At 41.3% G+C, this 144,179-nt stretch overlaps 1 protein-coding gene across 4 annotated transcripts; it reads right to left on the reverse strand.

The window, feature by feature from the left end:
* Positions 1-13,677: 13,677 nt before the first annotated feature.
* On the reverse strand, positions 13,678-104,082 carry MYBPC1 (myosin binding protein C1; the record flags this gene model as incomplete). 4 transcript variants are annotated; one of them, XM_080706660.1, is made up of 30 exons in its annotated part: positions 13,678-13,778; positions 18,961-19,147; positions 22,935-23,071; positions 24,083-24,242; positions 28,057-28,196; positions 29,748-29,943; positions 32,586-32,674; positions 34,988-35,155; positions 39,528-39,662; positions 40,948-41,136; positions 41,911-42,015; positions 43,663-43,822; positions 46,737-46,870; positions 47,194-47,300; positions 48,762-48,924; positions 50,571-50,737; positions 52,183-52,288; positions 54,065-54,189; positions 56,289-56,421; positions 59,653-59,819; positions 65,014-65,070; positions 67,256-67,307; positions 69,324-69,441; positions 69,771-69,919; positions 70,406-70,516; positions 72,128-72,163; positions 72,904-72,942; positions 78,893-78,934; positions 83,034-83,069; positions 104,058-104,082. In XM_080706660.1, 30 exons carry the CDS (start codon positions 104,080-104,082, stop codon positions 13,678-13,680), a joined length of 3,534 nt encoding a protein of 1,177 aa, XP_080562786.1. The 4 variants fall into 4 exon arrangements, with proteins under 4 accessions (XP_080562786.1, XP_080562788.1, XP_080562789.1 ...); XM_080706661.1 differs by lacking the exon at positions 13,678-13,778 and adding an exon at positions 16,840-16,904; XM_080706662.1 differs by lacking the exons at positions 72,128-72,163; positions 78,893-78,934; positions 83,034-83,069.
* Between the last annotated feature and the right edge of the window lie 40,097 nt (positions 104,083-144,179).

A 144,179-nucleotide genomic window follows, 5' to 3' on the forward strand; every position in this document is an offset into this window, starting at 1 on the left:
AACTTGTTTCAAAACAAAACATACAAAGGGCTAGGGATTTATCTCAGAGGTAGAATACCCATGCATTAAAAAAAGAAAAAAGAAAAAAGGAATCACTTGGCCATGCAGCAGAATTCAGGCCTCAAGCTCTCTGTGTTACGTGTTTATAATTCTGAGCATTAGAGCTACTGGCTAGATAAAGTTTGATTGTCAGAGTTGTTCTGTGATAAAATACTTGCTTTTAAAGTGTTTGCTTTGATTTCACTCATATCTTTATAGTTTTGTACTTTGAGATTTTAAAGTTCAAGTTTTATGAAATGACAATATTTTACAAAACATATGGGAAGAGATATACGCTCTTGTCCAATAATAGGTTGACTAAAACCTTTGCTCTCTTTTCTAGAAATTCTTGTTTTCCTATTCAAGATCAGAAAACAGAATTTCACAATAGAATCCCCGAGATGTTGTAATTGTGGTTTTTATCTGAAAATTGCTGTAAAAGCAATTTAGGGTTAAGGAAACTGATTTTCCTTGAAGACACAGTTCTTAGTTCTCACTCTTGTTTTGATTCATATAATTTTTAAACAATTATTATCATTTTCTGAGTTCACATCCTACTTATTTTTTTTTTAATTTTTTTTATTTTTTTGGTGGTACTGGGGATGGAACCCTTCTACCTCTGGGCTATAATCCCAGATGTATTTTTAAATATTTTATTTGGAAACAGGGTCTCTTAAGCCAGCAAGGCTGGCTTCGAACCTGCACGATCCTCCTGCCTCTGCCTCCCAAGCGCGGGGATTATAAGCGTGTGCCACCGCGCCTGGCCACATCCTACTGTTTCAAAATGTTTTCCAAGGTATGATTTGAGGGGCATGGGAGGGAACCCACTTCCTCAAAAATTCCCTGAATTCCAGCAACTTGGATTGTCTAAAATCCACCGCTGTTCTTCCTCGTGGCTCAGGGTTTTTGGGGTGACAGGTGAACTCATGTTTGGATGTGAGTCGACTCCATTACTAGGAATGCCCAAGAGAGGATAGCATTATCAAAAGGGCTTTCCCTTGAGACAGGTAAGGAGAAATGGCCCTAAATAAATACCCAGGCGAAAAATTAGACAAAAGGAGGGTGTAGAGTACTCGCCTGGCATGTGCTGGGACCTGGGTTTAATCCTCAGTGCCAAGAAAAAGAAAAAAGGAAGGAAGGAAGGTAAAAAAGAGGGATGGAGCTGGCCTCTCCTATATAACAAATGAAGGAATCAACAGGGATTCTCTGGAAATGCAGATTCTCAATTTGAGTATCTGTGTTGGACCTGAGGCTGTCTGGCTGGCTGGCTGGCTGGCTGGCTTCCCTCTGTACAAATAACAGTGTTCCTCTGTCTGCCTCTTCCCTCCTTGGTCTTGGTGCTCACAGAGGCCCCTCTTGCCAACTCCTCCCTGTCTGTCAACTGGCACTCCAGAAGCTCAAAAGAGGCCCACTTTGGGCCAGAGCCTATGCTTGTCACTAGGAGCTCATGACAAGTGCGGAAAGACCCAAGAAACAGTACATGCCACCCAGGAACTCCTGCTTCTGCTGCGAGGAATGTTTATGGAGCCCAGGCTTTGAGCTGGGCTCAAAGATAAGAGGAGAAAAATAATTCCCATAGCTGGGCACAGTGGTCACGCTTGTAATGCCAGTACTTGGGAGGCTAAGACAGGAGGATCGTAGGTTCGGGGCCAGTCTCAGCATTTTAGCAAGAATCTGTTTCAAAACTTAGAAAAATCAAGCCTCTGCCGGGCGTGGTGGTGCACGCTTGTAATCCCCGTGCTTGGGAGGCAGAGACAGGAGGATCGCGCAGGTTCGAAGCCAGCCGCGCGCACTGGCTTAGGAGACCCTGTTTCCAAATAAAAATGTAAAAATAGGTCTGGGAGTGTAGCCCAGAGGTAGAAGGGCTTCCAGGAACCCCAGTACCACCCCCCCCCAAAAAAAAAGAAAGAATGAAAGAAAGAAAAATCAAGCCGGATGTGGTGGCGCACGCTTATAATCACTGCGCTTGGGAGGTGGAGACAGGAGGATTGTACAGGTTTGAAGCCAGCCTTGCTGGCCTAAGAGACCCTGTTTCCAATAAAAATATAAAAATGGGTCTGGGACTGTAGCCTGGAGGTGGAAGGGTTTCCAGGAACCCCAGTATCATCAAACAACAACAACAATTTAGAAAAATCAAGCTGGGCGTGGTGGCTCACGCTTGTAAACCCAGCATTTGGGAGGCTGAAACAGGAGGATCCTGATTCATGGACAGCCTCAGCTACTACTTAGTGAGGCCCTTTTTTTTTTTTTTTTTTTTTAGTGGTACTGGGGTTAGAACTCAGAGGCTTTCTACCTCCGGGCTATACTTCCAGACCTTTTTTACATTTTATTTGGGAACATGGTCTCACTAAGTTGCTGAAAGCCTCACTAAGTAGCTGAGGTTGGATTCAAACCCTTGTGATCCTCTGGTCTCAGCCTCCCAAGCACAGGGATTACAAGCGTGCACCACCACGCCTGGTTTAGTGAAGCCCTTTTGCAACTCAGTGAGACCCTGTTTCAAAATAAAGACTAAAAAATAGGGCTTGGGGTGTAGCTCGGAGGTAGAATGCTTCTTCTGGTTCCATCCCTAGTAATACACACACACACACACACACACACACACACACACACACACACGCCAGGAGTGTAGCCAATCCCCAGTACCAAAACTCCTTCTTGTGAAGCTCTGTCTCCTCTTCGTAACCCCTACTATCACCCCACCTGCCCCAGATCAGTGGCCTCTTCCAGGGCAGGAATGAGAGATGAACCACGCGAGCCCCCATGGACGGTCAGCGTGGCCTTGGGGTACCCGCCTTGTGGCTTCTTCTCTTATAGCCTGTGGAGGATGCTTGCTGGGCTCTCTAGTGCCTGGAATTTTCCACATGATGACATGAGCTCCAAACAGCTTTCATTTGTTTATTTTGAAACGTGGCTATCATCCAATTATCCTTTGTCATAATTCTCCAGGAAGGGTGCCTTACGGAGTCTCTCTAGGGTCCCTGTGTTTTGCCACCATGGTGCTGGCAAACCTTAGTTCCTCCTCTTTTAATTAACTTAAAAAACATTTAAACCAGCTGGGTGTGGTGGCGAGTGCCTTAATCCCAATGCTTGGGAGGCTGAGACAGGAGGATTACAAGTTCAGTGCCAGCAGCACATGGTAATTTATTGAGACCCTGTTTCAAAATAAAAATAAAATAGGGCTGGGGTATAACTCAGAGGTTGACTGCCCCTGGGCTCAATTCCCAGTACCCCCCCTTTTTGCTCTCCCCACACAGAAGTTTAATTACAAGGATTTTGTAAGTACTTATATGTAGCAGGAACATGATTATTTTGGTGCAAGGATGGTAATTAAGTGCACTCACTAAAATAAGGAAATAAAGCAAGTGTAGATTTGTATTTGTAGTCAATTCATGTTATAGGGAGGGTTGGTAAGAAGGTCACCTCGTCTTATTATTTTTTATTTTATTCCTTCTCATAGGAAAGAGAGGATAACTTGAATTTCTAGAATAGATTCAGGAGAATTCTAAGAGAGGAAGGAGATGGGCGAGGCTTGGAGCTTGGTGAGTGGGAGGAGGAGGATGTGGGAGGTGTGTGTGTGTGTGTGTGTGTGTGTGTGTGTAGAGTATTGTTGGATGGTGGGAGGGTGGAGCAAAAGATACAAGGAAGGGAACGGGAGCTGATGGGGACTGCCTGGGCCCCAGCTCTCACAATCCCTGTATATAAACACAGAAGTTTTTAACATAGTCATAGCCTCCATTCTCCAGGAGGATATCTTCATAATGACCAGAAAGATGACTTCCGGGAAGATGGCGACCGAGAAAAGCGGGGCTTAAGAGCTCCGCTAACAACCAACCTCCATTACCACAAAATCAGCGCCTTTCATAGCCAGAAAACACCATCACCAGAGAAACAAAAAAATCACCAGGCTCCAGAGAGAAAGCAGACTGAGAACAGAGCTCAGAGCCACAGAGGAGATACACCAGCCTCATGCCTGAGGATGCGGCAGCAGCGCTTTACTGCTGGCAGCAGCGGCGAATTCACCAGACGGCTACAGCAAGCCGAGGTGAGCCGCTGCAGAACAGCCAGGCAGGATTTCTCGCCGCAGGTAAAATCTAAAGCTCCCAGTGGCTGAGCTCAGCACACGCTGCAGGGATTCAGACTGGAACTCAAAACCAAGAAGAAATACGCCAGCCTCAAGGCCGAGGGCGTGGCAGCGGCGCCATATTGCCACCGGCGGCAGCAGCAGCGAATTCACCAAGTCCAGAACAGCTACATCTGCGTACTCAAGAACAGTGAGTCAGATTGCGGGCCACAGAGGAGAAATCCCAGTACTGTACTCCCTGGGACTTGACCCAGTAGGGGAGTGGCAGTGGCAGATATATCACACCATAGGAGAACGTACAACCTGGCACCCCCCATAGTTTAAAGCAGCCTCTATCGACTCCCTGGGTCGGAGACTCTGTGATACAACCCAGTTAAGGAGTAGTGGGGTCTGAGATACTACTGACTCGAGATCCAGAACACCTTAAGTGAAATCATAGTGACCCAAGGGAAGAACCAGAGAAGGCACAAACTTCCAAAATCATGGGAAAGAGGAATAATACTGGAGCAATGAATGCCCACAACCCCACAACATCAGAACCCGATAAAACAGAAAATCAGAGATTTCTAGAAGATCAAATCAGGAAAATAACTGTAGAAATAATAGAGGTGCTTCGAAAAGAACTCAGAGAGAGCCAAAAAGAGATAAAGGATGCAATTAATGAAGTAAAGGCCTCAATTCAAAGCACAAACAACCGATTAGAACACATGGAGAACAGAATCTCGCTCTTAGAAGATGAGCAATCCAAAAATGAACGCATAGTTTCTAATCTAGAAAAAAATATCCGACAGCAGGAATCTGATATTGAAGAAATATGGGCCCACTTTAAGAGAGCTAACCTAAGAATAATTGGAATCGAGGAGGGAAAAGAAAGTGAAACCAAAGGGATCAACAATCTCTTCAAGGAAGTAATAGCAGAAAATTTTCCAAACATAGAGGTTGATACACAGGTCCAGGAAACTTATAGAACTCCCTTTAGACAGGATCGGAGAAGAGGATCCCCACACCACATAATTGTCAAAATGAATAATGTGGAAGCCAAGGAGAGAATCTTAAAGGCAACAAAAACAAAAGGCCACGTGACATACAGAGGCAAACCAATTAGAATCACTCCAGACTTCCCAAACCAAGTCATGAAAGCCAGAAGGGCTTGGAGTAACACATTCCAAACTCTGAAAGAAAATAACTTCCAGCCAAAAATTTCCTACCCAGAAAAACTATCCATCAAATTAGATGGGGAGGGGTTCTGGGCGGGGGTCGCGTGCGGGGCACGCCAGATGGGGCCCGGGTCGCGGGACTCTGGGCCCCAGGCCGAACTGCGAGTAGCACGCCAGACCCCTGGAGAAACCAGGCCCAGTAAGACGCTGGGTTCTGGGCGGGGGTCGCACGCAGGGCATGCCAGCTGGGGCCCGGGTTGCGGGACTCTGGGTACCGGCCGAACTGCACATAGCACGCCAGACCCCTGGAGAAACCAGGCCCAGTAAGATGCTGGGTTCTGGGCGGGGGTCACATCGGGGCACGCCAGCTGGGGCCCGGGTCGCGGGACTCTGGGCCCCGGCCCGAACTGCGAGTAGCACGCCAGACCCCTGGAGAAACCGGGCCCAGAACAGAAAAAGATAAAGAAAAATATCGGAGAGGAGGTAAGAAAGCCGTTATGGATGCCAGGACACTGGAGATGCAGACAAAACTTATCTAAATGCACTGGAACTTATGGAAAAATTCGCCGTGAAAGAGGACTGCTATTTCTCTATATTGTTAAGAATCTCAGACATCACATATAAGGAGAGAGTTTAGCAGAGACCAAGGAGAAATGTGGTGTTGAAAGAGTTCTCCGCGATGGTTGTGGAGACTTGTATTCAGGAGAAGCAGAAACCGGATCTTACCAACTTTATTTTTTTGGAGAAATTACACCAAATGTCGAATACTACCATCACGCATGCTTAGGAACACTGGACAACATTCAGAGTGGAAAAAGAGCCTGGGAAGGATTTGAAACGGTGGAGGCAGTGGCAATGCCAGTGGCCAATACTCGGGGGAGGCAGAGATCTGATACATTACACCTGGAACCTTTGAAATAATAACCACAGAGACATTGATTGGAACCTGCTGAGGGGTTAAGCGGGCGCCGGGGCCAGTGGCCGACATCGGAGCTTGCTGTGAGGCAAGGCCACTACTGAGGCCTCCGTGGCCGGGATTGGAACCTGCAGAGGGGTTAGACTGATGCTGGGGCCAGCGAGGCCGGCATTGGAGCCTGCCTTGAGGCAAGACCAGTGCTGGGGCCTTTGAGGCCGGGATCGGAGCCTGCCGAGGGGTTAGGCCGGTGCTGGGGCCAGTGAGGCCAGCATCGGAGCCTGCCTTGAGGCAAGGCCGGTACTGGGGCCTCCGAGGCCAGGATAAGAGCCTGCCGAGGGGTTAGGCCGGTGCTGGGGCCAGCGAGGCCGGCATTGGAGCCTGCCTTGAGGCACGACCAGTGCTGGGGCCTCCGAGGCCGGGATCGGAGACTGCCGAGGGGTTAGGACAGTGCTGGGGCCAGTGAGGCCGGCATCGGAGCCTGCCTTGAGGCAAGGCCGGTACTGGGGCCTCGAGGCCAGGATAAGAGCCTGCTGAGGGTTTAGGCCGGTGCTGGGGCCAGCGAGGCTGGCATCGGAGCCTGCCGTGAGGGATGACCAGTGCTGGGGCCTCCGAGGCCGGGATCGGAGCCTGCCGAGGGGTTAGGCCGGTGCTGGGGCCAGTGAGGCCGGCATTGGAGCCTGCCGTGAGGCAAGGCCGGTACTGGGGCCTCCGAGGCCAGGATAAGAGCCTGCCGAGGGGTTAGGCCGGTGCTGGGGCCAGCGAGGCCGGCATCGGAGCCTGCCGTGAGGCATGACCAGTGCTGGGGCCTCCAAGGCCGGGATCAGAGCCTTCCGAGGGGTTAGGCCAGTGCTGGGGCCAGTGAGGCCGGCATCGGAGCCTGCCTTGAGGCAAGGCCGGTACTGGGGCCTCCGAGGCCAGGATAAGAGCCTGCCAAGGGGTTAGGCCGGTGCTGGGGCCAGCGAGGCCAGCATCGGAGCTTGCCGTGAGACATGGCCAGTGCTGGGGCCTCCTAACCCGGGAACGGAACCTGCCGAGGGGTTAGGCCGGTGCTGGGGCCAACGAGGACGGCATTGGAGCCTGCCATGAGGCTAGGCCGGTGCTGGGGCCTCCAAGGCCGGGAATGGTATCCTGCCAAGGGGTTAGGCTGGTGCAGGGGCCAATGGCCAGCATCGGAGCCTGGCATGAGGCAAGTTCACTCCTGCGGCCTCCAAGGCTGGGACCAAAGCCAGCTTAGGGGTTAGACCGGTGCAGGGGCCAGCGAGACCAGAACTGGGGCCTCCCATGAGGCAAGGCCGCTGCTTGAGCCAGCAAGGTCTGGATCAGTCCACTGAGTAGCCAGGCCACTACTGGGACCATCAAGAGTGGGATCGGTACTTGCAACGCAGCATGCACAGAGAAATATCGCAGAAAATATAAATCAGACGCTTCTCTTAATCAGCAATAACTAGGAGGAAAAGGGCAACAGGAAGAGGTTGAGCTATAGAAAGGGCCCTATAGTGAAGCAACTAATGTGACCAATCAGAGGGTATGTAATGCTGGAGGACCGAGCCTCTTTAAAACGCAGGAGGTACATAAACAAATGTATCAAAGTAAATCACCAAAGAAGCGTGGGATGGAGGGAGGGGGAGGGAATGGGATGGGGGCTGGAGGAGGGCTAATTGGATGATGTGTGCTTGTATATCCTCTCAAGTCTTGTACTCCAATGTGATTGATATATGACTACAATGCACCAATTTAAAAATAAATTAATAAAAAAATAAATTAATTAATTAAAAAAATTAGATGGGGAAATAAGAAGCTTCCATGACAAACAGCAACTGAAGGAATTTATGTCTTCAAAACCAGTGCTAGAGAAAATACTCAAGGAGATTAACTGCAAAGAGGAAATGGGTAATACACGCCAGAACCAGAGAAACAAGATTTTCCATCCAACAGACAACTAAGATTGGTTATCTGTGGAGATTCACTAGTTATGTTAGTCTTTTACCTATCTCTAAAGGGTATTGTTTGCCTTTATTGTTGTTAATTTTTAGGATTTCTAGTTGGAATATTAATATATCTTCAGATATAGCATTTGGAAATATTTTATCCCATTCTATTAGTAACTTTTAACTCTGTTTACATTGTCTTTGGATATACAATATATTTTTTTTTTTAGGTAGTTTGTATACTCTTCTGTTGCCTGTGCCATTGAAATCATATCCAAGAAATCACTGCCAATTTCAATATTGTGAGGTTTTATGACCCAGATTTTCTCCTAAAAGTTTATAGTCTTAAGATTTATATTTAGGTCTTTTATCTATTTTGAGTTAATACTTGTATATGGGATTAGGTAAGGGTCCAATTTTATTCTTTTCCATGTAATTATTATTTTTCAACAATATTTAGTTAAAAGATTATTATTTCCACCACCAAATGTTTGTGGAAACCTCGTCAAAAATAACTTGACAATATAGGGAAGAATTTAGCTCTAGGCTTTTATTTAACTCCAATGGTTTATATATCTGCCTTTAGAATAGTACTACACTGTTTCAATTATTGTAGCTTTATATGGTTTGAAATCAGAAAATATATATCTTCTAGCTTTGTTCTTTTTCAAGATCGTTTTGGGTATCTAGAGTCCATATTCCATATTAGGATAGATTTTTTTTCTGAAAAATAAATATATAAATATATGATAGTTTCACCTAAAAAATAGAAAAAAATATTCTCTGGTAAGAAAGAAAGCAAAAAGAAATATTGAAATGTTATCTTTAAGTCATCAAAAGCTTGGTATCAGACAAATGAAACTGTTATGTGAGATTATCATTTTTAATTTTGGATAAATTGCTATAATACTAGACGTCAACCACTAAGCCAAGCATGGGAGGGAGGGATGGGGAGAGAATGGGGTGGGGATCGGGTGGGGGCTGACTGGGTGATGTGTGCATGTATGTCTACAAAAGTTTGTATCCCACTATGATTTATGAATACAATGCACCAATAAAAAAAATAATAATAATTGGCAAAAAAAATCCAAAAAAAAAAATGACCAGGAAGATCGGGTTTCAATGCAAAATTGTGAGATTCTTTACATACTTGCCAGAATATTGTGGCCCGCTGACAGTCCCGGGCTCCCTGCTCTTACCACCTGACTCCCTCCTGCACCGTGCCACAAGGGATCTCAGGTGTGCGCAGAAGATGCCCCAGCCTCATGGCCAAGCTCTAGCAGCCACCCCAAGCCTCCTGGAAGGCAGGTGCATCTAAGCATCTTGCGGAGGAGGGTGCATATTCTGGACATCTGGTACTTTGCTGGGAGTTTAGACCCAGAGAAGAGGACTCAAAAGTGGCTTTGGGTGCAGTCTAGAAGAGGGAGGGGCATGGCAAACTTTTCAAGTAGGAACATCCCATGAACTTCAGGCCTATGGAGAGCGCTACGGCTAGAAGAGACGCAGAGCGAAACTCTTGAAAATGCCAAGGTCCATCTTGCCCAAGTCTGAAGCTGGTGCTGAGCAATAGGACTGTCCAACTACAAGTGGTAGGTAAAAGGTCGTGATAGCTAATGCTATGTGTCAACTAGACTGGGTCATGGGATGCCCAGACAGCTAGTTAAACAACACACTGGAAGAGATTAGCATTTGATCTGATGGACTCAGAAAAGCAGACACATGGTTGGGCATCATCCAGTCAGTTGAGGGCCCTGGGTTGTAAGGCCTTCCAACCCAAAGTAGAATTTATACTGTTGGCACTCTGGCTCTAAGGCCTTCAACTGAAACAGAACTCCTAGACTTCCTCACGCTGAGAGTAAGAATTTCCTCATGTGAAGGGTGAGTGCTAAGGAAGCCAAAACTGATCTATTCTGTGGCTAAGCACAGCCTTTCTCTCTCGATCACCTTTGTTTTTATAATTTGTAGCCTTTACAGTAGGACCGGCAGAAAAACAGTCTGGCTGCTTCGGCCAAGTTTGACCAAACTGTACAAAATTTATTTTTCCTTTTTACATCGCTTGTTCATTTCTTCTGTGGACAGGTGGCCAAATCTGAGCAGCCAGGATCCAGGCAGGTGCCCTGGCCTCTCTGCTGGTAATGCAACTACATCACCGGGCACCTTGTAGACAACAGACCATGGCATTCTCAGCTTCCTAATTGCAAGACCAATACCATATAACAAGTCTGTCCCTAGAAATCAAATCAACCGGCCAACCAACCAACCAACCAACCAGATCATATAACTCCTATCAGTTCTGTTTCTCCGGAGAACCCTGGCAAATACAACAGCCAAGCTGTAGCCCAGGTCCACCCTCATCAGGGAAGTTTCAGAGACACCTGTCTCTGACTAGGCTATACTGATTTGTACCACTAGCAAACCCACAGTCACCAGTGTAAACCAAAGGCCAGGGCTTTTCCTCCACTCCATTTCCTAGGCACCAGGAAAGAGTCCATTTGACCCTGGATTCAGAGACTGAGGTAGGATCCCCACATAGGACACAGAAGTTCTCTATCTCCCTAGCTGGTGGGGAACTCACATTTTTCTAAATTTGATTTAGAAACATAAAGTAACATGACATATCCCAGACTCCATATAGTGGTACTGTAATAGAACTCCTTTTGAATTAAAAGCCTTAAAGGTTTTTTTTTTTTTTTTTACCCCAATTTCCAAGTTGTTATTTTTGCCATCTCAATGGGTTCTGAGAAACTGCTCCAGACCTCAGGACATAGGAGCAAAAGTTGAAAAACAGGAATTGTGACATAGTCTCTGGCTAGCACTGCCTCGCTAATCTATCTATCCAGCTCTTGGCTTTAGCTTTTATGGACTGTAACTTCCTTTGTGGAAGACACATTTGGGTGCTTCTCCCCAGTTTTGATCAAAAGGTATTAACTCTATTTTTTTTCTTTTTACATTGTTGCCCTAATTTTTATATGTAAACAGGTTGACTGAAATCAGCCAGAATCCAGGCAGATTCCATGGCTTGGCTGCTGTTAACAGTAGCAACAAATATATAAAAGCCACATTATCTGATTTCTGAAAATCCTTATAGTGCTTTTATACTACCCTGTTTATATGTTTCACTTTGTGTGTTCAGCTTATATGTTATAAATTCCCTGAAGGAAAGAAATAGCTTATCTATTGAGTTCCAAACTGAATCTATCACAGTGCACATGTGACTTTTTCTTTTTTATACTGGGGATTGAACCCAGGAGCCTTCTACCTCTGAGCTATACCCCCAGACCTATTTTATTCTTTATTTTGAAACAGGGTCTCACTAAGTTGCGGAGGGTCTCACTAAGCAGCTGAGGCTGGCCAGGAACCTGAGATCCTCCAGTCTCAGCCTCCCAAGTACTAGGATTACAAGCGTGTGCCACCACACTCGGCCATGTCAGGTATTAAAAACTCATTTGTTGAGCTAAATAGCTTCGGAATTCAACTTAAAAGTGAATAGTTTAGTTATCATATCCCAATGTTTCTTTGAACTAATCATTTATTTTTACTCCTATAATACTTTAGATAAGAACATTCATTAAGCTTCCTTTTAAAGTGAGTAGATAAATGGGATCCTTTAAAAATTGTAATGAAATTCAGATGTGGGGGCGCATGCTTGTAATTCCAGTACTCATCCTGCAGGTTCGAAGCCAGCGTCCGCTACTTAGTGAGGCTCTCAGCAACTTAGTGAGACCCTGTTTACAAATAAAATATGAAATGGGTCTGGGAGTATATCTGGGAGTATAGCCTGGAGGTAGAAAGCCCCTGGGTTTCATTCCCAGTAACACACACACACACACACACACACACACACACACACACACACTTGTAATGAATGTTAAATTCCCCAAAAGATTATTATTTTGGGGGTATTTGCAATTGAACCCAGGGAATTTTACTACCAAGCTACACCCTCAGTGTTTTTTATTTTGAAACAGGGTCTCACTATGTTGCTAAGGGTCTCCCTAAGTTGTTGAGACTGGCTTTGAACCTGGGATTTTTTTTTTTGTCTCAGACTCCCAAATGCTGGAATTACAGGCATGCACCACTATACCTGACTCCAAAAAGGTTTTTTTTAAAATAAATTCCTGTGAAATATATATATATATATATATATATATATATATATATATATATATATATGTGTGTGTGTGTGTGTGTGTGTGTGTGTGTGTGTGTGTGTGTATGTGTGTGTGTGTATATATATATATATATATAATGTATATCATATGAGAGAGATATTAACAAAGGGAAATTTAAACAGAAGTAGAATAAAATTATAGGAAAACTAATAGCAATGATGGATTTTGACTTTTTAAATGCTCTTTTGAGTTTTAAAATAACAGTTTCACTCCTTACTGGCAGTTTTCAGTGCATGGCATCTTTAATAGGAGGAGAAATCTTATGTAAAAAAGTAATATTACCTAGAATAAAATATAATTAAAGGACCTAAACCGTGAGTGGAGGAACCAGAAGTTTCTGGCTAACTGCTGACTTTTTAGAAAAGGTTTTTTATCAAATTGATCAGATACCATCATCAAACACTAAATTTATAATTGCTATGTAGGCTGCAACTGCCCTCCATTACTAGATCAAGCCGTTTTGGCAGGTGATTGGTAGAATTTGTCAGGATGCCCCCGCCAGACACACAATGGGGGTCAGGCCATGGTACCATGTGGTACCATGCTGGCTCTCAGCCGTTTGTCCTCAGTTGCCTGTCTGAGAAATCAACTCCAAACATGTAAACGAATGCTGTGTCACTTCATCAAAAACACTTTTTAGCCAGGCGTGGTGGTGCATGCTTGTAATCCCAGCATTTGGGAGGCTGAAACAGGAGGATCATGGTTCCCGGCCAGCCTCAGTTACTTAGTGAGGCCCTTTGCAACTCAGTGAGGCAGTTTCAAAATAAGAATTAAAAAAAAAGGGGTGGGGGTGTAGCTCAGAGGTAGAATGCTTCTGAGTTCCATCCTCAGTTGCAAAACAAACAAACAAACAAACAAACCACTTTGGATTTATTGTACTATTTACTGAATACATTTTCCTTTCCACCAAATGAAAATCTGTCTGTAAAGCAAACTTTAAGAAATCTTTTACTAGCTGGGCATGGTGCACACTTATAATCCCAGTACTTGGTGGACTGAGGCAGGAGGATTGTAGGTTCGTGGCCAGCCTCAGCTACGGAGTGAGGCTCTGTTTCAAAATAAAGAAAAATCCATTGTTTTACTCTAATTTCCTTTGCTTATTCCACAGTTTGCTTTCTTTTGTGTGTGTGTGTGTGTGTGTGTGTGTGTGTGTGTGTGTGTGTGTGTGAAATACAACGACCAAGCACAGACAGTAAACACCAAAATGCTGACGGCAAGTGAGATCTTGTTTGCAATTTTTAATTAAGCAACCTGTGCAAACATATTTTTTTTCTCTTCAACATTAGGAGGAAAGAAAATGACCACACTGGGGTGCCTGGTGGAAAACCAGAAAATGCTTTCTCTCTTCAACCAGATTTCAAAGCAGCAGAGTTTAGCGAGGCCCTCAGTAATCCTCAGGATTGCTCGATTGTAAGTCTCGCAAATATGAGTCAATTATATTGGGAGGCACACCTTGCAAGAGGAGCCTGCAGAAGGAGAGCCCACCTGGAAAGGACAAAAAGGAGAAAGAAAAGTCAAAACCCAACACGTGAAAAAACCACTGCAATGATACTACTGGACTAGCTGCCTGGAAATGTCACTAATCATGTGGCTGTGGGCTACAAAGATTAATTCAGTCCCTACTTGAAAATCTTCTCCTGGCGTAGAACATTGAGAATTTAAAAGCACTTGGCATCTGGACAGAAAAACAAGTTCCTGGCAGACCCATAGCAGTTTACCCCCCCCTTCTATTGTCCAGTCTTAATTTAAATTCCTAAATGGTCAAAAGTACGCGTTGCTCTTTGATTCTTCTATAGAGGACCTCAAAGTCCTGATGGAGCGGCAAAATAAATGCCCATACCATGCTATGGGTCAGCAGGAAGATCTGTTACCAGTTGGTTAATGTTCCTTTTAAGGACAAAAAGTCCTGACACAAGCACACCAGAGAAGAAAAATCCATTATTCCCTCCAACTCTGGCCATTTATAAGCTGTCAAACATGCAAAACATTGGAGCTATTTTGTTAAAAATAATAAAACTGGCCCCATGCCTTCTGAAAGTGAGAGAAATGCCTATAATATTTCATACCTACCTTCTGAGTTTCTGAATTATATTAAAAGAAAAGTATCATTCAAGAATGAACCCATGGAACCACAAAACTGCATGGTCCTCTAATAAAGTGCTTCACTACTTGCTACTAAATCCATGTCCAGACAAAAACGGCATGCTATTCGAACATTCTTAAAACTTCTTTAAAGCAAATTTGAGAACGTCATTCTCCTTTCAAAAAACAACAACAACAACAACAACAATTCGAGTCACATCTTGGTAGATAGAAATGATGCCACTTCTGTACACGTCCATTCCTTGATGCAAAGAATGCAGAATGCGTGGGGACCATTCGCTTCAATCTACAGTAAGTGATCGGATACAAGCTCTACTGCATTCAACAAATTGCCACACGTCAGCAGGAGAGTGTTGTGATGGATGAGTACCGGTTGTTAACGTCAAGATACTGAAATGCAAGTGAAAACTACACCGTTAGTAATTTTAAGGTGTCTGTGTTCATTGAATTACATCATGAAAATCATGCCATATTCCACAGGCTTGGTATGGTTTATGACAGTCATAAGCTTCATATGCCAAAACCATATGAAAGCTTACCTTAGATGACAATATACATTCACACATCCTTACTGCGCTACGACTAAGGGAAAGAAAGAGAAGAGGGGAGAGAGAAGTTACGAGCATTAATAAAGTGCTGACACCGGATTTGAGTGCTCGGATGAAATTACGGTCACGAATTATGATGAGGCGGTTTCATTAATCCTTAGTCATGTGAATGTAGGATGAGGATCCAGTCACTTCAAAAGGATCATTAATGTGTAAAATATTGATTAATATGCGCAACCACTTTGCCGGAATAGGTGGCAAAGCCAATCCAATGATACAGTGAATATTTATGTAAGAGCTTCCAAACCATTAGCTTACCAAAAAAAAAAAACCTACAACATATATATATCGTGTTTTTCAACAAAAGAAAAACATAGACAATTTACAAACTGTTAGTGTTCATATATATATGTTGAAATTTCAAAAGGCAAAATTATCAAGTGTAAATACAGCTAGCTTATTTTACAGCACTCTATTCTAAACTGTTTATACGTAACTGATCTAAGTAAATGCAGGACTAAAGCTCAGGCTACAAGGTCACTAGATGTGTAACCATCAAACTTCAAAGAAGAAGCTGCCATTTTTCCCCTTCTCCTCTTTTCAAAGCCGACACTACCTCTGGAAATTCAGAAAGCGAATATTGTAAACTCAGGCATAGGTCTACATCAAAGTTGACATCAGGCTGCTTCCTGCCACAGAGAACGCAACTTGCTCCTCTCCTTGTGGGCGAGTGGTACATAGGTGATAGGAGTTGTTTAGTCATGAATACATTTTTGCAGCGGGGCCTCGACTTTTCCTTCTCTCAAAGTTTGTAAACATATGAAATAATTTGGGTCCTATAAACATGTCCAATGGATGTAGATGCATTACAGGTAATTTGGGACTGCTGGGGAATTTATGATTAGAGAATCTTATATATGAGAGGTTTCCTTTTTTCTTATTTCTTTCTTTTTTTTTTTTTTTGCAGTACTGGGGATGGAACTCAGGGGCATTCTACTTCCAAGCTACATCCCCAGCCCTGTTTTTTATTCTTTATTTTGAAACAGGGTCTCACTGAGTTGCAAAGGGCCTCACTGAGTAGCTGAGGCTATCTGCTAATCACGATCCTCCTGTCTCAGCCTCCCAAATGCTGGGATTACAAGCATGCACCACCATGCCCGGCTAAGAGACTTCTAATGTCGGATCTATTTTGTGTCTGTCCTCCCTCAAAAATACACAAAATACTTTTTTCTACAACTTTGTCAATTTAAACCGTTCTATTTTCTGAATTTCATCGTGAATCTAAGCAAACTACCCTGCCAACTATCTTAAAAGACAAACATATCTTCCTAAACTTGAAAAATAAAAATATTCAATAAATGTCATCGATTCCTGACTTTTGATAGCCTAGCTCTATAAAAGGAGGCCATCTTCAAACGTAGCTTTCTGACTTTTATTTATGGGCACTGGTAGGTACTTAGCTTTTCTATAAAAATTATTGTTTTTGTTTTTGCTTTTTGCAGTACTAGGGATGGAACCCAGGGGCATTCTACCTCTGAGCTACACTCCCATCCTATTTTTTATTCTTTATTTTGAAACAGGGTCTCAATGAGTTGCAAAGAGCTTCACTAAGTGGGTGAGGCTGTCCACAAACTGCGATCCTCCTGTCTCAGCCTCCCAAATGCTGGGATTACAAGCATGCACCATCACGCCCAGCTCAAAACTTATTGTTTCTATGTTATTTAATATCCTTGAATAATTTGGCCTTCCTGTTCATGGCATAAACACTGTATGCCATGAGCCGCTAAGAAATAGAATTAAAAGCAAGTGAGAAAGTCAAGCTTTACATGCAAAGTACGTTTCCATGTAAGAGGAATGGAACGGAAAGTAGAAATATCCAGTGGGATATGAACTTTTTAAACCTGTTGCTGCCCCTCCAGGAAGACTGGTTGTCCAGGGGTATTTACTCCTTGATATATCACTGCAGGATTAGAATATTTGTACCAGTGTTTATTTATTCTCAGTTGACATTCTTACCCTTTTTTATATAGCTTAACTTGATTTAAGATACCTCTTATCAGAGAACAATGTGATGATAATAAACAATCTCAGATTTACTTTTAGGACCAAAAGTTCTTATCTATATATCACTGTTGTTACCTATCATAAATTATATACCGCATACATTATTTTTATTATTAAATTATACAGTTTACAATTACTAAAAAGCATATAACATCTACACGTATAACATTATTTTATGAAAGGCTCTAATTATTGAACCATTTATGAAAACAACATTTTATATCCTTAGCAATATTCAGTTACTTTCAAAACATAAATAATGGGTAATGGAGTTTCTGAGTTTAGACCTTTAGGGGTATTGTAAAGCATAAACAAAAACTTGGAACTAATTAAGTGAGGAGTTCAGAAACAAGGTCCTTTGCAAATGTTTAGAGAACATCATCATTTAGAGAAAATAAAGCAGCCAAAAATAATGTTTACACTCGAAAGGACTATCTCAATAGTAAGGTTTGACATTTCATAAGAATATTATATGCTTTACATTTACGATAAAAGTAAAATATTTTCTTATCAGCCTAATAAATCTACTATACCATGCAGCTATGAACAAACAAGTCATCAGATAAAAACCACTGCTTTAAAAAAGTTATTATGGGAAATTGCTTTGTTCGAGAAGTTTTCTGCATTTGCACTAGATTTAAGACTAAATGACACTTTAAAAAAAAGTACCTTAAACATATATTATGATTTTCTAAAATAGCTATTTACAAAATCAGCTTTATGACTTTTAGGTTATAATTTCTTCATATAAAGAGGTAAGAAATAAAGACACTATCCTACAAAGGCAATATAGTGCAGTGAAGAATGAGAGAAAACACATTATGATAAAGTCGCCTATTATAATGAGGACTTTCTGCAGGGGTCCCCTGGGCGTCCCCAGGTAGGTTTGCATTGTCAAAAAAAACTTCAGAAAAAAATTATAGTCAATCAATACTAAAATTGATTTAGATGATTGATTAAGATGGCTATCGATACTAAAACATTCCTACCACATAAATCCGTATGTGTTTTCTTGGTTTATATTAGGTACCATATTTCGTAAAACTATTTTAAATGAAACATATATCTGTAAGTAGAGATTGTCTAGTTAGCAATTTTTAAGACAAGCAGTTATAACATTTGCTATATTTTTTAGATGTAATATAAAAACAGTAAATCAGCAGTTATTCATATACATATACAGGAAGTTTTACAGATTGGCACACTAAAACTATTGTGAATTTTTTTTTTTTTTTTTTTGCAGTACTGGGGGTGGAATGCAGGGGCATTCTGCCTCGGAACTACACCCCCTGACCTATTTTTTATTCTATATTTTTGAAACAGGGTCTCACTGATTTGCAGAGGGCCTCACTAAGTAGCTGAGGTTGTCCGCACACCGCGATCCTCCGGTCTCAGCCTCCCAAATGCCGGGATTATAAGTGTGCGTCACCACGCCCGGCTAAATGAGTGTGAATTTTTATTTTTTTAAAAAAATTTTTGAAGATTTAAAGAAATTTATTAAAAAGGTAGAAATACAGAAGACAGTTAAAGCCCCATGCCATTCAGAAATGGCATGGAGGGTGACTCGAATGATTACACCCGAGTGTGAATTTTTAAATTGCAGTTTCCTTGGATGAGTTTTTGCACGAGGTTTCTGTTTCTAGACAGACTATGTCACCATCGACCTCTTGATTTTACACATTCTCACCGTGCTGGACACTGACATTTCACTGAAGTTAATATTCTTTTACTTAACAACAATCACAAGAGATAAAAACAGTTAAGTCATCAAGTAACCTTTAATAAATAAATCTGGGTGGATGCAGCATGTAAAAATGCCTTTTCTCCCCAAATTCCCTCCCCGCCAACGCCACCCCAGAGGGAGCATTTTGGCCAGAAGTCTGGGATTTGCGTCCAGAGCCGCAGTTAAGTGAATGGCGGCCCCGGAGTGGGTCTGCCATGCCATATCCTACCTTTCACCTCCAGTTTGCACTCGATCTCCACGGTGCCGAGCTCATTGACCGCTTTGCAGCAGTAAGTGCCTCCGTCGTAAGGGCTGGGCTTGCGGATCTCCAGCGTACAGACTCCCTGGTTGCTGAACATCCTGTATCTCGGGTCATCCACGATGGCAACTTTGTTTTTCATCCAAGTTATTTTGGGCTGAGGTTCAGATTGAAGAGAGGTAGGTCAGAAGCCTCTCCTTGTGGAGCATATAAAGACATCCCGGCCAGTGACAGAATTGGAAAGCATGGTTTGAAAGAAAGCACTTGGGAGAAGAATAGGGGTGTAATCGGGCACCGTTTCTCTCCAATTAAATTCTACTTGGTGCCTAGCAAGGAAGCAAGAGGGAGACCTAAAGAAGATTTGCTCAGAGTCATCTCTAGGGCAGTCTTTCCAGGCGGATTCAGCCGCATTCAGCTTCATATACCTGGGTAAAAAGCTTTCAGCTAAGCAAGGCGCGGTGGCGCATGCTTGTAATCCCCGCGCTTGGGAGGCTGAGATGGGAGGATTGTGCAGGTTCACAGCCAGCCTCAGCTACTTAGTGAGGCTCTCAGCAACTTAGTGAGACCCTTTTTCCAAATAAAATATAAGTCAGGGGTGTAGCCCAGAAGTGGAAAGCCCCTGGGTTCCATCCCCAGCATAACAAAACAAAACAAGATGAATGGGTTCTGGGCATCTGAGGTACAGAACGGGTGGGGACAGGTCTGTGAATTGTTACCTGCCATATCACAATGTGCATGTAAATTAAATCATCAGGTTGCACCCCTTGAATACAATCTTTATGCATACACCCATATGTTTTATGTGTTAATTTTCTCAAATTAAGGAAAAATTGATCTACAGGTCTATGGTATTAACTCATCCTAGAGTGTATGCCATTAGCATTTTTCAGAAAATCTTAGCAAGAAGTTGAAATGACCATCTGGCTTTCTCCACTTCTTTTTCCTGGTGTTCTTTTTTAATTTTTTATTTATTATAATTGTGTGTGTGTGTGTGTGTGTGTGTGTGTGTGTGTGTGTGTGTGTGTTACTGGTGATGGAACTCAGGGGCATTCTACTGTCAAGCTACATCCCCAGCTGCGTTTTATTTTTATTGTGAAACAGGGTCTCACTAGGTTGCTGAGAGTCCTCCTGTCTCAGCCTGCATACCTGGGATTACAGGTATGCACCACCACACCCAGTTCCTTTTCATATACCTCCTCATTACTTCCTCTCCTCCCTGATACCAGTTCTGTGAGAGGGAATCTGCTCCTAGGAGATAATGCAAGACCAGTCATGACCCAGTCACCCAGGAGGGTGGCGCCAGGTTCCTGACCTCTGAAATATATTTAAAACTCTCCACATTCTCTCTTCCACAGTGTGTGTGTGTGTGTGTGTGTGTGTGTGTGTGTGTGTGTGTGTTTGTGTGTGTTAATGGAGATTGAACCCAGACACATTCTATCTCCGAGCTATACCTCCAGCCCTTTTACTTTTTTTAATTTTAAAATGGGGTTTCACTAAGTTGCTGAGGCTGGCTTCAAACCTTTGATCTTTTTATCATAGCTTCCCAAGTACTGGGATTACAGGAGTGTGCCACCATGCTTGGCTCCCTCTTCTACTTTTTATGTTATCTTTCAGAACCTAAAAATAGCATATCTTTCCTTCTTTTTGTTCTTTATTTTCCTTCTCTTCTTTTTCTTTTTCAGTACTGAGTATTAAAGTCAGGGGCTTTCTATATCTGAGCTATCCCTCAAGCCCTTCTTGTTGTTCATTTTGAAACAGGGTTTTGCAAAGTTGCTGAGGCTGGCCTCGAACCTGCAATCCTCCTGCCTCAGGTTCATGAGTTCTGGGATCACATCCTGCCTGCACAACTGTGCCCTCATGGACCTCTTCCTTTTTCTACCTTTCAAATGGCAGCATTCCCTGAAGCTCCCACCTTGGCCCTCGGCTTTCGCTCTTACCTCAGTGGCATTCGTTTCTAGAGCTTTGGCTCTGAAGGGCACACAGAGCACCTGCACCCGGGGCTCCCAGACTCAGAGAAGCCGCCCTGGCCTTCCCCCTAAGCTCTGGGTGGAACTCTCTGTCTGCCGCCTCACCCTTCCCACTGGGATGTGCCAAGGTCACGTCCTTACACATTCATTCAGCCTCTTTCTGTCTTCAGTCTGGCTTCTCCCTTTGACTTCCCCATTTCTGTTCAAGACATAAATATAAAAGATACTACTGTTCTAACTTTCCAAATTCTAGGGCACTTTCCTTCAGTGCCACCCAGGGATATATATCTTCATGGACGACATTCAATCATTTTTTGTTATTTCCAAAGGCGAACAACATGAAGCTTTATGACCTTTCTGTGACCTCTCCCTTCCTGGCACTCTGCGTCTCATCAAAGCATGCTTTACATTCTGCCTTGCATCTCAATCTGTTATAGGACTCCTGAAGAATCAACACTGCCACCTGGTTTTTCCGGTGAAATCGTATTACTTCCACTTCATACCTCTCAGTACTTTTAAAATTAGGTGGTTTAGGCTGGGCGTGGTGTCACACGCTTATAATCCCAGCACTTGGGAGGCTGAGACAGGAGGATCACACAAGTTCGAAGCCAGCCTCAGCTACTTAGTGAGGCTCTCAGCAACTTAGTGAGACCCTGTTTCCAAATAAAATAGAAAATAGGTCTGGGAGTGTAGCCCGAAGGTAGAAAGCCCCTGGGTTCCATCCCCAACACCACAAAAATAACTAAATAAGTAAATAAAATAAAATTAGGTGGTTTGATCTGGGCATGTGGCACACGGTTATAATCCTGGTAGTTGGGAGGCTGAGACAGGCGGATAACAGGTTTGAGGCTGGCCTCATCTACTTAGTGAGGTCCTCTGCAATTTAGTGAGACCCTGTTTAAAAATAAAGAATAAAAAATTGGGCTGGGATTGGAGCTCAGAGGTAGAATGAACCTGGGTTCTATCCCCAATACCACAAAAAAAAAAAGAGGAAAAAAATAGGTGTTTGCTCTTTCTTTTGAAGCTATCCTTTAGTTAGTAAGGAAATATGAACACATTTTTGTACCAGTATTGGGAATGGCCTAGGAAGATTTGAGAAAGCTATGATTATTAATATATTTCAAAAATTGGGTGAGGGGCAAATCTGTGCAAGGACTTGGTTTCTGCCTAAAAGCAGGCAACTATTCCAATGTAAATTAACCTAGCTAAAGGTGATTAACAAGTCCATAGGAGAAGAGAACTAGGTTTCTCTATCTAAAGACAGATCTTAAGAGAGGAGAACTAGGCCTTTATCTAAAGACAGATCTACATGATGATCTAGGGAGGATGGAGCAGGGTTTGACCTTGCCCTTCCTGAAAGAAGACACCTTGCCACACCTTATTGGGGGAGGTGCCTTACAGGGACGTTCACTATGTCAGAATTATGTAAACAAGATGGAGGTCATGGGTATAAAAAGTCCCGTCCACGTGTAATCCCTTTGGTGTACTCATTTCGAGTCACCCCCTCATGCCATTTTGGCATGGGGCTGTATTTCTGTTTTCTGTATTTCTATCTTTCTAATAAACTTCTTTAAATCTTCAGCAACTGTCGAAGCTATGCATATTTATTCTTAGCTTAGGACAAGAACCCATGGTAATTTTCTGTTTTTTGGTCATTTTTGGCTTTTGTTATGGGTTGGGGGAAAGTGTGTCCGGGACCCTCACAGGGGTTCCCGGGGAACAGTTTCCTCAAACCATATTTTCCTCAATCCATAACAATTTTTACTACTACATACTAAAGCTGAAGAATTAATGTCATTATCTACCAACAGGACTGCTCTCCATCCCCCCATCCTGGAAAGACGCAGATAACGGCTGGCTGGCTTGTGTATATTATGACTTACCATTAGAACTCTGCAGATCTTAAGATGCTATTATAAAATAGCGTCTTTGGGGTCAATGGTTAAATGCAATCAATGTGCTGGAAAAGCACGGTACCTTAGGATTTCCTCTCACGCTGCAGTTCAGGGTGGCGTTGTATCCAGCTATAGCGTAGGTGTTAACCAAAGGCTGAGTAAACATGGGCGCCTCTGTGAAATCGAAGTCTTCATACACTGGGTTTTTGTAGATTTTACCTTAAAAACAAGTATTAAAATATGTTTCAAAATATAAGTTGGCCCGAGACGATGTTATTCTTGGCACACTTACTCATGACTGAAACTTCCTTGAGCTTAGAGGGACGGGAGTGAATGGCACATGGCAAGTATTCTGCAGGGTAGAGATGGCAGCAGTCACACGCGAGACAGAAAGCCAGCGTGGTCACCTGACACTAAAGCAAATACTGACCAGACCTTGTTGCCTTTATGAATAGTTTGATCAGAAATTTCTCCTCCCGTGAAAATCATGAAGAAGGGCTTTAGAAAGAGAGTGATTTATAGCCGGGCATGGTGGCACACCCTTGTAATCCCCGCGCTTGGGAGGCTGAAACAGGAGGATCGCGCAGGTTCGAAGCCAACCTCAGCTGGCTTAAGAGACCCTGTTTCCAAATAAAATATAAAAAATAGGTCTGGAAGTGTAGCCCGGAGGTAGAAGGCCCCTGGGTTCCATCCCCAATACCACCAAAAAGAAAAAAAAAAAAAAAAAGGGAGTGATTTATAAAGAAATAAAACCAGAATTCAGATTTTCCTTTCTTTGCTAAGCAGATCTACTCTGTGGCTACATTAAAGGTGTCAGAGAATAAAAATAACAAAATTCAAGAAGTAAAGGTTCACTTTTTCCTAGCCCTGTGACATCCGCCACTTGTTGATCCACTGCCCAGAAACTGAAATGAATTAAGGTCTATGCCTGTTTAAAAAAAAAAAAAAAAAAAAGCAATGATATTGTACTCTCTCTTGAGACAAAAAAAAGTCCAGGAGCTGGGCATGGTGGTCCTCCACAATTTAAATAAAAATAAATATTATAGGACTGAGATTTTACCTATTTTACCTGAAAATTAGTTTTACATGTATAATTATTTTTTACTTGAACACAATTACCATAATTTCCCAATGTGGGTCACCCTGATCATGTTGCCTTTGGCTGCATTCTTTCTCGGCCTCCCTCTGGCCCTGCCCGCGGGCTTCCCCAGGTCAGCCCAGGCAGCTCACCGTCCTTGGCGATCACAGCACTCTCTTTAGTCATGGTTGCATCCTCACTGAGGCCACACATGTTTTCAGCAAAGACCCGGAAGTAGTATTCATTCCCTATCACCAGTTCCGTAATGGTTGCATTGGTTCGGTGATAATGCTCGATGACGGTGAACCATTCCTGAAAGAAAAAAAAATAATGAAGATGATGTGGGGAAAAAATCACCTAAAACATATACCTTTTCCCACTGTTGATCAGAATAAATAGCAAGGGTGTTTCATCAATGAAAAAGAAAAAAAAGACAGTAATTTTTATACTGAGAGTAACACCAATCAGACTCAACTTAATACGATGGACTTACACTTGGCTAATTTATTTTTCATTTACACATCAGATTCAGATCCCTAGATGTCATCTTCTACTACCTTTATATTTTCTTTATAACCAAACAGAAATGATCATTTATTTACCTACTTGTATATCCATCTTTTGTAGAATAAAGTATAATAGAATTATAGTGCTAATTTATCTATTGATAAGAGATAAGCTACATCACTAGAGGAAATTAAGAGTGTCCACCAAATTTGCCCATCATTAACAAGTTTCTTCAGATCTCAGCACCTCCCTGCTCCCCCTCCCACCAGGTCATCTCTACTACTTTGGTCACACTCTTCTCTTAACTTGGCTATTTATCTTCTCCATAGCACTTGCTGCCTTAAATTTTAAATATAAGCCAGGTGTGGTGGTGCACACTTGTAATCCCAGCATTTGGGAGTCTGAGACGGGAGGATCCTGGTTCGTGGACAGCCTCAGCTACTACTTAGTGCGGCCTTTTGCAACTCAGTGAGACCCTGTTTCAAAATAAGAATAAAAAATAGGGCTGGGGATTATAGCTCAGAGGTAGAATGCTCCTGAGTTCCATCCCCAGTACAAAAAAAAAAAGAAGAAGAAAAAATAGGGCTGAGGGTGTCACTTGGAGGTAGAATGCCCCTGGGTTCCATCCCCAGTAACACAGGAAAAAAATTATATATACACATATGTATAATTATAAAATAAATATAAACATATATTTTTATTTTATTTGTTTACCTTCTCCTCGGCCCACTGGACAGACACCCCAAAACATAAAGCTCGGCTTTCCTTCTCATTGCTCATAGCCACAGTGCCTGGCACAGCACCTGGTGCATAGCTGACATTTTGGCACAAAATAAATATTTAAGCTGGGCATGGGCGTGGTGGCACACACTTGTAATCCCAGCATTTGGGAGGCTGAGACTGGAGGATCATGGTTCACGGACAGCCTCAGTTACTTAGCGAGGCTCTTTGCAACTCAGTGAGACCCTGTTTCAAAATAAAGGATAAAAAATAGGGAAGGGGTGTAGCTCAGAGGTCGAATGCGCCTGGGTTCCATCCCCAGACCCGCAAAAAATAAAAATTAAAAAAAAAAAGTATTACTGATTGCTGCATGAATGAATGAAGGCAAATTAAAATTTTTTCTTCAATTTGTTTCTTTACCATACCAAGAAATAGAGTACCTTTAAAGTTATTACCAAATAGAAAACTTCATTATACCAAATGCTTTTAGTACTATTTAGAAAATATGTTTGCTAGCCAACCGATGCTTTGTAAAGGAACAACATTGTTCTTGGAGTTTTCAGCCATCGTCATCTATGAAGTTTGGATATTTATGACACCAAGCAAATATAGCTATGTCTTCTTTTATTCCTGAAATTATTTATTTATTTATTTATTCATTTTTATTTTTTGCTGTACTGAGAATGGAACTTAGGGGCATTCTACCTCCGAGCTACACTCCCAGCCCTACTTTTTATTCTTTATTTTGAAACAGGGTCTCACTGAGTTGCGAAGGACCTCACTAAGTAGTAGCTGAGGCTGTTCATGAACCGCGATCCTCCTGTTTCAGCCCCCCAAATGCTGGGATTACAAGCATGCGCCACCACACCCGGCTCACTTTATTTATTTGTTCGTTCATTCATTCATTCATTCATTCATTCAATAAATCATTGCAGTCCTGGGGCTGGGACCCAGGGTCCTCTGCCACTGAGCTGCACTCCAAGCCCTTTTTGTTTTGAAACAAGATCTCCCTAAGTTGCAGAGCCTGGCCTCACACTTGTGATCCTTCTGTCTCTGCCTCCCAAGCACTGGGGCCACCATGCCTGGCTCCTGAAGGACTTTAATACAAACCTTCATTCTAACAGCGCATTGTGTTACCTCTTGTCTTTGTGTCTTCTTGCTTTGACTGTGAGTCACAGGCTCCCGCAGCTCCAGCAGGAAAGTGTACTGACGGGGGCCTGGCTAGCCGTGGGCGCTTAGGACCGTGGCTGGAGCCGTGGAGCCACGCAAGGGCAAGCGATATCCTTGGGAGGGGCATGGGCAGGAGGGTACCCCATGGTCTCTGGGCCTGCCCCTGCTGGAGCCCAATACAAACACAGAGTGCAGGGTGTCAGCAGGCGGACCCAGGCCCAGGCAGTGGAGCTGAAGCCCTGGCCAACCTCCCCTTGACTGTACAGGGAGAAGTGCGACGTGGTCTGAGAACGGGGAGCCACATGGGGGTCTTGAGAGCCACTGCGACGCCTGGGTTCATGGCACCCGGGTTCACGGTGGTCTCAGGCCCAGGGGCCAATGAGAAGCCTCCTGGCTGAGAAATCAGATGTTCAGATCTTCCCCTTGCTCTCAAGGTCATCCCTCGGCTCTCAAGGTCAGCTAGCCCCTCAGGGTAATATGAAAGATGGCATTACACAGGCCAAAACCTTATTTTGCCATCTAATACCTCCCCAGCGGGGAAAGGCCATGCTAGAAATAGTTTACGGAGAGAAGCCGCCTGAACTCCCTGCCTGTTCCTTAGGACTGCCTTTCCCAACGTCCGTGGAGCCAGCGTAACTCCAGGACCCGGGTACCTCCTGAGAGCCAACAGGGTAATGCGGAAAGGCTTTCTGTGGACGTCATCGGTGTCATGCTCTATGGTGAGGATGGAGAATGCTCTGAGCCACGGAGAGCGTAAGCATTCGCCTGTTAATTCACGCAAGTACAGACAGCTCAGTGGTAGGGGGTGGCGTTTGGGTTCTGACTCCGACGGTGACCTCTGAGTGCCAGAGAGCCCAACACGCCACCGATGCTTGCCCAGCCTCATTTTCCTCATCTATAAGATTTAGGTTAGACTCATTCTTATTCCAATCAGGTTTTTTCTTGAACACGGTAGGCTATTTTCCTCTCCAGGACCTCTGCAAATACTATAAATGTTAGAATCTTTTTGATATATCTAGTGTCTTTCTCTCATTTATCCCTTCTTTTCTATTTATTTATTTATTTATTTATTCATTTATTTATTTATTTTGGTACTGGAGGCTGAATCCAGGAGCCTCCTACCTCTAATCTATACCCATTTTTATTTTGAGACAGGGTCTCTCAGTAAGTTGCTGAGACTGGCCTCAAACCTATGATCCTCCTGCTTCGACCTCCCAGTGTGGGATGACAGGCATGCACCACCAGGCCTAGCTGTCTTCTTTTTTTTTTCTTTTTCTGACATGTGACCACATCATCCAACACTTATTTCAGAGGAAGGAAAGGTTGCGTAGGAGGAGGTTTTAGTCAGAATCTAGAGGCAGTAAACAGGTGTTGAAGGATTGAATTCCTTGGATTCTCCTGAGCACTGCATCCATTGCTTTGCATTATTTTACCTTAATAATAAACATGCAACCAAGCAAGGTCACATATCCATGCTTCCTTATAGATAAGGGAAATGGAGATTAAAGAGGTCAAATGCTTGGTCACACACACACACACACACACACACACACGGCCTTAAGCTGCGATGCTGGGGGTTAAGTCCAGCCCATGGCTCCTGTGGTCCCGTGGCCTCTCCTGCTCTGCCCCGTCAGCTCTCCATGCTCCTCTCCAGGGCCGAACGCCACCCCATGACCTCTGGGGCACGTGACGTCGCCCCAGCTGCTGAGCAGAGGCAGCCAGATCTTACCATGCTCTTCTTGTCCGCCTTCTGGATCGTGTAGCCCGTGATGGCCGCGTTCCCATCATCCTTCGGGGGTGTCCACGTGAGAGCCACGTTCTCTCCCCACACATCTTCAATCTTCACACTCTGGGGTGGACCCGGGCGGTCTAAGGGGGGAATTCCAGGCATCACTCTGAGTGAGGCCGCGTTCCCTCCCAGTCTATGCCCTGTCACATGAGGATTTTGAAAACATCCTTCCCTGTGTTACAGGAGGCAGGGCTCCTTCAGACTCCCCCATGGGGTCAGACGCCCTGCGTCCTCCCTCAGGATGGAGCCGGACCAAATCCAAGGCACAGAGCAGCCTCCGCATTCCTCTCAACAAAAGATGTGAAGGTTCAGCTGGAGGGAGCTCATGCTTAGTGAAAGGGGCCTTTCAGCCTAGAGGAGGCTCATCAGGGGAGCTGTCCCTCCCTTTGGTTAAAGAAGCTCAAGTTTCAGCAGATGCACTGAAATGTCAGAATAAGAATAAGGATGGCTGGAAGGTTGGGGGGTGCTAAGCAGGCCAGCACTTGTCTAACATGCATGAGGCTCTGGGTTCAATCCTCAGAGCTGTAATAAAAAGAAAAGATGTGGAGCACGCTTATAATCCCAGTACTTGGGAGGCTGAGACAGGAGGATCTCGGTTTGCAAACAGCCTCGCTATTTACTGAGGCCCTATGCAACTCACCGAGATCCTGTTTCAAAATAAAGAATAAAAAGTAGGGCTGGGGGTGTAGCCATGTAGCTCAGAGGTAGAATGCTCCTGGGTTCCACCCCAGTACGAAAAAAAAAAAAAAAAAGACTCCTCCCAGCTCTGCTTTTAAATTTATTTCTTGACAGTAATTATATATATTTCAAGCAAGATGGGAGCTACCCATGCGAGATCCCTGCTGTGTCCTCCCAATTCAAAATGAAAGGAAGAACTAATCTTATTTACTACAAATATCTAACTAGCTTCCAAAGATGAAGAGCTAAACAGTGTTTAAATCTGTTTAGATTCATCTTCCTTCCACTTAATAAAAATTATTTATTCTTCATTCGTACTTCACAACTAGAGAATTTCAGGTGTGGTACAAAGCTACATCCAGAATCTATAATGTATTTTTTTTTTTTTTTTGTACTGGGAATGGAACCCAGGGACTTCCTACCTCCAGGCTACACTCCCAGACCTATTCCATATTTTATTTGGAAACAGGGTCTCACTAAGTTGCTGAGAGCCTCACTCAGTAGCTGAGGCTGGCTTCGAACCTGCATGATCCTCCTGTCTCAGCCTCCCAAGCGCGGGGATTACAAGCGTGCGCCACCATGCCCGGCTTATGATGTATTTCTTATGCAATAACTCAACATAGGAAATAGTTTTGCCCTCAGAGAATCGAGAAACTAAGGGTAAGAGAGAGATGGATTGTCACGTGGTGTGGGTGGATCTCACTGAAAAGTACCTTCATTCATTGTCTTGAACCTACGTGCCCAAGTCTCTCATGAGTAGGATTTTTAATCAGTGAAAAGCTATTTTGAAATGCTTCCAAATCTTACTAATTTACTTTTTAAAATCAGGACCACAAAAAGTAAAGAAAAAAATAAAAGAACTTTATATGGAGCCAGCTAACAAAACTTCCTATTCCTCCCTTAGTGACAAGGACACGGGGCCCCCGCGCTCCCTTCACTGCCTCTCCACCTACCCACGATCTGGATGTCGATGGACGCACTTTCCACGTATTTCTCCACTTTGACCTGCAGGTCGTATTTCCCGGAGTGGCTCCTCTCAGCTTTCCTGATGAAGATGATCGTGTCAGTCTCAGAGTTGCGAATGTTTATTTGATTCTTATCAATTTCTTCTCCATCCTTCTTCCAAGTAACTTCCGGTCTTGGTTTTCCCTAAAAAGCAAGACAGAAAAAATAGAGGGGAGATATGGGATTGTCTCAAGGTGTGTGTGTGTGTGTGTGTGTGTGTGTGTGTGTGTGTGTGTGTAACATTACAAGAACAGCAATGTTTTGATCTATTCCAGGCAAGGGTGGAAAACAGCACCCTCCTAGCCCGGTGGTGAGCGGCCTGGGAACTGGCCGTGGGGAGCCTTGTGCGAGGTGCTACATCCCACGTGACATTTGTTACTCCACTTTGTCTTCACATCAAGGTAAGTATCATTACCCTCATTTGATGGAGATTTATTTTCTGGATAAATGATTTGCCCAAGGCCTTGCAGCTGGAAGTAGATCTCACGGGAGGATCTTCTAGGCTCTGGAGCCTGTGCCGCACGGGACAGTGGGCAAGAGCATGGCTCTGGGGCCCTGGGGCCCTGTTTTTGGACTCTGACCACTTAATAGCTTTGTGACCTTGGGCGAATTTCCTAAAACTCACTGTGCTTCAGCTGCCCACACTGTAGAATAGGAATAACAGTAGTATCGAAAAAGATTGGTTGTAACGGTGGTTATAAAGGGTGGCTATGAAGACTGGAGTCTTGGCAGGGCGTGCTGGTGCAGGCCTGGAATCCCAGTACTTGGGAGGCTGAGACCGGAGGATCACAAATTCTAGCTCAGCCTCAGCAACCTAGAGTGCATTTGTAACTTAGTGAGGCCCTCTTAAGAATTATAAATAAATAAATAGAATAGGTGTGTAGCTTGGAGGTGGGATGCTTCTGAGTTCAATCCCGATCATCACACACACACACACACACACACACACACACACACACACACACACACACAGACACACACACACACGACAGAAGTCTTAAGGAAGCTTCTGCATGCTGCATGGGTGTTAAGGCCATCTAAAGGCTAATGATTTTTATTCCATTGCACTGTGCTGTTCATCTCAGACCTGTCTAGAAATTTCCCTCTGTTCTCTCTAGCTTCTGCCACTACTCTATATGAGCAGACTCTAAGAAATTATAGATCACGGGCCTGAGTTTCTGTTTCTCTGGCAAAGGAGCTTCCTGGAGTTCCAAGCACCTGAGCTCACCCCGTGCAGACAGGAGCCGAGCGTCAGTTCAGTCACTGACGTGGTGTTCCACTGAGGCACAGCTCCCTGTGTTCTGCAATACAGCCTGTGCTGGGCGGCTGAGAAGGAGTGTGCAGGTGTGCGTTAACTCCAGCTCACGGAGTCTGAAGAGTGGTTGGGGGTGCTTGGGCTTGCACCTGCGAAGCAGTGGACCGTGTTGTTGGGGACAGGAAGAAATGGTTCCACATCTTACTTCCTTAAAGGTGCAACTTGCTATTAGCTCCTGGGGGTGGGGGCAGGGGGGGAAGGTGAGTTCTCTAAAACATATGGAGTGGACACACATTGAGACGCGAGGGCTCTGCTTCTGGTGCTGCCATTTCTTGCTGTGTGACCTTGGACAAGGTCACTTAACTGCTTTGATTGTCAGTTCCTTTCCCCCTCAAGTAGGGGCAAGGGAATCTGCTCCTCCTGCCTGGCTGGGTATTTCTGAGGATCCAGTGATAAAATGTTTAGGAAGCCCAGAGATTAGGAAAACGTGCAAACAGGACACGCTACTCTCATTAGCCCATCCCTGGTGGCTGATGTGGCCCCTGGGGTGCCAGACCTATGTACTTACTGGATCTTCTCTTGATCCAGTAAGTACAGAGACTCCCGAGATCTGGGAATGGGGTCAGCCTGGTGGTAGGGATGACCTGGGCCTGAGGGCCGGGTCAGCAGACGGACTCGTGACCTCTTTAGCCACTAACCCTGGCTTTCCATCATGTGAGATAGTAGCTACAGTTGACTATTTAAATAAAAGCTAATTAAAGAAATTAAAATTGTATTTCTCCAGTTGCAGTACTTCTTAGTGGCAGCCACACTGGATCATACATATACAGAATATGTCCATCATCTCAGAAAGTTCTGCTGAACAGCTCTGTCCAGGGACATGACAGGAGTCACAGGAGCAGGGGCCTGCGAGGGTCCTGGGGGGCACAGGGTGTTTGTGTGCGTGTGCAGGTGTGTGCGTCTGTGAGACCAAAGCTGCTCACTGTACACAAAGCCCGGATAGTCCTGTGAACAGCAGGTCCCTTTGCAGGAGCGGTGACTTAACAATAGGCACGTATTTCAGTCAATGGAGTCAAGCTTTCCCACTCCTGTTATACATACTCTTACTGGAAGTGCTTGGTTGGGGTTGTGGAGGGAACATGGTTCATCTCGCTTTCTCTAACGTGCCACTGAGCGCTGCGTGCAATGCTGTGCGTCACGGACCGCGAGGGGCAGGGAGGCGCTTCACCCATTTCTCCATTCACCAAGTCGCTGATGTTCCTCCACTGCCCCATTGTGATTCCTGAGCTTCAGGCAACACTAGGACTCATTTTTCACATACAGAAGGGATGTAAGACAGTTTTAAAGGCTTCTCTACTTCTAGGGCAGGAGGGCAGGAAGTCCTCTAGTTACCCTCCAGATCTCTTCTGTTACTGACCCACGTTCTCTCTGAACCACTATCAACTTAGATGCTAGAACACTCCCTTCTCCACACCACCTCTTGTGCACCCCAGCCCCGGAAGGAGAAAAGGCGAGACCCTTGAATTATTACCTGGAAAGGTATAACCAGATTGACGGCTTCTCCGACTCTGCGGATATAGGTTTGCTTCAGGTGCCGTGGGATGCGAATCTTTGGAGGCTCTGTGGGAGGGTAGAATAGTGACATTTTGCAGCCAGCATAGACTCCTGGCTGTGCCTTGCGTAAGCACAATGGCACAAGGCTCACTGGCCCATCCTAAGAACCATGTCTCTGCAAGACATTCTTAGAAGGGTCACTAAAAACTGTATGTGGCGGCTTTGTTAGACTGTTGACTTCAAAGCAGAGATGTTTTAACAGTTTAATGTATACTTGGCTACCCTGACTTTATTGCAACTTTCTATTTTTACTGTCATTTAAGCCTAAAGTGACTTTATATGAAAAGCTTCTCTCTCAGGTCCTTATACTTATTTACACTAAAATATGATGAGTTGTAGTTTCCTAAAGATTAGCTATGGTGTGGAGTCTGAAACCATGTTAATGACTTTTTTGTATTTTGATATATTAAAATTTATCATCTTCTAGGGACTTGGGAGGCTGAGGGAAAGAGCAGCACAGGTCTGAGGCTACTTAGCAAACAGGTCTGGGGAAACCTAGCAAAGATCCTGTTTCAATAAAAAATAAAAAGGGCTGAGAGTATATAGCTCAGTGGTAGAGCACCCCTGGGTTCTATCCCTAGTACAGAGAGAGAGAGAGAGAGAAGAACCAATAGTAAAACCAAGGGACAGAATAATAGACGTCCACAATTCTACTTTTTACTTGAAGTAACAGGTCCATTTCATTCAATTTTTAGACTATGTCTAACAAAATACTCAAAAGGTCCGAATAAGCTGGCCAGGCTAGTCTCGAACCTGGAATCCTGTCTCAGTCTACAAGTACTGAGATTATACGTGTGCAACCATGCCTAGCCCCCTAGTCCTTTTTAAAAACGTTTTATTTTGGCCGGGCGTGGGGGCACAGGCTTGTAATCCCCGCGCTTGGGAGGCTGAGACAGGAGGATCGCATGGGTTCGAAGCCAGCCTCAGCTACTTAGTGAGGCTCTCAGCAACTTAGTGAGACCCTGTTTCCAAATAAAACATAAAAAAAGTCTGGGAGTATAGCCTCTAGGTAGAAAGTCTCTGGGTTCCACCCCCAGTACCACCAAAAGAAAAAAAAAAGTTTTATTTTTATTTATTTATTTTTGTGGTTCTGGGGAGGGGACCCAGGTACATTCTACCTCCGAGCTACACCCCCAGCCCTATTTTTTTAGTCTTTATTTTTGAAACAGGGTCTCACTGAGTTGCACAGGGCCTTACTAAGTAGTAGCTGAGGCTGTTAGTGAACCCGGATCCTCCTGTCTCAGCCTCCCGAATGCTGGGATTACAAGTGTGCAGCACCACGTGTGGCTTAAAACGTTTTAATTTGAAACAGGCTCTTGCTACATTACTGAGGGTCTCACTAAGTTGCTGAGGCTAGCCTTGAGCCTGTGACCCTCCTGTCTCCGCCTCCCAGGTACTGAGATCACAGGTGTTTGCCATTACAACTGGTTTTCTTGGCCATTCTTTACAATGGAGTTCCATGAAAAAACTGGCCATTCTACCCTCCAACTCACTTGACACACGGTGCTCTCTGGGGTCAACCACTGGACTGTGGTGTGTGGCACAAGCACTTCACACATGCTTACAAAGAAAACTGTGCTCGAGGACCAGGGTTTAATACAACTAATAAGTTCTATGCTTTATCAACATCACTTTAAAGTAAAACTGCATGGTGGCTGGTATGGTTTGGTGAGATTGACTTGTTTTCCTAAGAAAGCACCAACAGCTGTATTCACCTTCCTTTGTGCATTATCAATGCAGATGTCAAAACATGGAAAGTATTTATTTATATAATTAAGAAAATGGTTCTGAACTTGCAGATACATTTGAGCCATAATTGCCACTGTGAAAATGATGTGCTCTGCTGTACCGACACACACTCTTTCTGCAGTGTGACCAGGCAGCCCCACCCAAGATAGCGCAGAAAACTCAGGCTAACTTTCTAATTAACAGGCCCTCAAAGAATCAAATTTCAAACCCAGAGGAGCTCCCAGGAAGCGTTAATAAAGTATCAAAGCAGCGGCAATGAAATAATTTTTGAGAAAAAGACAAAAAAATAAAGCCAACACCGGGCGTGGTGGTGCACGCTTGTAATCCCCGCGCTTGGGAGGCAGAAACAGGAGGATCGCGCAGGTTCGAAGCCAGCCGCGCTGGCTTAGGAGACCCTATTTCCAAATAGAAATATAAAAATAGGTCTGGGAGTGTAGCCTGGAGGTAGAAGGGTTTCCAGGAACCCCAGTACCACCAAAAATAAATAAATAAATAAATAAATAAATAAATAAATAAATAAATGCAGACGATGTAAAAGGAAGACTAAGGTTTGAAATCCTTGCCCCGTACCTATGATTTCCTTCACGAGAATGGGCTGGGAATAGTACTTGGGTTCGCTTTCGCCCGCTGCATTCACAGCCTTCACACGCACAAAGATCTTGGCGTCGGTTGGCAGGCCTGTGATGGTGAACTTGGTCTTGTCGATTAGATCCGTGTTGGCGACGATCCAGTCCTCAGCTAAAACCCCCCGTAAGAGAAGAGAAGAAGAAAGAAGACTGGGATTTAGTGGAAGAAATCATCCTGACCATCACAGTCAACGCCAACTTAGGATTTTACTTGTAATGATGAAGTCATTTGGGAAGAGTATGACTTTGGTCTGGACTTGGACTTAGATGGTGGGTATCTTTTATGTACTTTAATGAAAAGAGGCCTAAAAACGGTAAAAAAAAAAAAAAAAAAAAAAAGCACAGGAGGAATAAACTATCAGATCCTGCTATTTCTGAAAAACCTCTTACTCAAGATTAAAGTATCCCCAATAAGAGAAACTTGTCCCTGAGAGTTTTGCAGGGGTTTTATTCCAATTTGGTTTTTTACAATGATAATGTGGTGATGTAAGCAGAGATTGCTGTTCTTATGAATGAGGGACTTTGACTTTTATAGCACATCAGCTCTCAGTTTTGTCTTGTGATTGTGAGAGGCTAATATGATCAGCTTCATTTGCATTCACGAAGAAATGACACTGTGCTCACAAAGCACGGGTCATGAGCACAACTCAGAAGGAGTCGGCATGATTCTTAAGCAAATCTGATTTTTTTTAAATTTTAGTTTTTAGTCGCTTTGTGTACAACAAGAGAATTTAAACCTAGCCTTCAGGGCTTAAAAATATTTCTGCCTCCAAAAGTCAGTAGGCAGTATGCACACAAGATAAAAGAAGAATCGGATGCCAGCGATTCGCTCCCCTCCTCTCCACCCTCAACTCCAGGGCATTTCTGTTTGTGGGCGGTGGGTGACTTCATGCGCGGTCATGGGACATTCCCGGAAATGTTTTCACACAGTAAGAAAGTCCGAGCGCTTCACAGGATACTTTACCTGGTAGATCAAACGCGGCCTCCCCATTTTCATTAGACTGTTTTGCTGATGTACCTTTGAGAGTCCGTCATTAAAATTAATTAAAGACACCCACTTTCACGCCAGAAGAAAGTCGTTATCAGTAGTCAGCATTCTCTGTTAGTAAAGTATGCAAAGTATGCGGAGATTGTCTTCAGAGAAGAGACCAAACGTGTGAGGGGGGTTTCTCAAGGAGAGGCACAGTCTGCTCTCTGTAGCCTGTGGTCTCTGTCCTGAGGCACTTGCCTCAGAGAAGAGGAGGAGAAAAGAAGCTGGGGTACCCCTCGCTGTGGGAAGAAGACAGAAGAAGAAAGCAAGACCCTGAAAGAAAAAGAGGAGCAGGCCTGGGAGCCCAGGGTGGCTGCACAGAGCGGGAGAGCCCATCCTCTCCCTGCCCCTACCCTGCACCTCAGCCTGGAAGGATCTTCTCCAGTCCCCAGGGAGCACGATGCTCCCATAGTGGGCTCCCTTACAGAATCAGGGAATGTGAGCACTGTGATAGGGCTCAGCCAGGTCCTGCCAGGCTTTCCAGTTCAGGAGGCAGCCCCAGTTGCCATGACAACAAACTGAATATCAAGAAAACAACCTGGGCCGGTGTGGGTCCCCACACTCCATGTGGATGGTTCATAGGATGGTCTGGGGCATACCCTATGAGTTTGGGGTGATGACTTCCTGGGTTACCACGAGAGCTGGGGTGTAGAGATGGGAACCTTTGGCTCTCTTTCCATCCCTCCCAGGAGTATCAAGGGGAAGGGGCAGGAATCCAGATAACCTGGCAGCTGAAAGGGCATCCTGTGGATGAAAAAATGACTTAGGACTTAGAAAAAGAGATACATCTTTAAGCAGCGGTCTGCTTGAGAACGCCTGTGTGGGTATTTTCATCGTCAAGAGACAACCCACGAGGAAGTGAAAATGAGAAGCTGAGAAAACATGTAGGAAAGAATGAAGAACTGGGAAAGGAGAAAATTTCAAGAGAAAACAGGATGAAAAAGATCAAAAAAGGCAAAACAAAAACAGCCATCTCTTCACCATTGAGCCTCTCCGTAACTGAGGGAAACAGAGAAAGAAAATGATGTCCGAGGGTACGGGGAAGGAATGTGTTAAGTTATTTAATACGTGAGGTGCATGTTTAAGAGAGAAAAGTCTAGACTAGAGTGAAAGGAGGAAACGAGAGTAAAATGCTGCAGGCAGTAAAATAGGATAACAAAAACGAGAGGGGGCAGAGTCAAAATCAACACACGACCTTACGGGAGAAAGATTTCTCTTACAGAATAGACCTGACAGATGTAAAAGCATTAAACACTACAAAAAAATTAGTCCGGAGAACAGCAGCCATTAAAAGAGAATGAAGAATAAGGCAGCCACATAAAGAAAAGGAAAGACTGCAAGAAGAAAGACACGTTACGCAAGAACTTCCAGGGAAAGCTAACTCCAAAACGTTATGTGGCAAAATAGATAACATAGTACTGACTGTGTACATATACATATGTATGCGCCTATATACATATGTATCTACACAGACCACACACAAAATTATGTAAAATACACTTCGTTGTATTTTAGCTAAGGTGGGTAACATCAAAATGACAGCCATCTATCATTTTGCTGTATCTTCTTACTTTTTAAACCTATCAGAAAGAAAAGAGTAAAGAATTTGCTCCGTTTCATACATACACAAGGTTCACGCTCAGCAGCCATGTCACATATAATTTCGGAAAATTCTGCTGGCTGGGTGGTACCCAGGGCGGAGAGGAACACTCATGATTTTTTTTTTTTAATAAGAGGACAAAGGAAATAGGAATACACCACATTTTCAAGTGCCCAAGAATTTTCTTGTTAGATTCGTCACTCCCTTGGTGCTCTAACCCTGGGACCTTCCTTTTACTATCCCCATTGGTTGGGGTTAGTGGCTTTCTAAGCCCTGGGGAAATCCCGTGTGGCGCTCTGTGAGTGTAGAAGGAGCTGGGTGATGCTAGAGCACGTCATTCCCCCTCTGTTCCTCTTCCCTCATGGCCAGCAGGATCGTTTTCATTGTTGCCTCAATCCGGGGGCACTGGGAGTTCTTTCTCAGTGGTTTCTTCTTCATAAGAAATTTTTCTCCAGGGCAGGTGCGGTTGTGTTCAGGTTCAGGTTCCTGATTTCCCAAATGTGCTCTTTAGCCTGTGCTCTTTAGCCAGCTCTGTGGACTCTGTGCATCTCAGAAGGACCACATTTGGCTTGTCTCACTTTCAGTAGGAAAGAGATGAATCCCCAAGAGAGATAAGAGGAAGTAAGGCAGACCTCACCTGCTGCTGATGGTATGTATTGCAAAATCACCTGGAGCATCCATGGTAAAGTTTGGGGACCCAAGAGTCTTTTTAGAGGTTAAGCCTTGGGCTCCTTTTTGTGAAATAGGAACAGACTTTCCTACCATCATGTGAAGTGGAGGCTCAGTCCTGAGCTGGGGCCGTTTATTTCATCCCTCTCCTCTCCTCTCCTCTCCTCTCCTCTCCTCTCCTCTCCTCTCCTCTCCTCTCCTCTCCTCTCCTCTCCTCTCCTCTCCTCCTCTCCCTTCCCCTCCCCTCCCCTCTCCTTTCCTTCTTTCCTTTCCTTTGTGGTACTGGAGATTGAACCTAGGTACATTCTACCTCCGCCCTTTTTATTTTTTGTTTTGAAACAGGATCTTGCTAGGTTGTTGAGAGTCTTGCTAAGTTTCTCCAGCCTGCAATCCTCCTCTCTCAACCTCCCAAACACTGGGATTACAGGCACGTGCCACCTGGCTCGTTTACCCATTTTCAAATGTCATCTTCTACTTATGGCAGCTGAGAAGCCAAGAAACACGACAGGCTTTGATGAATGTCACATCTTGGTTTTCTTTTACACTCTAAACTGTATTTTCTTGTGTCATTTTCTTTTTTCTCATTGCTTCTATTAGTGATTTTGGGGGGGCCTTGTTTCTTGGTTCTTTCTAAATTTGATTAATTTTCATATACCCAGGCCTTGAGATAAGTCACTATCATACGGTGAACCTCTTTCTTACACTCTTTGGGATTTGATGCTATTACCTTTGAAAGTAAAAGTTGTTCTTAATTCTTCTTTTTCCCACTCAGAATACAAGAGATGATTGCCAGATTGCCAAATACGTAATCTCTCATTATTAACTTAAACACACAGCTCTTTTGACAGCTAGCTTCCGCTCAGCATAGGATTTACATTTCCCAACATGCCTTGCCCTAACTAGAGTTTCACTGTGCTATGGTACAATGTAATTCCAGAATGCAGTTCCACAAAAGGAAGTTTCTGGAGTCTTGTCAGAGGCCTTTCCTCCTATGTCTGAGCCAGAGTATTGTCCAGATCTCAATTTATTGAGAATCAAGTCCTAAAGAACATCTCAGAAGGATGACTTCTGGCTTGATCTCATTTTCAGTAGGAAAGATGTAAGTTCCCAAGAGAGACAAAGGAAAAGTAGGGCCTACCTCACCCACTGATGATGATACTCACTGCAACATCTAGTTGTACTTACTTCCTTCAAAGCAATACTCTAGCACATAGCCATCTAAACCTGCAGCACCAATCTGGTCTGGAGGCCTCCACTTCATGGTGACAGATGAGTCAGTAACAGAGTCAACAGCTAGCAGAGTAGGCGGGCTGGTCACAGCTTAAGAGATAAGACAGACAAGGGAAAGAAGAAGCCATTAACTCCACATTTATGGTACCAGAACTGGGATGCAACTAAAAGTAGACAGATGTCTCACATCTTTTCTTTCTTTCTTTTCTCTTTTCTTTTTGTTCAAGGGATTGAACCCAGGGGCATTCCATCTCTGAGCTATGCCTCCAGACCTATTTTATCTTGCATTTTCAAACAAGGTCTCTCTATGTTACTGATGCTGGCCTAAAACCTGTGATCCTCCTGTCTCAGTTTCTCAAGTACTGGAATTATAGGTATGCACCACCATGCCCAGCTAGAAGCCTTGTGTCTTGATAAAATTCAATGACTACTGCTTACTCATGGTTGTATGTCAGGCAAAGATCTGATCAACATTAAGACAATACTATCATGCTTTTTCCCCAGGTTGGGTGGTTGGTATGGGAGGCTGGGAAGACCAAGGAAGTTGGAGAAGTCAAGGTTGGTTGGGAATCTAATGATCAGTTGAGAATGAATTTCCCATAGCTTTCTATTTTATTTTAAAATTGGGTACTGAACACAGAAATATTCTACCTCTGACCTACAGTCCTAGCACATTTTAAAATGTTGTTTTGAAACAGTCTCACTAAGTTGCTGAGGCTGGTCTTGAATCTGCAATCGTATCTCAGTCTCCTAATACTGTGATTACAGATGTACACCACCTTACCCTGCCGCCCTGTAATTTTAAAGTGTAAACTTTTACACTAAATTTTCTTTCTTTTGAGGAAATATTTCAGTACTCTAAAAGAGTGTATATGTCTTCTGTTTTTTGCCTTTACTGAACTGACTTTTTAATCTTTTGCTTTGTTTGCTTGTCAGATAACATTTATGGTGTAATCATAAAGCAGAGTCTAGTTAGTTTTCAAGTGTAGTTCATGGAGCTGATATCAATTTGTTTTAGTTACCCTGTATTGTTTTCACAAGGCCTGTTATACTCTGGGAGGAATAAATGGAGAGTTTTCATGTGTCCATGGACTCTACATGTTTTCAGTGAGGAGTGGCACCCGGAGCCATCAACAGCTGTCACTACAATTCCGGTAATGAATTTCCAGGGCCTACGTTAGGAAGATATACAACTCTACCAAGTTTGTGTTTAAATTTAATAGACAGAAAATTGCCCCTAACTACTTCTTACATCTGTCCACCCTCCCAAACCCCTTTCAGAAGCCTTCCAGGCTGGTCCAGGTAGGAGCCAGAAGGTAAGCAGTCATTATCTGGGAAGAAGGTTCCCATGACAAACACACCTCCCTTGACTCACCCAGAGGGACGAAGGGCTTGGAGGGCATACTGGGCTTGGAGATGCCAACAGCATTGACCGCAAAGATGCGGACCTCGTAGGCCACGCCTTCAATCATCTTTTTAGGCTCAAAAGTTGTTTCTTTGCAGAGGTCGAAATTCAGCCTCATCCACCTGGAGCTTTGTTTCTTTTTCCTCTCAATAAAGTATCCTGAAGATACACAAAACCAAGACTGAGTTTTCCCCCTCCTTGGTCTCCAAAAGTAAACTTTGTCAGATACTCGAAGTTCTTGAAATTCTGCATATACTCAGGAAACTATAATCATATATGTGTATATTTTAACCCACCTCATTCCAATAATAGTTAAAGATTTCGGGGAATACAAAGATTAGCACCAGGGAATAAAAGTAAAATATCATTTAGGAAAAAAATTAAAATAGTACTGTAACAAGAGGTAAAATGGACCGCAGACAAGTGGCCACAGCAACTTAATCACTATGGTTGAGCAATATAGTCAGAGCCAATTATGTTGGGACCAGAGTCCCAGCAATGAAGTTCTTGTGAATCTTGTGAATCTTGTTATTATCAAGGAGAAAAAGAATCTTGTGCCATTGGGAAAGCAAATTGTCCCAAAGCATTTATTACTAAAAGAATTTTTTTAATAACATAACCCAGTGGAACTGGACATTTACTGACCAGTGAAAGTTAGGCTTATGGATGTTTCAAAATTAGCTACTGGGTATAAATGGCAAACAAAAGAGAGAACAAGCAATATATTAGATGATAGGCATAAGGCTTATTTAAATATCAAGTAATTACAGAGTATCCTAATATACACACTGCAATTTGAAATGGATATTTAAGGTCACAGTATAATATGTATTCTTATAAATGACATATTTTAATGTACTCTATAATGTATTCTGATAACCTAAAGAAGACAGCAACTGTACTGGCAGTTACGTGAGCTGATCATGCAGTTACCTAAGATTGGAGACCCTCCGTCGTAGGCAGGAGGCTCCCAGTTCATGATGCACCAGTCATCACCCACTTCTGTCACATTTGGTGCCACTGGAGGATCAGGGATGTCTGTAGTAGATTAAAAAATAGAATAACATAAAATAAAGTGCAAATAAAAATAAGTGGAATTTTTGGGGGTGGTAATCACAAAAACTTTTTTCTGAGTCCTTTCCTATAGTTCTTGAAATACACTTAGAAACTAATTTGGACAAAAAGTTATATTCAATATGGAGCAAGCAGTCATGGGGTTGGGAGGTTTGCACACACCTGTAATCCCAGCACTTGGGAGGCTGAGACAGAAATAGAACATATTCTAGGCCAGCCTCAGTTATTTACTGAGGTCCGCAGCAATTTAGTGAGACTCTGTTTCAAGATCCAAAATAAAATAGGGCTGGGGTTTAGCTCAGAGGTAGAATGCCCCTGGATTCAATCCCAATACTATAAAAAAAAGTCTCCAAATCCCTTAAAATAGTGTCACAACAATATTTGTTTTTAAACCTTGAAAATGGCAACTAAGAAATTACTGCCTAAGTGTCTGATATGTTTTTGTTTTTTTGTGGGTCTGGGAATGGAACCCAGGAGCATTCTACCTCTGAGCTACACCCCCTGCCCTAATTTTTATTCTTTATTTTGAAACCAAGTCTCACTGGGTTGCAGAGGGCCTCACTAAGTAGCTGAGGCTTTCTGCGAACCTCAATCCTCCTGTCTCAGCCTCCTGAATGCTGGGATTATAAGCGCGCACCACCACGCCCGGCTGATATGGTTGTTATTTATTTATTTATTTATTTTTGGCAGTACCGAGAATGAAACCCAGGGGCATTCTACCTCCGAACTACACACACCCCCGAGCCCTATTTTGTTATTCTTTATTTTGAAACAGGGTCTCATTGAGTTGTAAAGGGCCTTCACTAAGTAGTAGCTGAGGCTGTCCTCAAACCTTGATCCTCCTATCTCAGTCTCTTAAATGCTGGGATTACAAGTGGGTGCCACCACTCCTGGCTCATGGTTGTTATTTTAAAACTACAAGTGAACTTCTGGCAGAACTGAATTAAGGACTACTTATTGTAAATTTCAAATCAGTTGAAAGATTAAAGATGTTGACTGGTAGAAATTCAACTTAGAAATGGCAAGCTACCATGTCTTTTAAATATAGTTTAGTGTTGAAGGATTGGTCAATTGATATATTTCAATTGACCAAAAAAGTGTCTAGTTTTTGGTCAATTGAAAAATATCTCTTAAAGAAAAACTAAAATGAGAAGGCCTTGACACACTAATAATCTACTCATTGACCTGGTTTTACGTTTAGAAACGCATTTAGATAGTTGTCTAATAGCCAAGACTGATATTATTTCTCTACAATTATTGGGATATGGGAAATTATTTAGCAATTATGCTTCAATGATCTTTAAAGGATATTGAAAGGGACTATGAGTTTTCAGAGCTACTAATGATCAGCAACCCCAAATGGCTGACAATGGCTACTGATTCCTCCGATGAGGAAAATGGGAGATAAAGGGAAGAAGAAAAGAGGAAAAGGATGGGAAGAATAGAAAAGTGGCAAAAATAGAAAAAGAAATGGTGATTTATAAAGTACAGCTATACTGGCTATCCAGAAAAACTGAGACAACCAACAGCTGTCAAGGTCTACTCTGGATCTAGACATAGGAGCTTGATTCTAGAAGTCCATTCTAGAAAAGACTTACCAGAAAGACTTACCTACAACTTTAATCTTGATGCTTGCATGTGCTTCTCCAGCTTCATTTTTAAGATTTATGTGGTAAACACCAGAGTCATCTCTCTCAGCCACATCAATGACCAGGGTGCTGCTATCAGGATAAGATTCTGCTCTTATCCGGCCACTTCCCTCCATAATAGCCTGACAAAAAAGAAACAAAATGTGGTAAAACTGACACAACAAGGACTGCCTCAGAGCATCCTGGAACTTTAGATACGTGTGGCGTTGATGCCTAAAGCACATTTTCTCAGTTTAATCCTCCCCCAACTCCAGTGACAGAGGCATACACCCATTTACAGATAAGGAAACAGATTTGCTTTATCCCACACAGCTGAGAAGTAGGACTGGGTCCTGATTCCAAAGCTTATTAATCATCAGCTCTCCCAAGAGCAAGTCAGAGAGCTAAAAATATGAGGCAGGAATGTCCTTTGAGAACAGGAGTCTTTTTGTGTATGAAATCAGAAATACTCAAATGCCTATTAGAAAGTAAATAATAATTAATTAATTTCCATAGATGTCTTGAAAATTTAAAAACATAGCATAGGTTAAAGAAGGTTGCAAAGCTGATTTTCCACTCAAGTTGCTGAGTATCTATTTTCCATTTCCAATAAGGACATGAAAGAATGCCTATGTAATTCCCAAAGAGAGAAGTTGAACCTTCAATTACATTTTCTCTCTTTTGATTTCTTCTATTTTTACTACTTTCCTTTTTTAAATTAAATATTAAATTTAAAGTAGCATTCTTTTTTTGTTGTTGTTCTCAGGTCATATCCTCCATATGCTAAAGAGTAGCAAATATTCAAAGAGAAAAATCAAAGACTGTCAGGGGAATTTAGTAACTGGGTAATTTTCCAGTAACTATTAGATAAACTCTCTACTCTTTGATTTCTGGATCAGGAGACATAAGTTTTCAATAACACAAGACTGGGCCGGGTGTGGTGGAGCACACTTGTAATCCCCGCACTTGGGAGGCGGAGACAGGAGGATCGCGCAGGTTCGAAGCCAGCCTTGTTGGCTTAAGAGACCCTGTTTAAAAAAAAAAAAAAAAAGGTCTTGGAGTGTAGCCTGGAGGTATAAGGGTTTCCAGGAACCCCAGTACCACCAAAAAAAAAAAAAAAAAAGACTGAAACAATAGTAAGAATATAAGAATACCTGAAGTATTTTGTGATAGGAAAAAAAAAAACCACTCAATAGTAGCAAAATTATAATTTAGGATAATAAACCATGTTCTACTTCATTTTAATGTAAAAACAAATACTTATTTTGGGTGGTGTTACATGATCCTTTTTAGTTTTCTATAACTTATTTTTCTGCTTGTGTTGTAATTTCCATAGAGTAACATTCACATTTTTTAGATATATAGTTCTATGAATTTTGACAAATTGATGCCATTGTGTAATCACCACCAAAATCAAGATATAGACTATTTCTATCACTTCCAATAACATGCCTATGTTCTTTGGCAATCAACCCATACCTTGGAAACCACTGGTCTAATATCTGTCCCTAGAGCTTTCCTTTTCCCTAAATGCCATACTGCTGGGTTCAGATGGCTTGCAGCCTTTTGAGTCTGGCATCACATGCATGATGCTGTTTAGATTCAACCTCAATGATAGGCTACATGAAGAACAGAGACTCCTAGAGGATGACCACTCCAAAAATGAACACATAGTCTATAATACAGAAAAATCAATTTGACACCATGAACTGAACATCCAAGAGATTTTGAGTAACTTTAAAGAGCAAACCTAAGAGTAATAGGCATAGAAGAGGGTCTAAAAGCGGAAACCAAAGGAATTAAAAACCTCGCCAGAGATGTAATACCAGAGAATTTCCCAAATATAGAAAACAAGGTCAATACACAGGTGCAGGAAACATAGAGAACCCCAATGAGACAAAATCAGAGAAAAGGTTCACTGTGCCACATAATAATCAAATTGACTAATGTAAAGAACAAGGAGAGAATCTTTTTTTTTTTTTTTTTTTTTGCGGTACTGGGGATGGAACCCAGGGGCATTCTACTGCCAAGCTATACCCCCAGTCCTATTTTTTATTCTTTATTTTGAAACAGGGTTCACTGAGTTGCAAAGGGCCTCACTAAGTAGCCGAGGCTGTCTGTGAACTGTGATCCTCCTGTCTTAGCCTCTCTAATGCTGGAATTACAAGCATGCGCCACCATGCCAGTTGAATGCTTGCTATTTTCACATTCCAAATCTTGAGCTTTGTTTTGGAATGTGATTAAATGACTTGGAAACTGACTGGGTAAGGACTTGTTCTTATGAATTGTTAGGCAAGTCCTGAGCAGTTTAGGGTTATACTGGATGAAGGCAATGACTTCTCAATGACTCTGCTCAATGCATTGTAGATTATGTGGTTTCAAACTTGGCTTGTAGGGGTCAGCACTACCCCTGTCTTCATGAGCGCTAGTTCATCCTGCTCCAGTTTTGGATTGTTCCCTCACTAATGTGTATTGATCATTAATGGATACTTGAGAGGGGTCCTCTGCAGTGCTTGAGGGCTCTCTGCAGCTTTCTACTGCACTATATGTCTGATGAACGTCAGCTGCCTAAGCCTCCCAAGTACTGGGATTACAAGCATGCTCCACCATGCCTGGTTTTGTTTTTCAAGTATAATTTTTTTTCTCTCCCTGCAGGAAGCCATAGGAAAATACTTGAGCTCCTCTTCCATGCCACAGCACTTATTACTACCCAAAGTGACGTTGTTCTATTACTTATTAATTAACTTATTTAATAATTCATTACCTATTTCATTTCCATCCTACCCCATGACTTCTACAGAATGAAAGATGAGACCTTGTTCATTCTGTACAAAAACAAGCTTGGCCACATAGTAGGTGGGTAGAGATATGAGAAATAAGTGACCCTTGGGTTTCCCTGGAAGTCAGTCATCTTTCTTTTTCAAAATAATGACATCCATATTCTACTTGGATTCACTTACTTGCCTTCTTCCTTCATCTGACTGATGGAGAGCAAAGGGTGGGCAAGGCCGTGTGTGTGTGTGTGTGTGTGTGTGTGTGTGTGTGTGTGTGACAAACCTTATCTGCTCGGCTCCAGATGGCCTTAGGAGGTGGCTCTCCAGTGACGGGAATCTCCAGGCGAAGCTTGTTTCCTGCAATCACGGTCACTGTATTGTCTGCATCAAGACCGTCCAGGATGATCTTAGGAGGGTCTGGAATATTAAGCGCAGCCTTGGTTATCAGAGTCATTTCCATGTGAATAGTTTGGCTAGTGATTAGCTAGTGATAGACACTGATAATAATTGATTCGAATCTGGATAAAAAGAATATTCCAGGGGTCAAGTTAGCTGGGGCCTGGCACCTGGCAAAACTATTTTATTATAAAATTTGAGAACCAATTACTTATGGTTAGTGATTAATATGAATTGATATATTTTTTCCCTAACTGTCACATTGTTTTAAATATATCATAATTGCTAGTAAAGCCAAAACAAACAAGAACATAACCGGACAATGATTATTTTTGTCTACTCACCAATAACATGAACTTTGGCAGGCAAAGTAACATTGTAGGCGTCTGGTGTAAACACATAGTCACCTTCATCCTCAGTCAGAGCATTGGCTATGACTAACTTGTGGACTCTAAGGAAACAAGAAAAATGTATTGCTAAGACGTTGTACAGATTTAGATTATATTTGACCCAAATTGAAGAGACATGTATGCTTTATCTGATTAGCTTATTTTATGCAGGGAGAGGGGTAGAGAAGGGGAGAGAGAGAGAGAGAGAAAGAGAGAGAGAGAGGAGAAAGGCACATGCAGAGGAGTGAATGAATGAGAAAGTTTAATTATCCTATATTTATTAGCCCGAATTAGATTTCTATTTTAGAATACATGGAAGTCCCTACAAACACAATCCGCTTATTATTATGCAAGTCTATTATACTTTTTATTTCATGACTTTAAAAAGATGAAAACCTAATATCTTAATAATGCTACATCTAAAAATTCAAGAAATTATCAAGAATATTGTTGACTTTGGCCTATATGCCCAAAGAATCATAGTTCTTAAGTTCACTGAGGTCACGAACCAGTGACTCTTGGATGTATGCTATGGATCCTCTCTCTGTAGAAAGTTTGTATTTTTATACACATACATAATTTTTTTTGCAATTTCAGAGGATTTATGGGGGCCCTCGATGTCCATTCATGATCTCTTAATAGCTCATGAGTCCAAGGTTAAAGTAAGTTAAAATCCTTGTTGTAGATCTTTGCTATATTCTAAGATATAATGCCTTACCCAAGGGGAATAAATAATAAAAATTCATATAATTCTTATTGGTGTCAAAAGGCAACATTAAAACACAGGTGGCTTAAAAATCTCAATTGGCTTTTATTTTCAATTCTGGAATTGGGTAACATCTCATTCTATAAAACAGAACATATGTTCTAATGATCTGAACAGAAAACTTTGGCTATCTATAAAACTTTCTATCTATAAGAAAGAAAAAGGTCTAGGAAAAGAGAAACAGAACAAAACATGGGTCATTTCAAAGTTGCTTTCCTTGTCCTGGTTACTTCTTTATCATGTTAAGTAAAAATGCCTGTTTTAGCATTTGGTGATTATTTCTCTTTCTCCTGACATTTTGGATGATGAAGTAGATGACTTAGTTTTGGCAGGGTGACACAGAACCTCAGCATGAGACACTCCATGTTGGTTAGGTCTGCTGGGCCTAGTACAGAAGGTTAGTCTCAATCAACAGTCGCCTGGAAATCTTATTTTACATTGGTTGGGGGACATTTAATACATCTGGCCGGGATCTCAGCTAGAATTCAATATAATTTCTCTAAACTTGTGTTTTAGACACAACAAAATTGGTCAATGGATTTTGAACCAAGTATCACAATGTAGGTGAAAGAATACAGGATTGTGGAGACTAAGACAGAGGAACCACATGCCCTTGCTGACTGGAGGCAAAGAACTAGAAATAGGTCCTCTCCCTGTGGCTATTTTCCGAAGAAAAATCACAGGAATACATAACTTAAGGAGTGGGGACAGTGGAGACGGAGACCAGCCCTCACTTTGCACCACCCTGTTGGCTTACTTTCCTTTGTGAACCACCTTCAGGCGGTCGCTCTCCTGGACAGGCAGGCCATTTTTAGTCCACTTTCCTTCTATGTTTTCTGAAATTTCACACTTCAGACACACTTCTTTTCCAAGTTTTACGGTCTGATCAGTCAAAGGTGTCAAAATCTTCAGAGGTCTCACTGTGGAAATAGAGAGCGTCACCAGTGCCAAAGCCAAACCCCACTTGGCCGTGGTGCTGGCGTTCCACCAGACAGGCTCAGTCCTGCTACAGTGCTTGCTTGGAAGACGAGGGTGCGCTTCCATGCAACTGATATATCTGAGGACAACTGGAGCATCTTACAGATTTCACATCTGGTGAAACAATTTTCTTCCTGAGAATTGGGTGGATGCAGGAAATTGCCCCAGCTGAGCTGAGCCAGAAATGGATGTTCACAATGCACCCACGCACACCTCCATCCTCTGTCAGTGGCCTTGGCTCACCTGGGAGATGACCTATACCCATTCATATCTGAGGTCATAGCCATCTGCTTGATTTCAAATATTCCTGCTACTACTTCACTGTAGTTCACAAGCTACGGCATCTCCTGTACCACTTACATAAGCACCACTTACATTTTCAGGTTTTTTTTTAAAAGCAAAGTGCCATATTTATTGTTATATTCAGTCACTAGACACTTAATATGGGCAAAACGGTGCCACCATTTTTTATGTGGGTTTTGTCTTTTTTTTTTCCCTTAATGTGTCACTAACACATGAAAGTTCTTTGAGTGTGGTGCCCATAAATCCTATAAATCCTGTGGTTTTAACAGTAAGACTTTGCAGAGCATAATAATCTTCACAAATATGTTGTATTATGTTGTTGCATTACAGCAGAACTGATAGTGATTGCTCTAAGAAGATACAAACATCAGGCAAACATCTGTCATCTGGTTGAAAAATGTTTTGATATGAACCTAAGTGGACACAATTCAATGAAGCATAAGGAATGTACTGACATCATTTCTTTTTTTGCAGGTCTGTGCATTCGGCCTCCAAGCTACACCCCTCGCCCTGTTTTTGTTCTTTATTTTGAAACAGGGTCTCACTAAATTGCGGAGGACCTAAGTAGCTGAGGCTGTCTGCGAACCACAATCCTCAGGTGTCAGCCTCCCGAATGCTGGGATTACAAGCGTGCGCCACTACGCCCGGATACCGAGATCATTTCTGAAAAAATCAATGATCACAGGAGCTACAACCAGACCAACAAAGAATAAAGAATCAAGATTTTTTGCTCTGCATGTCTTACCAATCACCCTGACATTTTGCTATTTAAGTTTTTATGGCAAACAGGGGCAAACAGTTGTCACGGAGAAGTGTCTATGAGAGGGAAAATACACTCATTTTCTCACAACTCTTAAGCCGATGAGCAAATAAACTCTTATAAGCAGAGTGTTCTCAGCTGTACCCCCATGGTTTTAATAACTTTCTTCTCACCCCAAATGTAATTGCAGAATTTCAATATTTATTTAATGAATATGTAGCGTCTGCACCCATGAGTAAGCAAAGATTATCAGGACTTGATATTATGTCTAAGTATTCACCCTGTACTTTTCCAGCAGGTGATTTTTAGATTTTCTTCCTCATATTTGTGTTTTACTATTAAATTGAATAGTTGGTTCCTTTCTTAAAGATCCTAACTGATCTGATACAGACACTCAGCTAAAATGGAATTCAATATTACATATTTTAAAATGCCACAAATAGAAATATAATTGATTGAAACTTTCCTAAACTGAATTAATGGCCACATCATCACTTGGAAGACAACTGAAAACATCTTACTTACAGTCAACACTGAGCTTGGCCGATGACTGGCCTCCCGTGGTCATCACGGAGTATTCCGCACTGTCGGCCTTTGTTGCTCCTTCTATGATCAATATGTGCTTTTTACCTTCAACTTTAATTTTGTATCTTGATTTTGGACCAGGGAAAATCTCTTCACCATTCTTGAACCTGAGTTAATATACAAGATATGAAAGTTTCACAAAAGAATCTTCAAGAAACAGATTTCTGTGGTCTTGTTTGTTGCTTTATCCCAGAATTCTTTAGTTTCTGGCAGAGGCCAGATGCACAAGAACAATTTGTTGAATTAAACAGTGTAGGTAGGTATCAACCTGTGCATCAATGGATTCGTACAAGGATTTTCTACAAAATTATATGAAAAAATCATAAGCCACCTCTTCTTGGGTCTTGACGTATTTCAAAGATAGCTATAATTCTAGAGTAGCATCAACAATCTACTCTGTACCAATTACTATAGATTACTGCTGTGTACTCTACTATATTTCTCAACACATGATTCATTTAAAGATTTTGAAAACATCTAGATTTTAATTTTGAGGTTATTCACCAGGAACATGTAAGAAAATAATTTTTATCTAACCAGAAAAAAGTGGTGTGTGTGTGTGTGTGTGTGTGTGTGTGTGTGTGTGTGTGTGGTACTGGGGATAGAACTCAGGAGCATTCTACCCCTAAGATACACCCCTAGCCGATTTTATTTTATTTTTATTTTTGGCGGTACTGAGGATGGAACCCAGGGGTATTCTATCTCCAAGCTACACCCCCAGCTATTTTTTTATTCTTTATTTTGAAACAGGGTCTTACTGAATTGCAAAGGAACTCACTAAGTAGCCGAGGCCGTCTGCGAACCGTGATCCTCCTGTCTCGGTTTCCCAAATGCTGCAATTACAAGCAGTGCCACCATGCCTGGCCCTTATTTTTTATTTTGAAAACAGGGTCTTGCTAAGTTGCTGAGTATGGTCTCAAACCTGTGACCCTTCTAGTCTTAGTATCCCAAGTACTGGGGTTACAGGTGTGCACCACTGCTCCCAGACAGAAAAACAAAGCTTTCGTGAATTTATTTATTGTGGTGCTAGGGATTGAACCCAGAGCCTCACACACACTAAGCACATGCTCGACTATTGAGTGACATCCCCAGTCCTAGTTCTTTATAATTTTTAAAAGCAATCGGTGATTCTCAACCTAAAGTAATTTTCTGCAGTACTATAACAATAAAGTGATGGGAAAATAAATGGAAAAAACCCACAAATATGTTTTTCCATTAAGTCTTCAGCATGGCACAGTAAGAAGCCTGGGGTGGACATGAAGAGCATCCCTGGGTTCTGGAGTCAGGCGTAGGTAACCTCCATGCTCCATTTGCTTGTAAGGGTGTGGAGAGGTGCTTCCTCCCCACACCCTTACCAACACAGGTTCTGGATCACACTTGAGAAGAATCCCAAGATGAGAGTGCACTCTTAGTCATCATCTCTAGTAACATGAATAAGGTTAAGATTATTTTCAGATGTTTAAAAGCCATTTGTATTTCCTCTTCTGCAAACTATGAGGGCAATTTTTTTTTTGTCTGTTAAAAATGGACAGACATCAGGAAAGTTATTTACCATTTTACATTGGCATCATCTTCAGACACCTCACATTCTAATTCAATTTTCTCTCCGCAGTAGGCATTCATATCTTCCAGCTGTTTGGTCACCATAATTGGAGGCTCTAGTGTGGGAAAAAAAGGAAATAAAAATCATTAAATATCCAATGCCTGTCTCTTGAGCCCTAATTTGTTCACAGGTGAAGATCCAACAGTACCAATGTATTATCCATGTTTCACATTGTGCTAAATAGAAGGTGAGTTTTTTTCCTCTTTCTTTCCTCCTTTCTTTCTTTCTTTTTTTTCTTTTCTTCCTTCATTCTTTTTTTTTCTATAGAATCCGGGGGTGTTCTACCTCTGAGATACTTCCCCAGCCATCTTTATTTTTTATTTTCAAACAGGGTCCTGCTAAGTTACCACCCAGGCTGGCCTGAAACCTGCAATCCTCCTGTCTTAGTCTCTTAAGTGTTATGATTACAGGTGTATGACACTATGATCAGCTGGGGTTAAAAAAATGGCACAAATACCTGGCAACTCTGGGCAAGCTCTTCCAATTTTTTCCCCCAGAATTCTCTAAATCAAGTAAATTATTGTTTTAGAGAACAAACAAAAGGTGTGTCAAGTATACTTCATTCAGCAAATAAGATACCAGATAGTCAACATTCCTGATGAGGAAGAATGTATAAAACACTAAAAGTATTTCATTCTGGTTTTAGATGGAGGATAGAGATGCCTGTAATTAGAGAGCTTCATAAAGAAAAGTCATTAGGGTGAAGAGCTGCACACTTATAATTTCAGTACTTGGGAGGCTGAGACAGAAAGATCATAGGATTGAGGCCAGACTCACCAATTTGTAAGTCCCTCAACAACTTAGTGAGACCCTGTTTTGAAACAAACAAAATTATATATATATATATATATATAGATATATATATGCCTGGGAGTGTAGCTCAGAGGTAGAACATTGCCGGTTCCAATGCCCAGAAACACACACGCACACGCACGCACACACACACACGCACACACACGCACACACACACACGCACACACACACACACACGCACACACACGCACACACACACACGATACATGGCTTCATTTGACCCTTCCAGTTCTTTCATAGTGTCTAAGTAGACAATTATTCCAGCTTGGGTCTCATGTGTCTCCTCAAAACTCCTGCATTGGGAGCTTAGACACCTAAGCAACAAGGTCCAGAGGTGGGCATTGCTGGAGGAGATGGCCACTGCAAGGTGGCCTTGAGGGCTCTATCTGTCCCTGGTCCTCTCTCTCCCTCCCACACACCCCAGTTTCCTGGCTGCCCTGAGCTGGGCAGGTTCCCTCCACCATCGTATTTCTGCCATGGAGCCAGCTGACAATGGATGGAATCCTCTGAAGCCAACATAAACCTTTCTTCATCTAAGTTGCTCTTGTCAGGTATTTTTGTCAGAACAACAAATAGCTGATTAACACAGTGATGCTCTACGGAAGCCCTCTTCATAATGAAGCTGATTTCCGGAGAATTTTACTCATGACCAGCTGCATGTGTGATGTGAAGATTACTCAATAAAGTTTGCTGGGTTTCAAAAGCTAGAACGATTATAATTATCATGCAGAATAATGCTTGGCTTGAGTCAAGACCACGAGGCAGTTTTACTCAGCAGATTTTTCTCCCCTTGACTTTCCTAGTTTCCAAAAACCCCAAAGACTCATTAGGATACACAATACTTCCCAGTGTAGAAACTCAATGCTGAGCCGATCTATTGGACCAACCAAGCCATTTCTAGAGCTGCTGCTGTCTCTGCTTTTGAGCCCAAGAGGCTCCCTTGCCTTTCATTTTGATCACTTCCCTAGGAGAGGAAGAGCCACTGCCCTTGAAGGCCACAGAAGAGATTTCATTTTACCTCTTACGAAGAGCTCAGTAGAACACTTCTCATCACCGGCTGTCACATAATACTCCGAATCATCTGTCATCTGACAGTTATTGATAAACATGATTCTTTGGTTTCCTTTGTGTTCAAAGATGTATCTGTTCGGAATAAGAAGAAGAGGAACAAAGTCCATGAACTGGATTTCTTTTTTTTCCCCCCAGTATTGGGGATTGAACTCAGAGGGTTTCTACCTCCAAGCTACACCCCCAGCCCTATTTTTTTGTTTTTTATCTTGAAACAGGGTCTTACTAAGTTGCAGGGCGCCTCACTAAGTAGCTGAAGCTAGCTGCAAACCGTGATCCTTCTGTCTCAGCCTTCCAAGTATGGGATTACAAACGTGCGCCACTATTCCTGTCTGAGGTATAATTTTCATCTTCCATTTATGTTGCACATTTTATAAAGTTTAATTAACATCAACAAAAGACAATTTTCATCTTTATGAATCATGGTGCATATTTATACATACTGTTTAATTCATGATATTTCTTTTATATTAAGTTTTTAATTTCAAATATAAATCAGTCCCCACATATTTGCTATTTAATTTTTTAACCCACTGTTGGAAAATGGGATCAGTTGAGAATATCAGAGAGAATCTTAACTCTGTACATCATTCATTAAATGGCCAATTCATGAACTCTAGAGGGAGAAGCATTGGCAGAGATTTGATCATATTCACTGGAATACACTCCATTCATTGTGTAGCCCAGAAACACAGTAGACTTCTGGGTGAATAAGCCTCTATTTGCTTTAACAATATAATGACCTTAACCAGTAATATAAGCAGGAATTCTATAGACTGTGATGGTCTTAAATAAACTTAAGAGCTGCTGCCATCATATCACAGTTAACATCTTTTAAGAAAGCATCTGACTGTGCAGAGACAGAAAACCAGATGCCAAGAAAACAACAAGTTTTAAATATCTATGACCTTAGTTATGGAGGAGCATATTAGAGCGCTATAATAGATGGGAAAAAATGGTGTTGAACTTTTCTCAAATTGAAGACTTCAAGAACAAAATATTTCAGCAACATTTTCTAGATAAAGCTAACCAATTAAAATGAGTATCTGGTAAATCCAGCATTTGTCTTCAAGAGATTTTTGCACCGACTGTAAAGATTGTTATCACAAAATCACTGTCGGCATGACCGTATGAAGAAATTGGAAACCACCTAATTGTATTCCAGAAGTGACAGACTTCCAGGATTAAAGTCTCTTATCAATGTACACGTGGCTCTTGTTAACTTAAAAAAATATACTGGAGCTGAAAATCTCTCGGGCTGAGGAGGATCTCTGTAAAGTAGTTTCATAATAGACTAGAGATACCATCAGACATTGGGGATTAGTTTGTCTACTTCCCTTGGGAGAGGGCCAAGAAAGAATAAAACGCAGGCTTAGATCCACATTTTACTAGACGTCAACATTACACTGTTCTATTCAGATGTAATGCTAGGAGCAGGGGCTCAAAATTCAGTGCCTGAATTAAATATAGAAGGAATCCATTCAGCTATTATCAAATATAGGTACTATTTTAGAAAAAACAGAAATCATCTAATTACGAGGCATGATGCTCAGCTGGCACATCAAAAGTGTATTTCAAAATTTTTAAAGTTTTTTATCTAAAAAAAATTTGGAGAAGTTTGGCAATGCTCTGAAATAATTACATATAAGACATAGGGACACAAAACCATAATTGGGAGTCACTTGAAATAGTCTTTATAGAACTGAACATAAAATATTTAGTTGATATAGCATTATTATTTTACTAGTTCTAAAATACATGAGACAGGGGGATCACACAGATTCAAAGCTAGCCTCAGCTACTTAGTGAGGCTCTCAACAACTTAGTGAGACCTTGTTTCCAAATAAAATACAAAATAGGTCTGAGAGTGAAGCCCGGAGGTAGAAGGCCCCTGGGTTTCACACCTAGTACCACAAAAAAAAAAAAAAAAAAGACTAAAAAAAAAAAAAATAGGGCTGGAGGCTCAGAGGTAGAATGCCCCAGTACACCCCCTCCCCCACATGCACAAAAAAAAAAGAAAGAAAGAAAATACATGAGAAGTGACTTAAATTTTTATTTTCCCTTCATATGATTTTGCATTATAACTAAAAAGTTCTTTTGTTCTCATAAAATTAAATCAAGCTACCATTTGATGTATCTGTATTTAACATTGATCACTTACAAAGCCCACTTACTTTGTGCTGGGTCGAATTTCTTGACCATTTTTATACCACTTCACCTCCAGCTTTGGATCTGCCAGTTCCACAACAAACCTCACTTTGCCTCCTTTATCAACCTGATATGCAGGATCGAGAATTTTTGCAAAAGCTGGTGGATAAAAGCAAAAGTCAATTTATGTATGTGCATCTTAAAACAAAAACAGTGAGTCAGAGAAGAAAAATAGGAACCTTCTTTCCATGGGGATCTGGGGATGGAACCCAGGGGCATTCCACCTCTGAGTTATACCCCCTGCCCTATTTTTTATTCTTTATTTTGAAACAGGGTCTCACTAAATTGCAGAGGGCCTCACTAAGTAGCTCAGGCTGTCCGCAAGTGGCAATCCTCAGGTCTCAGCTTCCCAAATGCTGGGATTACAAGCGTGTGCCACCACACCCAGCTAGGAACCTTCTAAATGATCCTTTATATTTCAAAAATTTGTGTTGACTTAAATATGATATGATTTAAAAATTTAAGGAGAATTTACATGAGCTGAAAGAAACATAAAAAATAGTTCATGAAGCTTTAAAATGACCTCCATCTTTAGGAAATTTACACCAGAAAGCATGTTCTTAATGTTTAATTTCATTTGCATATAAAGCACTAATGCTTTGCCTAGTGGTTACCATTAGGATCACTAGTATTATTTTTGAGCTTCTATGTCACAATTGTTTATCATAGATTATGTGAGGTAAGCTGGGCTGGTGGCCCATGCATGTAATCCCAGTACTTGAGAGGCTGAGACAGGAGGGTCACAGGTTCAAGGGCAGCTTCGGCAACAGAGCAAGACTTTCAGCAACCTGGCAAGACTTTGTTTCACATGCCTGTAATCCAGGTACTTGAGAGGCAGAGACAGGAGAATTGCAGGCTGGAAGCCAGCCTCAGCAATATAGCAAGGCTCTCAGCAACTCAGCAAGACCCCGGTTCAAAATAAAAATAAAAGGGTATATAAGCTCAAAGGTAGAATGCCTCTGGGTTCAATCCGCAGTAACATAGTAAACAAACCAGTAAATAGATAAATATAAAAAATCTGGAAGTGTAGTTCAGGGGCAGAATGCAACAAAAAAGGAAAAAGGATATATGAGATAAGTTTAGTTATTCCTAAGATTAAGTTGAATATCTTTTGACTAATTGAAATAGTAGACTTCTCAAACTTTTTGTACTGTTGAAACTTGCCCAAATAGTGGCACTTTAAATGCACCCCTCATAAAGGTATATAAAGAGGGGGGGGGAGAAGGAAAGAAAGGAAGGAAGGAAGGAAGGAAGAAAGAAAGAAAGAAAGAAAGAAAGAAAGAAAGAAAGAAAGAAAGAAAGAAAAGAACAGCCCTTGCATATATGTTCATGAACTCTGGATTTTCAAATATTTTAAGTAACATAAAACAAAATAATATTGAGAATGGGACCCAGAGGCTTTCCATTTCTGAACTACATCTCCCAGACTTTTATTCTTTGTTTTGAAACAGGGTGTCACTAGGTTGCTGAGAGTGTTTCTGTATTGCTAAGGCTGTCCTCAAATCTTTGATCTTCCGGCCTCAGCCTTCTACGTACTGAAATTACAGTAGTGCCCAGCTAGAACACAAAAATATATTTTTGAATGGTCTTAAAAAGTGGTAAACTTCCTTTTTATAATTTAACATTTTTTCTGATTTTAAAAATAATTCACATTCAGGAAGTTTGGAAAATATGTACATGCATGAAATGCTTCATGCTGGCATGTCCATCATCATTCTGACCTTATGATGCTGCAATAAACAAGCTCGCTTTCTTATACATTTATTGATTGATTGATTGATTGATTGATTGAACCCAGGGACATTTTACCTCCAAGCTACACCTCCAGGCCTATTTTTTATTCTTCATTTTGAAACAGTGTCTCATTAAGTTTCAGAGGGCCTCACTAAAGAACTTAGGCTTGCCTCAAACCTGTGATCTTCCGGTCTCAGCCTCCCAAGAGCTGGGATTACAAGTATGCGCCACTGCGCCTGGCTTCTCATACTTATATTGCACAAGAATGAACTTTAGCTTTTAAGTAAAGGTTATCTATCACATACTTGAAGACATGAATTCAGAATTAAGTGACAAGAATAAGAAAGGCCAAGCTGGGCGTGGTGGCGCACGCTTGTAATCCCCGCGCTTGGGAGGCAGAGACAGGAGGATTGCACGGGTTCGAAGCCAGCCTCAGCTACTTAGTGAGGCTCTCAGCAACTTAGTGAGACCCTGTTTCCAAATAAAATATTTAAAAAAGGGTCTGGGAGTATGGCCCAGAGGTAGAAAGCCTCTGGGTTCCACCCCCAGTACCACCAAAAAAAAAAAAAAAAGAACAAGAAAGGCCAGCCCGAGGCAGGCATGTTGGCTGGCTCTGCACTGTAGTATTTATATGGTTGTGACTATGCAGTCCCAGACATCTCTCAAAAATGTAGCTGTAGTCTCACTATGATGTATAATTATACTGCACTAATAAAAGTATTTATAAAAAACAAAAATATAACTGTAGGAGTTCTGGGACCATTGGAATAACCAAATTATGTAAACAAAACAAAACCCTTCTACATTTTCAGGGCTGTTTCTCAACCTTTACAGTTAGGTTTAGAAATTAAAGACGAATTTTAAAAAAGAGGTAGTCAAGGTCTTTAAATTCAATCTAATCGTTAACAAAAACAATAAGCTACAATATGATTGGTGTATCACCCTGATTTATGTATCATAAAACTGATAATTGAAAATGACCAAGTTCAGATAACTTTGAAGACCTAATGGTCAGCTTAAATTCCTCTCCTCTCCTCTTCTCTCCTCTCCTCTCCTCTCCTCTCCTCTCCTCTCCTCTCCTCTCCTCTCCTCTCCTCTCCTCTCTGCCCTCCCCCTTAAAAAAGTATTTAAAACCACAATAAACTGTATGCATTTCAGATTCTCAGGGAAAAGCACTACTGTTTTACAAAATGCTCCTGAGAGCCCTTTTAGGTATGAGCATTGAACTCCTTAAGAGGAATGGGGGAAAATATTAAAACAGAGAGACACAGAATTCCCGATGTCTACCTGAGAACAGAGAGTCTGAATGAGGGAGACGTGGAGGGCGTTGAAAAGGGGCCGCTGAGCAATTCCTAGTGGCAGCGGGCCTATTGCTCCATTCTATACATTGTTCGTGGTGTTGGAAATCTCAGTTGCCTAAACCATCAGGAGCTGTCCGCTACCTGCACAGCTAGTGCACGGCCAAAACAGGGAACTATTCTACTTGAAGCTAAAGGTAACCAAAAGAAATCCCCCTTGTGGGTACACCCCAACCCCAGCAGGAGATGGAATCCCGGCTCGGGGTCTCCCCCAGCCACACACACCCAGGACGCTCACCTGCGCTCTTCTTCTCCACCCTGCGCATGCGCTTGAGCCGCTTGAGCATCCCCCGCAGGTCGGTGATGCCATACTGGAAAGCGATCTTCTCGTACTCATTGGGGTTGGCGTTCTTCAGCAGCTCCCAGACGTCGATCTCGGGTTCCTCTTCCTGCTGCTTCACTTCCCTAGCGGGGAGGAGCAGGGACTAGTTTAGCAGTCGGCCTGGTTCTTAAAGACAGGGAAGGTCGGGCGGGGTGCGTTTCCAACTCTTGGGGGATGTTAGAAGTTGTGTTACAGCATGAGGACTGAAAGCTGACGAGTAACAATCTACTTGCTTTTTTATTTTATTATTTTACTTTACTTTATTTTATTTTTGGCAGGGCTGGTGATCAAACCCAGGGCTTTGAGCATGCCGGGCAAATGAAGTCTTCTGGTTAGTAGACCATCAGATTTGCGCAATCTTGTTTTCCAAATCAAAACCACCATTTTAGGGGGGAGCAGAAGGTATCAGGAAATATCCCCAAAATATTTTCAAGTTTAGTTGCTAGTGAGCTTTTGAGAAGTTTAAGAATGGTTTTTACCTAAGATGTGGGTGTTGAATTCATCTTGAAAAAGTTAATTAAGAACTAAGAGACTTAAATATTGACTTATTAATAAAAAATGATCTCTTTCTACATTACTGATGATCCAAGCCAGTACAAAGACAATTATTAAACCTTTGGGTTTTGACAATGGCATTTTTTTCTACCACATGAATAAAGTTACACATTAACCATTTTGGCTTTTTTATATTTACATTTTTAGAAATTGTCATGAAAGTTTTTTGGTTTTCATATTTTTTGTGTGTGGATGCAGGCCTTTTGTTTTGGGTACTGAGCATTGAACCCAGGAGCATTTTACTTTGGAGCTACACTCTTTTTATTTTTATTTTGAAGCAGGGTGTTACTAAGTTGCTGAGGCTGGTCTTGAACCTGCTATCCTCCTGTCTCAGCCATCCAAGTACTGGGAGGCATGGGCAACGGTGGCCAGCTGATACAGGTTTTTTGAAATATGTTTTTACTAATTATATATTATAGCAAGATTAAAAGTGATACAAACATACATGCACATATCACTTGGCTATACAGGTATTTTAAAAAAAGAAATTTGTTTTTCTAAATTGGCAAGGGAAGAATGAAATTAAAAACTTCTCTCACTTTTTATATTAATGTACTGTCTTGGATGCTATTGGCAGCAGGTTGAAGTTGAATTATATTAAACTGTAAATCAAATCTTTTAGGGTCCCATGAAGAAGAGGAAAATTAACTTCTTTGGGTAACTATGACCCCAAATTTTGATCATTGACTAAAGAACATAGAACATTTAACAAATATAACTAAGAACATATAACTAAAATACAAATAAGTTGTTTTTTTTTTTTTTTTTTTTTTTTTTTTTTTTTTGGTGGTACTGGAGTTCCTGGAAGCCCTGCTACCTCTGGGCTACACTCCCAGACCTATTTTTATATTTTTATTTGGAAACTGAGTCTCTTAAGCCAGCGCGGCTGGCTTCGAATCTGCGGGATCCTCCTGTCTCCGCCTCCCAAGAGCGGGGATTACAAGCGTGCGCCACCACGCCCGGCACAAATAAGATTTAAAATACACTTGTTTTCCCTTCTTTTAAAACCACCTGTGGTAGGAAGCACTTTAAGAAAAGGGCTTAGTACAAATGTAAAATATAGTGTAAAATGACTCTCTTCATCACCTAAATATTCCTGATTTTGTTTAAGCGTAGGTGACTCCTTTTATCTGGTTAATTTGGAAATGTTCTAGTGACCGCTTACCATTTGATTTGGATATAATTTCCCCCCAAATTTGTCACTGCATCTTACTTATCAGTGTGAGAACAGTCTCATGACATTAGGTTAGGGAATGGTGGGTTATATATGTCTGCTTTGTCATATTAATTACATTTGTTTCAGAATGTTTTCTTTATACTCTATGTGCTTTGAGAGGGAAACACTGGGATGTAATTATGGGCAAGGCATATGGGGGAGGGGAGGAGAATATAATATTCCTGAAGAGTTTAGGGTGGCTTTAGGCAAGGAAAGCTTCCAAATATCCAATTTCCATTTCCACTGTCGTGTGAGTGTTTGGGCCCAATGTAGTAGGGGACCATTGAGGCTGATTTCCTGGGAAATGGAAGGGAGAAAGGTCACTGATGGATCTGTAGTCCTGATGGAAGGACTGGGCAATCCCGTTAGAAAAATGTACGTCAAACAACTCAAGATGTAAACATTATCTTCATCTCACTGAAATGAAAATATACCTCTGTTAACATGGGGAAATTGAAAAGCTCAGAAAAGCCCTCCTAAACTTGGAATACTGGTAATAATTTGCCAGAGCCACTGCATCTAGTGACTGAAAGTGGTCTATATTTTAAATATTTTAATAGGAAGTCTTGGAGAAATGCATATATATTTTTTCTCTATGTTTTTTTCAAGCTATTAATACTTTATTCTTAGTTACATTTCAGCCTAAAGTCACTGAACTTTCAATTTTATCATAGTAGAATGTTTTGAATTTGATTTTAATCAAGGAGAATTGTACACATACACATTTCAAGCATCCCTGATATTGATGGAAAGATTTAAATATATCAAACTCCATATAATTTAAATAGTTAACAAGAGGCACAAGTCAAACACTGAGACATACCTAAATCCACAAGGTGAATATTTAGATGAAGGAATAAAGGTCATCATTTTCTTGGGTCGTTTTGTTGGTAGTTTCATAAAATCAACCATCCTTGAGATTTTTCACCAAGATATATGCCACTCCACCACATTCTGCACCACATTCTATATAAGAATATCAATGGCCTCTTGCTTATTCCTTCCTTTTCTCTCCATCATTTAGTTGTATCCCAAATTGCAAGTAGAAGCATTCATTTTGTGCTGGAATGCGAGGTCAAGGCTCTTGCCTGTAGCATCGCCTTAACTCACGTGGGATTTATCATTACTTACCACGGTGGCTGTGCATGCACCTGTCTGCATGGTTATGTTAACTTAGAGTGAGGAGAAAAATCCAAATTTCGGATTCCTTTCCATCATTGGGATAGACCTGTATAATGTATGTAGAACTTTTAGCTACATCAAAATTTCTATAACTTTGATGATCCTCATGAACTTTAAAGCATTTATAGAAATTTTATGTAGAATACAACCTTCAAGTTTTTATAGAGGTCTAATCCCATAACATAAAACAATCCAAAATATGTATCCTGATTTATCTAAGGTCTATATGAAATAAGCTCATTTTGATCAGGGCAGGGAGATCTTTTATTTTTAGTATGGAGCTATTGGTTGCAATGATATTTATTCTGATGAGGATTTTTCCCACACACTCTTGGGGAAGCAGAAATGGTAACCAGGTGCCATTACCATGAACATGCAATTCACAAATTAGTAGGCAAACACTTGGCTTCTAAGAGTAGTGGGTTAGTACCATATATTAACTGAACATACATTTGCTTTGATAGCCTACTTATAAGTCAGTGTCTTAATTAGAGGATGTAAAGAAAATGAGAACTGGAGACATGTTGACTATCATTCTTTTCCTATTGAATTTTTTAATCATGTAGAACATATAATTAGATTGTTTTCATCTGCAAACTACCAGTCTATTTTTTCTTTTTCCCCTTTAATCAGATAATAATAATTGGATATTAACAAGATACTCTATCACATTTGATGGATTATGTGTGTATTGTCTTTTTATAAAGATGAACTTTTTGGTATAAAATAGAATATTTCCCTACCACCTGTTTCTTTACCACCTGCTATGAGCCAGGCCTGTTTTTTTCATTTAATTTTCACAATAATGCTGTTAAGTCATTTTTATTTTTCCACCAGCTGATGTGAAAAGCAAGTTTGGTGTCATGTTTATTGGCTGACTATTATCCACCAGTAATTAATAAATCACACCTGTTGATATTTCTGTTTTCAGCCTGAATGTTGAAGGCTAAGGATGAATTTTTCATTTCATCACTTGAATAGAATTGTAGCTTTATTGTTTATTCACAAATTTACTAGATAAAACATAATCCCAGAAAAAATCCATTTCTTTTTGTTGCTTTTTCACTATAGTAAACATCTAGTAAAATATCTATGTATAATTGTGTATATAACACATAATGTGATATTATATATTCTGTGATTTATTTTTATTTTTGTAGTACTAAGGATTGAACCCTGGAGTGTTCTGCATCTGAGCTATACCCCACCCCTATTTTTTTTTTTTTGAAACAGGATCTCATAAATTACTGTGTGCTGGCCTTGAACTTGTGATCCTACTGCCTTAATCTCCCAAGTACTAGAATTACAGGTGTGTGCCACCATGCCTGCCTAGTATATTATTTTATAAATAGATAGATAAATATGTTGACAGAATAAATGGTTATAAAATTGTTGTGCTAAATATTCATACTGAAATTCTATAAATTTTGTTGTAAGAGAAACCAACGTCAAGGGAGTGTGAGTGATAATATTAAATAGTTCCATTTTACTGCCATGCCTTATTGCTTCTAAAATGCTAATTTGGGGCAATTTAAACATTTCTGGAATAAGGATATATCTTATAATTAGTACCATATCATAATAAACTATTTGGAACCATTTTTTCATTGCTTGGTGATTTTTTTTCTTAGTACTGAGGATTGAATCCAGAACCATTCTGCCTCTGCACTACACTCCCAGCCATATTTTATTTTTTTATTTCCAAACACAGACTCATTAAATTGTCCAGACTTGTCTTAAACCTGCAAACCTCTTGTTCCAGCCTCTCAAGTACTAGGATTACAGGTGTGATCCACCATACCCAGCTCATTGCTCGGCGATTATAAAATATTGTCCTATCTTCAAATCAGTTGTGTCTTAAATTAGAAAAACAGCAAATAGAATATTAAACAGTTGATCTGCCTCCTAAGCTATATCTACACTTGCAGAGACATCTACTAGTATTGTGATGTTGGTTGTTGATTTATTTTCAAACAGCAAAGCCAGAACACAGCGATTTTATTTTGTTCAATCCTGAGAAAGAATCCTACAGAGTCTTAGAGGTTTCTAGGTGCTTAAGTCTCATGTCTCAGTTTTCAAATCTCCCCATCCCCAACTAAGAAAATGGCAAAAGCCCATGAAACATTTTTTTTAAAACATGTAAAAGATTAGTATGTGGTTGTTTCTCTGTCTCTTTCTTAGTCAACTGTTATATTCTATAAGCAAAACACATTTTTAAGAAAGGAAAACTCCTTGGAAAACATTCGCTTTAAACTTGACTTCTCTGGGTGGGTGTCTACGAGATTTCCAAACCACAGAGCCTCACCCCATCACCTGGTTCTCACCTACGTTTCAGGAGACCACTAAAGTCAAGTTCCCCTGCATCTTCTTGACCTTCTCCACTGTCATTAACAAAAGAAAAGCAAATCTGGGTTTAATGCTGACACAGACATGACACTTTTCCCCAAACACTCCACGTACAATGTATATGCAATTTTGTACCGGCACACCAGGACTAAACCAACACAAACCATTTCTTTTCACACAAGTGACATGGTAAGCTTTCGGAGTATGTACTTGTGGAAAAGTAAACATGAGGAGCTTGTGTTTGCAAGTTCAGAGGACACGATTTTGTCGATTGCATATATAATACTGCTTGGATTTGTGTTCAAACCAGGTAACACAAATGCACCAGAGCCCAAGCAACACAAAGTACTTTGTTTTTGCAAGTCAGGGGCCATCGAAACAAACCTGTGTAAAAAGCAAAGGACTTTTGCTGATCTCTGCTATTCATGTAAGACAGAGATTGGCTTGGAGGACGAAGTGTACCCATGTCAGATATATAAGTGCAAAGCCTTATATTCAAAGGTAACCTCTTTGTGTCCATGAAGAGATGAATCAGATAATATGATACCAATATACAGCAGAATGATGGAGCTAGCGCAGAGCTTTGTAAAAGATGCATTCCTTTCTGTTTTAAAGGGATTGCTACTCCAGTTACAATTTTTTAATTTTCGTGTTAATGCCTCTTTAAACGTATTTTAAAAAATTTTGTCTTTGAATTTTTAACGAACTCTGTACTAGTAGCTTTTAAAAGTGTTTCCTATAGAGAAATGCATCTTAAGTTAGACATGCGGCCACCACTGGGATTTCATATAAACTCTGAATAGATGCTATGGAGTTGACATTTAAATGGCACTACGTATTTTACTTACACGTTTAACTTTTTAATGAAGATTTTGATTTCTGTTCTTTACAAATGTTAGTTATGGTTTCTAAGAAAAGAGTCTGCGGGTTTAAAAACAGTGTGTATAACATGTAAGACATAAGGAAGTCAAGTAATATGTTTTCAAAACATCCTTAATAGCAGGTGTTTGAGGGCCTTTTGAAGTAAATGCATTTCTATTCTTTTAAAGCACAAAAGTGTAGATCACGTTTCTCTCTCCTAAATACTCGCATATGTCATGAGCACAGTTTTATACCCATGAATTTTAAGTGCATATAAGTGTAAGACTAAGAGAGAAGATGGAAAATTAATAGAAAATTTTGAATTTTTTTTTAATTTAAGAAAGTACCATTGACTGATGAGGTAATGTTCAATATCTTTTAAAGTAATTAAAATTGTTATCTATTCATAATTTAGAAGGGAAATACTCCTTTTATTAACAGGATAAATCCTTGTTTTGTAATAACAGAGTATTTTATAATTTGAGATGACTTTCTCTCTTCAACAAGACCGTATTGTGGATTCAGTCTTTGGAAGAACCAAACATTTGCTTTACTTAAAGAATGTATATCATTAAATATAGAGGGCAACGTAATGTCGAGAAGGGGCTAGTTACATTTCTCAAGGGCTAGAGAAATTTTTTACTTTTATTCCTTGAACCCCCAAATTTTCAGCCTTGGCAGTTGCAAAAATAAATAGGTATCTGAATTTTGTTCTTGTACAGTATTCTTTTGTATGTGTATGTTGCTGGGAATTGAACTTATGTGTGGTAGGCAAGAGCTCTGTCACTGAGCTACATCCCAGCCCTACTCTGTATTTTTATTGCCATAAGACTCGGTATATTTCATGTAGGAGAATCCAATACTGTGTGGTACAAGGTAGGTCCATGAAATAGCTACTTAATTGTGATTTTTCTAGTCACATGGTTAAGTAGCTCCATAAGTGTTTTCTAGATGAAAAGAAATAGGAGTAAAAACACTTCCCAATGTTACTTAATTGATGCTATATAAAATATATCTCTTTGCATATCTTTTTTGGCTGTTTTGTAGAAATAATATAATTAGGAAGAAGTCACATATAAATGGATGGAAAGTATATCTTTCTAGGACAACTGTGAAACTCCCCAAAATGAAAGCATCACTATAACAAGGCTATTGTAAAAAATTGTCGTCTATGCTTGATTTGGCATCAAGTCCATAAATTTTCTAGAACACCAACTTTTAAATAAGTGGTATGTTTGACTACAATGAAAAGGGTTTTCCCCATTTGGAATATGGTGTGTGGAGGAAGAGAAGTGTGTTTTGAAAATCCTCTACCTTCAAGTTATACAAAAGCCATCTACTTTCCCTTTTTGAAGTTACCTTCTCTTGAAAGCAGATCTGATGTCAATGTTTGGAGTAGTCCCCGTAGATTCTTTGAAAGGAAATTAAAGAAAAATACTCATTATAAAGGCAGTTTTCCAAAGAAGCATCCTCCATCATAATCAGCCAAGGGAAGGACCTTAGTGGTTACCTTGTCTGGCTGTCGTTCAAACTGCCTGCCTGTTAGACCCATCCAAGCTGCCTTTTAAAAAAGGTCAGCTTCTTGATCCTCTCTCCTGAAGATTTTTATTCCCCAAGCCAGTGAGGGGCACAAATCAATATTGTTTTTTGAGGTAGCAGCGATTTAACCTAGGGGCATCCTTACCTCCGAGCTACGCCCCCAGCCCTATTTTTTATTTTAATATTTATTTATTTATTTATTTATTTATTTATTTATTTATTTATTTATTATTTTTGCAGTACCAGGGATGGAACTTGAGGACATTCTACCTCTGAGGTACAGCCCCAGCCCTATTTTTTATTCTTTATTTTGAAACAGGGTCTCACTGAGTTGCAGAGGGCCTAAGCTGAGGCTCTTCTCAAACCACATTCCTCCTATCTCAGCTTCCCAAAAGTTGGGCTTAGAAGCGTGCACCACCACACCTGCCTTCCCAGCCTATTTTTTATTTTGAAATAGGATCTCACTGTGTTGCAGAGGGCCTAACTAAGTAGCTGAGGCTGACCGTGAACCTGAGCTCCTCCTGTCTCAGCCTCCCAAGTACTGGGATTACAGGCATGCTTCAGGAGACCCTCAGAGATGACTGACCAGGGTAAAGCAGGGCTACCCAGGACCAGATTCCCACTTAAAATAGATGTCTGTACAGGACTCCACCCCATGATTAGTCCGCCTCTGCTGATACCTCTCAAAGTGGGAACCTCACAACCCACCAGGCTGTCTACAGAGCTTTAATAAAGCACTTAATTTTAACAGTAAGACGAAATCCATACTTTATAATTTCCATCTTTGACCTGAATCTGCCTTAGTGCTTCTTGAATAGGTAGAAAGGATCATTTTCTTCTTTTTTTGTGACAGCCTGCCCCCTCTTTACAGTGAGCTGTGTGGGCCAGTCTCCTTCTACCTGCATGCTGAGGCTGGATGAGGTGTGTTTCTGGATTCTTCATCCTTCTGGTTCCTCTACTCCAGAAGGGATTCAGGTTGAGGTACCATGCCCATGGCCAATCACATCACTCCAAATGTGGAACAGACAGTGTGTTGTGGAAGGAAACATCATTTCCTAAATCTCAATTCTATACCACTTGAAATAGCCCAAGTTTCAAATGACACTAGCTTTGTTTATTTATTGCAGCTACTTCACACTTTGGATTTATCCTAAATTTATGATCTTTGCTGCCAAACAACATTCCCTTTGCATACTTATAAAAGTGGGAGTTTGGCCAGGCGTGGTGGCGCACACTTGTAATCCCTGCGCTTGGGAGGCGGAGATAGGAGGATCGCACAGGTTTGAAGCCAGCCACTCTGGCTTAAGAGACCCTGTTTCCAAATTTAAAAAGTAAAAAGTATAAAAAAATAGGTCTGGGAGTGTAGCCCAGAAGTAGAAGGGTTTCCAGGAACCCCAGTACCACCAAAAAAAAAAAAAAAAAAAAAAAAAAAGCGGGAGTTTCCCCCACCTTAGAGGTACACCTTTACATTTATCTCTGTATGTTTACTCTGGGCAGTACATGGAACATACGGATGGAGAACTTCCATATCTGATATTAGTTTCTATAAGATAAATTCTCTCTTTTCTCTGGACATCCTAGCATCCTTATATCATATGACTTTATCTCTAAACCTGCCTCAGGAGCAGCAAAAACGACGTGAACCCTTATCTGAGGGATTAAAGGAATACACACAGCCTGGACAGGAGATACTTAGTAACAAAATCCCCCCAATCCTGCTTCTAGGTGATCTCCTAACAATGTAATTCAACAGGCTGGCTGAAACTATTACAATCAGAAAAATGCAGTTTTTTAAGCAAAAATTTCTTCCAAATTTCAGTGTGAAATGACTGCCTTCTTCATCCTCTCCCGCCCCATGAAAGCCATCACGTTTATGCAGAAGGCTCACCGTGCACTTCAAGATCAAATGAACAGCTGTCAAACTTATCCTTGTAGGAGACCTCACATCTGTAGTTTCCTGCGTAGTTCTCTTTGGCCTTGATGATCTGCATCTCAAATGTGTATATCTGCAACAAAAGAGATCCGACACCGGGCTGTCCCACCTCGACAGCAGAAAGGGGCCATCGGCCCTCAGTCATTTTCCAAAATGTTTTAGCATCGGCTTAAAGATGTGACTTGTGTCTGGGGAGTCCAGTACAACCATCTCAATAGAAAAAAGCCAACATGTCCCACAGCCCCCGAGGGCCGCAAGACAGTCACAGAGAGTGTAGACGCTAAGAATGGGAATTTCAGAGAGTTTTCCAGGACTGAAACCCTGCCGAAAGCTAATGTGAAGTGTCTTTTTTCCAACATGGAAGGAGTGAGCTGCCCCCTGAGGCGGGAATTCAGGCCCTACCCGCGTTTGCCTCTCAAAGGTCTCCTTCAGCTGGAGGTGCTTTCCCGCTTTGCTGGCCAGATCCATCCATTTGCCTTTGAACCACTTGATGGTGGGTTTTCGAAGCAGATCTTCAGCTCTGACTTTGGCTATGAAGGTGATGTTCTCACCTAGAAAGAGCACAGGGGCCTCAGTGTGCAGGTTAAAAGTTGCCATTTGTTTTATTCTCCGCTGGAGGGAGTGGAGCTCAGGATGACAGACTGATACAATTCATATCCCAGAATCATATGATGAAGTGGCCCTGAGTTTTGACCAGCGTCCTCCCGGTTCTTAGGATAGTTAATCTACCTTGTTCTGCTTTTGAGTTTTATGGATTTCACATATAGGAAATATCCAGAATAGATGAATCCACAGAGACACAGTGGATTGATGCCAAGGCCTACGTGTGGGGGCAATGGGAGTAACTGCTTAATGAGGTCCAGAGTCTTTTGGGGGTGGTGCAATGTTTTCGAGCTGGAGAGAAATATTGGTTGTACAACACTAGAAATGTACTCACGGTCACTGAATTTTTCACCTTAAAATGATTGATTTTATAAGATGGGAATTTCACTTCGAATAGAGGGGTGGGAGATGAGGATTCAATGCTAGACACTCACCCACTTTCACAGTCCCTGTCTGGGGTTTTTCAACAAACAGGGTGGACAGCTGGGAGTTGGCATTCTGCTTGTCCTGTTCCTCGCCAGCAGGTGATTCGCCGAGAGACCATTCTAGAGGGAAGAAAGAGGAAAGGGATCATTTCGGGGCCAGGTTCTTTGTGGGTGGACTTACCTGAATTTGCTGTTTTCATCCGTGTGGATTCGTCCTCTTGTCTAATAAACCTACATAAATAGGACATCATTCTCTGCCTAACGGCAGCCATCAGCAGAGAGGGGGATGTCTCTTCCTCAGCAGGAACAAAGGAACTTTTTCTAATTCCTGCAAGTAGTAGGACTTTTCCATAAGTAGTTAATCTGTCCTTGTTCCCCATCCTGCCTGCCCTCCACCCCCACAGATAGACAGAGATGGTTCATGCAGCACTACTGGTGTTTTTCCAGGCGATTAACTACAAGGCCACATCTATGCAACAGAACTGGAAAAGACTAAAGAGATGGGTCAGTTTGAGAATAAACTATGTGACCAGAATCAGCTTTTTTTTAGATCTCTTTCTGTTACGCCATTGGGCAGTTCTCTTAGGGTTGCATAAATGTGATGAGTTTGACAAGTAACAGGATAGTGACCTACAGGCACAAATAGTAGGGTTGTCCTGCAGGAAGGAAAAAAAAAAGAAACTGAGGCTTTCCCATGAAGAGAGATAAGCTGGAAATGAAGCTTATTTCGCATTTTCTGGTTTGCACTTGTATGCTTGATTGGTATGAATCTGCAGTCAATTCCAATGAGGAGGGTAGGAGCGTGAGCTGTATGTACTCCCTCTGTCTCTAAACTGAATGCAGAGAAGTTGAGTTTCAGCCACTGAATAACTGGGGGGAAAATGTACGAGTCTCCAGCTCTCCACTTGTTAATGTTTCTTGAAAAGAAGAAAAGTGTATATTTAATTATTTTAGTTTTCATGTACCAGTCATGCTCAGTGCTAGGTATTTCTGCCAGTGGACACCATCATTTTCACAATAACGTTAAGCAAAGTAGTCACAGGATTACAAATTTTTAATACCCATGTTAATGTTAAAATGGTTATGTTTTGTGTGTCTATGATATTGATAGTGGTTGTGAATGTTGATCATTCATGTTTAGAGCAAGAGGACACTTTTTTTTATTGTTCTGTTCACTTCTATACCTGAACTACCATAAGGTTGGCTGGCCCCTAAGAGGCCCAATAAGAGAATTACAATTAAGGCCCATAACACAAACTCATTGATTAAGTGAGTGACCAATTAACTTTACAGAATTTAGCTGAGCTAACAGGATGCATCTCAAAGTGTTTTTATATATTTATATTTGAAGTTCTATACAAAAGAAGTGAGTCATTACTTTAGCGCACCCCAGAAATGTAGATTGATCTCTGTTAAAGGTTAAAAATGATAGTTACAATAAAATAAACCAACCTGGGTTGTATAGGCTAGGTTCTTGAATGTGGCTAGATTCCTCTGTGTGTGTGTGTGTGTGTGTGTGTGTGTGTGTGTGTGTGTGTGTGATACACAATTAATTGTTTCTCAATACATTAGTTTTCTTGTAAGAGGAAATGTGTTGGGAGATTGCTAGAAAGGCTACAAAGTGAATAAAACAGGGGTTAGAATCCATACAGCTTCAAAAAATGAGGTCATTAGTGATTATTTTAGGATGAGGTCAAGAAGCCTTGTCCGGGCGGGTGGGTGTGTGCTCACCTGAATCTTTTCTTTCCAGGGCCCGACTACTCAAACCTGCAAGGAAAGTGTGATTTGGAGCATGCGAGGGAGTGGGGGGAGGGTGGAAACGGAGCTCTGCCTTCAACCTTCTCAGATTTCCCCAAACCCCGTCTTTTTGGTGATGGGGAGGGGAAAACTAGAAGTTGGCTTGGATGGAAAAGCGGCACTGATCCAACTATTGAAACATCTACCCAAGTGGCTATCTTTGTTAACAATAATAACATTTTAAACCCCAAACATCTAAACTAAAAAAACGGGGAAAGTGGGGGAGGAAATATAGATGAAAATGGAAGACAAACTTTTTTTTTTTTTTTTTTTTTTGGTGATACAGGGGATGGAACCCAGGGGCCTTCTACCTTTGGGCTATACTCCCAGGCCTATTTTATATTTTATTGGAAACAGGGTCTCACTAAGTTACTGAGAGCCTCACTAAATAGCTGAGGCTGGCTTTGAACCTGTGCGATCCTCCTGTCTCAGCCTCCCAAGTACTGGGATTACAAGCATGTGCCACCACACCTGGCTAAGCCTTGAAATTTACACCCAAGATTTTCCAATCCTAAGTATCTGTATTGAGCCCAGAAAGCTTCCTTTTTAAAAGTTTCTTACACAAAATGACAACAAACACAGTCTGTAAAGCCAAGGTTGGGTGGTCGCCCTCTCAGAGCGCTGACTCAGCCAGACGCCCTACCCTTTCTTCTCCTTTACTGTCAGTTACTAACAAGACAGAAAGCAGGAGGAGGAGCAGGAATCCTAACCTGGAGGCAGGGCGCTAGGCGGGGAGACTTCCTCTTCATCTGAAACAAGAAACAGCAGTCAAAAGTCAGGGAGAAGAAGCCTTCCTTCCAGCCACCTGAGGAAAGAGAGATCTGAAAAAAGAAGAGGAGACACTACGCGACACATTTCCAACCGCTGAGTAAGACATGGTCCCTGGAAGGTCGAACTTGAATATTTCAGGGAAGGAAAAGAAAACGAAAAGGGGAGGGGGGAATAAAAGAGTGAGTCACGTAATCCAAATGAAGGCATAGATTTGAAAATAAAACTCTATGCCCCCAAAAAAGTTTTATGTGATCGTGGATAAGAGGGGGAAAAAAATTCAGGCTAAAAAGCAAACCTTGATGTAGTCAACGGAGGTGGTTTCCAAGTTCGTTTTCTGTAACTAAAGCCAATGGCAGACATTATTCACAAATTACATTCATTGGGACATAGACATAAAAGCCTACAGGTGCTGCTTAGGACTTATTTCCACCCAAAAACTGCTTCAGGACCCAAGAGGGAATTCACTGTGAACTCAAGGGATCTGGGATTCTTCAGGAGAAGCTTTTAGGAGTCAAAGGAGTTTGGAAAGTGCCAGGCTAAAAGCTAAGTCCTTGTGTGTTATTGCGGTGTGTGTGTGTGTGTGTGTGTGTGTGTGTGTGTGTGTGTGTGTTTACCCACAGGCATCTCAAAGCCCTCACTGAGCAAATGTGCACTGGCCCTGGGTTTGGAGGCGAGAGTTGATATGGTAGTTAACAAACTTAATTCACTTTTGAATTATTTTCTCTTGGAATATCCACAAACCTTCCACAGGCTTGGGTATTTGTGGAAGCAGAGGTATTTCTGAGCTATCAGGAGAATTCTATCTTTCAGAAGACTTTTAGATAGTTAAAATCTTATGTAAAAATAAACTACCTGGTAATTTTCCTATAATATCAGCCCTAAGTTTAATTCAATAATTAGTGCTTTCTTATCACAGACTCAAATGATGTGTGTGTGTGTGTGTGTGTGTGTGTGTGTGTGTGTGGTACTGGGGATGGAACCCAGGGGAATCCTACCTCCGAGCTACACTCCCAACCCTATTTTTATTCTTTATTTTGAAACAGGGTCTCACTGAGTTGCAAAGGGCCTCACTAAGTAGCTGAGGCTGTCTGTGAACCATGATCCTCCTGTCTCTGCCTCCTAAATGCTGGGATTACAAGTGTGTGCCACCACTTCCGGCTTCAAAGGATTTTATTGACTAAAAAATATACAAAGAATCTTGATTTATAGTCCTGAAAAAAAAGAATGAAAATGAAGTTTAAAAATTTAACCAAGCCAGGCATGGTGGCGCACGCTTGTAATCCCCGCGCTTGGGAGGCGGAGACAGGAGGATCACGCAGGTTCGAAGCCAGCCCCGCTGGCGTAAGAGACCGTGTTTCAAAAATATAAAATAGGTCTGGGAGTGTAGCCTGGAGGTAGAAGGGCTTCCAGGAACCCCAGTACCACCACCAAAAAAAAAAAAAAAAAAAAATTTAACCAAGCCAGGGATGGTGGTGCATGTTTGTATTTCCAGTATTTTGGAGGCTGAGACAGGAGGATCACAGGTTCACGGCCAGTCTCAGCAACTAAGCAAGGCCCTCAGCAACTTAATGAGACCCTGTTTCAAAGTAAAAAACTAAAATAGGACTGGGGGTGTAAGTCAGAGGTAGAATGCCTCTGGGTTCAGTATCCAATAACCCCCTTACACACACACACACACACAAATCAATTTAACAAAATCCAGAGCTGGCTGTGACTCAGTGATACAGCATTCGCCTAACACGTGTGAGGCTCTGGATTCCATCCCCAGCACAGCAACTCCTTCCCCACCACACACACACTTATAAAGTTCAACCAAATTTGAGAAAGGAGCTTCCTTTATTATATGTAAATTAGAGACCAGAACCATTTTGAGTCAAGTGAGGACTTTATACAGGTTTCATGATGGCTTTGGTTTGTGCCTGCGGGTGTGGAATGAAACCTTGAGTTAATTGTCTAGATGCAAAAATGGTGGAGAAAAGAGCATTCACGTGCTTCCATAAGGCGAAAATGACTGCTTTTTTAAAACCGACAGTTTGATGAGTGAGTGGTTTCAGTCCACTAGCGATTAAGACTGTCTGAGGGCATGCACAAGTATTTTAGATTGTTAAGGAACACCCAGAAGCAGTGCTTCAGGGGCTCACGAAATATTTTTTTTTTCATTCACTTTCCACACAACAGGTATTTCTCAGTTGGCAATATTTAATTCATCGCACATGAATTTTGAAGTTTACAGAAGAGCTAGATATTTTTGAAAGGCATTTTTAGTCCTGACATACTTTTAGTAATGTAGTTACCAAATTTATTTAAAATGTCATTATGGGTATATTTAAAATGTATTTAGAAATGGAGTTAGGATGTTGAAATTCTGATCTAATTCTTGAAAAGCTGGCTGACTAAATTTGGTTGAATTGGATAAAACTGAAAAGTTTAATTGATCTTATTTATCATGAAAATCATGTTCTATGGCTAGGAGGGAAGTAAAATTCTCAAATCCTGAAGGTTGTAAGCAATTTGACAACAAAAAATATAAAGGATATGGTATCTTACAATAAACAAAACAAAAATATGTAAGTCATATTTTCTTTTTTTCTATTTAAAAGTGACTACAAAGTTGGGCATGGTGGTTCACAGCTGTAACCCCAACACTAGAGAGGCAGAAAAAGAAAGATCACAAGTTTGAGGCCAGCCTCTGAAATTTAGAGACCCTCAACAACTTAGTGAGACCCCATTTTGAAATAAAAATATAAACGACTGGGGGGTATAGATGGGAGGAAGAATACCCTGGTTTCAATCTCCAGTAACAAGCAATAACACAATAAAACACTGTCTACACCGAAGATGACAGAACTGAGGCTGTCTTTGAACCTGTCTCAGTCTCCCAAATACTGGGATTATAGGTGTGCACCATCATGCTCTGTTCTAGGAACACTGTAAGATTGATATTGTAACCCAACAGCTCTCCATGGCCACAAAAAACTAAAATATATATATTCGGGTAATTTCAAAGCTATTCCAGAATGTTTCAATCAACCTAGAAAAGATATTAAAACTGTATTTCAATGGAAAATACTCATTAATAGTTTCAGCCTTGGAACTATTCATTGAATATGCTCCAATTAGATAAAGGACTAAAGTGCTAAAAATGAGCTAATATCCAGGCGTGACCGTCTTCAGCAGCCTTAAGCAAGTTGGTCTTGCAGCAGAAGCCATCCACCTGTCCCGTGCTGGCGCCTCGTTCTGAATCCTCATCGACTAGGTGCATACATAGGATGTTCGTCCGGCCCAGGAGACACGTCACATGGAAACAAAAACCTATCCAGATTATCATTGTCGGTAGGGTGGACAGGGAAGCCAGACTGGAAATTCAACTGTTGATTCGTTCTACCAGTATTTAGTAGGTGACCGTCATCTGCAGCTCACTGCCAGATGCTGGAGGGAATGAGACGAGGGAAGCAATGAGGTGTTAAGACAGAGTGCCTGACCATCAGAAAGCACACAGCCTGTTAGGGAAGGGAGTCAACCATGAATACGTGACTAAGCGGAGACCAGAGTGATTGAAGGACAGAGGCGATTGGTCCAAGAGAAATCAGGGAAGAAGGAAAGAGAAAAATGAGCCAGAGTGGTCAGAGGCAAGCTGTAAAACGGAGTTAAACCTGAGTTGGATAGTTTAAAAAAATAGAGTAAGAGTAGGAGGAGGGACAGAGAGCGGGGCTGGACGTGTTAGTTAATCCTGAAAAGAAGTGAGCTGACCCCTCGTGCCCACTGAGCCCATGTGGACTTCCGCTCGGCTGAAGATAGTGCACACACAGAAGCAATATTGCATCTACTTAACTATTTGCTTAACTATTTTTTAAATTTCCCTGTCCTTGATGAAAGTGGCTGGTAGTTGAAGAGATAGGAAATCCTCTTCCGCGTACCACCGTCTTTATTTAGGGATGTCACTTTCTAACTAAATTGAATTGCTTTCCAGGCATGCAGAGCCTCGCTCTATCCGCTCTCTCCGTAGCAGTTTAGAAACCTACCCGTGTGGTCATAGCCTCGCTCATCTTCTGCAGAGGTAAGAAAAATGCAAATAATTTCAGGATTCTCTAGTCATTTGGCTTTCTTTCATAAATTGTGTTCTCCATAAAGGAAAAAAAAATTGTTGGTTGCTTGCTTGCTTTTAACTTTTAACACAAATGAAGTGTGGTGACTGTTTTAGACTAAGGGTCAGGCGCGGGCTTTGTTAAACGTTGACAGCTTGCCTGCTGGGATTACATCATCTGCTCTGTTGGTTGAGCCTTCCAGCCTGGTCCAAGTACCTTTCCAAATTTGGAAGCAGAGGTGTATTCCATCAGAATAATGTTACCCTAACTTCAGCCAAGATGTCCAAACCTCCTTGAACCCATCTCATGGAAAGATTTCTAGGAGTTTGCACTGTCTGCATTCCATAAGAAAATAACCCTCAAACTCTGCCCACGTGGCTGGGATGAGTAGTCATGTTACCATCCATGGGAGCCACTGAAGGTCAAGGACAAACCGAGCGCACGGACATGATGTGTTCTATGAGAGCGTTAAATTCAAGTAAGCTGGAAAGTGATCCGATATACTGAAAGAAAGGGGGGAAAGTACTTAACCAATGCAGAAGACAGTGATACCATAGGAATTAGGTGATGACCTGTGATAGACTAAGAACGAAGAGTTACTTAGCATCTTAGCATGCTTGGGAGCAGTGGCCAGGAAAAGGAGAAATTTCTTAGTGCAGTCAGAAAATGATTAATTACTCCAAAATTTAAATTACCTGAACAAAGAGTTAACATAGGAAATTGATGCAAACATATAAAGTCATGAAATCTATTTCCATGAAAAATTTCCTTTAGGGAAACTATTGCTCTTTAGCTTAAGGCAGATGGTCAGTCATGATAATGACCTCATCCATAGAGATACAAAGGGATTCGTTTTTTAGGGAGTCACAGAAGTACATGATAGAGATTATCCACTTTCTAAAACTACATTAGGTACATGAAATGTAAAAAATATAACAATATTACAGGAATAAATACGTTTCCAGTTCAATACAGGGTAACGTGATGGTCACTTAAGGGTGCTTTGTCAGATCCTATAAATCATTATCTAAATCTACCTGAGTCAAAATTGCTAGTGAATCCCAGAAAAGTTCACATCGTAACATAAAAACACTCAATTTTTAAAAACACCTGGGTAATTCGGATAATTTTCCCAATTGATGTAATCCTCGAAATCAAACATCTCTTTTTCTTAGCATGTAGATTAAAACTTGGAAACTGGCCGGGTGAGGTGGCGCACGCTTCTAATCCCCGCGCTTGGGAAGCGGAGACAGGAGGATCGCGCAGGTTCGAAGCCAGCCGCGCTGGCTTAAGAGACCCTGTTCCCAAATAAAAATATATTTTAAAAAAATAGATCTGAGAGGTAGAAGGGTTTTCAGAAACCCCAGTACCACCAAAAAAAAAAAAAAAAACCACCACCAACAACAACAACAAAATATAAAAAATAAAAATAAAAATGTATAGAAAATAGGTCTGGGAGTATAGCCCAGAGGTAGAAGGGCTTCCAGGAACCCCAGTACCACACACAACACACACACAAAAAAAACCAACCAACCAACCAACCAAACAAACAAACAAACAAACTTGGAAACTTCCAGTTCATTCTCTGGCATCCAACCAGCTCTTACATTTTTATCATCCTGTTCTTTTAGAACAGTGTGTAATGGAAATTTGCAAAGCACCATTTTCTTGGGTCTTGAATATTATCTGCGAAAGCACCATCTTCTTTAGCAGATAAAATGCTAAAGAACTCAAAACATACAGAAGAAAGATAACGCAGACACATTCTATGAAGAACAGCACTGACCTCTTCCTGCTTCTAAGCTTGTTGAATTCAGCTTCACTCTCCCTCCCTCCAACTCACCTTTGGCTGGTCCAGTTCCCGCCTCCTTGTCTTTATTTGGTTCTGTGTAAAAAGTACAAGTGCATTTTTAAAAGTGTCTTAGAGAGTTTTACTGTGCGATGAACAGCAGAGTGGAGGGGGAGAGAGGGAGGGACAGTGTTAATAATGCTACATACTCATGCTGAACACAAAGTCTTAATTTTGGAGTTAAAATTTAGAGTCACATTAAGCTTTAATAAAACCAATGAACAGATCTGATCATTTTCGAAGTATGTATAAGAACATGCATTGCGCACTTGGTTAAGTGCACTGGGCTATTCTGGGACCATGCTACACAGCAGGTTGGAGATCATCACACTTTATGTCAGACCCCCCTCCCCAAGAGAGTGACTTTTTTTTCAGTACTGGGGATAGAACCCAGGGGCATTCTATTTCTGAGCTATACCCTCTGCCCTATTTTTATTCCTTATTTTAAAATAGGAATAAAAGGTCTCACTAAGTTGCAGATGGCCTCACTAAATAGCTGAGGCTGGCTGCGAACCTGCAATCCTCCTATCTCAGCCTCCCATGTACTGGATTACAAGTGTGCACCACCATGCCCGGCTGGGAGTGACTTTCTTATTTTTATTTTTGGTGGTACTGGGGGTGGAATCCAGAGGCTTTCTACCTCCGGGCTATACTCCCAGACCTATTTGATATTTTATTTGGAAACAGGGTCGCAGTAAGTTGCTGAGAGCCTCACTAAGTAGCTGAGGCTGGCTTCGAACCTGTTCATTCCTCCTGGTTCAGCCTCCCAAGCGCTGAGATTACAAGCGTGTGCCACCACGCCCGGCTGTGACTTTTTTTTAAAAGTGTGACCCATGTAAAGGATTCCAATAGTGTGGATTTCTGGATATAATAGCAAGGTATAAAAAATATAATTGTGCAATGAATGTAGTTTCAAAGAAAAGGTTTTGGTGTACATGTGAATCTTCTGGATTGGACTGAGTGGCAATAGACAGAATAAAGAGCAGCGCCATCAAGTTTTATTTGTCAAGACCATCGAGTTTGCATTTCTCCCTGATCAGTATTGTGTTTAGACACCTGCAAATGGTATGTGGCTTTTTTTTTTTTGGTGGTGCTAGGGATGGAACCTGGGGGATTCTACCTCCAAGCTACACCCCCAGCCCCACTTTTTATTCTTTATTTTGAAATAGGGTCTCGCTGAGTTGAAAAAGACCTTACTAAGTAGCTGAGGCTGTCCACAAACCATGATCCTCCTGACTCAGCCTCCCAAATGTTGAGATAAGCATACTTGTAAAAAGAAAAAAAAAATCACTGTTTTAAGCATGGAATTCCCCCCCCCCTCTTTCAATGAACAGAGATCCCAAATCCCAGTTAACTATGAAGGACAATTTTAGCTGCAGTTGGGAGGAGGCGTTTTGACCACAGGAGGTCAATATGGTGCAATAAATATAAAATATGGCACAATAAGAAAAAACTTTATAGTGGCCCAGCAATGGCAACTGATCTGAAGAACAAAAGGGGAAGGTTTATCTGTACTGGCCAGTAGGTTCTCAGTGTACTCAGGCCTGGCCAAAATAAATCTGAATGTCCAAGAAGAAGGCATACCAGGAGAAGATCCTAAGAAGTATGTCACACATATACACTGGTTTAGGTTAAGATCTACAGAGAACTAAATCCAAGGATGCCCCCTGCTTGAACTCATGTGGCACTGAGCCTGTTTGGACACAGCAATACTCTTCTATACTATTTTAGGTTTTCAGTGTGCGAATCTAGTGTTCTCAGCTGAACAAAGGGGCTTCTGTGAGCAGCTAGATTTCTCACACTGTTCGCTGAAAAAAACCGATCTCACCAGGACCGAAAAGTTTCAAAATCCCCTCATAAATTTCCATGCAAAAAGACCAGAATCTGAGGCCTTATTCAATTCCCGCTTTCACTTGGGCTGAACCAGTCTGCAGAGACCTCCCCACGCCCTGGCTTCATGCCACACTGTCAACTCAAGCAACCTGCATTTAATCACGTACTGATTTTTGAGGTTTCTTACGAGATTCTCTACATTTTAACAGAGTAGTTGCATTTTATTTTAATGGAGTAGTTGCATTTTATTTCTTATTTGGTTGTATTTTTTTTAACTTGGCCTCAAATAAGAAATATTAGAAAATATTTTCCATTTCGAGCACCCCACTGTATCTGGTACAGTACGTCTGCACCTAGTTATCCATAAGCATCTGGTAGGCAGCTCTGCATCCTTCTCAATGTTAGAGCACCCTCTGGAGTGTGCACAAGTAAACACTCAGTGAATAATCCTTTCCAGTTTCTCATCCTCTTTTAGAAGGAAAAACGAGAAAGAACAGTTTGAGCCGGGCACATGTGGTAGCGCATACCTGTAATCAGCATTCGGGAGGCTGAGACAGGAGGATCCGGTTAGGAGTCAGCCTCAGCTACTTAGTAAGTCCCTCTGCAACTTAGTGAAACCCTGTTTCAAAATAAAGAATAAAAACTTATAGTTGAGTGTGGTGTGGTGGTGCATGTTTGTAATCCCAGCATTTGGGAGGCCCTTTATAACTCAGTGAGACTCTGTTTCAAAAATAAAGAATAAAAAGCCAGGTGTGATGGCACACGCTTGTAATCCCAGCATTAGGGAGGCTGAGACAGGAGGATTGGAGGATCGGAGGATCGCGGTTAGTGGACAGCCTCTGCTACTACTTAGTGAGGCCCTCTGCAACTTAGTAAGACCCAGTTTCAAAATAAAGAATTAAAAAATAGGGCAGGGGGTGTAGCTCACAGGGCGAATGCCCCTGGCTTCCATTCCCAGACCCACAAAAAATGAATGAAAGAAAGAAAGAAAGAAAGAAAGAAAGAAAGAAAGGAAGAAAGAAAGAAAGAAGGAAAGAAAGGATAAAAATAGGGCTGGGGTGTCGCTCAGAGGTAGAATGCCCCTGGGTTCCATCCCCAGTACCACAAAAAAAATAAATAAATAAAATAAAAAATTGTGAGCTGGGGGTGTAGCTTGGAGGTAGAATGTCCCTGAGTTTAATCTCTAGCAGAGAGAGAGAGAGAGAGAGGAGAGAGAGAGAGAGAGAGAGAGAGAGAGAGAGAGAGAGAGAGCGCATTTTGATGTTTTCTTGAGAAAATGCACATGATTTTTTTTTATGGTACTGGGGGTGGAACCCAGGGGCTTTTCTACCTCCAGGCTACACTCCCAGACCTATTTTATATTTTATTTGGAAGCAGGGTCTCACAAAATTGCTGAGAGCCTAAGTAGCTGAGGCTGGCTTTGAACCTGTGCGATCCTCCTGTCTCAGCCTCCCAAGTGCGGGGATTACAAGCGTGCGCCTCCACGCCCGGCTGCACATGATCTTGATTGCTTTCATCTTGGGGACTATTTGGTGGAGACAGGCTGACAAATGACTCTGGAGGGCCACGTTGGGTGTTCAGCAGTGCCTTGGGCTTGTCATTCTTCCAATTTGCTCTCTTCCTTCCATCTATGTGTATGTAAAAACAGCGTTCCATATTGTGTATTGCTGGCACTGTGTGGACCTGCCAATGATTTCTCTATTCATTGATTTTTTTTTGTTGTTGCCATCTGGCAGACAACAGAGTACTAAGAATTCAATAAATTGTTTCTGAGGCTGACATCCCAAACCTTTTTGGAAATTCCCCCAGGGAGTTTCTGGAGGTACCTCATGGTAACATAGGTCAAGTTGAGAAGGAGCCTCGGATCTTTCAGGTTGAGGTGGGATCCACTCCCCACTTTCACACACACACACACACACACACGCACGCACGCACGCACGCACGCACGCACACACAAGAGGGAGGCTTTGTTTGGCTTTCACTTTTATGAGGGGAAGTTCCAGAAATTCTTTGGCCTCACCATGATGAAACTTGGGCATAGCAAACTATGCATTACTTGAAGGGCGTTAAAATAGTCACTTCTACAATGGATAGGGAGTGTCATTCAAATTAGGTTAATGTGAAAGGGTTATATAAATGGAATGTGTTATTTTTGCTCTTTTCAATTTATCGCATTGGTCACCATCAGAATTAGGAGTTAGGCTAAGGCTCACAGCATCAGTGGAGGCCAAGTCATGCCGGGGTGGGGGATGTTCTGGATCTGCAGCCCAAACATGGGCCAGGATGCAGTGATCTCACTCACCTTCCGGCGGTGGGGCTGGGGCCGACACTTCATTTTCTAGAAATAAAAAAAGTAAGAAAGCATTAGGCTCACTTTTCAAAATAGAAGCGCTGCTTCTCACAGCCCTGGGATGCTCTCTACTCCAGCTGCTATCTTTCCTGTGTGTGCTGACTAAGGATTCTCCCGTGGCATTGAGGGGCCCAAGACACTCTGCTTTTCAGTGTGTGGTGTGAGGTAGGGACCTAAATCGTATGTGTGTGTGTGTGTGTGTGTGTGTGTGTGTGTGTGTGTGTGGCACTGGGGATTGAACCCACAGGCATTCTACCTCTGAGCTAAACCCCCAGCCCAATTTTATTTCTTATTTGGAAACAGGGTCTCACTAAGTTGTGGAGGTCCTCCCTAAGTTGTCAAGGTTGGCTTTGAAACTGCTATCCTCCTGTCTCAGTCTCCCAAGTACTGAGATTTCAAGTATGCGCCACCATGCCCGATTCCTAAATGGTATTATATGGATTTCTAAGAGGCAATATTATAGGGATGGAAGGAGCACAGGTAACATGGGGAGCCAGGTATCCTTGCCACTTCGTGACCCCTTCAAGCAGCTTCAGACAGGACATTTAATGTGCTGAACCTATTCCCCTCTCTGGAAAAATGGCCACGACACCCATCATATACAAAAATGAGACCTCGTTTCTCCAGAGAGCAAGGTCACACAGCATGTCTGCTCTGCTGAGAGATACTTTCTGAAAGGCAATGAGACCAAAGTCCTCTGGCTTTGTAGCTTTTTGTTTTATTCTAAAGCAAGCTGCTGCTGTCTACTGGGAAACAGAATCAACATCTTCTCACAGTTGCTTCTGGAAGCACGCATGCCTGGAGTACATTTCCACCTACATTTATCCAGACATCTCAAAGCTCTGGTTTTGAGATTTCACATCCGGCTTTGGTTATTTAGGATCTCAGAGCAGTCCAGCTATGAAGTCTGTTAAAGAAATGCCCATTAAGGAATAGACTACTTCCTAAATAGTAGCTAAAGACATAGCCATGGCCAAAGAGCGTGACATGGATGAGCCATCTAGCACATAAAGAGGCAGATAATGAAGGTGGTCAAAATAATAATGATAATAAAACTATTGAATAAAATATATAGACAGAAGACATTTTTGCATTTTTGGCACATTGTGGGATCCAAGGGACCTTATCGTTGTCAGTGTCTGAAATTTTTTCACATCTTTTCCACAAATGACTCTAAGCAGGCAGAAAGGCGCCTCTCCTCAAGCAGGCTGGCTGACCAGTCACCCCGTGTGTCATCCGAGTGCCCTGCTCGTCTAACTGGATGGCTGGTATATAACAGAAACCAAAAAAGAGCCATGCAGAGCTGCCAATGGCTTTTGTTGTGACTAAGTTTTTGTCCCTGCTATATTTTGCAATTTGTTGGTTTATTTCTTTAAAAATGTTTTTATTTTCGGCTAGGCACAGGGGCAAAATGCCTATAATTTCAGTACTTTAGAGGCTGAGACAGGAGGATTGCAGGTTTAAGGCCAGCCTCAGCAACATAGCAAGGCACTCAGCAACCAGCAAAGACTTTGTTTCAAAACTAAAAATAAGCCAGACATGATGGTGCACACTTGTAATACCAGCATTCGAGAGGCTGAGACAGGATGATCCGGGTTCACGGCCAACCTGAGCCACTTAGTGAGACCCTCTGCAACTCAGTGAGACCCTGTTTCAAAATAAGAATACAAAATAGGGCTGGGAGGTATAGCTTGGAGGTAGAATGCTCCTGGGTTTAATATTTAGTACCTCACACACACAACAACAACAACAACAACAACAACAACAACAACTAAAAATAAGCACTTGGGAGGCTGAGCCAGGAAGATCTGGGGTTCATGACCAGCCTCAGCTACTTAGGCCCTCTGCAACTTAGTGAGATCATGTTTCAAAATAAAGAACAAAAAACAGGGCTAGGGGTGTAGCTCAGAGGTAGAATGCTTCTGGGTTGAATCCTCAGTAACACACACACACACACACACACACACACACAAATAAATAAAAAATTGGGGGTGTAGCTCAGATGTAGAATGCTCCTGGATCCCATCCAGATGACCATAAACAAATATATTTTTATTTACTAGTGAGGGAGAAAAATAAAGTCCCAAAGGACAAAAATCACATAACCTTGCAGGCCAGCAGAAGACAACACAGCAGGATGTGATATAATTCGTAGGCAGTGTCTCTTATGTGTCATCTACAAAGATAATTCTGTTTCTTCATCACATCATGGAAAATATCATTAATGCCATTATCAACCAGAAGATGAAACCCCCAAAGCCTCAAAGGATCTCTTTATTTTAGGAGCTCTGAGTGCAGAAATGGAAATCTAATCCTGATAGCTCGGCTCTGGGCAAGTCTGTGGATATCAGAATACTGAGAGTAAGAAGCTAGTTTCTCTGACAAATTATTTTTTGGATTGTCCATCCTTGTGACATTTCTTTCACAGATCTCCAGGTTAATCATTCTATTCTGTTCTCCTTCCTTATTCTCTGGACATTCTGGACTATATCATAATATACTATTTATTGACTATGACTTAATTATTTTACAGGAGTGTTGGTATATTTATGTTTCTTTTTCTCCCCCATTACACAAAATCAAGGATATTTCCATCCTTTTTTATATTTCTGGTATCTTATTTTACTGCTGAAAATATACTAAATTTATAGTAAATTGATAAAAAAAATACTTAAGAAAAGCCTCTCTAGTGGTTTTGTATGAACTCTCAAATTGACCATGGTTTCTCAGCATCTATGTAGCAAAGGCCTATTTTTTTTTTATTTTGCAAAGTGCCCCCCTTTGGTGCTGGGGATTGAACTCAGGGGGTATTCTACCTCTAAGTAACACCCTATTTATTTATTATTTTGAAACAGGGTCTCGCTAAGTTGCTAAGGGTCTCACTAAGTTAATGTATCTGGCCTTGAACCTGCAATCTTTGTGTCTCAGCCTCCCAAGTACTAGGATTATAGGCTACCATATATGGCTTATATATTTTGAAACAGGGTCTTGCTGAGTTGCAGAGGGCCTCACTAAGTAGCTAAGACTGGCCTCGAACCTGTAATCTTCCTGTCTCAGCCTCCCAAGTAGTGGGATAACCAGCTTGCCCCACCAGGCCCAGCTTTACAGGCCCATTTTTTAAAGGGCCACTATGGTTGCTTAAAATCCAAGTAAGAGCCAGGTATTTGATATAAATGCACTTATATTCAGGGCATTTACAGTATGACCCATGATCTTATGTAAAAGGTCAAAAATCAACCCAAAATGAAAATTTAAAGGGTTTAATCCTTAACTTCTTCCAAATCTGCCGAACATCGGTGATTCACAGCCAACTGTATCAGAGAGTCCAAACTCTGACCCATTTTAAGATAGTAATGCTAAGGCATTAGAAACTAGAAAGCACATGCTGGTCTGATAAGTAGACAGAAACAGACACCTTTTCTTTCCAAAATTACAGAAACCTCATTAGTTTCTGGCCAGCGAAGAAACTGGGACCTCTGTTCTATAGTTCTACAACCCTAGGAAGTCAGGACTGGAACTATCCTCATTTTTCAGATGGAAACTGAGGCCCTAAGCAGTCCCACAGCCCATGAAGGGTGGAGCCAGGCTCTGCCGGGGTCAGCCTGAATCAGAGCCCATGCCCCGCAGCACAGGCCTGCACTTCCCTTCCAGCTGCTCACAGTGATGGAGGCAGAAGAAAAGAGCCAGAGAACTTTGTAAACCAATTATCTAATATCCCGCACTCAATTGAATCTTATTTTTAAGGACACCTGGCCTCACATGGGTATTTCCAAATCTGTGTGAGTGGGGTTTGCCTCAATTTCCCAGAAGTAGCTGCAGGACCTACCTCAAGGGCGGTTGGCAGGAGTGAATGAGTTAGCAGGGGCAAGAAACGTGGAAAATGTCCTATGGACTGTATCTCTTCACAGTCATCATCATGATCATCATAATTTCTATTCACATACACCCAAGAAAAAGACAGTCCCGCCTATGTGCACATGCCACCTGCTAAGAATTTGTCTTATTTCCAGGTTCCTGGGCCACATGGTGTTAGAGCATGTTTGGAATTGCAGTAGGGGCCAAGGAAGCGGCTGGGGAGTGGGCAGAAACAGTAAGGAGGCCCTTCTACTCTGACTGTTAAGTGGGGATAGTCATTGGTTTTGATGGAATTCATACGCATTGCAGTTTGCACAAGGCAGATCAATCATCAATTAGTCTGTTGCGGTGAGACACAAAGGGTGAGAGAAAATGAACTCTCCCTCTCTTTCTGGGCACTTGGCACACAGGATTCCAGTTTAACCTGGAGAGACGGGAACCAGGAATAACGAAGGCAGACTTACTTTTGAAGGAAAATGAACTGGGACAGGTAAGTGTCAGAAGCTCAGGGTGTCCCCTGTCACCTTGAAGGAATTGCTCATGTCTCTCTTTAACTCACACCTTTGTCTGAGATGGGTTTGCAACGCCCAGCTTTTCCACTAAAAATCATTTGCATGTTCCCAAAACTCACTGGCTGCCTCTATAACAATCATTTATCAACAGCAGTGCCCACAGGGCCACTGACTGAGTAGGGAGCATGCAGGAATGCCCATGAGACTGGAGTTTATTAAGCTCCCGCTATGGGTTTAACAAGGACAAAAGGATTATTTTTAAAACTGCTGAGTCGGGCATGGTGGTACACGCTTGTAATCCCAGCATTTGGGAGGCTGAGACAGGAGGATCTGGGTTCAAGCCAGTCTCCGCTATTGCTTAGTGAGGTCCTCCGCAACTCTGTGAGACCCTGTTTCAAAATAAAGAATAAAAAAAATAATAGGGCTGAGGGTATAGCTCAGAGGTAGACTGCCCGTGGGTTCCATCCCTAGTACCGCTAAGAAAAAAAAAAGTTCTGAGATGGTGGCTCACGCCTGGAATCCCAGTACTTGGGAGGCTGAGATAGGAGAATCATGGGTTCGAGGCCAGTCTCAGCAACATGGCAAGACTCGCATCAACCTAGCGAGACCTTATTTCAAAACAAAAAAAAATCTAAAGGCGCTCAGAAGTAGAATGCCCCGGGGCTCAATCCCCAGTGACAAAGATAACAACACCAAAAAAATATTGGCTGAAATGAAAGGAAGCCCCTGTGTATGAGGAACTCAGGGGCAACTGAAGTGTCCTTTAGGATCAGGTTAGTCACTGGACCAGGTCTGGCAGCATTACAGACGTCACTACTTTCACAGACCTCTGGAGCTTCTGAAACGTGTGTATATGGAAACTACCTGGGGATCCGATCCAGCTGCCATTCAGATCCTGGGGGGGCCAGAGCCCCATTCAAGATTCTGCATCACTAGAAGGCTCCTCCACCACCCACACAATTTGAGCAACGATTTTCAATCCAAGCCCTAAATGTCACCAATTCCTCTCCCATATCAAAGGCGGTTGTGAACACTAACGGGTTTACAGTAGAAAGGACTCTTCTCCCTCTGGTCACAAGCTTCTTGAGGACAAAGCTGGTCTCCTCCTCCTCTTCCAGTTCCACACAGCAGGTGCTCTACAAATATAGTCGGCTGGCAGGCCGTGCCTACCCTGCACAAAGGCTCCTTCTCCCTGCTGCCAGGAAATCAAGAACCGTCCCCTGGCGCTGCACCGGCAGCTTTCTCGGTCCGTGTTACCCACAGGGAACACTATGTCTTCCATTGGTCTTCCTCCCGCTGGCCGCAGCTCCCAGGCATCCGCCCAGACTCCATCACTTACATTCCGTCTTACTGTCAACACTGGTCTTGCGTTTCTTAACAAGGGCAGGAGAGCAAGGAGGGCTGGCGTTTTTGACTCTAAGGAATAATACACCCCTCGCCTTTCTAAGGAATCTCCCCCTTTTAAAATCTGGGCTGGAAATGCGGTAAAGCAACTTGAGTCAAGGAGCCAGGCCCACCAATTTCTTAGCAAATACCTGATGTCAAAGGTACTTTCAGTAATGATGCTAAGATGCTGTTTGCCTCAACCACTCCAGCTCTGCCTTCAGGAAGGAGGGCTGAGGGGTAACGGGCAGGAGGCACCTGCCTTTGGGAAGTTCTCTACTTAGGTATTGGGACATTGATTGAAATTCAGTCCCAATATACTTCAAGTTGTTTAAAAGCCAAACAGCAAATTCTGTGAACCTTTTCTACCTAGTAAATAAAGTTAGCTTGTCTTTCCTTTATTGTCTCTGCTAGAAAACATACAAATGGGATGATTTAAAGAAGTGGAGTGTGTAAATTGCTGTTTTAAAATTTGTTAGAAGCCAGGCATGGTAGCACACACTTGTAATCCCAGCATTCAGGAGGCTGAGACTGGAGGATTGCGTGGGTTCGAAGCTAGCCTCAGCTACTTAGTGAGGCCCTTTGCAACTCAATAAGACCCTGTTTCAAAATAAAAAATAAAAAATAGGGCTGGAGGTGTTGCTTGGAGGTAGAATGTCCCTGGATTCCATCCGTAGTGCCACTAAATAAATAAATAATAAATAAATAAATAAATAAATAATTTTCTAGAAGCTGGGTGTGGTGGTGTATGCCAGTAATCCCAGTATTGGGAGACTGAGACAGGAGGATTACAGGTTTAAGGACAGCCTCAGCAGGTAGCGAGACTTTCATTAACCTAGCAAGATTCTGTTTAAAAATAAAAATAAAAATCAAGCTGGTACTATAGCTCAGAGATAGAATGACTCTAATTCAATCCTCAGTACCATAGAAACAAATGAATCAATAAATAAAACTTGTTTAAAAGCCAGGTGTGGTGGCACACGCCAAGTATTCGGGAGGGCGAGACAGGATTGCAGATTTGAGGCCAGCCTCAGCAATTTAGTCCTGTTTCAAAATTAAAAATAAAATAGGGCTGGGGGATCTAACTCAGAGATAGAGTATCCCTGAGTTCAATCCCTACTGCAAAGAAACAAAAACAAAAAGACTTGCTTGAAAAATGAGAATACTTGAGTAATAATAACAATAAAAACCCGCAATGTTTGAGTGGACAACATAAAAACGACCTGGATTCTGAGCCAGCAACTAGAGCCCCTTCCTTCTTAGGCATGGGCGGCTGCTCTTTGATCTTTTCTAATTCATAGATATAGACTTTCTCTTCCTCTGCAACACTGAAATGCTTTCAAAGGGCTTGGTCTATTTATAGTGGATTTTCCCTATGATCACCTACTGTAAAAAGCACAGGTATGCCACCAATGGCGTGCCGCACAGCCTGTGCCCGGGCTCCCTAATTGACGGGCACTGGTGGCGGCTAGGAAATAGCCCATATGTGGCCTTGGTGCTACTGCGGAGACACCGGGAACCCAGTAACTCCATAAATGGCGTGATTCTCTCCTGTGGAGGCCTTTGCTATTTTCAATGATCAGAGGTTCCATGGCTGGTAATCCAGAGGGAGAAAATAATTCTTAACTCTTAAAAGGCATTAACTTGACTCTTTTTATAGCCATGTATCTACCCACTAAAATGACAACTAATAATAACAACATTATTTGTAATTCATAATTTTATAATTATAATTTATATTATAATTATAATGTTATATCATGTACAGTATTATATTTTATTACATATTATTATGTTATATATTATTATATATTAAAAGAGCACTTTATTGCCAGGCGTGGTGGCGCACGCTTGTAATCCCCGTGCTTGGGAGGCAGAGACAGGAGGATCACCCAGGTTCGAAGCCAGCTGCACTGGCCTAAGAGACCCTGTTTCCTAATAAAAATATATAAAAAGATAGGTCTGGAGTGTAGCCCAGAGGTAGAAGGGCTTCCAGGAACCCCAGTACCACCAAAAGAAAAAAAAAGAAAGAAAGAAAGAAAAAAAAGAGCACTTTATTAAAATAATACCTTATTATTTTAAAATGTTCTATGGACCCTCAGAGCAATTTCATATTGCTTTTCAATAACATGAGGAGCATAGTTATAATCACATGAATATATTATACGGGCATAAAAAAGGCGAGAAGGACATATAACAGTTGTTACTGAGTGTTATTAATATAGATCTTCTCTCTGTGGCTTTCGTTCGGTCACTTTCTTGGGGGAAACTTTTTGGAAAATAATATCCTAAAGCCATTCTTTGGTAACATGAGGTGGAGTAGATAAAATTGTGTGTTATTCCTAGTTAATCTTTCTTATTCTCAGAACAGCATTCTAGGTTTGAAATAAAACATGCAAATGCTCTCCATACGGTCAACATCAGTGACGTCGACTCTACCTGGCTGATTCATATAATGTCACTTTGGATCACACAGTATCACAAATTGTCTTTCTTTTTAAATTAAATAGCAATAAAACCTGTCAGATTTTTCCTTGTGCATGGTGGGGTCTGATCCTGTGCACACACTCCAGCCTTGAGCTCATACGCCGGGACAATGGCTCAGCAGAACAGATCATAGTGCGTTTTTATTTGGCATATTGCTTATGTATCAGAAATACAGAATTGGGATCTAAGTCAATGTTTGATTTACTATTTTAACAATTACACGCTTAGCTTGTCCTCTATTCATTCAATATAGAGCTGGGGGTGTAGCTCGGAGGTAGAATGTCCCTGGTTCAATCCCCAGTACCGCAAATAAATAAATAAAAATAAAAAATTGGACACAGAGCACATATAAATCAATATGAGCCCATTTGACAAAAAAGCAAGTAATCTGGGCTCTCCAGATACCATGTGCTTCAAAAACCTATATCTATAATTTAAGACAAAATTAAACTATACCCACTGTGGTTAATTTTTCTTAAAACAAAGTGATGTATACATTTTAGGAATGTTTCCACCCAAATTAGTTGGAATGATAATGTTCCCAAGTTCCAGAACAAGATTAACCCTTGGCTGGGCGTGGCGGCGCACGCTTGTAATCCCCGTGCTTGAGAGGCTGAGACAGGAGGATCGCGCAGGTTGGAAGCCAGCCTCAGCTACTTAGTGAGGCTCTCAGCAACTTAGTGAGACCCTGTTTCCAAATAGAATATAAAATGGGTCTGGGAGTATAGCCCGGAGGTAGAAAGCCTCTGGTTTCCATACTACCAAAAACAAAACAAACAAACAAAAACTGTAAAAAAAAAAAAAAAAAAAAAAAAAAAAAAAAAAGATTAACCCTTAACTCTGCAGAGAATCCCTGTAGTCAAAGTGATTCAGTAAATTTTTAAATTTTTTTATTGGTGCATTATATTCATACATCATAATGCGGTTTAATCCCCATTCATTTCTTGTGGCCAATTGATGTCAAAGCCTATACTCTAAGGATCTGAGTAAGTGGAATCTAATTGTCCACCAATTATGTAAATTTTCTGTGGCTCTTGATGCAGCTTGATGGAGTTTCCCTAAATTCACGGGGCTGTCTTTTTTTTTCCCCCACTCTTAGTCAACTTGATCTTTTGTTCTTCTGATTATGCATGTTTACACTCGAGATGTCAATCAACACAGGAAGAGGAATATGGTCATTATTTCACAGCAGCAAACAGAAGGTCTTTTGCTAACATCTGATGACTTCTCTCTTTATCTCAAAATTCAAACAAGGATCAAATGGGGGTCTAAAGTAGCATGGATCGAGGTGATCATGCAGGGGGGAAGTTTTCTTCAAAGTGAAGTTTAAAAGTTTTAGCACAGGTCAAAAGGATATCACTGCAAAAGGGGTTTGAACTGTTAATAATTTGTCCGCGTGGTCCCTTTCTGTGCCTTTCCTGGGAGTCTGTGTCACTTACTGGCATATGTGGTTATAGGGTTATAGGATAAATCCTTGTAAGGCCTTGTCCCAAGCCACTGCTGGCTTCACATTGGGTGACTTTTCAAAAATAGAGGAAGGAGAGACCCAATGCCAGGTGGGGTCATAAAGGAAAAAAAAATTCCACAGCAGTAAACACAGCGGCACTCAATCAATCACCAACCACGCCCAAACGTGGCCATAGAAGGTCATTTATGTGGAGAGCGCAGAAAGATTCAGACTCAGGAAGGCCCATCTGCCAACGTATCTCCGGTGGGTAGAGAAATCGTAATGACCCTGGAACCCAAGAGCCTTTTGACTCTTGCTGGCAGATCTAGCTACAGGTTCAACGGTGCAGGGTCTCTTTCATCTGGTGTGAAAGACCATGCCCCTACAGTGGGCCAGTAAAGAAAGAGCTGGCTATCCTCTAGGTCGACAACTGGAGACCCTCCCCCCTCCAGGCTGGACATGATACATTCTGTGGGTGAATGCTTGTAATCCCAGCATTCAGGAGGCTGAGACAGGAAGCATCGTGGTTTGCGGGCAACCTCAGCTACTTAGGTCCTTCGCAATTCAGTGAGACCCTGTTTCAAAATAATGAATAAAAAGCAGGCTGGGGTGTAGAATGCCCCTGGGTTTCATACTCAATATTGAAAAAAAAAAGAAGAAGAAGAAAAAAAATGCTTGAAGTCGTGATATATGTTAGGCCCTGTTCTGAGCACCTTACCTGATTTATTTCAGTTTTTATAAAGACCCAGTGAGTAAAGAACTACTCCTTTTTTGTGTGTGTGTGGTAGTACTGGGTTTCCTGGAAGCCATTCTACCTCTGGGCTACACTTCCACGGGCTACACTTCCAGACCTATTTTATACTTTTTTTTTTTTTTGGTGGTACTGGGGTTCCTGGAAGCCCTTCTACTTCCGGGCTACACTCCCAGACCTATTTTATATTTTTGAAACAGGGTCTCTTATGCCAGCGCGGCTGGCTTCGAACCTGCGCGATCCTCCTGTCTCTGCCTCCCAAGCGCGGGGATTACAAGTGTGCGCCACCACGCCCGGCTGAGGAACTGCTTTAACTGCATTTTACAGGCAAGGCAATGAAGGCATACAAAGGATAAACCCCAGTACATGGTGCAGCTAGAGTTTGAACGGTCTTGAATGTTTTATAAATACTATATGGTAATTTGTTTATATCGCTAGGTTTAATAATGAATATTATTTAATATGCATAGAGGAAGAGCCAAAATGTATACTGCATGCAGAACTGGAGGGGGGCGTTAAGGATTTAACCCAGGAGCATTTCATCTCTGAGCTATATCTCCAAACCTTTTTATAGGTTGTTTGTTTTGAAACAGAATCTCCCTAAGTTGCTGAGACTGTCCTTGAATCTACAATCCTCCTGTCTCAGTCTCTCAAGCACTGGGACTACAGGTGTGTGCCACCACTCCCAGCTCAAATGCAGAATAATCCTAAAGACATTCAGCTGGGCATAGTGGCACATGCCTGCCATCCTCATTCTTGGGAGACCGAGACAGGAGGACTGCAGGTTCAAGGCCAACTTAGACCCTGTTTCAAAATTTAAAAAAATAATAATATCAGGCTTGTGATGGAACTCAGAGGTATAATGTCCCTGGTTTCAATCCCCAGTAACACACACACACACACACACACACACACACACACACACACACACACTTTAAACATAAAATGTAGATTTATGCAAATTGGTGAAATTTTAGTTTTAAGTACAGCATTTTTTCCAGTATGAAATTTTATAGAAGACAAAGGCAACTCTTGCCACATATAAGCAAGGAATTCCTGAGGAGTTCTTTAGAGGAAGATTTGCATGATTTTGGAGAAGTAAAATGTTTAGCTTAAGCAGTCAAATATAAGTAGAAAAAATTGAATAAAACAAAAAGTGTAAGATCTTATACCTAATATACTCAATGTAACTGTAGTTGGTGCATCGATGTGCCAATTGGACTATAAAAAGATCCCTAAGGGAGTGTAAAAGGGCAAAAGTCTTATCAAAGTGGATTTGGACTTGAAAGGCACGCTAAAGGCAGATTATAGCCAGCTCTATGTGAACTCATTTTAAAGAAAGAAATAAGCACAAGACACAACGATCCTGGTCTTTTCCTTTGCCAGAGCAACCAATCCACGCCCCAATCTGTTGGGATCTAAAATGTTACTCTGGAAATGCACATAAAAGCCCATACACAGTTTGCCCTATGAACGGGAACATCCTGCAATTTGACTTGCTGTTTAATCTGCATGGCTGTGCAAGCCAGCTCTGTAAACCAAGGCTGAGCCTAGCTGCGCCCAAACAGACGCAGGTGGGATGCAACGCCATTGACTCTTTGGTTTCAGAGGGATCTCTTTAGAAAAAAGCAATGGGACAGAGGCCTTGGCCTCTCTGGTTATCAAATAATTTGCATGCATGTAGGAAATCAAATACCAAAGCCTGTTCTTTATCACAGTTTCATCTTGTGTAATCACTGTGCTGTCAAATTTTAGGAAATAACTCCTGAATAAACAATAGCTACCTCCTGGCTAACCTACCCTGGAGCAATACAATTCAGTCACTACCATTCTGTGTATTTAACGAGGTCACCCAGAGTATAATTCTCTTAATTGACCCAAGAGTCCAGAAAAGACATCTATTCCCTTCAAGATCCGACATGCAATAAAAACATAGAAGACATGGCCACGTCTCCTTAAGTACACACAAAATCAAAGGCTTTCTACTCTTTTTTTTTTTTTTTTTTTTTTTTTTTGCGGGTTTTGGGGATGGAACCCAGGGGCATTTGACCTACGAGCCACACCCCCTGCCCTATTTTTTATTCTTTATTTTGAAACAGGGTCTCACTAAGTTGCAGATGGCCTCACTAAGTAGCTGAGGCTGTCCACGAACTGTGATCCTCCAGTCTCAGCCTCCCGAGTGCTGGGATCACAAGCGTGCGCCACCACGCCCGGCTCTACTCATTTTTTTTTTTTGCTAGAACTTTCATCCTGGTGTGTGTGTGTGTGTGTGTGTGTGTGTGTGTGTGTTACTGGGGATGGAACCCAGAGGGCATTCTACCTCCGAGCTACACCCCTAGCCCTATTTTGTATTCTTTATTTTGAAACAGGGTCTCGCTGAGGTTGCCAAGAGCCTCACTAAGTAGCTGTGGCTGTCCTCAAACTGTGATCCTCCTGTCTCAGCCTCCCAAATGCTGGGATTACAAGCGTGTGCCACCACGCCTGGCCCAACCTGTTCTTTATTGTCTAATATACCCAGGTATTCTAGAGATGAGGTCTAGAATTACCACCGAAGTCAGTGGTACCAAGTATACTTCATGTCACTTGATACGGGCTCCATAGGAGTTCAGATAAAAATAGGAATGATGAATAGGAATTAATATACTCCTCTAGGTTTCTATAAAGACCCTAATATATGTTTAAAATAAAATAACCATAAGAATTTCAATCAAAAATAGTAAGAGACTTTCTGTGGCTGAAAAACACCAAAGTAACAATTGCTCAGTAACCTCATCTCATGAATCCCGAAAGCGAGTACATTATTCAAAAAACCCCTACAAATCCCTAAAACTTCAAAAATATATTTCTTTAAAAAAAAATAGTACAGGAGGTTGGGCATGGCGGCGCACACTTGTAATCCCAGCATTCGGGAGGCTGAGACCGGAGGATCGCAGTTCACAGGCAGCCTCAGCTACTTAGTGAGGCCCTCTGCAACCCAGTGAGACCCTGTTCCAAAATAAAGAATAAAAATTAGGGCAGGGGGTGTAGCTCGGAGGTAGAATGTCCCTGGGTTCCATCCCCAGACCCTCAAAAAAAAAAAAAAATAGTACAGGAACATCATCTCATTCATTCAAGTCTTTAAGAGATCATGTTTTTGTTTAATGTTATGCCCAAGCTCTTTTAGTGTCTGGTCCTGGGAACTGAACCCCGGAGCATTCTAGATCTGAGCTACATGCCACAACCTCTTCATTTTTTATTTTTGAAGCAGGTTCTTGCTAAGTTGCTGAGACTTTTGCTAAATTACTGAGGCTGATCTCGAACTTGTGATCCTCTTGTCTCAGCCTTCCAAGTACTAGGATTATACACGTGCCGTTTTTTTTTTTAAAGAGGAGTTTCAGCCTGGGTGGTTTATTCCATCATGAATAAACTTTGAAATTTCTATGCAGAAAGAAACACTAGGAACTGTGTGTGCCTAAGGAGTCTAAAAAAATATTTTGAGGCTGTGTCTCAAATAAAGTGAAAATAAAGTGGACCATTGAGAAAATTAAGGATTGTAAGTTTTTCATTCATTCTTTCTCTTGGGACTCTCAGGGCAGCTGCTAAGCCTGACCTCTACCTCTGACCATTTACCCAACTTCTTAACCCTGGACTTTTTTGCTATATGAAAAGCCCAGAACAAGAGGGAAATGCCTTTCAACTTGCTGAATAAAAAGTAAACTGTACAAATTTGCTTATCCAAAGCTTTTTTAAAGTGATATATTTAGGCTGCTTAAGAGAAAAGAACTGGCCAGTCCTTTATTTATCTTCCTAACAGGTGCAGTATGAACGATCATAAAAGCAGGCTGAAAAAGCGTGATTCTGCCAAGTATTCAAGCCCTTCCAGGCCCTTTTGCCCTAGAGTATTTCCTCTTACAACACAGGAGCCTGCGGATACACCAAGGCAATCTTTTCTTTTGAGGGGGTAGGGGTGAATAATACAGCATTCATTTGTATAATTTTATTCTTCATTCAAGTCTCCAATTTGGCCTAAAGGACCCATTAGAAGTTAGGAGGAAAATAGTCATTGTCGTTAAGAAAGTGCCTCCTCTCTGCTCCCATGTGCTTCTCCCCGACTTCCTATGAATTATAAACTTTTCCCCAATGGGGGACGAAGGCAATATTCCTTATATAAGACGGCTTTCCAAAGACAAATTTATTTAGGTGCTTGAAATAGGACATCCAGTCTTCTGCACGTGGAAAATGAAGGTCAAAGAATAAATAGAAGAGATGGCTTCCCAACACCCAGCGCCGGGTCTCCTTCTCTGAGGGTGACTAAGCCCTGAGCCATGCTGCTCCTCTGCAAGGCTCCAGCTGAGCAGAACTTTAAAATGTCATGAAACCTCCAGGGAGCAAGAAAGATCCACAAGGGGAAAAAAATCCCTCCAGACTGAAAAAAAAAAAGAGTTGTTCTCCGTGCTCACAGCCCCACCTATTTCTTCAGGAAAGACCAGGATGGATACAGCAGCTATGGTGTAACAGCAAAAGCACCTGCAGCCACATCAGCATGTATCTGATTCCTGAAGTTACCAGAATGACCCCTAAAATTACAGTCATAAATGGACCTGTGTTTTCCGCTGAGGTTTTAGTTTTGTTTGCTTGTTCATGTTGGCTTTTTGAAGATTGAACCCTGGGGTGTTCAGTCTCTGAAATACACCCCCAGTCCTTTGTTGTTGTTGTTGTTAATTTTGAAACAGAGTCTCTTTAAGTTGCTGAGGGCCTCACCAAGTTGCTGAGGATAGCTTCAAACCTGTGATCCTCCTGATTCAGTCTTCCAAGTACTGGGATTACAGGTGTGATTTTCTGAATGACATCCAGCACCAAGGAGGAAATGACTACCTATTTCCAACACCTTGAGTACATAAAATACAACACGATCTGATATAACACAAAACAAAAAGCAAAATTCCCATTAAAGCCTCCTCAGTGTATTTATTTATTTATTTATTTAGGTGGTACTGGGGGTGGAACCCAGAGGCTTTCTACTTCCAGGCTATACTCCCAGACCCATTTTCTATTTTATTTGAAAACGGGGTCTCACTAAGTTGCTGAGAGCCTCACTAAGTAGCTGAGGCTGGCTTTGAACCTGTGTGATCCTCCTGTCTCAGCCTCCCAAGCGCGGGGATTACAAGCGTGCGCCACCACGCCTGGCGTCCTCAGGGTTTTATTAGAAGAGAATTTTTTTATATGCTGTAGAATCTAACCCTTAACAATTGTCTCGGGGTGTTAAGGAACCAGGTTTTATGGATTTAATCACTATATACTATAAAGGTGAAATTTTTACAGAATTATTTTATAGACTGAAGAGCCATTCATTTTGTGTGTGTGTATGTGTGTGAGAGAGAGAGAGACAGAGAGAGACAGAGACAGAGAGAGACAGAGAGACAGAGAGACAGAGACAGAAGACAGAAAGAGATAGAGAAAGACAGAGAAAGATAAACAGGCAGACAGACAGACTAGGGATTATATCCAGGGGCATTCTATCTCTAATCTACAGCCTCCAGTCCTATTTTATATTTTATTTTGAAATAGGCCCTCAGTAAGTTGCTGAGGCTGGCCACGAACCAGCAATCCTCCTGCCTCAACTTCCCTGTACTATACTGAGATTACAGGCATGTGCCACCCAGCGCAGATCCATTTGTAGTCTTTTTAAACTAATAGAGATTCTACTCTAGAAAAAAAGGTAATTGCAATTTTCTATATTTATGTTGATAAAATTTCTTTTTGAGTGGGAAAGAGAAACTTCCAGAGAAAGGTGATTTCTTTACATAGTAGGACCTGATGGCAATGAACTGTGAGGGCCTTCAGAAGCCACCTCACATATCTCTGAAACTCCAGAAACTAGCACACAAATGAATGTGTCAGCAAGGCAATCCGGGTGATCCCACAAATCAGAAGCTGCCTTCTGATCTTTTTTTTCCCCCCATTTGACTGGAAAAACAACCCATTTTGTCCCTTTGTCCCAGATATGGAACACCTATAAAAAGGTAAATTGTTTCAAAAACTAAAAAGACTAAAAAATAGGGCTAGGTTTGTAGCTCAGAGGTAGAATGCCCCTGGGTTCCATCCCCAGTACCGCAAAAAAAAGGTAAACATAACTATACTAAAACTATCTATGTATATATCTATCTATCTATACACACACATATATATATATAAAACTTTATAATTTTATGACATGATAAAATAATACAATAATTGTACATCAATTAGTGTGATCATATATGTAAGCTCTAGATTATTAGTTCCAACCTATGTTAGTGTATCTGTACCAATTTTGTCTGAAATATTCGTAGAATTGAAAATTTGGGACTTAGTGGGTTAATTGTGCTAGGTCTTGGGTTCTGCATGAATTCAAAGTGTAAGAAAGGTCTTTTATGTGTAAAGGATAGTACAAATACTATAGTTCTTGCCGGGCGTGGTGGTGCACACTTGTAATCCCCACACTTGGGAGGCGGAGAAAGGATCGGGCAGGTTCGAAGCCAGCCACGCTGGTTTAGGAGATCCTGTTTCCACATAAAAAAGTAAAAAAATAGGTCTGGGAGTGTAGCCCATGGGAGTGTATCCCTGAGGTAGAAGGGCTTCCAGGAACCCCAGTACCACCAAAAAAAAAAAAAATACTATAATTCTTGAAAGAATACATACACAACTCACTGGGTGTGGTGGCACACACCTGTAATCCCAGTATCTGAGAGGCTGAGACAAGAGGATTGAAGGTTGGAGACCAGCCTCAGCAGTTTAGAGAGACTCTCAGTAATTTAATTAAACCTTGTTTTAAAATTAAAAAAAAAAAAAATGCCGGGCATGGTGGTGCACGCTTGTAATCCCCACACTTGGGAGGTGGAGACAGGAAGATTGCCAGGTTCAAAGTAGCCTCGCTGGCTTAATAGACCCTGTTTCCAAATACAAATATAAAAAATAGGTCTGGGAGTGTATCCCAGAGGTAGAAGGGTTTCCAGGAACCCCAGTACCACCAAAAAAAAAAATTTTTGTTTTAAAATTAAAAGGGCCGGAGCTGTAGCTCAGAAATAGAATGCCCCTGGGTTCAACCCTCAGTACCCCCAAATGCGCAGAATACATACACAATTGATGAAATTGGAAAACAGAAAAATGGGAGGTGGCTCCCCCTTAAAAATAACACTTTCTGTGGGTAAAGAAAATATGGTGTATGCACACAATGGAATTCTACTCAGCTCTAAAGAAGAACACAATTCATTTGTAGGAAAATGGGTGGAACTAGAAAATGTTATATGAAGTGAGATCAGCCAGTCTCAAAAAGTCCAGGGTGGTATGTTTTCTGTCAAATGTGGAAGCCAGAGAGAAATTAGGAAACATAAGGGACTGTGGGTAAATGAGAAGAGAAACCATTAAAATAGTGGAAGGGGGCTGGGGGAGGGAGGTGGAGAGGGAATAAAGGAGGATTGAGGAAGGAAATAATTTATACAATGCTGTGTCCTTCTATAGAGACTTCTCTACCAATCTCGCTAACAGGTGCAGAGAGGGAAGAGAGTGCTGGGATGAGATACAGAAGGAAACACCACGTTCTGTGCGCCCGTATGTTTGCATAACTTTGAATCTATGATGTATAATTATAAGGCACTAATGAAAGTATAAGATAATGCTTTCTGGGCTGGGGCTATAGATCAGTGATAAAGCCCATGACTAGCAGAGTTAGGATCTGTGGATTCCCTGCACCACAGAGGAAAAAATAATGCATTCTTTTCCCAAAAGGGATCTCTCAGAATCTTTTTCCAAAAGGGATCACTCAGAATATTTCCAAGGCTCTAAATAAGGACTACTGAGTAACTGCTTCCATGGGACTTCCTCCTCAAGGTCCAACGTTACACCTCTCCCTCCTCTTTAAAAGGACCAGCTCTCCTAAGACCCAACATGAGACTAGGCCACTGTAGGTTGGGAGGCAGTTGAGTGAGACATTTTTGCATGTGTAGGTGCTGAAAACTCAGGATCTTTTAAAAAATTGCCATTTCCTCCTGGATCCTAGGAAGGCCAAACCAGCCCATATGTCCTAGCAAGACTCCCAGCAGTGGCCACAACCTTCCTGGGTATGGCGTAGATAAGAAGACTTATATAGGTTGGAGAAACCTGTTCTTCGGTGGGGGGGGGGCTGGTTTCTGCAGAGAGTTTGAAAAGACTCTAAGAACTGGTTTCATGGCATGCTTTATTCTTGGGGCTGTCTTTCAGAGGGAGATTTACATGGAACAAAATCAACACCAACAAAAAGGAAATCACCGTTAGAAGATGCAGTTATTCACAACCAGAACAACTCAGAAATTCCCTTATTCATTAGTCTGCTGATATAAACAGCCATAAAAGCAATGATTTCAAAGAGAAAAACTCGTCAAACTACACTTTCTTTAAAAATCAGTTCTGGCCAGGCATAGTGGCACCATGTAATCCCATATGTGCCTACCTGTAATCCCAGTATATAGGAGACTGAGACAGGAAGATCATAGGTTTGAGGCCAGTCCCAGCAACTTAGCTAGACTCTGTTACAAAAACAAAAAATAAACTCAAAAGGGCTGGGGGTATAGCTTGAAGGTAGAATGCCCCTTAAAGGTTCAATCCCCAGGACCACAAAACATAAAAACAAAAACAATCAAACAACCCCAAACAAATAAGAATCAGTTTTGCTGGTAAAGGAACAACAATAACAAAACAAAACAAAAAAATCTGTGTACTTCCTCAGTGGATTTTAAATATCTCAGTAATCCCCCTTTTTTTTCTCCCACTTCCCACCATCCAAATTTAAACTAACCAAAGAACTGATGGGTATAAAATTACTGTCCCGGGTAGAGGGACCCTACACAGCATATTGGTGGCGCATTTATAGCAAAAGAGGGTCATGGAGACTTGAGTATCTGTGCTGATTTATTTTTTAAAAAGTATAAAATATAGATGGGGAGAGGATAGAGTTAAAAATATGGTTTTTTCTCTTTATAGCTTTAAATTTTCATTCTGTCTAAAAGTAGAACAAATCAGATCGAGTTGTCAAGACACAAAACTTCACCTCATCCAGAAGTCAGAATCATTTCAGTAGGCTGGACGTCCTGACATGGTATTTATTCGTTTCTTCGGCGTTATTATCATTTTCAATTGGGCTTTCAAACAACGACTATGAACTCATCCACTAAATTCAGGATAATCAAAACACTCTTCTGTTCGCAGTTAGGAATCAGAACGCATTTCACCCCAGTAAGCCTTGAAGAGGCAAGTCAAGTGACCCATCAACTGGAAAGGACACTTAATACACATGTAAATCATTTGCATTACAAATAAGACACTTCAGCAGGGGCTGGCCTCCCTGCCTGGTAGTCAGATTAAGTTCCCATATTAATGCGTGCATTTGGTGTGGTTATTTTGGGTGGAAGACTTCATCCATCAATGCCCTCCCTCTGCCTCTTAGGCCATCCTGTAAACTGATCACCCGCCTGTCAGCACTGGCTACCTAATTACATAAAGAAAATATATTTAAGAGACTTTTGATAATTTGGTTACTGTTTCAACTTTATGTTCACCATGTAGCATCTTTTCCCAGGATCATCCCCCAGAATGGCTAAAAGCTTTTTTAAAGATTAGGAATGAAAAAGGTAAATATTATTATGCATCCTAAATAGTACACTTATGTTTCCTGCTAATGTTTTGTGTGTTTATGTGCGTGCATACACTTTTAAGCGAAAAAGAAAAGTTTGGAAAGTATATAAAAGACGAATATGAATGGATAATATTTTAAAAGATATTTCCATTAAAAACAAAAGTCAATATATTTGCGCTAAGGGTATGTTTTTTATTTTCATAATCACTAATTCCAATTTGTTTGCATTATTAATTAGTAGTTTTAAAATGCTGATCTTTTATAGAAAAAGAAGAACTTCACTGAAGGAAACATTTTTTTCTAATGGAGGATATTTTTATATTTTCAGCTTAATTATTTCTAAAAGGTTGCATGTGATATTACATACTATAAAATTCAGGAAAGAGCACAATCTATCATTAATATTCAGAGATACTTTCTTTTCATGTGTGAATAAGATAATAAAATTCCAAAGACACTGATAAAAGCAAAAAATACCTTCATCTGTATATTTTAAATGTCTTTCCATGAAGAGTTAACAAATCTGGAAATAATATTTTTTTAAAATCCTGATTAAATTTATTAACCATTTGAAAAGGCATTCCAAGCCCCCACCCCTGCAGATTGTAAATACATGGTACAACTTTTGAAAGCAAATCTAAGAAAATATGCTAGAAAATACAGTGATGCATTTCTTATTTGATCATTATATCCCATATCCCTAAATCATATTCCTAAATAAACTCTCATTATCAGATACACTTCAGTTCATTATACTCTGGCTGTATTTTTTTTCTCTAAGAAATCTTATCCTTGATTACAGTGATTCTACTGTTTTAAGAAACTGGATCTGTGTTGGAAAGTGAGTACCAAAATAAACACAGTGCGTTAAAAGTACAACAAAAAGATTCATCAGGGATTCGGCAATTCTTACCCTCTTTCTTAGTGGGTTCTGGCATGACCACAATAAAATGTTATTCTCCAAAGAGTTTTCTCCCCTCCGGTAGCTGGTTGACAGAAACTCCCAGTGCGGTGGAGAGATGGTTCAGGTCAATGTGACAAGCAGTTGGGGGCCAGTCCTGGGCTTTTATACCGCCTTCGGACATCAATCACGCTGCCGCCTCCCTCTCCAGCACTGGGATGCTGCAACTTGACAGCCACGGGCAACTTTCTTGCATCTGTTGTCTGCACGCTGCTCTCTCGCCTACTGGAAGGAATCTCCTGCCTGTCTCATGTGGCTGATGAGAACACCTCTAACTTTCTAAATTCAGCTGCGGCCTCGTGCTCTTTCTTGCTTGTCTCTCTCAGTCTGACAGATGCATGTGCCGGCCCGGAGTGCAGACGAGTTTGCTGGGTGCTGAAAAACAGCAATGAAATCATAATTCACTAATCCGGTCCACACCTTCATTTTCATTAAGACCAGAAAAAAAAAAAGGCCCCAATTCAGATACTTATAATGTTTCCTTATCTTTTCCTTAATTGTTAAGTTTAAAGTTTTTATATTCGGTTGATATGTCAGTAGTAATTTGTCAAACGAAATGTCTAAGTTTCTTGGTTTGTTTTTCTCTGCCAAAACTAGCGAAGGTTTCTACTAAGAGATACACAATACTTGCTTTCTTTCAAGAAATGTAATGTTAAAAAAAATTACAGGAAGAGCCAGGTGCTGTGGAACATGTTTATAATTCCAGTACTTGGGAGGCTGAGACAGGAGGATCACAGGTTCAAGACCAGCCTCAGCAACTTAGCAAGACCCTCAACAACTTAGGGAGATCCTGATTCAAAATAAAAATATAAAAGTTCTGGGGATGTAGCTCAGTGGTAGCGTGCCCTGGGTAGGATCCCCAGAACCCTCCTTCCACACATGCAAATTATAGGGTATGTAAAATGGCAAAAATAGTAATGAAGCAATGATATTCACTATAACATGGATGAAGCTTATGCTAAGGGAAAGAAGCCAGACACAGAAAATAAACTACAAAGTCATACGCCAACTATTTTATCTACACTTAGGTACAATATCTGGGATCGGCAAGCCTGCAGAGTCAAAAAGTAGATTAGTGGCCGCCAGAGGCTGGGAGAAGTGAAATGAAGAGTGACTGCTCACGAATATGGGATTTTTTTTGGTGGGGGGGCAATGATGAAGATATTCTGGAATGAAAGGCGGTGGTTGTTGTACCAGTTCATGAATATTTTAAAGAGCCATTGAATCATCCACTTAAATATGTGGGCATGGGCAAAGAAAGTCAGGCAGACCAGTAGCCATTGTTTTGATTCAAGATGGCAAATGGCCATGCAAATCTAATTCAGGATTTCAGTAGAATGTAGCAGATTCGGTCACTTTCTCTGGAAACTCTCCTGGAACTGATTGGGGAAACACAAAGTATTAAGCTATCAAACTGAAAAAGACTCCTTCCAAATTTTTTTTTTTAATGCATGGCACCTCAGAGACAAGAGCTTAAATGAGTTTATATAAAAACACAACCACCCATGTTTCTTTATCAGCATACATTTTCAATATAATTTTCAAGAGACTGATTGATTTGCCCCGAACCCGCCACACTGTCTCGTTTTAATTTCCCTTGTGGCCAAGAGCGCAGCTGGTCAGACTTAGCTCTACCAAACTCGGTGCCAAGCTAACTTTTCATATAAGGATGGAAACTCGACTTAGAAGTCACTAGCATCATGCTTTAGCTATGTGGGGTGAGGGGGAGGCAGGCCAGTTAAGACAATGAACACCCGGGATAAAGAAAGACTCGTCTCGATGCTACTGAGCGCACCGCTTGCTTTTAAAACAGGCTCCTTGGCTCTCCAATGCTAAACAGATATTGTCAACCAGAAGACAGAATATTCTGCAATACAAAGTCAGCCCCGTGGCTTCAAAGAAAGAAAGTTAGCTTTCAGAGTCTGCTCTGAGAGTGCCCACTAATAAATAGATCAGAGAAATGAAAGAAGCTGGAATCACAAGTCAGCCCCTTGGGTTTTATTTATTTCTCAACCTATCACCAGCTGAGTGACTCTAAGAAAGTCCGGCAGCCTTTTTGGGACTCAGTTTCCTCTTGTGTCAAGTGAAGGGCTTAAAAAAAAAAAAAAAAAAAACTATCTCTGAGGCTGGCTTTAACATTGAGACGCTATGTGGAAGTCCCGAAAAAGGAATTACTTTTTTAGCATTCCCAGCACACTGAGCCCCACATATGAAATGGAGAGAGGACGGAGTGTCATGTTGCAGAAGAATGTTTATGGTGATGGGCAGATTTCACACATACCACAAAAGAGGTGCGGTGCCATCTTTGGCTTCTGCTGCATCCCCCTGGGTTTTTAATGCACTGATCAGTTTACTGAAGTGGACAGTCATGTGCCAAGAAATACTGCAACCCACGGAGAAAGTATTTTATGACCTGGGAACTTATTGCTGATAAAAGATTTTATTATAAAAAGAAAAATGTTGTTGAAAGAACTGGAGGTATAGACAAATTCTAGGGTAAACAGTGACATTGTATACATAGTATACATCAGATGGTTAATGTAAACTTTTTTTTGTGTGTGTGTGTGGTACTGAAGATTGAACCCAGGGTTGTTCTACCTAGAAGCTATATCCCAGGTCTATTTCATTTTGTTTGCTTTTTTTTTTTTTTTTAAACAGGGTCTTGCTAAGTTGCAGAGGGCCTCACTAAGTTACTGAGGCTGGCTTTGAATTTCTGTTCCTTCTGCCTCTGTCTCTCTAGCACTGGGATTACGGGCCTATACCACTTTTCTGAAATAAAATAATTTTTTGTGTGTGGGTGTAAGGGTGGACCCCAGGGGCGTTTGGTCTCTGAGCTACACCCCCTGCCCTATTTTTTTATTCCTTATTTTGAAACAGGGTCTCACTAAGTTACAGAGGGCCTCATTAAGTAGCTGAGGCTGTCCACGAACCACGATCCTCTGGTCTCAGCCTCCCAAATGCTGGGATTACAAGCATGTGCCACCACACCTGGCTTAAATAAATTTTTTTTTTTAGGAGAATAGGTAGATATGAGTAGGTATACTCTCTAGAAGAGGGGAAATGGTCAACAAGGCTCTTCTTTTCTCCTGTAGTTAAACGTTTTATTGTTGTTGTTTTTTTCTTTTATGTTACTGAGGATGAGCCTTGACTGTCTCTAACAGAAAACCACAAGATTACAACAGCTGAATCAAAACAGAGGTATTTCTTGCTCACAGAGAGCATATTTAAAGGCCAACAGTTTAGCGATGTCAGGAGTCCAGGCTGGTTCTTCATTTTCTACCTTCCTCCAGGTGACCTCACGATCTAAAGTGGGCACCGAGGCAGAATGGGACCTGTAGTCCCAGCTTCTTGGGGTGCTGAAGCAGGAGGATCATTTGAACATAGAAATTCAAGGCCAGTCTGGGCAATATAGTGCGACTTCATCTTTTTTTTTTTTTTTTTTGAGACTTCATCTTTAAAAAAAAATGTTGCTAGGTGTGGTGGTGCACACTTTTAATCTCAATACTTGGGAGGCTAAGACAGGAGGATCGCAGGTTCAAGGACAGCCTCAGCAAGTAGTGAGACTCTCATCAACCTAATGAGACACTGTTTCAAAATATAAATATATATTAATTAAATATATTAAATATATTAAATTAAAAATATATAAATATATATATATTTATATTTATAAAAAACAGACCTGAAGGCGTATCTCAAGGATAGAATGCCTCTGAGTTCATTTCCCAGTACCAAAAATAAAAGTCAATTAATTAAAATAAATAAAATGGGTTCTAGTGCACTAGCCATTACATTCCATATTCCAGACAATAGAAAAAAAGAGAAAAATAAAAATAAAAAATCACTTTCTTCATTTAAGAAGCCTTGTTTTTTCTTTCTTTTCTTTTTTCTTTTGTGTGGTGTGTGTGTGTGTGTGTGTGTGTGTGTGTGTGTGTGTGTATGTGTTTCTGGGGATTGAACCCAGGGTGAGGGCTCTGCCAGTGATCTATACTCCCAGATCTTTTAATTATTATTATTTTTTTTTGAGACAGGATCTTGCTAAATTGCCAAGGCTGGGTTTGAACTTGTGATCCTCCAGCTTCAGTTGCCCAAGTGACGGGGACTGCAGGTATTCGCTGCACTTCCTGGTTCAAGGACATTTCTTTGAAGTCCCATACATATATTCAATGCATTCCATGAATCTTACTCGATTTATGGCCATATATGGCTAATAAAGAAGCTGGAAATCTTTTAATGTAACTGGTAATAGGGCTCAGCTAAAAACTGGGATTCAGTTACTAAGAAGAATGGGTATTAAATAGATAATTGTCAATCTCTGCCACATTTTTTCAAAATAAAAAGCAATAATGTTCCCTGTATTAAACAGAGAGTGTGAAGTAGGAATAATAACCCAGTAACTTCACCCTCTCCCCAATCTCATCCTCACTCCAAGGTGTGAAATGCAATCTAACTTCTTTGTGTTCAAACAAATACAAACTTAAACATTTATATGAAGGAAGTTCTTTGTTTACTTTTTTAAAATATGGAAATACAATTATTTTAACTTTAGTTATCTTGTACTTTTATTGGTGCAATGCAATCATATATCAAGGTGACACAAACATACCTAACATTTGGTGTATTTCCCACCATTTAGCAGCCCTTCGCCTACTTTTTGTGAATGGAATCATGCTACTTGTGTGTGTGTGTGTGTGTGTGTGTGTGTGTGTGTGTGTGTGTGTGTAGTACTGTAATACTGCGGAACTGAACCCAGGGACAGTCTCTCTCTATCTACACTCCAAGCCCTTTTTATTTTAAAACATAGTTTCACTACGTTGTAGAGGGCCTCACTAAATTGTTGAGACTGGCTGCAAATCTGTGATCTTCCTGTCTCAACCTCCCAAGGACTGGGATTACACATGTACCCACCCCCCAATGGCCAGCTGGAATCATACTATTTACGTTACTCTTCAACTTGCTTTTTTTTTTAGTGATACTAGGGATTGAACCCAGAGGCATTCTACCTCTGAGCTATCCTCTGAGCTAACCCAGAGTCTTGCTGAGGGCCTTGCTAAATTATTGAAACTGGATTCCAACCTTCTCTTAGCCTCCCAAGTACTGGAATTACAGGCATGCACCACTACACCTAGCTCTATCTCAATATTTTTAATCACTAAATAACTGTTCATGGTATGAATGTGCCCAATGTTAAGGATTATGTTACTGTTTGATGGACATTCAAGTTGTTCTTAGTGTTCGGCTTCCACAGTTAATACTGCAATTAATATTATGGTGAAATAACAGAAAATTACTGGCATGATTCCCTGTTAAGCTGGAGGGAAAAATAAACTTTAGATCCCTAATTCACATAATATAAAAACATGAATTCTGGAAGAACTGGTTTTAAATTTTAAAAATAAAGCAATAAAAATATTCAAAGAAAATATATGAATATTTGAATAACCCTGAATGGAGAGGTCTTTTGTAAAAAAAAAAAAAAAAAAAAAAAAAAGTAAAATAGAAAATACAGAAGCCATAAAGGAAAAGATGACACATTTAAATTAATAAATATTTAAAGATTCTTTTATAATAAAAGACATCATAAAATCAAAAGGTTTAAAAAAAAGACACAGGCATGTGGTTCATGGCTATAATTCAAATTCTTAGGAAGCTGAGACAGGAGGATCTCAGGTTTAAGGACAGTCTCAGTAACACCATGATACTCTCAACAACCTAGTGAGAGCTGGTTTCAAAACAAAAAAAGAGGCTGAGAATGTTGATCAAAGGTAGAATGCCCCTAAGTTCAAATCATAATCATAGAAAGAAAGGAAAGAGAGATGAGGACGGGGAGGAGGAAGATGAAGAAGAAGAAAAAGAAGGAGGAGGAAGAGGAAGAGGAGGAGGAGGAGGAGGAGGAGGTAAAAAGGCAAAATAAATGTCCTTGACGTAAGATGGTGCTACCTTCAGACAAATCCATCATAAACTCAAGTTGAAAATGTATTTGGTCCTCTAAACCTAGGCGACATCGTAGCTTAGCAACCCAGAACATGGTAGCCTCTCTTGTTTCCCCTTGGGATCACGTGGCTACCTAGAAGTGTGACTTTCTATCACTGCCCAGCATCACTCACTACCTATCACTAGTCCAGGAAAAAAAATCGAAATTCAAAATTTAAAGTATTGGTTTCTACCGGACACATAGTGGTTTTGAACCATTGTAAAGTTGATTAAAAAAATATTAAGTAGAACCACTGTAAGTCAGGAGCCTCTGTGAAGGATTTGAACACAGCAGTTCACAGAAGAAATAGAAATCTCCAAAAACATCGACCATTGCTTAACCTCTTAGGAACTGGAAACTTCAACAATGAGTAAGCATTTGTCACTGGGAAAGCTGGCAACTTTTGAGGTGTTTATTTTGTTTTTTCATTTAATGAACCTTTATTTCTAATATACTTTTACTGGTATGTTACAGTCTCACTATGAAGTAAGGGCAAATGACATAATTTTGTTCTTCTTTATTGCTGAATAGGATTCCATTGTATAGATATTCCGTAATTTTGTAATCCATTAATCTGTTGATGGACACCTAGGTTGTTTCCATGATTTGGCTTTTGGGACCTTTGTTGCATGAACATGGATGTTCATATATTACTGTAGTTCTGAGTTCAGTCCGTTTGGAAAGATGCCCAGGAATGGTATAGCTGGATCATATGGTGGACCCATTTCCAGTTTTCTGAGGAATCTCCACACTGATCTCCATAGCAACTGGACTAATCTGCAATCCCACCAACAGTCTAGAAGAGTTCCAATTTCCTCACATCCTCACCAGCATTTATTGTTTTTTGACTTCCTGATAATTGCCATTCTGATTGGGGTTAGATGGAATCTCAGTGTAGTTTTGATTTGCATCTCCCTCATTGCTAAGGATGATGAACATTTTTTTATGGAACTGGGGGCTGGATCAGGGCATTCTACCTCTGAGCTATACCCCTAGTCCTATTTTTGATTCTTTATTTTGAAACAAGGTCTCACTAAGTTGCTGAGGGCCTCACTAAGTAGCTGAGCCTGGCTGTGAACCTATGATCCTCCTGTCTCAGCCTCCCAAGTACAGGGATTACAAGTGTGAGCCACCACGCCCAGCTTGATGTTGATAATTTTTATGTATTTATTGTCTATTCATGTGTTTATTGGCAATTTGTATCTCTTCTTTTGTGAAGTGTCTATTTAGTTTAATTGCCCAGTTCATGATTTTTTTTTTAGTGTAAAGTCTTTTAAATCCTTTTTTGTTTGTTTGTTTGTTTGTTTGTTTGTTTGTTTGCAGGTCTGGGCATGGAACCCAGGGGCATTCGACCTCCAAGCTATATCCCCCCGCCCTATTTTTTATTCTTTATTTTGAAACAGGGTCTCATTAAGTTGCAGAGGGCCTCACTAAGTAGCTGAGGCTGTCCGCGAACCGCGATCCTCTGGTCTCAGCCTCTCGAATGCTGGGATTACAAGTGTGTGCCACCACGCCCGGGTTCTTTGTATATGCTTGATATTAGTCCTCAATCAGAGGGATAACTGGCAAAGATCATCTACCATTCCACAGGCTTTTTCTTTAGACTCCTGATGGGTTTTCTTTAATAAACAGAAACTTCTCAGTTTAATGCCATTCCATTTATTATTATTTTCTAATTTCCTGAGCTATGGGTGTCTTATTGAGAAAGTTTCTACCTGTGCCTACATGTTGGAGTGTTAGACCAATGTCTTCCTCTAGTAGCTTCAGTCTCTGGTCTAATTACCAAGTCTTTTATCCATCTCAAGTTTACTACCATGCAGGGTAAAAGGTAAAACTTTAATTCCATTTTTCTACAACTGAATAACCAGTTTTCTCAACATCATTTGTTGAAAAAGCTATCTTTTCTCCAATGTGTTTGACACTTTTGTCAAAAATCAATTGGCTATAAGTATGCAGATTTGTTTCTGTATCTTCTATTCTGTCCCGTGGGTCTATGTGTCTGTTTTTGTACCAATACCATATTGTTTTTTATTGCTATAGCTCTATAATATAATTTTTAATGACTATATTCGGCATATAAAAAAATCAGGCATTCCTATACATTACTGATTAGACTGCTGGGTAAACAACCTTTAGGGAAAGTAATTTAGCAAAAATCTACTAAGATTAAACTATGCATCTGTAAAGTCAAACACACTTTAAAGAACCCATTCTCCTGATTTAAATACCTATATATAAAATTTTAGCCTTTTTATTTTTAGCAAATATTTTTATTTTTCTCTTTTTCTACTACTAATTTTTTGTTTGTTTGTTTGTTTGTTTTTGGTGGTACTGGGGATGGAACCCAGAGGCTTTCTACCTCCGGACTATACACCCAGACCTTTTTTTATATTTTATTTGGAAACAGGGTCTCACTAAGTTGCTGAGGCTGGCTTCGAACCCGTGTGATCCTCCTGTCTCAGCCTCCCAAGCACGGGGATTATAAGCATGTGCCACCACGCCCGGCTCTACTACTAATTTTTTTCTCAGGATAGAACTACTTTTCATTATTGATTTGGAAGAAACAGTTTATGGTTTTCTTATGTTTTCTCATTTCTTTTTAATTTTTTGTGGTGCTAGGGGTGGAACCCAGGGGCATTCTACCTCTGAGCTATACCCCCAGTCCTATATGTTTAATAAATAATAAATAAATAAGAAAATAAATTACTGTGTGCTACTGCTACTGTCTTCTAGCCTACAATCTTTGAGTCTCAGCCTCCCAAGTACTGGGATTACAGGTGTATGCCGCCATGCCCAGCTTGTTCCTGTATTATTCTAAGAATTGTATGAATTTAACTCTTACATATTTATGTCGTCAATTCATCTTAAGTTCTTTTTTGTATATATGTGAAGTTTGGGTCCAAATCAGTTCTTTTGCACATGGATGCCCAGTCATGTCAGCTACATTTGATGAAGACATTTCTTTCCTTATTAAATGGTGTTAGCAATTGGGCACAGTGGCACAGGCCTGCAATACCAGGTCTTGAAAAGCTGAGAAAGGAGGATCACAGATTTGAGATCAGCAAGTAGTGAGACTCTCAGCAACTTAGTGAGATGCTGTTTCAAAATAAAATTGGCTGAGAATGTAACTCAGAGGTAGAATGCTCCTGGGTTCAATCCCTGGTAGACAGACAGACAGACAGACAGACAGACAGACAGACAGACGGCATTAGCATCCTAGTCAAAAGTTAACTGGCCGTAAATGTGAGTGTTTATTTCAGGTCTTTCAAGTCTATTCCATTGATCTATATCTTTACGCCAATACCACATTATTTTGATTGCTATAGCTTAGTAGTAAGTTTTAGAATTTGAGAGTGAGTCTTCCAACCTTGTTCTATAGTATTGTTTTGGTTATTCAGGGTCCCTTGGAATTCCTTATAAATTTGAGTATGCTTTTCTGTTTCTCCAGAAATGCCACTAAACACTTGACAAGGCACCAGGCATAGTGACGCACGCTTGTAATCCCAGCACTTGGGAGGCTGAGACAGGAGGATCACACGGGTTCGAAGCCAGCCTCAGCTACTTGGTGAGGCTCTCGGCAACTTAGAGAGACCTTGTTTCCAAATAAATTATATAGACTTCCGGGAAGATGGCGACCGAGAAAAGCGGGGCTTAAGAGCCCCGCTAACAACCAATCTCCATTACCACAAAATCAGCGCCTTTCATAGCCAGAAAACACCATCACCAGAGAAACAAAAAAATCACCAGGCTCCAGAGAGAAAGCAGACTGAGAACAGAGCTCAGAGCCACAGAGGAGATACACCGGCCTCACGCCCGAGGATGCGGCAGCAGCGCTTTACTGCCGGTGGCAGCGGCGACTTCACTGGATGACTACAGCAAGCCGAGGTGAGCCGCTGTGGAACAGCCAGGCGGGATTTCTCCGTGCAGGAACATCTAAAGCTCCCAGTGGCTGAGCCCAGCACACGCTGCAGGGATTCAGAGTGGAAATCAAAACCAAGAAGAAATAAGCCAGCCTCAAGGCCGAGGGCGTAGCAACAGCGCCATATTGCCACCGGCGGCAGCAGCAGCGAATTCACAGAGTCCAGTACAGCTACATCTGCGAAATCAAGAACAGTGAGTCAAATTGCAGGCCACAGAGGAGAAATCCCAGTACTGTACTCCCTGGGACTTGACCCAGTGGGGGAGGGGCGGTGGCAGAGATATCACACCATAGGAGAACATGCAACCTGGCACCCCCCCATAGTTTAAAGCAGCCTCTATCGACTCCCTGGGTCGGAGACTCGGTGATACAACCCAGTAAAGGAGTAGTGGGGTCTGAGATACTACTGACTCGAGATCCAGAACACCTTAAGTGAAGTCATAGTGACCCAAGGGAAGAACCCAGAGAAGGCACAAACTTCCGAAATCATGGGAAAGAGGAATAACACTGGAGCAATGAATGCCCACAACCCCACAACATCAGAACCCAATAAAACAGAAATTCAGAGATTTCTAGAAGATCAAATCAGGAAAATAACTGTAGAAATAATAGAGGTGCTTCGAAAAGAACTCAGAGAGAGCCAAAAAGAGATAAAGGATGCAATTAATGAAGTAAAGGCCTCAATTCAAAGCACAAACAACTGATTAGACCACATGGAGAACAGAATCTCGCTCTTAGAAGATGATCATTCCAAAAATGAACGCATAGTTTCTAATCTAGAAAAAAATCCGAAAGCAGGAATCTGATATTGAAGAAATATGGGCCCATTTTAAGAAAGCTAACCTAAGAATAATTGGAATAGAGGAGGGAAAAGAAAGTGAAACCAAAGGGATCAACAATCTCTTCAAGGAAGTAATAGCAGAAAATTTTCCAAACATAGAGCAAGAGGTTGATACACAGGTCCAGGAAACTTATAGAACTCCCTTTAGACAGGATCCGAGAAGAGGATCCTCACGCCACATAATTGTCAAAATGACCAATGTGGAAGCCAAGCAGAGAATCTTAAAGGCAACAAAAACAAAGGGCCAAGTGACATTCAGAAGCAAACCAATTAGAATCACTCCAGACTTCCCAAACCAAGTCATGAGAGCCAGAAGGGCTTGGAGTAACATATTCCAAACTCTGAAAAAAAACAACTTCCAGCCAAAAATTTCCTACCCAGCAAAACTTTCTATCAAATTAGATGGAGAAATAAGAAGCTTCCATGACAAACAGAAACTGAAGGAATTTATGTCTTCAAAACCAGCACTAGAGAAAATACTCAAAGAGATTAACTACAAAGAAGAAATAGGTAACACACACCAGAACCAGAGAAACAAGAGTTTCCATCCAACAGACAACTAAGATTGGTTATATGTGGAGATTCATTATTTATGTTAGTCTTTTACCTATCTCTAAATGGTATTGTTTGCCTTTATTGTTGTTAATTTTTAGGATTTCTAGTTGGAATATTAATATACCTTCAGATATAGCATTTGGAAATATTTTATCCCATTCTATTAGTAACTGCTAACTCTGTTTACATTGTCTTTGGATATACAATATTTTTTTTATTTTTTAGGGAGCTTGTATACTCTTCTGTTGCCTGTGCCATTGAAATCATATCCAAGAAATCACTGCCAATTTCAATGTTGTGAGGTTTTATGACCCAGATTTTCTCCTAAAAGTTTATAGTCTTAAGATTTATATTTAGGTCTTTTATCTATTTTGAGTTAATACTTGTATATGGGATTAGGTAAGGGTCCAAATTTATTCTTTTCCATATAATTATTATGTTTCAATAATATTTAGTTAAAAGATTATTATTTCCACCACCAAATGTTCGTGGAAACCTTGTCAAAAATAACTTGACAATATAGGGAAGAATTTAGGTCTAGGCTTTTATTTAACTCCAATGGTTTATATATCTGCCTTTAGAATAGTACTACACTATTTCAATTATTGTAGCTTTATATGGTTTGAAATCAGAAAATATATATCTTCTAGCTTTGTTCTTTTTCAAGATCGTTTTGGGTATCTAGAGTCCATATTCCATATTAGGATAGATTTTTTTTCTGAAAAATAAATATATAAATATATGATAGTTCCACCAAAAAAATAGAAAAAAAATTCTCTGGTTAGAAAGAAAGTAAAAAGAAATATTGAAATGTTATCTTTAAGTCATCAAAAGCTTGGTATCAGACAAATGAAACTGTTATGTGAGATTATCATTTTTAATTTTGGATAAATTGCTATAATACTAGATGTCAACCACTAAGCCAAGCATGGGAGGGAGGGATGGGGAGAGAATGGGGTGGGAATCGGGTGGGGGCTGACTGGGCGATGTGTGCATGTATGTCTACAAAAGTTTGTATCCCACTATGATGTATGAATACAGTGCACCAATAAAAAAATAGAGGTTAAAAAAACAAAAAAACCCAAATAAATTATATAAAAAAGGGCTGGAGGTGTATCTTGGAGGTAGAAAGCCCCTGGGTTCCACCCCCAGTACCACATATACACAACACACACACACACACAAAAACCCATAAAGCTTGATAAGGATTGCACTGAATATGTAGATGGTCTTGGGTAGTATTGCCATCTTAGTAAGAGTAAGTCTTCCAATTCAGGTGCATGAGATGTTTTTTCTTTATTTAGGTCCTCATTAATTTCTTTCATCTCAGTGGCCAAGTCTTTCATCTCTTTAGGTAATTTATTCCTAGGTATTTTACTCTTTTTTTTTTTTTTTTTTTTTTTGGTGGTACTGGGGGTGGAACCCAGGAGCTTTCTACCTCCGGGCTATACTCCCAGACCTATTTTATATTTTATTTGGAAACAGGGTCTCACTAAGCTGCTGAGAGCCTCACTAAGTGGCTGAGGCTGGCTTCGAACCTGCGTGATCCTCCTGTCTCAGCCTCCCAAGCGCGGGGATTACAAACGTGCACCACCACACCCGGCTATTTTACTCTTTTAAATGCTATTGTAAATGGAATTATTGTCTTAATTTCATTTTTGAGTTGTTCCTTGCTGAAGTATAGAAAGGCAAGTGATGTGTGTTGATCTTGCACCCTACAATTTTGCTGAATTTATTAGCTCAGATTTTCTTTTTATTGCATATGCTTGTGTCTACATATGTTCTGAGTATTTCCTACAGACATGATTATGTCATTTGCAAGTAAAATGACTTTATTTCATCCTTTCCAACGAGGATGCCTGTTATTTTATTTTCTTGCCTAATTCCTATGGTTAGAATGCATAGTATAATTAAATAAGAGTTATGAACGTGAGCATCTTATTATTTCCCTAATTTGAAGGGAAAGGTGTTTATTTTTATCCTTGAATTTGATATTAGCTGTGACTTTTTCATAAATGCTTGTTATCCTGTGGAGGAAGTTCCTCTGTATCATGAAAGGGTTTTGGATTCTGTCAAATGTAGTCTGTGCCTCCACTGAGATGACAATGTGATTTTTTTCTCCTTCTGTTAATGTGGTGTTAATATTGATGGCTCTCCTTGTGTTAAACCCACCCTTGCACTCCCAGGATTGCATTCCTAATTGATTGTGAAATATAATCTTTTTTTTTTGGTGCAGTACTGGAGATGGAACCCAGGGGCATTCTACCTCTGAGAAACACCCCCAGTCCTATTTATTTTTATTCTTTATTTTGAAACAGTGTCTCACTAAGTTGTGGGCCTCACTAATAGCTGAGGCTGGCTGAAAACCTGTGGTCCTCTTGTCTCAATCTCCCAAATACTGGGATTACATATAATCCTTTTAATATGACATTGGATTAAGTTTGCTAGTATTTTGTTGAGGGTGTTTGCATCTATATTTGTAAAGAATATTGGTCTGTAATTTTCTTTTTTTTTTTTTTTTTTTACAATACTAGGGATGGAACCCAGGGGCATTCTACCTCCAAGCTGTATCCCCAGCCCTATTTTTTATTCTTTATTTTGAAGCAGGGTCTCACTGAGTTGCAAAGGACCTCACTAAGTAGTAGCAGAGGCTGTCTGCAAACCATAATCCTCCTGTCTTAGCCTCCCAAATGCTGGGATTACAAGCGTGTGCCACCATGCCCGGCTTATAATTTTCTTATAGTATCTTTATTTGGCTTTAGTATCAGGATAATACTAGCATTATCCTGGTCATTCTACCTCTGAGCTATACCCCAAGCCCTATTTTATTCTTTTAATTTTGAAACAGGATTTCATTAGGTTGAGGAGGGTCTCACTAAGGTGCTAAGGCTGGTCTCAAACCTGCTATCCTCCTGTCTCTGTCTCCCAAGTATTGGGATTACAAGCCTGTACCACCATGCCTGGTTTTTAGGAATGCTTTGGTAGTTGATTTAATTTTCTTACTTGTTATAAATCTATTAAGATTTTATATTTCTTCTTGAGTATTTTGCTAATTTGAGTATTTCTAAGAATTTTTACATTTTACCTAGTATGTCCAATTTGTGAGGATACAGTTGCTTAGGGGATCTTCTTATTATGCCTTTATTTCTGTAAGGGCAATAGTATTATTTTCACTTTCATTTCTGATTTTAATTATGTTCGTCTTTTTATTCTTTGTCAGTCTAGATTTGTCAATTTTTGTTGATATTTTTTTAAAAAAACCCAACTTTTGGTTTCACTAACTATTGCTTTTCTGTTCTCTATTTCATTTATTTTTTTCCAGATTTTTATTTTCTTCCTTCTTGCCCTCCTTTTCTCCCTTCCTTTCTTTCTTTTTTTCGAGCTTTCGATCGTCTTGTTAATGTGCTCTAGTTTCTTAAGGTGTACAGTTAGGTTATTAATTGGAGCTTTCTTCTCTTTTAATGTAGGTGTTTATTATCATAAAGTCTCCTTTTACCACTTCTTTCACTATATTTCATCTGTTTTGCTGTTGTGTTTGTTTTTTTTTTCTTTTGCTTTCATTTATGTTATAGTATTTCTTCTGTGACTTTTTAAAAAAAACACTTAAGTTGTTTAAGAATATGTTGTTTATTTATTAGGGCATAAAAGCTTCTTTTAAGCCAAAGAAATTTAGAAAATAAAAAGACAGAAAAGTTTCCCCCAGACAGAGGGACAGAGTCTCTGAAAGAAAGTAACCCAAGTGTGTTGTTTAATGCCTACTTACATGTGAATTTGCTAGTTTCTTTCTTTGTTTCTTTCTAGATTTTTAAAATTATAATCAAGGAAGACAATTCAAAACTTTGAAACCTTACTAATACTTGTTTTCTGATGTAAAAAGTGGACCCCTACGAGCGTCCACTGTGCCCTTGGGAACTGTGCTCTGCTCCTGAGTGGTGGAGAGCGCTCCTCGTATCTGTTGGGTCCAGTTGGTTTATAATGTTGCTCAAGTCTCCTGTTTTCTTACTGATCTTCTCTCTAGATGTTTTATTCATTATTGAAAGTGGGGATTGGAAGTCCTGTGGACTTCCACTATTGCTATAGAACTGTCTATTTCTCCCTTGAATGTTATCCATGTTTGCTTCATATACTTTGAAATATTCTTTTTTGGTGTATTAGTGTTTATGATTGTTATAGCTTTATTAATATATGGTATCCTTCTTTGTCTCTTGATATAATTTTTAGATAAAGTCTATTTTGTCTGATATTGATGCTGAACTCTGTCCCTTTCTAATAATAAATAATACTCAACCATAAGTAAATAAAACTGCTTTGAGGAATAAGTATTTTCCACATAACAGTTAAATTTCCAATAAAATATTATTTCATACTTAAATGGTACTTACAAAAATAACTCTAAATACATTCTAATACTTTAAAGCCTTGTGGAAGCCAGGCGTGGTGGCGCACGCTTGTAATCCCCAAGCTCGGGAGGCTGAGACAGGAGGATCACACAGGTTCGAAGCCAGCCTCAGCTACTTAGTGAGGCTCTCAGCAACTTAGTGAGACCCTGTTTCCAAATAAAATATAAAATAGGGCTAGGAGTATAGCCCGGAGGTAGAAAACCTCTGGATTCCACCCCCAGTACCACCAAAATAATAATAATAATAATAATAATAATAATAATAATAATAATATAAATAAAACAAACAAAAACAAAACAAAATTAAAAAGAAAAGCCTTTTGGGTGTTAAAGAAAAAGTTCTTTTAAAAATTTCAAATTATGGCCGGGCGTGGTGGCGCACGCTTGTAATCCCCTCGCTTGGGAGGCAGAGACAGGAGGATCGCTGGCTTAGGAGACCCTGTTTCCAAATAAAAAGTATAAAAAATAGGTCTGGGAGTGTAGCCCGGAGGTAAAAGGGCTTCCAGGAACCCCAGGACCACACACACACAAAAAAAAATTCAAATTATGTATCCTTTTAGACAGAAACATGAGGAGAAAAATCTTTTTAACTTTTAAGGCAAAATGATATTTAATAAAAATAGGATCCTATGAAATACATGAAATAAAAATATTCAGGAAGAGAGAGCAATAGTGTTAAGTTTACAGTGATTGAGGAGCTTATGTATATGTCTTTACTGTTTTATCACGGATATCATTATGGTACTTTTTTTCATGGAAGATATTACTTTAAAGATACTACTTTTAGTAAGTCTAGTTTTATTTTAAAATTTTTATAAAATCTTAACGTTTACAAAATGCTACAAACTAGTCATTGAAATTTTAATACATTATTATTATTATTATTATTCAGTATAGGGGAATGAACCAGGGGCATTTTACCTCCTAGCTACACCCCAGCCCTAGTTTTTATTCTTTATTTGGAAATAGGGTCTCACTAAGTTGAGGAGGTCTCACTAAGTAGCGAGGTTGGCTGCAAACCTGTGACCCTCCTTCTCAGCCTCCCAAGCACTGGGACTACAAGCGTGCACCATCATACTCTGCTTTGTTAATACTTTTGATAGCAAATTTTGCATGTCAATCTGGAAATGTGTGAAAATTACCCAGAAAACTTTTTAAAGGCATTATAACTTAGGTTGAGAGGCCATAAAGAAAGCCATAGATTCAGTCACTTAAATAATAGAAATTTACTGGTTATAGTGACACATGCTTGTGATGCCAGTACTTGGGAGGCTGAGACAGGAAGACTGCAGGCTCGAGAACAGCCTCCACAAATAGTGAGACTATTCTAAATGAATGATGTGTTCATGTATGCCTCTACCATCTTGTACTCCATTAAGATGGATGACTACAATACACTAATAAAACTTTAAAAAATAGGCTTGCAGTGTAGCTCAGAGGTAGAACATCCCCGGGTTCGATCCCCAGTAACACACACACACACACACACACACACACACACACACACACACACACCAAAAAGCAAAACCCCTAAATTTATTTTTCACAGTTGTAGAGGCTGGAAGTCTGAGATTAGGGGACCAGATGATCGAGTTCTAGTGAGGGCCCCCTGCCGGGGTCCAGCCCTAGCAGAGTCGGGGTTCGTGTGTTGATGAGGGGGAAACCGAGGCTGATGAGAGAAGACGCCAGACGAGTCAGATTCAATCTTCTCCATTTTATTCGGGATTTGTTACAGTTTTTATACTTTATTTTTTGGCAGAAAAGCAAGAGCATAGTCATGCAAGCAGGATTGCCAAGGACAGTAAAAATTATTATTTTCTATAAAGTTTAGGGCAAGGTTGCTGGACATAGTATATTTTGTCTCACTTCACAAGGCTGTCTCAAACTTAATCATATACAGTAGCTCTAACTAAGGTCAGTTTGAACTTAATATTTGGCCCAATATCTTCATCCTTGGGAAACAGTCTTTGCTATCTGAGTCTCTCACAAGCCACTGCCCATCAGTTTTTAGTTATAATGTTTATTACATAAAGTTCCAATTATACATATTAATCCAAATAATCCTAAAATAATTTTTTGAAGAAAGGAATGCCAGACATACTTCATGAGGGTTCTATGCCATTGCGGATGCCCTGATCGAGCTTTCTCAAGATCTGCATGAAGTTGCTGTGGCAGCCTCCTCTTGTCTTACAGGGCATTTTCTTCTCATGGTGTCCTTATAGAGTGGAGAGAGATTCAGAAGACTCCTTTTGGGTGGAGACAGGTTGAGCCCAAGACATTCTATTTCCAAGCCACACCCCAAACCCTTTTTATTTTAATTTGAAACAGGGTCTTGCTAAGTTGTTAAGAGTCTCACTAAGTTGATAAGAGTCTCACAAAATTGCTGAGGCTGGCCTTGAACCTTCAATCCTTCTGTCTCATTCAGCCAAGTACTGCCATGTACCACCACGCCTGGCTCCTGTCTCTTCTTATGAGGGCATCAGTACCATTATACTGCCCTCATGACCTCAGCTAAACCTAATAACCTCTCAAAAGCCTCATCTCCAAACACCATCACTCTGGGAGTGGAGTGGGGGGGGGGGTTTCAGGATATGAAATTGGGAGCAACACGATTTGGTCATTAGTAGAAATTACATTAATAAGCTTGAGAGCCCTGTTTAGATGACCCATTTTGGAAGAAATGGATAACCAAGAGGAAGGAGTGAATGGATCTGAGCGTTGTGGATAGACCCTGACTTTCCCCTACCTGTCCCTCATCCTTTTTTTTTCTTTTTTTTCCTCTTTTTTGCGATACTAGGGATGAAACCCAAGGGCATTCTACCTGGAAGCCACACCCCCAGCCCTATTTTTTATTCTTCATTTTGAAACAGGGCCTTACTGAGTTGCAAAGGGCCTCACTAAGTAACTGAAGCTGGCCATGAACCTGGATTCTCCTGTCTCAGGCTCCCAAATGCTGGGATTACAAGCGTGCGCCACCACACCCAGCTTTGTCCCTCTTTCTTTGCCTGGGCCCTACTTGGGGACTTCCCCCAAGATTCAGCTCCTGACTTTGATGAGTACTCTCTCATATTCTTAGCAATGACCCCTCCCAGGACCCACCTCTAACCTTGACCCCGACCTCCACACCCACACCTGCCCTGAATATTCTATGTAGTGAAAAATAAAATTTTAACCAGTTAGAGGTCATAACAATGGCTAAAATTTTTAAATGATGCTCCAGTTTTTTCCCCTTTGCATATTTTGCAGAAAGTTTGGGGTTTTAACTAAGTCGTGCAAAGCAGAGATCCAGGACCCAAAATAAAAGTAAAAAATCTAAGACAGAAGAGTTTATCAAGGAATTTAAACTCAGAAGAACAACTCCACAAGGTGATTGTCAACAATTTGAGGTCAAGCAGTCCTCCCTGCCATAAACAGCCTCTGTAAGCATAGGCGATAAAGGTGGTAAAGGTTTCACGAATTTGTGTAATGTAAGCAGAGTTGTGCCAAGCAATGGCTGAGTGAATTCTGTGCCTACATGCGCGTGTGCACGTGAAATTTGTTCTGTGTGCACTAGCACCTGTGCACCATGACAGTGGCATTTCTATCTACTGCATTATCATTAATATTATGAATATTTTTTTAAAATTTGCTACCTGGGTGAATGGATAAATGCAAACATATCCCCTGCCAAAGACTTTATGGAAATTCATTTCATTTTCTTAAAAACTTTCTTGAGCAAAACGTTCCCAGGCTTATCATGCTTGAGATGAGAAAGGCAAGCAAGCTGCCTCTTGAAATTCCTCAGTGTGACTTTGAGTTTTATTTCACACCAAGTACAAATTCATACGGGAAGACTTGCAGGCTATCAATAGAACGCGGCTCACCCGCCTTATTTTAAAGCCGAAGCATGTTAAGCCCTCTAAGCCTCTCCTCATAAGACATACCCTTCATCTCCCAAATTAGTCCTGGTGCCTTCACTGGATCCCTTCCAAGACTCAGATGTTCTTTTAAGCTTCATGTCCTACCACACGCCAGGCAGTAGGCTACGAGGAGAGTCCTCTGCCTTAAAATCTCCTTTAATTTATGGACCCCAAAGACTTTTGGTCTCCATATTTTTGGCTCCCTGCTTATAATGCTTAGAAAAACAGAAATTTCCCCAATTCTGATAAATACAGATCATATTACAATAAATTTTGTTTACAATAAGAAATGAACAAGCCAACAAATAACAACAACAAAAACAGAACAAAACAAAACTCAAAATTCAAGGTACAGTGTAATCAGAGGTCCTAGACCTTGACCATGACCTCCCACCTGCAAGTCTTTGCTTCTCCCGTGTCTTGCAACTGAAGGAGCATTCCCTCCCTCCCATCATGGTGGGCCCAAAATGGATTCAATCAATCATTCTATCTATCATCATCATCTATTATCTATCTCTTGTCATTTATCTATTATCTACTTATCATCTATCATCTATCTATCATCTATTTATTTAGTGGTACTGGAGATTGAACCTAGGGGAATTCTACCTCTGAGCTACACCCCGGCCACTTAAAATTTTGTTTTGTTTTGAAACAGAATCTTCCTGGGTTACTAAGAATCTCACTACTGATAAAGGCTGGGAGCCGGGCCTGGTGGCGCACGCTTGTAATCCCCGCACTTGGGAGGCGGAGACAGGAAGATAGCGCAGGTTGTTGGCTTAAGAGACCGTTTCAAAAAAAAAAAAAAAATATATATATATATATATATATATATATATATATATATATATATATATATATAATGTCTGAGAGTGTAACCCAGAGGTAGAAGGGTTTCCAGGAACGCCAGTACCTACCACCAAAAAAAAAAAAAAAAAAAAAAGAGGCGGGGATCCTCCTGTCTTAGCCACCCAAGTACTGGGATTACAGATGTGCACCACCACACCTGGCCCAATCCATTTTAGAAGGACAAACTTAAAGGTGATTTCCTCCACAGAGTCGTCTTGGCTGCTCCAGCTGGAAATAATTTCTGACTCCTCTTTCTGAATAACCCTTGCATGGCAATGATAGTCTTGTCTACATGGGGTCTTCTTTTTTTCTTTTCCATGCATGCCTTATTGTTTATACCAGGGATCCCAACCTGGGAGCTGACGAGCTAAGTCCAGTTTACAAATACATTTTATTTGGCCCACATACTATTCCTGCTTCCTCTTGACAATAATGGGTCCAGACAGAAACAATACACTGGAGTTTATTAAAGGCCACTTCAGTTTACTTCTTGAGTCACGTCACTCAACTGCCTCGCCTGGGTAGGCATTTAACTTTGCAAAATTGCCAAGTGTGATGGCTGGCACAGACCTGTAATCTTGGTACTTGGGAGGCCGAGACGAGAGGATGGCAGGTTTCAGGATAGCCTCAGCAACTTAAAAAGACTCTCAGCAAACTAGCAAGACCCCGTTTCACAAAAATAAAAAGGGCTGGGGCTGTGTAGCTCAGAGGTAGAACATTCCTGGGCTCAATCCCAAGTACCAAAATAAATTAATAAATGTAAATAAATAAAGTTCCAAAATTTAGTCTGTAGTATAGTATTCTTAAAACAGGATATTATCTTAATCATCTTTATAGTTTGCAGCAGATAGTAAAAAGCTGGAAAAAAATGTGTATGAGTCAAGAGGCAAGTGTTTTTATTTTTTTAAGTGACTTTGAGGTTATGTTCTTTGGATCTGATCATTCCTCCCTCTTGGTTCTACATCTTGGCTCTCCCCTTGGAAGCTCATGGCTTCAGGTCCATGTTTAACCTCTGTGAGCCTTGGCTTCCTCATCTTGTCCTGGCTCTCTTCTGAAATCCAGATTGGGAGAGTCATGGTCTCTGCCCCTCGGAGATGTGAGAGGCTTAGATGAGTAAACACACGAAAAGTCCTTGGCTTGGTGTCTGCACATGGCACATGTTCTACAGATGGAAAGTGTCATTATCCGCAGCTTTATGACCCAGAATCATCTACGGTACATACAAGAACATCTAATCTGTACACAAAATTCACCATGCTCCATTTCCGTCCAGTCTGTATTAGCAAGCGCTTTGCTATACTCTACTTAAAAAGCCCCCTTAATATTCCATTTATTCCCTGTGCAATTGCTGACTCCATGTGGGTGTGACGGAAAAGATCCGTTTGTCACCGGGAGTCCTTGTGAGCTCTGGACATGTAAAGGCCAGCCCTTGCTCTGCAGCTGCAGCTGCTATTTTAGCCTGTGTGATGAGATTCTGGGGCTCTGATTTATTTTCTGCCCTGTGCCTTTGTTTTAAAAAGACCCTAGTCCTGTTCAGCTGCCCTGGCCGTTGCTGCTCTTCTGTGCCCTCATTTTGCCTCTGTGGTTGGAGGCATGCCTCTTCCCCCAGGTTTCTCCCAGAAAATTCAGACTAGTCATCATCATCATCATCATCATCATCATCATCATCATCATTTAGTAAACATTGACAGTATCCAGGGCCACCCACAAAGTATTTCCCATACATTACTTAATACTCAGAAACCACTATAGAGTGGGTCCCATTGTTATCCTCATTTTAACATGAGAAAATCAAAGTCTAAAGAGGTTATCGCCAAAGCTCACCTCTAGAAAGGGATCCAGTATTTGAAAACAGGTATGCTTTCCAGAATCCAGTCTTTACCACCAAACTATATCCCCTTAACCTGATGAAGAGGCAACTTTCTTTTTAGACCCCCTCCAATAGATCTTGGATGCAGCTCCTGCAGGGCTACTTTATGGGCTCTGGATCCTCTTTGAGACGAGTGAGGAAATTGCACTGAGCAATTAGCGAAGTCATCAGGGGGCCTTCAAAGTGCATGTTCGTTGATTCGTTGACTATGCTAGGACAGGGTGTACAAATGAGAGTTTTAGTGTCTTGATTTTCATGGATGTCAGAACAGAATGTTTTCATGAGGTAGGACCACGAGTAAGACAAAGTCATAGGTATCATTTTAAATATTCTGAAAGTCACACTGTCCTCAATTTCCATCAAGCCAAATAGAAAAGCGGTTTCATATCTTACGATCCCAAAGGTCAAGTTCTTTGAAGTTAAGTTAAATCACCACTTATGAACATTTAAATTCTGTCAAGCCTAGAAGTCTTTGATATAAATGAGAAACCTAAGTACGTTTCTTAAGAGGTGGAAAAAACTCAAAATTCAACCAAGTGATCAGCCTGGATCAGAGTCATTCTGGAGTTACAGGCACTGGAGAATAGACAGGGAATTAGCTAATGCAAGTCAAGAGGAAAGCTTTCAAGTCCCAAAGCCCAAACACGATAGTTATAAAAAGGAGCTCAGGATGACAGTGGAGTGGAGAGATTTGCTAAACATTCTGGAGCCCCAGGTCTTAAGTCTGAACAAAAGCTCTAGACATAAATAACCTTCATTAATTGGGATGGTATCTGTTTTTGTGTGTGTGTGTGTGTGAGAGAGAGAGAGGTCAACTTCCCTTAATTGTTTTAATAATCATCTTCAGTAAGTATGTTTTGCTTTCACTCGAGGAAAATGTAGGTCTAAGTGTAAAATAGTTTAACAGAATCAGAATCACCAAAATGCTAATAATTATTTGCATTAGCATTATTATCTGACACTGTGTTATTAAATTAGAACCTTATGATTCTAATTTAAAAGATGCAACTGAGTAATTAACTTAGAGCTGTGGTGTTACGTATGTTGAAATCTCTCTTGAGTTTACGGGAAGCTCTAGCAGATCTTAGAGAACTTAATTTTATACATGTATGCACACATGAAAATTGCATAAATACTTAAAATTTTATCTAATTTACAAAAGCAAAATATTTAAAAGAAAACCACATATTAAATGCATAAACTCCAGTCTATTTGAATGATGAGTTTTTTTTAGAAAGATAATTTAGTTTCACAAGCCTGGCTTGTAAAAGAGATAACTACATCTTTCCAGAGTTGAATCTACAATAATTAGATTCGTAAGCTGAATTCAAAAGCTTTAAAAAAAAATCTAGGTTTATAAGTGTATGATTATAATGAACTTAATACCCGTTGTTTATTCCAAGGTAAACTTATGAATGATCTTTTCTGCATACAAAAACCTCCTTAACACCTTAAAGGTTCCTTGCATGGAAAGCTTCTCTTAAAAAAAAAAAAAAAAAAAAAGCAAAAGATAAGCCGGGCGTGGTGGCGCACGCTTTTAATCCCAGCATTCTAATCCCAGCATTCGGGAGGCTGAGACCAGAGGATCGCGGTTCGCGGACAGCCTCAGCTACTTAGTGAGGCCCTCTGCAACTCAGTGAGACCCGGTTTCAAAATAAAGAATAAAAAAATAGGGCAGGGGGTGTAGCTCGGAGGTTGAATGCCCCTGGGTTCCATCCCCAGACCCGCAAAAAAAAAAAAAAAAAAAAAGAAAACTTCTCTTACTTGTCATTTGATTGCATTATAGTTTCCTGAGTTACCAAGACTCTACGGCCAATCATCACAGGAAACCTCAACACAATTCACCTCACCACCTGTTCAGTGTCTACCTGCCCTTCTAGCCCGGTGTTATCACTGACATCCCACAGTGAAGGAGACCCAGGTTACCCTGGAGACCCACTAGTCTGCGGGGAGAGTGAGGCACGCAGCTTCTCTCCTGGGAGTTCACGATGTCACTGACCCCACGGTGGTGGGAGTGGAGCACCAATGTATTGCCAACTAGAGGACTAGAGTGCATTGTTGCTGCCGCCATCTTGCCACTGTGATTCTCTCTGATCTGTTGGTGATGCTATGGCACTCATCCAGAAGCCAGCTACAATGACTTTTGTTGGCTGAAGTGGAGAATGTTCTCACTTGCATAAAAGATTTCTTGGAGTCAAAGTTGTGTTACTCCCCCAGAACGGCTACTGCTTTCCCCCCTTTCTTGTCAGGTTTAATAGTTCCACCTTCAACCCAGTTGTCCAGACCAGAAGATTTGACTCCTCGTTAACTCTGCCATTCTTCAAGCTCTGCTAAGTCTGTTCACGCTTCATAACGCCGTGGCCATTCCCCCTCGGGGGACGAAGGGAAATTCTAATTGCACATATGCACCAGGTTTCCGGTTACATTTATGTATCTTTGCTTGTGCAAGACTTGCCTCCTGGGACATATTCCCGTACATATTCCTAAGTAGGAGACCTAGAATCATATCCCAAGTATATTTTACATAGATGAGCCAAATCTCCAACAACATTTTTTAAAATCCTATAACTTGTCAAGTGTGGTGGCCCACACCTGTAATTCGAGTACCTGGGAGGCCGAGACAGGAGGGTTTCAATACCAGCCTCAGCAACTTAGCAAGATCCGGTGTCAAAAACAAAAATCAAGCCGGGCGTGGTGGCGCACGCTTGTAATCTCAGCATTCAGGAGGCTGAAACAGGAGGATCATGGTTTGTGGGCAGCCACAGCTACATAGTGAGGCCCTTGGCAACTCAGTGAGACCCTGTTTCAAAATAAAGAATAAGAGCCGGGCGTGGTGGCGCACGCTTGTAATCCCAGCATTTGGGAGGCTGAGGCCGGAGGATCGCGGTTCCGGACAGCCTCAGCTACTTAGGCCCTCTGCAACTCAGTGAGACCCGGTTTCAAAATAAAGAATCAAAAATAGGACAGGGGGTGTAGCTTGGAGGTCTAATGCCCCTGGGTTCCATCCCCAGTATTGAAAAAAAAATACAAAAAGGGCTGGGGGTGTAGCTTAGAGGTACAAGGACCCTGGGGTTCAATCCCCATTACAAAAAAAAAAAAAATCCTAAGCTTTTCATGTCATTTTGGGCCCACCACACAGAACTTCTGTTATATCATTAACACAATCTAGTTGACCCCTTCTGACTAGGAGAGAAAAACAGAATTTCAAATTTTAACCAGATACTTGAAAATTGCTCAGGGAATCTGAAATGCAAAATTTGTTTAATATTAATTTGTTTGTTTGTTTATTTATTTATTTGGCATTGGGGCTTGAATCCAGGGGCTTTCTGCCTCCAATCTACATCCCTATCCCTTTTTACTTATGATTTTGAAACAAGGTCTTGCTGAGTTGCTAAGGAGCTTGCTAACTTGCTGAGGCTGGCCTCAGACCAGAGATCCTTCTGCCACACCCTCCCAAATACTGGGATTACAATTGTGCACAACCCCACCTAGCCGTTTTAGATTTAGGCAGGGGTTTTTGCCACCTGATTACACATTGGGATCCTCTAGGGAACTATAAATAAATATATTTGTTGAGTTTCCATTGCCTGGCCCAAGCCTACATTCTGATTTAGTCGGTGAGGGATGGGACGGGCTCCAACACCAGTACATATTATCACTGCTCCCTTGGGCAATGATACTGTGCGCCCTGACTTAAGGACCCAGTGACTACAGCTGATTGATACAGAGAGAAGATTCTTACTGGGGTAACTCGTTTCATACAATGGAGGAATTTCCGAGTAGAAACACCATGTGGAACCATGTGGAACGCCATCTCCCTCTACAATCGTAGAAGGTGTGTTCTTCACAGTGGCGGTCCCTCAATTCACCCTTCAATTTCTTCATCAAGTAGTTAATGATCTAATAACTCCCATCAAATCCATGAGGAAAGCTGATATGAAAGGAATCCTGTTATGAACAGCTTTGTGATTATTTTTAAAAAGCCTGATACTGAGCTTAGTATCAGCTTTCTTTCTCGCTTTACCAAAGCTATCATGTATCTTTCCTTTAAAATCTTAAATTATACCCCAATATGGTGGCTCATAACGGTAATCCCTGTTCCTGGGAGGCTGACAGGAGGATCAAAGGTTTGAGGCCAGCCTCAGCAACTAGTGAGGCCCTGTTTCAAAGTAAAAAGGAGTGTAGTTCAGAAGTAGAATGCCCTTGGGTTGAATTCCCAGTAGACCTCCCCTCATAAAAAAAAAAAAAAAGCTCAAGTTAAACTAAGATGAACTTTGGGTGCTGTATAGACTTAGACTGAATGATAATTTTTTTTAGTATACAATATTTTTTCCCTATTCTACCAAATTCAGAAGCTCATCTTTCTTATGTATCCTGAGAAAATTCCAGGGTATATTTTCTTTTGAGTCCTTCAAGAGGGACAAATACTCTGTTGGGGCTTTTCCATATTTGTAGAAAAGGAAAATGATGAATTCCCAGTTTTTCCCCATATTTCTCTTGAAGGTTTTATTCAAGCTTATGCTACTTTTGCAGAAAAAAAAATAAATTTATTAATCAAAAGAAAAAAATTTTTTTTGGTGGTACTGGGGTTCCTGGAAGCCCTTCTACCTCCAGGCTACACACCCAGACCTATTTTATATTCTTATTTGGAAACAGGGTCTCTTAAGCCAACGAGGCTGGTTCCGAACCAGCGCGATCCTCCTGTTTCTGCCTCCCAAGCGCGGGGGATTACAAGCGTGTGCCACCACACCCGGCTAATCAAACATTTTTTAAGAAATTAAAATATTAAGTTCTTGCTGGGCATTTTGGCACACACCTGTAACCCCAGTAGTTAGGAGACAGGAAGATTGCAGGTTCAAGGCCAGCCTCAGCAATTTAGAGAGACCCTGATTCCAAATAAAGAAATTAAAAAAAAAAAGAGCTGGGGGTGTAGCTTGGAAGTAGAATGTCTCTGAATTCAATTCCCAGCATGAAAAAAAAATTGAAAATGAAACTCTCATACTGAGCTCTTCTGGCTTATTTTTAAAGAAAAGTGACAACAGCATATGAAGCGTTGCTTCAACACAAAACAAACTTACATTGGTAAGAATTAGAGTTTCCTATTCCTTGCTTCCTCCTTGACCATTTTAAATGTGTATATTTATAGGTTTGATGAAATAGATAGTTTGTATATCTTTATCCCGTCAACTCCACATACTTAAGGAGATTTATAGGATCATCTCTAAGCAGTAGGGACTAAGATCACTCTCCATGCGACCCCCGATGTCCCACGAACTCTGTATTTCCCTCTCTGCGCTGAGTAGATATGACCAACACGTGGGCCTAATGTTTGCCAAGAGGGAGAGAAGCAGTTCCGCACCTTCACAAAGACAGTTCTCAGCTACAGAATTTCCCAGCTTCTACAGAGAGAGAAAGAGACACTGGTTGAGAGGCCGGTCTCTGGGGGAAGATTCCTCGTCCCAAAATAAACTCTTCCTGCTCAAGTTAGAGCCTCGGGTTTAAAGTATCAGCATCCTGGAACCAGAACAATACAAACATGGGATAAGATTAATGAGACAGGTGCATTTGTACGTGATGCCGTCATCGCCCTGCTCGTCCCAGCTCCGTGACACGCTGGGAATGCACTGAAGTTGGAGGATTCTCGTCAACCATAAAGGAAAGCTAGGTGCCATCTACTGGTGAAGAAACTAAAAGTAATCCGTGCATTTCCATTTGTCCAACAACACTCAGTGTCCTTTCAGACAATACAGTTGTCAGGAACTATTTGTCACATAGGCAGATCATCACGCTGCCATCATGATAAGTTAGAAAGGTTGGGCAAGCCACTCCCCTGCCTGACTGGATAACTTACACTTCCTGTCCTGCAGATCTACTCTGAAAAACTCTGTACACCTGGTGGTAAAGATCACATGGAGGAATAGTCACTGTGACACTGTTGTAATTACTAAGAAAATGAGCCTCGCCAGGTATGGTGGCACACACCTGCGATCCCAGACTTGGGAGGCTGAGGCAGGAGGATCTCAGGCTTGATGACAGCCTTAGCAATGCAGTGAGACTCTCAGCAACCTAGTGAGACCCTGTTTCAAAACAACAAAAAAAAAAAAAAATGTTTTTTAAAGGGCTGGGGAGCCGGGCGTGGTGGTGCACGCCTGTAATCCCCGTGCTCGGGAGGCAGAGACAGGAGGATTGCACAGGTTCAAAGCCAGCCTTGCTGGCTTAAGAGACCCTGTTTCCAAATAAAAAAAAGTATAAAAATAGGTCTGGGAGCATAGCCCAGAGGTAAAAGGGTTTCCAGGAACCCCAGTACCACCAAAAAAACAAAAGGGCTGGGGGTGTAGTTTGGAGGTATAATGCCTGGGTTCAATTCCTAGTATCATCTCCCCCTAATTAGTCTAGTGTTCAATAATGAGAATCTGATTAAATGGTATATGTAAATATTAATTAAAGTGGCTAAGTATCAATTAGTGAATTATCTGCTACACAATCAAATGTCACATACAAAGGAGACTATAATCTTCAAAAATTATGTAGAGTTGGCGGGCGTGGTGGCGCACGCTTGTAATCCCCGCGCTTGGGAGGCAGAGACAGGAGGATCGCGTAGGTTCGAAGCCAGCCACGTGCGCTGGCTTAGGAGACCCTGTTTCCAAATAAAAATGTAAAAATAGGTCTGGGAGTGTAGCCCGGAGGTAGAAGGGCTTCCAGGAACCCCAGTACCACCAAAAAAAAAAAAAAATTATGTAGAGTTATGCCTGTTGACAGGGAGTGATATGTATATTCCAGATATATCAAGGGAATTAAGCAAGTTGCAGAATAGTATTTATAATATGATGCTGTTTTGTTACTAATAATACTACTATGAAAGACTGTACATTAAAGTAGCAATAGTTTTCATCTTTTTATACTACATGCCATTTGTAATCAGGATAAAAAAACCAACAATGTAACATTTTATTACTTAAATTTTACATATTTCTAAAATAAAAATGATTTAGCCAGTTGTGGTGGCGCACGCTTGTAATCCCCGCGCCTGGGAGGCTGAGACAGGAGGGTCGCGTAGGTTCGAAGCCAGCCTCAGCTACTTAGTGAGGCTCTCAGCAACTTAGTGAGACCCTGATTCCCAATAAAATATAAAATAGGTCTGGGAGTATAGCCTAGAGGTAGAAAAGCCCCTGGGCTCCACCCCCAGTACCACAAAAATAAATAAATAAATAAATAATAATTTATACTTTTTTTTCAAAACTTAGATATTTATTTGTTAATTTATTTATTGTGTTACTGGGATTGAACCAAAGTACATTCTACCTCTAAGTTATGCCCCAAACCCTATTTTTATTCTTTATTTTGAAACAGGGTCTCACGAAGTTGTAGAGGGCCTAAGTAGCTGAGGCTGGCTGTGAACCTGTGGTCCTCCTGTATCGGCCTCCCAAGTTCTGGGATTACAAGTGTGTGCCACCATGCTCAGCTGAAAACTTAGATTTATATAGACATATCCTCTTCTAGGATATGTTTATTCTATAAAACACAATTGCTGAAAATTGCAAAGATAATTTAAAACTATGTAGGTAGAGATATTGAAAATCTATAGAAAACTTAAAAGTTCATGTAATATAGAAACAAAAATAATTAAATCATCTGAAATTCCATTACCCAGCCAGTCAACATTGTTGGCATGTTTCCTTTCTTTCTATGTCAATTTCTTTCTTTCTTTCTCTCTTTCTTTCTTTTTTTTTTTTTTTGTGATACTGGTGATGGAACCCAGAGGCTTTCTACCCCTGGGCTATACTCCCAGACCTTTTTTATATTTTATTTGGAAACAGGGTCTCACTAAGTTGCTTAAAGCCTCGCTAAGTAGCTGAGGCTGGCTTCGAACCCATGTGATCCTCCTGTCTCAGCCTCTCAAGCACGGGGATTACAAGCGTGCGCCACCACGCCCAGCAAATTTCTTCTTCTTCTTCTTCTTCTTCTTCTTCTTCTTCTTCTTCTTCTTCTTCTTCTTCTTCTTCTTCTTCTTCTTCTTCTTCTTCTTCTTCTTCTATGTGGTACTGGGGATGGAACCCGGCATTCTACCACCGAGCAACAGCCCATTCCTATTTTTTATCCTTTATTTTGAAACAGGGTCTCACTGAGTTGCAAAGGCCTCACTAAGTAGTAGCTGAGGCTGTCTTCGAACCATGATCCTCCTGTCTCAGCCTCCCAAATGCTAGGATTCCAAAGGTGCACCACCACGCCCAGTTTGTAAGTCAATTTCACACTGTACTATACACATTTATTTTATTTGATGTTTTTCAGTATTACAGTAACTCTAGAAGTTTCTTATTCGCTCAGTTTTTTGTTTGTTTTTATGTGTGTTAGTTACTGGGGATTGAACCCAGAGGCATCCTACCTTTACACTATATCCCCAACCCTATTTTATGTTTATTTTGAAGATAGAGTCTTGCTAGGTTATTGAGAGTTTCACTACTTACTCAGGCTGTCCTTGAACATGTGATCCTACTGTCTCAGCCTCCCAAGTACTTAGATTACAGTATGTGCCACCACGCCTGGCTTAAAAACGGCCCAGTGTTATAGAAATGTATTCTTCTTCGTCTTCTGTGCCGTGCCTGGATGTGATTTAAGACAAAACCTTTGCAGTTCTGCCTCCCCGTCCTGACTCTTCTTCCACGCTAACCTTGTTTAAACCCTGCTTACACGTTGTCACCAAGGGCGAGGCTCCTGCATCTTCCAAAACAGAGACCAAGGAGACGATCAGATTTCTTTAATGCTCAGCTCAGCACAGTAACTTGGCCAATGGGACACACACACACACACACACACACACACACACACACACACACTACACAGTAGCACACATGGCCTCGTGAATACAGGACTGGTCAGAATTATCACCCGTATTGCAAAACCCAACAAGGGCCTGCAATTAGATCCTCCAGCAAAAGGAAACCAACTGGAAACACAGGCTTGAGGCGATTGGAATCCCAGTGGAGAGCAGCGTAAGCCCCTTGGGCAAACCTTGGGCAGAGGAGAGCTTGATAGGTCCAGCTTGCGTCCTTCTCTCTTCAACGGACAGGAAGACTCCTTGTAGATTTGGAAGGGTAAAAGTAAGGGATTTATGCAACTCTGAGTGCTGACAGAAAATTTTATGCAAGCGCCCAGCTTGCTGAAGAAGGAAACAGAGAATGAGTGGGATGGTGGAGCTCTACCGTATTACTGTATTACGGGGTTATTCTGGGACAGGCACAAGAGCACTTGAACCCTGAGCAGAGAGCCTCTCCTTGCCTGATCCTTTTGTAGATAGTATGGCTCAAGCACTCAGATCTCATGCAAAGGCAAAACCCCCACCACAGGCTCGTGAGCAGGGGTCTTTCCGTTTCCTCCCCTTCCCTTTCTCCTTGAGAGTCACATCATTCCAAACCCATGTTTAGCCCCCTTTTCCCCAAGGTGGTTATAACGGTCAGCTGGAGAGAATAAGGGTTCCGGGGACTGATGACATGTGCTGAGTGGGCATCTGATTTAGCCAGCGATGGGTACGGTAAGGGAATCTTAACTTCAGTTACAATTGCTTTTAGCCAACTTTGTCTCACAGCACCACTCTGGTTCTGGCAGGAGTTGAGTTGAGAAAAGGAAAAATGGGCTGGGCATGGTGGCACATGCCTGTAATCGCAGTACTCGAAAGGCTGAGACAGGAGGATTGCAGGTTCAAGATCAACCTCAGCAACTTCAAAATTAAAAAAAAAATAATATTAAAGGGCCGGGAGTACAGGTCAGAGGTAGAATGCCCCTGGATTCAATCCCTAGTACAAAAAAAAAAAAATAAGAAGAAAATAAAATAAAAAGAAAGGAGAAAAGGAGGAAGGAAGGAAGGAAAGATGGAAGGAAGAAAGGAAGGAAGGAAGGAAGGAAGGAAGGAAGGAAGGAAGGAAGGAAGGAAGGAAGGAAGGACGACATTACCAAAACACATGCCCAAAGCCAGTTTTCCTTGCATATAAGCAATCCTAGAACATTTAAACCTTCAATTCTTTCCTTTGTCAGATACAGGAGACTAAATTTTAGATGATAAGAAAGAGGAAGACACTTAAAGAGAGAATAAATAAGCCACATAATAGCTAGCTGGACAAACATCACAATTAGTTAGACAATATTAATATTCCTCTACATTTGCCATTACCCTGTAGCTGCTCCAGAAAGCATCTCTGTGAAAAACTAGAACATGGATCCCAAGCTCTGTCTTAGATTATCACCAGTTCACTGAAGTCCCCCTTCCTTTTCTTTCACGGCCTGGACTTGACTAGGATTCCAGATGAACAAGAATCTTTCATCTCTGCAGCAGACGTCCAGAGCGGTTATAAATATACACTCAAATGGCCTTGCTCGTGGGGTTAGATTTTAGCTTCTGATATACGAAGTGCTAATGGGTTCAGTGGACACCTGGCCAAAAGTCTACCGTGTCCCTTTGCATGTAATTTATTGCAATTGTGTTATCTGAGTGCGTAATGACTCAGATAATACGATCGTGATAAAACTCCACTCCCTTCACTTCCCCCCTCACCCCATTCAGATTTAATTATAATGTTTATATTGTCTGTCATCAAAATGTTTTATATGAGAGGAAGACCACTCTCAACAATCCATGTCAGGGTTCATGAATAATAAATGATACGATAATTTGTTGAGTATAACAACTCGAGTTATGCATGTTAGATACTATTATTATCCTCATTTTACCAATGAAGAAATTCAGGAATAAGGGTTGAAGTCCTTTACTCAAGGTCTCACAGCTAAATAGGTGATGGAGAGATGTGACTTTATATATTTATTTATTTATTTATTTATTTGGTACTGGGGATTGAACCCAGGTGCAGTCTCCCTCTGAGCTACACCTCCAGCCCTGCTTTATTTTTTTATTTGGAAACGGGTTCTCACCAAGTTGCAGAAGGCCTTGATAAGTTGCTGAGGCTGGCCATGAACCTGCAATCCTCTTGTCTCAGCCTCCCAAGTACTGAGATTACAAGTTGAGCCACCACACCCAGCTGAGATGTGACTTTAGATCATCAGACTCAACACCTATATCCCAAACCTTAGAGAAAATATAAGCCAATTGTCACCCTGAGGCTCTCATTTTATCTCCCCCTACCCAAAATAAACTTATTTACTTTTGTATGTGTGACTCTAGGGATTGAACTCAGGGGCATTCTACCTCTGATCTTCACCCTCAGCCCTTTTTCTTTTTTGCCTAGAAACAGGGTTTCCCTAGGTTACTAAGAGTCTTGATACACACTGCTGGAGCCGTCCTCAAACCTGCGATCCTCCTGTCTCAGTCTCCCAGGTACTGGGATTACAGGTGTGCACTACCACACCCTGCTAAGCTCATTCGTTTTGAGCAAAACCCAGGGATGTGTTTCTTTCCAATTTGATTCTTCAATAACTCACTTTCACACACATTACACTTGAAAAATCTAAATAGTAAGACATCCAGCCTTATGCTTATGGGTAGAATTCAGTTAGCCACTGTACAAATTCTGTCCTATAAGCAACCTTCTATAGGCCCACTGCCAGGGTGATATTTTAAGTTACACTCAGGTTCTGGGGTCACCCTTTCCTTCTTTCCACCCTAGAAAATACACCTGCTGTTCCTCCTTTCCCGTGTCTTTCCATTACTAACTTGGTGTCTCCTCTTACATTTGAATCTGACACGTTCTTTCCTATGTTTGCCAAGCATCCTCGTGATAGGACCAAAAAAAAAAAAAAGTCATGTGATAGTAGCCACAATTTTTCTTTCCTCTCTGGCCTGCCAAAGGGAATTCTCCTTTGTCCCAAAGCTCTAAAGAGGAAGGAGTCGTGCTTGTCAACAAGCTAGTTGAATTCTAAAAAAAAAAAAAAAAAACAGTTGGGGACATAGGCAGCAAGAGCTGGAGGAAAAAGAAAGTCTTCTGGGATTGGATGTCAGAGGGGGACTTGGGGGTGTTGGAGAAGGGTTTGCAGCTGAAAAAAATGCCAAGGAAAGTAGATTAGACAAGGGAGAATTTTAATAATCGCTGCTGTGAAATGCGTTTGGATTTTCTCGAATATTCTTCAAGTGATACAGGTAGAGAGTGAAAATCTTTTAGAAATCTTATTGGCTGCTGAATTTTGCTTGCGCGTGTGTGTGTGTATTTATGTATGTATCGGTGCTAGGAATTGAACTCAGGGACATTCTATCTCCAAGATATACCCCTTAGCCCTACTTTTTATTGAGAAACGAAGTTGCTGAGAGCCTCGCTAAGTAGTTGAGGCTGGCTTCAAACCTGCAGCCCTCCTGTCTCAGCCCTCTAAGTACTGGGGTTACAGGCATGCTCCACCAGCTAATTCTAAGTACTGGGCTTACAGGCATGCTCCACCAGCTAATTTTTGCTTCTTTATGTGCAACTCTGTGCAGACACCGGTCCATATGGAACCTCCCCCTTCTGGATTTATTAGTGCTCTATCCTTGTCCATTTTCCCCATCCTTAGGCAAAAACCAGGGAAATATAACAGAGGGCAGCCTGGGAGTATCCGAGGAAGTCAGTGTGACTAGAGTGGAGTGGGTGGCAGAGAGAGTTGCACACGGTAAGGTGGACCTGAGGGTTGGGGGTCAGATCACACAGGTCAGGGAAGATTTTGGAGTCTACTCTAAGTATAAGCAAAAATCTTTAGAAGGTTTAAGCAGAAGCCAGGCATGGAGGTGCATACTTGTAATCGCAACACTTGAGTGGCTGAGACAAGAGGATCAAAGGTTTGAGGACAGCCTTAGCAATGTAGCAAGACTCTCTGCAATCTAGTGGGACCCTTTAAAAAAAAAAAAGAAAGAAAGTTAAAAAGCTGGGGGTAGCTGGGTGTAAATGGCACATGCTTGTAATCCCAGTATTTGGGAGACTGAAACAGGAGGATCACAGGTTTGTGGCTGGCCTCAGCTACTTAGACTGTCTGCAACTTACTGAGACCCTGTTTCAAAATAAAAAAAAAGAATAAAAAGTATGGCTAGGGGTGTAGCTCAAAAGAAGAATGCCCCTGGGTTCAATCCCCAGTACACCACACACACACACACACACACACACACACACACACACACACACACACAGAGGCTGGGGCATAGCTCAGAGGTAGAATGCCTCTGGGTCCAATCCCTAGTACTAAAAAAGAAAGAGAAATCCAAGTAGAGTGTGTGGGTGCTGAAGAGAACGATTTTAGAGGAAGGGGGTCAGAAACACCAAAACCTGTGGAGAGATGAAGCAAAATGACTACTGCATTGGGCAGGATGGAAGTCATTGTGCGTTGTTACTTCATACATTATGGTTTTCCTAACTACTTCCTAATCTTTGGCCATGTGGGTTTTCTATAGCACTGTGGGGAAAACATCTATACCTTTTTTAGGTGTTACTGGTGAGTGAACCCAGGACCTCGCATCTTTGAGGCAAGCTCTGAGCTACATCCCCAGCCTTTTTTGCTTTATTTTGAAACAGGAGCTCACTAAGTTGCCCGGGCTGGCCTTAAATTTGGGGTCTTCTTGCCTCCCAAGCAGCTGAAATTACAGGTGTGGCCCACCACACCTGGCACACTGGTCCCAATTTCCATAGGATGGGAATAATGGGGAGGATACGTAGCTATGTCTTCGGGCTATAAACTCTTTTGGAAACCTTGTCTCTGATGATGCTTCCCACAAGGATTCCACTAACTCTCAAGGTTCCCGATTATTTGTCAACATCCCAGCTGCTCCACAGTCCAGCCAGCACTGACAGATTTTGTTCTTAACACCTGATTTTAGTTTCAACCCTCAAAAGAAATACCTGCAGCCCGGCATGGTGGCGCACGCTTGTAATCCCCGCGCTTGGGAGGCTGAGACAGGAGGATCGCACAGGTTCGAAGCCAGCCTCTGCTACTTAGTGAGGCTCTCAGCAACTTAATGAGACCCTGTTTCCAAATAAAATAGAAAATAGGTCTGGGAGTATAGCCCGGAGGTAGAAAGCCTCTGGGTTCCACCCCCAGTACCACCAAAAAAAAAAAAAAAAAGAAAGAAATACCTGCTGTGTGGTTGGGTTTTTTTTGCCACAAATCAAACAATACAACAACAGCAGAAATATTCTCACCCATGGTACCCCAGTCACTGTAAATCTTGCCACACTCCTCCAGCCTCAAATAACCAATGGTAACAGTTGAAATGTAGCCTCTAATTTTTTCTCTATTTCATACAACCATACCTAAATAAGGGTCTTGGTTTTTTACTTTCCAAAATTCAAATGAATTGAACTATACACACTTCTTATTTCTCTCACTATGAGTAGTACTCCAAATTAATGTACACAGCAAATAATACTCTTTTTTGGTACTGGGAATTGAACCCAAGGACATTCTACCTCTAAGATATACTCCCCCAGACCTATTTTATTTTATTTTATTTTATTTTATTTTATTTTTAAACAGGGTCTTGCTAAGTTGCTGAGGGCCTCGCTAAATTGTTGGGACTGTCCTTGAACTTGCAATTCTCCTGTCTCAGCTTCTCAAATACTGGGTTTAAAAGTATGCACCAGCCGGGCATGGTGGCGCATGCTTGTAATCCCCGTGCTTGGGAGGCTGAGACAGGAGGATCGCACAGGTTTGAAGCCAGCCTCAGCAACTTAGTGAGACCCTGTTTCCAAATAAAATAGAAAATAGGTCTGGGAGTATAGCCCGGAGGTAGAAAGCCTCTGGGTTCCACCCCCAGTTAAACAAAAAAAAAAATTTTAAGCACCATCATGCCCTGCTAATTTTTTTTTTTTTTTTGGGTGGTATTGGGGGTGGAACCCAGAGGCTTTCTACCTCTGAGCTATACTTTCAAACCTATTTTATATTTTATTTGGAAACAGGGTCTCACTAAGTTGGTGAGAATCTCACTAAGTAGCTGAGGCTTGTGGGATCCTCCTGTCCCAGCCTCCCAAGCACTGGGATTACAAGTGTGCGCCACCACACCTGGCTAATTCACTATTTTTAATAGTATAGATACACAGCAGATCTTCCATTTTTCCCTAGTGGGCACTGAGGTTGTTTCCTGATGTTACTAATCTTTTTGGTATTTATTGGATGTTACTAATTTTTTTTTTTTTTTTTTTTTTTTTTTGGTGGTACTGGGGTTCCTGGAAGCCCTTCTACCTCCGGGCTACACTCCCAGACCTATTTTATACTTTTTTATTTGGAAACAGGGTCTCTTAAACCAGCGCGAGTGGCTTTGAACCTGTGTGATCCTCCTATCTCCACCTCCCAAGCGCAGGGATTACAAGCGTGCGCCACCATGCCCGGCACTAATCTTTTTTATATTGAATGTTACTAATCTTTTTTATATTTTCTCCCAAATAGTATCTCATTATTTTGATATGCATTTCCCTAACTATCAATGAGGCTGAATAATCTTTCATATGCTTATTATGTTTTTTAGCCTTTTAGGAAATTTTTTCTCTTACGAATTCACTTTTATTTTAAAAATGCCTTAAGCTGGGCGTGGTGGCGCATGCTTGTAATCTCTGCGCTTGGGAGGCTGAGACAGGAGGATCGCATGGGATCAAAGCCAGCCTTAGCTACTTAGTGAGGCTCTCAGCAACTAAGTAAGACCCTGTTGCCAAATAAAGTATATAAAAAATAGGTCTGGGAGTATGGCCCGGAGGTAGAAAGCCCCTTGGTTCCACCCTCAGTACCACACATACACAAAAAGCCTTATACTGTGTGATTCTATTTGAAAATCCATACAAGAAAAACAATAATCTATAGATTCATAAATCTGAAAGTGCTTTTTCAGATGGAAAGAAGTTGTATAAACAAGTTGATTGTGAAGACTTTCTTATTTAAATTTTTTTTAATAGATCCCATGCAGTTGGGCATGGTGGCACATGTGTGTAATCTCAGAACTTGGGAGGCTGAGACAAGAAGATCATAGGTTCAAGGCCAGCTTCAGCAAGTTAGTGAGACCCTGTTTCAAAATAAAAAATAAAAAGGGCTGGGGGTGTGGCTCAGAGGTAGAACACCATGGACTTAATTCCCAGTGCCACACACACACAAAAAATAGATATTTTATACCACACACATGTGTTTGCATGTGCACATGCATGCACACCACATGAGCTTCTCCCTTTCTTTTCTTCATCTTTCTGGCCCCTTGCTCTGCTTTCCTTTATCTCTGTAGCAGATATTTCTGGTGCCCTATTCCTAGACACTAACTATTCCAATATGTGTCTCCAGGGTCTTACTGGCTCTCCACCTAAGACCTTTTTCTTCACCACTGAGGGACAGACCAAGTGAAAGGGAATTGGGGTATATATCCTAGCCACCTCTCATTTGGGGGAGAGATTTTTGTTTTGTTTTGTTTTTAATGACGACGTCTCACTATGTTACTCAGGATGGCCTCAAACTCCAGGACTCAAGCAATCATGCCTCTGCTTCCCAAGTAGCTGGGACTACAGGCACATGCTACCATGAGCAATGGAGATGACTTTAGCATGTGTTTGATATGGTCTCCTTGAGTTCTTCAGTGGGAACATCTTCAATGCTTGACAGCATTTCTTTGCATCTCTGTCTCGCTTCCCGCCTCCTTGTCAGTGTGTCCTTGAGAAATATCACCTGAACACCTTCTTTGGGCCAGATACTCTGAACTGCTGGATCCATGTAAGTAAGACGTCCAAGTTTCCTGAGCTTTGTCTTTTAGTTTTCCATTTGTCTACATCTAACTTGTGAAGGAACATCAACAAGCTCAGGTTGCAAAAAAAGAGACACTGTAAACACCGACAGGATTCATAAAGAAGCCAAAAATTCAAACCATATTGGCATGAACCCCAAGGGGCAACGAACTTGGGACATATTCCTTCTCCCATGATTTGTTAGGAATCTGACAGGAGCTTCTCTGAGCTGCCACACATTTGCATAACAAATCCCAGGTCTTCCTAAGGCAGCCCTTCTCCATCCTCATCTCTCATCAGCAACCCAACTTTACAGATGAGTAAATGTTAGTCACTGAAGATCTCTGAGTACAGTATTGATCTTGAAACCATGACCTATTTGAAGGATTGTAAAAACTCTCCATATACATGTGTGTGCACACAGAGACACACACACACAATCTTACCTCAATTAAAAGACAAAATACAAGCCTCAGAACAACTTACCTGTTGGTAGATGCATTGCTCTGATCTCAGGAGAAATTCTTGTAAATGGTAGCCAATCTTCATGAACATTTTCCTCTCTGAATCAAACTTGGACTGGAATACAGTTGGGCTCTCATGGCTTTGTGATGAACATGTCTTTCTCTTCATTCATTTAGTAACTTCAGTGAGCCAGGTGGCACAGAACCTGCCTGCTTCTCCAGGACGGAAGCAGGGTCTGGGTGGCTTCATGCCATATTTATTCACACATCTGTTTCATAAAGATTATCATTTCACTTCTTTGACCTGGCCATTCTTTGTGTGTGTGTGTGTGTGTGTGTGTGTGTGTGTGTGTGTGTGTGGTACTGAGGGTGGAACCCAGAAGCTTTCTACCTCCAGGCTACACTCCCAGACCTTTTTTATATTTTTATTTGGAAACAGGGTCTCACTAAGTTGCTGAAAGCCTAAGTAGCTGAGGCTGGCTTTGAACCCATGCGATACTCCTGTCTCAGCCTCCCAAGCACTACAAGGATTACAAGCGTGTGCCACTACACCCGGCTTGACCTGGCCATTCTGTACCTCAATTTCCCTCTGTGAAATATGTACCAAGACTGAGAACCGTATTATCTGTTGGGGAAAAGAAGAGCCAGCTTT

This window comes from Muscardinus avellanarius (assembly GCF_963383645.1).
Source record: "Muscardinus avellanarius genome assembly, chromosome: 11".
NCBI classification, from domain to species: Eukaryota; Metazoa; Chordata; class Mammalia; order Rodentia; family Gliridae; genus Muscardinus; species Muscardinus avellanarius.